Source organism: Sturnira hondurensis, unplaced genomic scaffold, assembly GCF_014824575.4.
Source record: "Sturnira hondurensis isolate 20B ecotype Veracruz unplaced genomic scaffold, ASM1482457v3 Scaffold0000396, whole genome shotgun sequence".
In the NCBI taxonomy this organism is placed as follows: Eukaryota; Metazoa; Chordata; class Mammalia; order Chiroptera; family Phyllostomidae; genus Sturnira; species Sturnira hondurensis.
In genome coordinates, this window is record NW_028073027.1 from 6122741 (window position 1) to 6266919 (window position 144179).

The 144179-nt window shown below is 38.8% G+C and overlaps 2 protein-coding genes across 5 annotated transcripts; both read right to left on the bottom strand.

Annotated features, from left to right (window-relative positions):
* Positions 1 to 13778: 13778 nt before the first annotated feature.
* Positions 13779 to 15847, bottom strand: GP5 (glycoprotein V platelet). The gene has a single exon (XM_037040693.1). It carries the CDS (start codon positions 15839 to 15841, stop codon positions 14123 to 14125), a length of 1719 nt encoding a protein of 572 aa, XP_036896588.1. The 5' UTR covers positions 15842 to 15847; the 3' UTR covers positions 13779 to 14122.
* A 5059-nt stretch (positions 15848 to 20906) lies between these two features.
* Positions 20907 to 108520, bottom strand: ATP13A3 (ATPase 13A3). Of its 4 annotated transcripts, XM_037040125.1 has the most exons (35): positions 108435 to 108467; positions 108376 to 108378; positions 107631 to 107674; positions 85136 to 85234; positions 82956 to 83129; positions 81436 to 81618; positions 81081 to 81151; positions 79394 to 79474; positions 78173 to 78242; positions 76505 to 76639; positions 76000 to 76072; positions 73533 to 73664; positions 69985 to 70164; positions 69553 to 69710; positions 68666 to 68854; positions 65005 to 65066; positions 60914 to 61064; positions 55772 to 55888; positions 55160 to 55177; positions 54689 to 54842; positions 54474 to 54594; positions 51071 to 51195; positions 49192 to 49367; positions 48529 to 48651; positions 48370 to 48449; positions 47644 to 47686; positions 47444 to 47553; positions 47055 to 47151; positions 45879 to 45951; positions 43808 to 43985; positions 42143 to 42330; positions 36855 to 36943; positions 32968 to 33048; positions 31358 to 31447; positions 20907 to 24370 (listed from the first exon to the last, which is right to left on the bottom strand). In XM_037040125.1, the coding sequence occupies exons 4-35, from the start codon at positions 85184 to 85186 to the stop codon at positions 24173 to 24175; spliced, it is 3771 nt and encodes a 1256-aa protein (XP_036896020.1). In that variant the 5' UTR covers positions 85187 to 85234; positions 107631 to 107674; positions 108376 to 108378; positions 108435 to 108467; the 3' UTR covers positions 20907 to 24172. The 4 variants fall into 4 exon arrangements, with proteins under 4 accessions (XP_036896020.1, XP_036896031.1, XP_036896040.1 ...); XM_037040136.1 differs by lacking the exon at positions 108376 to 108378 and having other exon boundaries at positions 24173 to 24370; positions 108435 to 108520; XM_037040145.1 differs by lacking the exon at positions 79394 to 79474 and having other exon boundaries at positions 24173 to 24370.
* Between the last annotated feature and the right edge of the window lie 35659 nt (positions 108521 to 144179).

The window sequence follows — 144179 nt, forward strand, 5'->3', positions numbered from 1 at the left end:
CAGAGGCAGCATGGGTGGACACCTCCTTTTCTTAGGAAAGCCCCGAAGAGGCTTGCAAATCCATTACACCGGGCGCATTGCAGAATAGGTCTGAGATTTAGCAGTAGAAAACCGGGCAGTTATTTGAAAGCTCGTATGTGGAACAGCCACCTCTGCTTTGTTTCCCTAGGAAAACCAACAAGAAAGTTATTTAAAGAAATGTCAAGGTCCTGGGAACAAGCAGCCCTCCACACAGTTCTGGCATGCAGAGGTTCCCAGTAATACTCAGCTTGCCACCACAGAACCCTAACATATAGCTTGCCAGTCAGCATCTCCTGCCCATGGGCACAAAGCTGGGTATTTTTACTGCCTCACTTCTAAAACATGAACCAACAACCAAGGATTTAAAAGAAGCAAGCAAGCAACAATAACAACAAAAATCCCAGAGAAAACAGACACATAGCTCAGAAAATAAAAGGGAGCTTTAAAAAGTAAAACATTTTAAACTGTACTGCCCTAAGAAGAATCCCAAAGAGACCACAGCTATACGACAAGAACAAGAGTCTCCAGGAAAGAACAATTAAAGAAGAGGGATCACAGAACTTTAAACTATAATTACAGAAATAACATTTTTAATTAAGTTATTGGGAGATAAAATCGAGAAGTTTCTGGAAAGGAAAAAAGAGAGATTAAAGAGACAAAAGAAAGGAGAAGATAAACAGTATTATAGGAGAGGAAAAACAAATTATCGAGAGAACAGGATAAGGGCATTTCACACAACTTACAAACAGAATCTCCGAGGACTCCGAGCTGTTTCTCCAGCAGCATAAGCGACGTCAGAAGCAGTGGATGGCATGTCATATGGAAACCAGAACACAAAAGACATAGAAAAAAGCAAAAAGGTGCCCCCTCCCCCAAAAGAGTCAACCATAAATAATAACACAGAATTCTCACCAGGAATCTTGGTCTGAGAAGATCATTTTGATTTAGAATTTATTCCCAGCTACACTAGCAATCAGGTGGGAGAGAGGAATAAAGAAATTTTCAGGGAGAGACTCAGAAAAAAAAGTGTGCTCTCCGTATTCCTTCTCCTGAGAACTTATAAAATGAAGACGTAAACTAGGAATTTAAAAAACAGTCGAAGCAACCAAGAAAAACTCGAGGAAACAGCGGGGTCGGCAGCAGACCCAGAGTGGTTTCTAGAAATTCTAGAAAAATGAAAAAAAGTAAGTGCCTGAAAGGAGATATAATTACAATGTACTACTCAACACTATAGTAAAGGCACAATGACGTCAATTCCCTCTTCATTATTTCCAAGATTTTCCAACAATCGACGAAATTTGAATTATGGTAAGAGATATAAAAGTCATCAATCTTAACAGAAATTGGAAGATGGAAGGGAAAAGGAGAGCTTGGGACACACGAGCCCAGATGCCAACTCACGGAACAAGGTGTTAACACAGACCATGGTTAGGTAGCAGCTAGGAATGAGAGATTTTTTTAAAAGATTTTATTTATTTATCTTTAGAGGGGAAGGGAAGGAGAGAGGGAGAGAAATATCAATGTATGGTTGCCTCTTGTGCATCCCCTGCTGGGAACTGGCCTGCAACCCAGGCATGTGCCCTGACTGGGAATCGAAACGCAATTGTTTGGTTCACAGGTCTGCGCTCAGTCCACTGAGCTACACCAGCCAAGGCGGAATGAGAGATTTTTAAAGCAAAATAGAAATAAAAATATTATGAAAAGTACTAGGCTAAGAAATCTGAGCCCTGGCTGGTGAAGCTAGTGGATGGAGAGCTGGTCTGCAAACCAAAGAGTAGCAGCTTTGATTCCCAGTCAGGGCACACGCCTGGGTTGCTGGCCGGGTCCCCAGCACAGGGTGTGTAAGAAGCAACCACACATGATGTTCCTATCCCTCTCTTTCTCCCTCCCTCCCCCTCTCTAAAAATAAATAAATAAAATCTTTAAAAAAGAGAAATTTGAAAATTTAGAGGTAAAAACAAAGAACTCCTAAAATATATTTAATGTAACAAAAGTGAAGAAATATTGAGTTGGCCAAAAAGTTCAGTTGTTTTTTTCCATAAGATGGCTGTAGTAGCCCTTAGTTGTCTTTTACTACTTTAGAAACAGTTTTGTTAGATTGTGTTGTGACAGCTGTTATATCAGTATGCATTTAAAAATGATCAAAATTTGTAAATTTTTGCATAGCCATTTTAATATCAAAGAAAATAAGCAATATTTTCAGCACATTTTGCTTTATTACTTCAAGAAGGCAAAAGCACAACTGAAACACAAAAAGCAAGTTTGCTTAGTGGAAGGAGAAGGTGCTGGGATTCATCACACATGTCAAAAGTGGCTTGCGATGTTTCCCACTGGGGGATTCTCCCTGGACGATGCTCCACAGTCAGGTAGACCAGTTGAAGTCGACAGTGATCAGATCAGGTCGTTAACTGAGAACAACTGATGTTATACCACATAGGAGTTAGCCAACACACTCAAAATATCCAAATCAATAAAGTCATTGGTGAAAATGAAAAAGGTAAGAGCCTTCTTTTTGGCCTATATAAATTTATAACCACTGAAAAAAATTAAATCAGTAGTTAAAAATAAACCACACAACGTACACACACTGTGGTAGCCAGGCATGAAAAAATTCTGAAACTTCACTGAAAGATTAGAAAAGCCCCAAATAAAGGAAAGATGAACCATGTTTACAGACAAGTGTCCTAGGTGTGAAGCATGTAAATTTCCCCCACCCCAAATTAGTTTACACCTTCACTGCAATTCTATCAGAATCCCCGCAGAGTTTTTCAGTGGAGTTTTACATGTTGGTCTTAAAATGTGCATAGAATTGCAAAGGACCCAGAACATGAGACACTTCTAGAGAATAAGGTGGAGAGAACCTGTGCACCCCAATGTTCATAGCAGCACAATTTACAATAGTCAAGAGTTGAAAGCAACCTAGGTGCCCATTAGTAAATGAATGGACCCCAAAAGTATGGTACATATACACAATGGAATTCTATGCTGCAGAAAGGGAGAAGGAGCTCCTACCTTTTGCAACATCATGGATGGAACTGGAAAGCATTATACTGAGCTAAATAAGCCAGGTGGTGAAAGACAAATACCATATGATATCACTGTTAACAGGAATCTAAACAACAAAACAAACAAGCAAGCAAAATATAACCAATGACACTCAAATACAGAACAGGCTGATAGGAACCAGAGGGGAGAGGGGAGAGAATTTCAGGGGAAAAGGGGAAGGATTCACAGAAACAAGTATAAAGGACACATGGACAGATATTCCACGCAGCAATATTTTTACTGATACGTCCCCTAGAGCAAGGGACATAAAGGAAAGAATTAAAAAAATGGGATCTCATCAAAATTAAAAGCTTCTGCATGGCTAAGGAAAACAGTATCAAGATAAAAAGAGAAGCAACTGTTTGGGAAAACATATTTGCCAATGATACCTCAGACAAAGGTTTAATCTCCAAAATATACAAAGAACTCACTCGACTCCACTCAAAGAAGACAAGCAACCCAATTAAAAAACGGGCAAAGGACTTGAACAGACATTTCTCCAAGGAGGACATACAGAGGATCCAGAGACACATGAAAAGATGCTCGATATCGCTAGCTATCAGAGAGATGCAAATTAAAACCACAATGAGATACCACTTTACACCAGTCAGAATGGCTATCATAAACAAAGAAACAAACAACAAGTGCTGGAGAGGTTGTGGGGAAAAGGGGACCCTAGTTCACTGTTGGTGGGATTGCAGACTGGTACAACCACTATGGAAAACAGTATGGAATTTTCTAAGAAAACTAAAAATGAACGTGCCTTTTGACCCAGCAATTCCACTATTAGGAGTATATCCTAAGAACCCTGAAACACCAATCCAAAAGAACCTATGCACCCTGATGTTCATAGCAGCACAATTTACGATAGCCAAGAGATGGAAGCAACCTAGATGCCCATCGGTCAATGACTGGATCAAAAAGCTATGGTACATTTACACAATGGAATTCTATGCTGCAGAAAGGAAGAAGGAACTACTACCCTTTGCAACATCATGGATGGAACTGGAAAGTATTATGCTGAGCGAAATAAGCCAGGCAGTGAAAGACAAATACCATATGATATCACTGTTAACAGGAATCTAAACAACAAAACAAACAAGCAAGCAAAATATGACCAATGACACTCAAATACAGAACAGGCTGACAGGGTCCAGAGGGGAGAGGGGAGAGAATCACAGGGGAAAAGGAGAAGGACTCACATGAACAAGTATAAAGGACACATGGACAATAACTAAGGTGGGGGGCGGAAATGGGAGGGAGGTGGGGAGCACTGGGGGGGGCAGGCAGGGCTGGGAATATAAGACAGAAAACTGTACTTGAACAAGAATTAAATAAAAATAAAATTAAAAAAAGGACACATGGACGAAAACTGAGGTGTGGGGGGATGGGAGAGAGGTGGGGAGCACTGGGGGTGGGGCTGGGATGGGAGTAAAAGGCAGAAAACTGTACTTGAACAACAATTAAAATAAAATAAAATAAATCTAAAATAAATACATTAATTATTTTTAAGAGAATAGGTGGAGTGGTAGTAGCAAGAAGGAGTAAGGCCCCAATAACGAGCACAGTGGCACAGTGCGTACGTAGAAGATCAGATAAACAGACTGAGGGTCAGGCTCCAGAGCCCGGGAACCAGCCTGCGCGTGTGTGGAAGCTTCCCAGGTGCCAGGGCAGCTCTGCAGATCAGTGGGGAAGGATGGCGATGGATAAACAGCATGCAACAATGGGAAATAATGTACATTTGGAAAAATGCAGCTGGTTACCTGCATCATACCATATACAAAAATGATTTCCATGTGGATTAAAGACCTAAATGTGAAAAACAAACCTTTACAACTTCCAGAAGATGTAGAGACTGCTTTTATGACTTGAAAGTAGGAAGAATTTCTTCTTTTATTTTTTTCCATTTTTATGAGTTTATTTGAGCTTATTTTATGATAATACCTAGGAAGCAAAATCTCAATGGATTGAGAGAATGCTCCAGAGACCGGCAGCTTTGTCGCTTATTTTATACATCAGAATCAAAGGAGGAGGCTTAAGGGGCTTGTATGAAATCCACTGGTGATAGGTTAGGGAGGCAGGGGAAAGCAGAGGTGGGGGAATCTCTGGGATTGGATAAAAAGTAAAACAAATAGACACATTTACTTTACATAGTTGTGAGCAAGTAGTTAACAGTCGTCAATCAACATAGTAACAATACCAATGAGGGCATTTGGGGGGTGGTTATGCCCTGAGGGGTCTGGGGGGGCGTGAATAAAGGAAGTCACCCTGACATTCCAAAGTTATGTTATCTTATGTACAAAAAGAGAGTAAACAGGCTCAATTAAGGTAAAGACTGACTTTTGTTAGGGAAGACTCTAGGTCAGGACAGGACTACCCACCATCACTCACTTTCAGTTAGGAAGTTTCCATTTCAGACAGCCCTACGTGGTTACTTCTGTCTCTGAGTTTGTAAGGATGCCATTCAGGCCTCCTGAGTCTGTCAGGTTCATTATGGGGCTCCTTTTGGTCCACAATTCCCCTTTTGGTCATAAATCAATCCAAAGGATGCACTGATGACCAAAGTTTCACTAGGTAATGTGGTCCCACGGTGCAGGGAAGGCTCATTCCTGGGAAGTCAGTGTCAGCATTTATGTTGCTGAACAATGGATGGTTAGGAGTGGGGTAAGACCACTACCTTGGATGAAAGTCAAGGCTGAATTTTTCTCAAAAGTAAAAGGCAGGGACCTGGGAGGCAGTCAGGTTAATGGACCTTCATTAACAAAAACTCTGCATTATCGCCCTGGCTGGTATAGCTCAGTGGATTGAGCGCGGGCCTGTGAATCAGAGGATCGTGGTTCGATTCCCAGTCAGGGCACATGCCTGGGTTGCAGGCCAGTTCCCAAAAGGGGACACATGAGAGGCAACCATACATTAATATTTCTCTCTCTCTCTCCTCTTCCCCTCTAAAGATAAATAAATAAAATCTTAAAAAAAACCCACTGCATCAGTTCTAATGGATAAGTTGTCATGATGCAAGCTTTGCTGACTGTCCCACTTCTCTGGATTTTGCATCTAGTATGACATTTACCTATAGTTTGAGAGCACACCACACTCCACCTCAGTTTTCAGACTGACCTTGATTTGGGTTCCCACTTATTATGGCCCATCAATTTCCCATTGAAAGCACTCAAGTGCCATTCGCTATTAATCTGATTCCTGCTAGTTGTACAATTGGAAGCTGTAACTTTAAGGTTTACTCAGCAGAACGCAATGCTGTAAATTGCAATTACCATCTAAAAATTACGGAGGCCAGGAGGATGGTAAGAGTTTCATAAGCAAATTTCCTGTGTCTCAGCATGTTTTCACAGGCACTTCAGCTTCCATTTGGATCACACAGTTAGTCCTTGCTGGGTTTGGGTGTAAGCACATCCCCATAATTAGCTTCTGGCACTTACCCATAAAATTCTTTTCTCAGTATTGCTTTTCTACTAACATTCTACACTTCTCTTGTTTTTCTTAGTTTGTCTCCTTTTACTCATTTAGAAATAACTAACTTATTAAGACACAATAATTATTTTTAACTTCTCTTAAACATGCACATGCCTTTTTTTCTTTTTGCAGTAGGATTCCTTCTAAATCTCCAGAGAAACCATGAAGAGTATTACTGATAAATACAGAAGTTATCTCACACCCCTTCAGCAATTACTAACAGCTGGGCAATATACCCAAGATATGAGAAAAGCCCAAAGAACAAGTGTAGCTATTATCATGGCCAATATTATTAGCAGACAGGTAAAGACATTCAAACAGATAAAGTTCCACATCAATTTGTAGATATAGAGGCCTTCTCGATGTCTTAGAAAAGCTCTCTGTCTCTGATGTCCGTGGCTGCCCATCCTCAAGAGGTCTCTGACCTCCGCTGCAGGCAGAGGCAAATGTCAGAGACAGGCCGTTGTCTATTTGTGGTCAGGCACCTGTTAAGGTCTCTCCGACCAGTCTGGGAGAGGGTCTTTAATTAATGTCCTTTTCCAAGGGACAAAAACTCCTAGTTGGAAGTCATTGTCTTTGAAGAGGTGGCTCCTGGGAGTACACTGTGAAATGAATGTCACTAATCTATCAGTCCCTAAAAGCTGGTTAGTAAGTTTTTGATCATAATGCAGAATTTCTCCTTTTAGTAAGCTTGTTTTATATTCCCTTTAGCATAGAGTGTCCAGTGACTATTGAATGAGAAAAGCTATGCACTTACCAAAAGAAGTAGATTTCAGGTTGAAGAGCATTATATGGAGAGCTTTGGCAAATGGAGATTGAAAGCTTCTGAGAATCTACCTAGCTGAGTTTTAATTGTACCATCTGTATGTATGTAGCAACCCAGAGAACTGAGGTGAGAGGCACAATAAAAATACTGTAGAATAAGCTAAATATTACAGATGGGCTGCATTATTTGCCCAGTGAAATGAGTCCCTCTGTCACAGTAACTCAGAGGAAATTCCGTCATTGGGAATTAATTTTTCTCAATAACAATGTACCTACCATTAAGGCTGCTGCTCTCCTGTGAGATAGTGCCTCAACCTAGTGGGGGGACATACAAATCATAACTCATATTTGTGTCTTTGCACTCATATTTGTCTTTACAAATGGTGGCATTTATATCAAATCCAATTAGTGTACTTCAAAGGATTTAAAGAAGTGGGAAGTGTCCTTGGGATGCGTGGAATGAATTTCCAGGGTTATATTTGGGCAGCTAGAACATCTGCTATATATTTTACAAGCTACAGAAGGAGAATGTTTCCAATAAGTCATCTTTCTAGGACCCTAATGTGTTGGCTCATGTACATGTTAAAGTATAGGTAATTAATTTACTGATGATGGCCATTCTGACAGGTGAGATGTGATATCTCGTTGCAGTTTTAATTGGCATTTCTCTAATGATTAGTGACATTGAACATCTTTTCACATGCCTATTGACCATCTGTATTTCATCTTTGGAGAAGTGTTGATAAGGGTACAGAAAAAGGAGAGCCCTTTTGCACTCTTAGTGGGAGTGCACACTGATGCAGCCACTGTGGAAACAGTATGGAGTTACCCAAAAACATTAAAAATGAAACTGCCTTATGACCCAGCAATTCCACTTCTGAGAGTATATCTGAAGAAACCTGAAACACTAATTCATAAGGACATATATACCCTTATGTTCATTGCAACATTGTTTATGACAGCCAAGATTTGGAAGCAGCCTGAATGTCCATAAGTAGATCAGTGGGTAAAAAAGCTTTAGTACATTTACACAATGGAATAGTACCTGACCACAAAAAGAAAGAAATCTTATCCTTTGTGATAGCGTAGATGGACATGGAGAGTATTATGCTAAGTGAAATAAGCCAATCAAAGAAAGACAAATACCATATGGTTTCACTTATATGTGAAATCTAATGAACAAAATGAACTAACAAACAAAATAATAACAGACTCATAGCAGGCTGACAGCTGCTGACATCGGGTGGCTGGGTAGAGAAATTGGGCATAAAAGAAAAAAACTCATGGACACAGACAACAGTGTGGTGGTTGCCAGGGGGAGAGGGGGTGGAGGAGGGTGCAGGGGGCTAAATGGTGATGGACAAAAGCTTGAGTCGGGGTGTCGAGCATGCAGTACAGTGTACAGATGTTGTGTTGTGTGACTGTGCACCTGGAACCTGTATAATTTTGTTAACCAGTGTCACCCCAATAGATTCGGTAAAAAGGAGGAAATATAGGTAATTGAGTCCCTACACTGATGATAGGATTGGTTTCTGATTGGGTCCAAGCTCTATCTGTTTGCCTGGGTCAAAGGTTGCTCCTGTTTATTGCCGTGTCCTCTCTCCTTCTGCCCTAGCTGTCCGCTGGGACTTAGAACAGGAAGGCTCTGGATTCTGAGAGAAACTCACTCGTGCCCGCCAATGCAAAGCAAAGAGCCACTGGGGCACCATAGAAAGAATTTCTTAAACAAGATAGTTTTTAAAAACCCAAACCACAAAGTTATACTGCTAAGTTTGACTAGATTAAAATGAAATCTTCTGTTCCATAAAAGAGAGTATAAGCAAGTAAAATAAGAAGCCACAAACTGAAAAAGGATAGTTGCAAAACATATAATTTACAGAGGATTAGTGTCCAAGATATGTTTAAAAAATCCTACAAATCAAAAGGAAAAAGACAAAATGCCCCATTATACATTGGTCAATGTATATACACAGGTAACTCTTAAAAGAAGAATTCTGAATGTTCAATAAACCTTTAAAAATAAATTTAACTTCACTATTTATCTGGGAAATGAAAGATAGAACAAGAATAAGTTACCATTTCATACCTATCAGATTAACAGAAATGAAAAAGCCCGAATTGTTAAGAGCTGGGGAGGATGTAGAGTAATGGGGAATAAAAAGTCAAGAAAAACACTGGGAATAAATGTCCATCAACAAGAGAACAGATAAATCGTGGTGTATTCATTCAATAGACTATTATGCACCTATGAAAGTGAATGAACTACTTCCAGCCAAGGTGAAGGTGTAGGTAGACACACTGTGCCTCCTTGCAGAACCAAAATTAAGGACAACAAAAAATTTAGAAACAAAAAACAACGAGAACTGACAGAAAATTGAACTGTACGGAAGTCCAACAACCATTCATCTAGACTGGTAAGAGGGGGGAGATGGCGGCCGGAGGAGAGGGGTTGTGGCAGGAAAAAGTGGTGGCTGGTGAGCCTGGGCGCACAGGAGGCGGCTGGCAGACCCGGGGCGCGGGGAGGCAATGAGCAGACCCAGTGAGGCGGGTGAGGTGGTTGGCTGACTGCAGTCATACATTCACATGCAGATAAACCAGGCGAAAACAGGCAGCAAGATAGGCTGCACAACCCAGGGCCCCAACACCAGGAAATAAAGCCTAAAAGCACCAATTGAAAAAACTTGTTGGGAGTGAGGTGCTGGGAGAGACTCCCAGCCTCACAGGAGAGTTGTTGGAGAGACCCACAGGGTCCTAGAACATATACAAGCCCACCCACCTGGGAACCAGCACCAGAAGGGCCCAATTTGCATGTTGGAAGTGGCAGAAGGAACTGAAATCCAAGAAAGAGCAGAGCAAGCGCCATTGTTTGCTCTCTGACCCCGCCCCCACATACAGCATCACTACCCAGTGACTGGGTCACCCAGCCCTGGTGAATACCTAAGGCTCCACCCCTCATACATAACAGGCATGACTAGACCCCGGCCCCCTAAAAAATGGCTCAAACGGAAGAACAGATCAAAGCCCCAGAGCCAATATATCTAAGTGACCAAGAGATAGCCAACCTATCAGATGCACAGTTCAAAGCACTGGTGATCAGGATGCTCACTGAATTGGTTGAATTTGGTCACAAATTAGATGAAAAAACGAAGGCTACACTAAGTGAAATGAAGCAAAATGCACAGGGAACCAATAGTGATAGGAAGGAAACTAGGACTCAAATCAATGGAGTGGACCAGAAGGAAGAAAGAAACATCCAATCAGAACAGAATGCAGGGAAGAATTCAAAAAAATGAGGAGAGGCTTAGGAACCTCCAGGACATCTTTAAACGTTCCAACATCTGAATTATAGGGGTACCAGAAGGAGAAGAGGAAGAGCAACAAGTAGAAGTTATTTGAAGAAATAATAAAGGAGAACTTCCCCAATCTGGCAAAGGGAATAGACTTCCAGGAGGTCCAGGAAGCTCAGAGAGTCCCAAAGAAGGTGAACCCAAAAAAGCACACACCAAGGCACATCATAATTACATTAGCCAAGATTAAAATGCAGGAGAGAATCCTAGAAGCAGCAAGAGATAAGGGGATAGTCACCCACAAAGGAGTTCCCATCAGACTGTCAGCTGATTTCTCAAAAGAGACCTTACAGGCAAGAAGGGCTGGAAAGAACTATTCCAAGTCATGAAATCCAAAGACCTACATCCAAGATTGCTCTGTCCAGCAAAGCTTTCATTTATAATGGAAGGGCAGATAAAGTGCTTCTCAGATAAGGTCAAGTTCAAGGAGTTCATCATCACCAAGCCCTTATTATATGAAATGTCAAAGGGACTTACCTAAGGGAAAAAAAGATAAAAATATGAACAGTGAAAGGACAGCAAACTCACAGTTATTAACAATCACACCTAAAACAAAAGCAAATTAAGCAAACAACTAGAACAGGAGCGGAACCATAGAAATGAAGAACACATGGAGGGTTAGCAAAAGGGGAGTGGGAGGAGGAAAGAAGGGGGAAAGGTACAGAGAATAAGTAGCATAGACGGTAGGTAGAAAAATAGACAGGGGGAGGGCAAGAACAGTATGGGAAATATAGAATTCAAAGAAGTTATGACACATGGACATGAACTAAAGTGGGGGAATGTGGGTGGAAGGGGGTGTGCAAGGTAGAAGGGAATGAAGGGGGGAAATGGGACAACTGTAATGGCATAATCAAGAAAATATATTAAAATTTTTTAAAAAGTGAATGAACTAGAGTCAAATGCCTCATACAGCTTAACCCCAAAACAGTATGTTAGCCCAGAAAACAACAGTGAAGAACGCTGTATGCGGAGTAGCGTTATTTATATAAAAACAGGCCTTATTCAGAATTACAGATGCATGTGGTAAGAGTATAAAAGCCTACCTGGGGATGTGAAAGACCAAATGTATTAAGTACATTACCAGTAAGGACAAAAGCAGAGCAAAGGGAACAGGCAAGAGATGTGTACAGGAGCTTTCAACTTTCTCTGTCATATTTTATTCTGTTAAAAAATATCTGAAGCAAATAGGGCAAAGTATAAAGATTGTATAAGTAAGGTGAGGTGTCCGAAGTTCTGACTTTTCTGAATGTTTAAAGATAATGGCCCTGAGTTCAGGAAAGATGTTTCCATTGGAGGGGACACCAAAGGGTAAACACAATGGAAGTGTGTACTTTGTTTTCACCACTGCTCTATCCCCCACTTAGAGGAGCACCCAGAACAGGGCACGTACTCAACAAATATTTACTGAATGAATGAACACCTGCAAAGGCAATGAGATGTGTTAAAATACACCGTGTTCAAAAGAGCCGATCATAATGACAGGCAACTTCTTTTGACCCCTACATGCAGCAGCCACTGACTTAACTAGTTGGCCTGGATTACTTCATTCCATCCTTGCAACCAGGGTATGGACCATTATTACCCTGACAATACAGGCGAGGAAACACAGGCTTAGAGAGGTAGGTGGCTTGCCTGAGGGCATAGTGGTTAGGACTAGAGTCCATAGTCCACAAAAAAAAAAGTCTGGGGTTTAGGCTATAGGTAGTTGCAAAATTTGGAGCTGAGGAAATTAATAAGGTGAGGAGGCACATTGAATGTGTACACACACCAAAGAGAAGGTGACCAGGAGTAGGTGGGGTGGGGAGGGTGTCTAGTGCCTGGCAGCCTTCCAGGGGGACACAGAGCAGGGAATACTGTAGTCTGCCCGAGCAGTCAGGAAAGGCTTTACCAGGAGGAGACGTATGAACTTGGCCTTGAAGGAGAAGTGCACCTACAAATGCCGGGAACCCAGCAATTCCTATTCCACGTGCAGTTGGTGTTGTTCAGGAGATCCGTTGCTCTGGATTGGGAGGGCAGAGCCTGACCACACAGGCTGAGAGCACCCATATTGTGAAGACAGGCTGGTAGAAGGTAACCTCCCATTTGAGGAAGTCTGCTCTCACTATTATCCACAGAGAAGAAAAAGCAACTCAGAGCTCTTCTTTAGAAGTCATGACAGCAGTCCTACAGGTAATTGCTTGCCCTTTAATAAGAGCTAACATTTGAGCGTTTACTGTTTGCAGGGCTCTGGGCTGTCATCACAGGCTTTATTGCCTCTAATTCTCACAACTCTATGAGCAGGTATTCTTTATCCCTTCCCAGGGATGAGGAAGCCTGCTTTTAGAGAATTTAACTGACTTGCCTGAAGTCCTATGCAGTTAGTGAGTGGTAGAGCTGGGATTTGAACCCACAGTTGTCAATCTCCAGCCCTTATTTTAACCACTGCTGGTCACAAGCACAGACATCCAATGAAAGCAGCAAGAGTTTACTGCTTTCAATTGGCAGAATAAATGAGAACATGATCCGAGCATAATAAACTAGAAACCAAGTTTGTCATTACATTCATGAACCCCTGCCCCACGTTAGGTACTCCATAAATGCTTGTGAAATGAGGTAGCATTTAGTTTCAGAAAATGGAAACTCAGTGTCAACGACATACTACTCTCCCAGCAGTTTCAGAAGTCTTTGTAGGGACTGTCCAAGTCAATGCCCCCACCCCTGCGTCTTCCCAACAACCCGTGAGTGTGCACACAGACATGCACATGCATGCACGCACACACACACAGAACTCCTGGTGAGCTTCTCTCTCAAATCTCTGCTCCACCCGCTCTTCCCACAGCTCCTCCTCCTGCTCCTGGGCTGTCTGCCCCGACCTGGCTGTCCTGGCTCCTGCCACTAAGCTCCTGGAGGGAAGGCCCTGTGTTTTTTTGCCTCTCGGCCTATCATTGAGTAGGCCTACTCTGGAAATATGCACTGAATGCATGGAATAGGGTTACTCTCCCAAATATCCTACAGAGACACAAGTAGTGAAAAAAATGGAACAAGGGAGAGAGATGAAAGAGTTCTACTTTTCTAAGAAAAAGTAGATAAAGAGAATAAGCCACCCTTTCCCCAGGAAGAGTTGCCATCAATTGTAACACGTGTATTGATTTCATTAATTTATTGCACATTTGCCAAACATCTACTGTGTGAGGGAGGGGGTCCTGGCCTGCAACTGGCTGGCTCGTTCCTTCCTCAGGAAACGTTGAAGAGACCCCTCTCTCCACTGGGCACAGGGTCCACACAGTGGAAGGAAGGACAAGCAGTCACAATTCACAAATGTAAAGGTTATTCTGCGAAAAGGGAGGGAGGAGGAGCAGGTAGAGAGGCGGGATAGAGGGGAGAGGAGAGGGCCCCGGGGAGAAGAGAAAGTAAGACAGTGGCAGCCTGTCTGGATTCTCCCAGACCCACATCTAACAATATTCTGGTCACGTTTTAACTAATTGGAAGGTTCTTTAACTGATGCAAACGAGAGCTTTCTCTCTGATTAATTTTCGAAAGAGCCGGGCGAGTTTAATCATAGCAAACACAATAACCCCAGTTATTATGGCCTGAGCAGCTAAAAGCAGAAAATAAAGACCCCAGAACAGGCTATGGTCTTGGTCCTTGCCCTCGGCTACAGGTTGGGCCCATCCCCAGGGTTCTGAGCTGTTGGGCACCAAATATAGGGGGCCGTGGGCCGCCAGCAGGACCGGCTGGGTCGGGGCGGGAGGGTGGGGAGGCTGACCATGGGTGCTCAGACACCCCAGGTCAATGTCCTGCAGGGCCTGGAGGGGCAGGCCAGTGCGCGGCCCGGGGCCGTGGCACTGAGGGGGCTCGGCTCCGCCCGTGAGGCCCGGGTGCTGTCGTAGCCACGCCAGGAACGGCCGCAGGCTACAGTCGCAGCGCCAGGGATTGTGCCCCAAGAGGACCTCCGTCAGCCTGGGCAGAGCCCCAAACACATCGCCAGGCATGGTCTCCAGCTGGTTATGGTCAAGCTGGACCTCCTCCAGGCTGCGGAGGTCGCGGAAGAGCGCGCGGGGCAGGGCCCGCAGCTTGTTGTGGCGCAGCGACACCTGGCGCAACAGGCCAAGGCCGCGCAGCAGGCCATCGGGGAGGGAGGTCAGGCCATTGGAGTGCAAGGCGAGCACCCGGAGGTTGCCGAGGCCGTGGAACGCGCCCCCTGGGAGTTCGCTCAGACGCGGGCTCAGGGTCACCCCTAACACGGACAAGCGGCTCAGGTTGCTGAAGACCGCGGCGGGCAGGGTGCGCAGCTGGGTGCCATTTAGCCACAGCTGCTCTAGGCCCGCCATCTCCCCGAATAGCACCTCCGGGAGCTCTTTCAGCGGGTTCTCGAACAGGGTCAAGAAAGTCAAATTGTGCAAATGGAGAAAGAGCGCAGAGGGCAGGAACTCAAGCTGGTTTCTGGAAACAGTCAAACTGCTCAGGCTGCAGAGCCCGTCGAAGGCCCCTGGCGCGATGGACCTCAGGTGGTTTCTCTCCAGCCGCAGCTCAATCAGGCTGCGCAGGCTACCCAGTAGCCCGGAATCCAGAGAGATGAGCTGGTTCGAGTGGAGCAGAAGACTCTCAAGTTTAACCTGTGCCCCAAGCAATCCCTTGGGCAGGTGAGTCAAGTTGTTTTCCGATAAATCCAACCATCTCAGGTTCCCCAGAGGTGTGAAGAGGCTAGCAGGAAGGAAAACGAGTTGATTGTGTTTTAAAGAGAGGTCCTTCAGGTTAAGCAGTTTTTGAAACATGTTTTGGTCAATGCTCTTTAGCTCATTGTGGTTCAAAAACAACTGTTCCAGGAGCACCATCTTATCCAAGAGCGCACCTGGAAGATGAGTGATCTTGTTGCGCGACAACTTCAGGGTTTTAAGTTTTATCAGGTCGTTGAAGACGCCTGGGGCGATGGCGGAAATGTTGCTATCTAACAGTATCAGGCGCTGCAGGACCCTCATGCCCCTGAAGCTGTGATTCTGCAAGGTGCCTTGGCCCATTTGGAAAAGCTGGAGGTGCGTGAGGTTGGTGGGCAGGCCGAGGGCGTCGATGCGCTCCAAGTCTCCGGAGCACCTCGCCGAGTCCCGGTACAGACACATGCAGGCGGGCGGGCAGAGGAAGGGCTGGGCGCGCAGGAGCGCGAGCACCGCGCAGGGCAGCGCGAGCACCGCGCACAGCAGGGTGCTCCTCGGCATGGCTGAAACCTGTGGACAACACACAAGGGCAAACGTTCATGTTCGAGCTTGTAACCCTGGGGATTTGATTTTGCAGAGGCATGATCCTTTCGCCAGCGTTATCACTGACTCAGAATGTGATCCAGATACAACGAACTCTTCCGCTTTCCTTAGGTGTGCAGGTTTTCCTGGGTGGTGGGTGAAAAGACGTTCATTCATTCTCCACTATGAGGTCTCATTCTTTTGTTTCACTCATTTTCCACTCTCAGTATAAGGCATTGAAATTAAGGCGTTTTCAGGCTATTGAAAGCACAATATTTAAAAATCTTTACATAGATTTTGTAAAAAAATTACATTGTGTAAATATTTACATTGTGTTTCTTTACATACAGAAAACTCATTAAATAATCATTTTCACATTGAAGCTCCAGGCATCACTGAGCAGGGTCATTATAAAATAGGTCTGCTCTGGACTTTATGCCTTATCCAGGGGTGGCTATAAACCCGGTCATGCTGGGAGAAGCAAAGTCTGTTACCAACGGTCACCGCCTGATTCCTTTGATCACAACCGCACTGCTCTATCGAAAGTCTAACTGCTCTACTAAAACAATGAGCACCCCCCGCCCCTGGAGTGAACACCCTCGGCCACACTGAAAAAAAAGCATTTAATAATACTTACCACTTTAAAATGTCATGCATTGTTCCCGGCACTTCATTTTAATCGATGCACTTAACCCTTTCCCAACCCTGTGTAGATACTATTATTATCCCCCAAGAATGAAGAAAGTAAGGCACAGAAAGTTTAATAATTTAATTAGGGTCGCAGAACTAGAATTGAGAATAGTACATCTGACTGAGCCATAAAATGAGAAGCTATCATTTCTAAGATGCTTAGAAATTAATACTCACGCCCTGGCCGGTGTGGCTCAGTTGGTTGGAGCATCGTCCCACAAAGGAAAGGTTGCCGGTTTGAGGCTTGGTCAGAGCACATACCTAGGCTGCAGTCCGATCCCTGGCCTGGGCACCTCCGATCCCTACAGGGAGCACCCAATCTACACTTCCTTCTCACATCAGTGTTACTCTCTCCCCTCCTCTCTCTCTTAAAGCAATGAAATTTAAAAAAAAAGTCCTCAGGTGAGCATAAAAAATTAATACTCCTGACACTGAGTTATCTGTGAAATATACACATTAATACTAACCTGCCAAAACAGGGCTTATCAAGTGTAATTTTACACAAATCATTTCTTCTGGCTAAATTTTATTGCTTATGCACACACAGACTAGCAAGCCCTCCAGTTGCCCATATTTCATTTTTAAAATATTTGGCCTTACCTGGAGTGGTGCTGCACCCCAAAGCAACTGAAAGGCTTAGGGCCTCGCCCGTGAGGTGGCACTTTCCAAAGGAAAAGGGCGGTACCCGTGCATCCTCAGGATAAAGACCTCAGCAGAGTAACAGTCATGGGAAGGGCCCTATCTGAGGGCACATTCTGGTTTTTTTATGACAAATGTTTTCAGACTGAAGACATCATACACAACCTAGCTTCTACTATAAAAGCTGAACCATAAGAGCAGGAGGGAGAGAAGTGTCTCCACAAAAGGCACAGTGGAGCCCTGGCTGGTGTAGCTCAGTGGATTGAGCTCAGGCCTGTGAACCACATCATCGGGGTTCGATTCCCAGTCAGGACACATGCCTGGGTTGCAGGCCGGTTCCCAGCAGGGGACTCATGAGAGGCAACCATACATTGGTATTTCTCTCCCTCTCTCCTTCTCTTCCCCTCTAAAGATAAATAAATAAAGTCCTTTTTTTAAAAAAAAGGCACAGTGGAACTCCATGATGCTAGACAAGCCTAGCGACACAGCTGGACCACAGTGGCAGCCACACCCCTAGGTGGACCACACTTCCTTTGGGGCTTCCTTTTCATGCCACATCGCCCCAGTTCTCTAACCCAGTGCCCCACCCCGTTGGACGAATAATAAGGTTAAGACCATTCTCAAAGGCTCCACTCAATGTCTTTCTAGGAATAACAGGGCTGAAAACACTGTCGAGTATGTCCAACTGTGCAGCACCGGTTGGGCTGAAGGGGGTTCCCACGTTCCAATGAACTCAGGGGTGTCCAAGTGCCTCCCAAAGCCACCGCACCAGTGCAAGGCCACCGGCAGCACACGACAGTCCCAGTGCCTGGCAGCTCAGCCCACGCTTGGAAATGATTTTCTAAATGTTGGCAACTACTGTGAAATGTCCATGTGGTTTTAACTTTGCACTTCCTTAATAATGATCTTGAGCATCTTTTCCTATTTTAAGGACCACTTCTTCATCCTCTGAGAAATTTGAGTTTTCTTTTGCCCGTCTGTCTTTATGAAAGTGCGCATGTTTATATCTTTTAAAAACCTGGATTATATATAGGCTTCTTGACATATTCTGGATACTAATCCTTCACTAGTTATAGGTGTTACAAGTACTTTTTCACCACTTTTATGAAGTCTTTTGACGTGTCTTATTGTAGTTAACAATCTTTTAAAAATTGTCATTTTTGTGCCTATTAAAATAAATCCCCCTTTTCTCCAAAATCAGAAATATAGTTCCCTATAATGTCTTATTATGTGTTATAGTTTTGCCCTTCACTTTCATGTCTTTAATCCACCTCGTGTTGATTTTTGTGTATGATGTGAGTTGAGTCCCATTTTCTTTCTTTTCCACTAGGATAACCAGCTGTCCTAGCCCTAGTTCCGTAAATCCCTTGCCCGAGAGCTGCAGTGTGTCTGCACCAACATCTCACGAATGTGCGGGCCTGCTTCTGGGCTATTTGATAATCCCTGCACCAGCAGGACACTGAAATGACCTTCTAATGTTCAAAGACTGAGAATTAGTGTTTTGTAAAGTGTGAGGAAATAAGACAATTCACACCGCATTGGTGGGCATATAATTTGGGGCAAACTTTTTGGAGGAAAATTTAGTAGCTTCAACCAAATTTAAAATCTATATATTCTTTGTCCAGCAGTTCCACTGATTGAAAAATACACCCTATGGATACATACTCATTAAGATATGTGCATAGAGACATTTACTGCGGGATTGTACAACAGAAACACAAACCCTAAATGACCATCAACAGAGATCAAGTTGTTTATAGTATTGCACGTCCATGCGTGGGATGCCTTGCAGACTTTAAAGTTGGGCTGACCTACCTCTCTAAGGTACACTGAAGGGCAGAAAACAAGGGCGGCAGAGCGTACACAGTGGGATTCTACTTGTGTAGCATTTGTTCAGTGCATATTTACATGGCCATACATACACATTTCTTCTGGAATGATATACCCAAGAGACCTTAATAATCACCTTTTGGGGGAAATACCTGGGAATAGGTGGACTTCCCTACATACCCTTCTGTGAGGTTCAAGTTTTTACTAAACATACTTTTATCACTAATATATTTTTATAAATTGTAATGCAAAAATAGTGATTTGGGAGGGAAATGGCATTATTGAAGAAAAAACAAATATAAAGGTATTAGAGCATATTAGAAAGTCAGTGCTTGAATTGTGAAAGAATAAACATTAACCCCTGGAATCACTGAGTGAAGCGGTACCGAGGGGTTCTTAAATTTTTACCCTGGTTGAGAAAGAACTCTTCAGTCCATGACATTTGCAGCTGAAACCCAATCAGCCTTTGACTTAGCCAAATGTAGTGAAAGCTCAGTAAATGCTGAACTGACTGAAATTAACTTCCAAGTCATGGAGTCCTAAACCACAGGGAAAGCCGCGGCCTCTGCCAGGCACGGCAGGACGTCTTCCAGCTTTAACCAGGGGAAGGAACTCCAGAGCCCAGAGTAGATACCCTGGTGACTCCGTGAGTCAGTCACGCACTGCACACCAAGTGAAAGGACCTTTGCCCATGAAACTGCCAGGGCGCAAATGCAGTAAGACAGACTGGGAGGGACTGTGGAATAATCAAAGTGAACTTAGCGGCCAGATGCTGCTGAAAGCCCGTTAGCCTATTCCCCGGGAAGACCTCCAATCTGGATGGCCTCCAAGCTGTTTTTCGAAGAGAGCAGGACGTTCGAAGTGCCCAAGGGAGAACTGGGAAAAGGCATGTTGCAGATGATGGAGGAACACTGTGAGTTAATGAAGAATTATTTTGAGAAATGATGTTGACAGGTGGTGTTCCAAGTCCTTTTGGAGCTGGGATCTGTGAAACAGGCCAGAAATCTGCTGTTGTAAGTGGCTTCTGAGTCACAGAACGCTGGCCTATGGGGTCTGGCCATTCAAGAACAGGTGTCTGCCTGGATGTCATATTGTTCTTCCTCCATAAGGGAGACTCAGAGGCCAGGGAACAGCAGGGATGTCTTTGCAGAGTAACCACAACCCCACCTATGAACAGGGCCAGTCTCAAACTCCTAGAACTCCTGTCCTTCCCTGCAACGTCCAAACACTCAGAAGGTGGCAACCAGCAATGATGTAAGGGGGAAGAGTAAGGACAGAAAGAACTGTGCTCACACCAGCAGGCTGTGGGGACATGACCATTTGCCATAAAAACCACAGCACACGGAAGAACGTGGCTCAAACAAGGCCTTCACACCACCCAGACCCATCACACCACAGCCAGCCACACAGCCGACAGCAGCGGACGCAGGTCTCCTGCAGACCCAGCCGTACCAGGAAACCCCTACCCACGCACAAAGGCCCAACACGTGTGCCTTGTCAGGCACCTCTATGATCAGCAGTTGGCTCCACAGCTTCTTTCTCCTTTGAGGGCTCTTTTCTGCACCCGGGGTGCCACTTCAGTTCAAACTTACCATGCCTTAATGATGTTAGCTTTTGGTTTGGTCTTATAATTCACCATTTCCTTCAGACCTCCTGACACTTCCTATTTGGCTCTCCATTGTAACTGACTGATAGGACACCATAGATAGTCACAGACATAAAGTTATGTGGAATGCTCTATTTATGTCCTTCAAACACCCAAAGCTCAAAAAAGAAAAAAAAAAGAAATGGAGAAAGTATTAAGCAGGAAAATAAACCCAGAGAGGGAAACATTCATGTAACTAAAAACCAAGCAAATGTATAAAGACACACAAAAAAAGAAATGCCATTTCATTCATTTACATTTTTATTTTGAATAGCTTCAATCAAAAAAGATTTCATAAGGTTATTTACAGTGCTGAATGTACAATTATGAATGTATGTCTTTTTGACATCAGGGTACCATTCTTGAGCAGCAATACAATTTTAAAAATATAAAGATGCGGTATCATTTCTGATATAAAGTTTCTTAAAAAAATTCCAAAGTCCTAGGGAACTAACAAATCATAACAGAAAGTTAACTATTTATTAATTTAATGTGCACATAATTACCAAATTTTAATACATTAAAAATATGTGTAAATACCCATACTGTACAAAAATTAACATCCCATATTTTGTTAAAAGTTCCCAACCACCTCCCACCATAAATATACAAAAACCTATTTTCAGATGTCAAAATTACATGCAAGAAATCTTAGAATGTTTTCTAAAGCTTGAATTTCGCTCTTCTCTGAATATTGAATGTATAGCCATTTTGGAAGCAGAATATATAAACACTGATATTTTACCATGCATTTGAAACTGTGCAGTATTTTCATAAACAGGGAAAACAAAATAAATAGAGTAAAAACTGCAACAGTTTCATTTAAATGCACGTGCAATTTGGAAAGCTTTTGAGTACAAGAACTATAAAACTAATATAAAAAGTACACACTTCGTCGTTGGCTTGGCCATTTTCATTCAAGCATTATTTGCAGCATTGCTTTATAGCAGTTGGTGCTGGAAAATACAAAACATAGTTACCACTATTTATATTGAGGGAGAAAAAAAGACTTTAAACAACCCTGAGGGAGACACACATTAAAAATCTTGTTATTTATTTAAAAAGTTAAAAAGTTACATATCATTATTTAACAATTACTTTCCTGGACATTTCTGTCCTTAAGTATGTGCATAAATAAAATTTAAATCAGCAATACTTATTAATCTTAATACACCAAAATAATATATGTACAGATTTTAAAATTTAGGTCTGTATACACTCAAATAATTTAATGTGAAATTCAGAATCAAAATTACTATGTAATGGTGACCTACAGAGAGAGGACTCTATCTATGGCACTGAGTAGGACCCACACCTATATTCACAGACATTCTTCAAATACTACTCTGGAAGCCATCAATTATAACTTGGACAACTACTTAGTCTACGTTCAAATCTAACTTCCTACAAATGCTTTTCCACCTACCTAAAAACCTTATTCCTTTTAAAACAACATGGACAGACAAGATATAAAACCCTTATAAAATCTAGGTGTTAAAAAAGGGAGGGTGTAAAAAATATAGCTCTTTATGATCATGCTCTTAAAGATGTTAAATACACTCTGATAATTGGGTTTTTAAGCTGCTACTTAGCAATTACCTTAATTATATAGTTCAGTATTTAAATCAAAGATTAGATTTACAATTTGGGGATATCACTGAAGAACACTTGCACATATTGAAAATGAATGTGGAAATTATAAAACAATCAAAAGAGTAAGTAACTATATAGAAAACAGTGCTAATTCACAGCTTAAGAGGTCTAAGATGCATAGCTTCATAGAATCATTCATGGAACAATTGTCCTTATCATCTAATGTGTGTTCACATTGTTATCATATTTTCTGATGGAAAACTCTGATTGCATTTCTGTAAGAATCATCAGTGGCAATAGCAATAATGGTGATCCTGAGTGTAACCTACATTTTTCTATAGTTACCAAACATCACTCAGGTTGCTGCACCATAAAAAATGAGAACCACGTGATTTTACAGTTCTGAGTAACGTCTGATAAACTGGTAAGCACGTATCAGGAAAATGATCAGCTGGAAGTGGAAAGCCCAGGCATGCAACTGGGTGAGGAAGAACACAGACCAACGCCAGAGTTCTAGCAGTTTAGTGTCCCCCGTACAGCAGTGCCAGTCTCCTTGTGTGCTGTGGCTGCGGGCTTTGTTGAACTGCTGGATCTTACCTACAAAGGCCTTCTTCAAGTTACTTTTGCTTTGTTCAGAATTTAAACATTAACCAGGCAAAACAGAAAGGTGAAAATATTATCCACATTTCTTCTGGTCTAAGAAATATCTAATCTTGAAATTTATTTCCATTTTTCTTTTCTCCCAGAAACAAGAACCACCAAAATACACTCATTTATAAAATTCAAATTCAAAAAAAGGTAAATGCTGACTTCTGGCGCCACCTAATGTCATAAAACAAACTCACCAACTTCACACTGTTTTGAAAAAATAGCAGTCATTAAACCAGGCAATTTTAAGCCTTAGTATTGATAGAACAGACATACATGAAATCTTAAAAATTTTAGAAGGCAAAAGTCCAACTCAATAAATCTAAAACTAAAAACAACAACAAAAAACAACCTAACTCACTATTATCCAATATATTTAAGCAATTTTTAAAAAGCAGAAAATAAAGGCATTTAAAATAATATAAAACCTGACAGAACAGGTATGAAGAGATATTAGACAGACAGACCCACACCTACTGCCAAAAGAAGTCATTTTTTTTTCCTACTGAAAAGGGTTTTACAACATTTAACTGAAGTAAATTACCTGACACTAGACAGCACAAGATGCATTTAATAATTTTGAGGGACATCTCAAGAAGGCAGTGAAGCACCTTGCTGATTAGAAAAATAAAACCCAGGCAATTTGTATGGAAAATATAAAGTCATAAGTGGAAATCACCTGAGTTGTTCTATAAGCAACACCATAAAACTCACTCTTCACTCCAGGCTGTCAAAGGACTCTGGTGTGTGTACATACAGAATTCTTTGGGAGAAATACTAGAATCAAATGAAAACAGGGTTTTTACCTATTTCACTAGAGGCTAACATCCATTTTATTTCTCCATCACAAACTTAGGGCTTGTATACAAATGAGAACATTTTCTAAGAGGAGTTGTGAAAATAAATTTAAAGGTGTAAACTAAGTCTCAAAAGCTAATGTCTAAAACCTTACCAAATACCAAGTTTCTTCTTTTACCTCATATAAAGAATATCACTGAGGGTAACAATCAAGAAAATTGTGTGTATATATATATATATATATATAATACTCAAAGTTACTGAATGAAGAAAAAGACTTCAGATTGATTATTGATTTAACTGGCAGGCCAATCTTATTTTTGTTTTCAGAGCTCTCAAATCAGCTACTGTATCAGAAGGAACATTAATGGAAATGATGCCACTCTGACACACGGGACCAGAAAGTCCTACAACTGCATCCCGTTCAGCATTGCTACTGGCACGCCACCAAGACCGACGCGGCACTGCTATGTTATGGTGATGATCTGACACGGTCCATTCTCCTTAACTAAAACTTTAGCTTCTGTTGTTGTCTGAGGTTTTGGCGGCCATTCCGGATCAACCAAGAGCTCCTGAGCCAGGTACATGTACTTTGCTTTGGGGATCTTCTTCCTACAGTCCAGGACCCAGGACAAGCAGCACTTCCCCCAGTGATCCACTGACTCCTAAGAAAATAAGGACAAAAGAATACCCTGGTAGGTTAAAGGCTGCTTGTTTTTAGCGAGTTTGTTAAAGCATAGTACATCAACACACACACACAAATGAGGGGGAATGGCTTCTGAGCACAAACAAATGAAAAAAATCCATGTAAAAAAGTCAGCTTTCAATTATTTAGGAACATTTTTAAGGTCAGATTTTTTTTAGTTATCGATGTAATTTACTTTATTTAGTTTTATATACCTATCCTTTTGTGTATGGATACATTTAAAAAATAACTTGAAGATATGGACAACACAAAACACCTAATGTGTTAAGAGTAATGTGGAACTATTCAGAAAGAAAATATTTGTAATATTTAATATGGAAACCTGCATATTCTACCCCAAACTATCCTTTGTACTGTTATTCCTAACAGCTTAGTCACCCGGTCATTTTTTAAAAAAGCAGTGTGAAGTTACTGTTGTTACTGTTACTTTACCTTTCAGAACATGAAACATTATGAATATATTGTCAGGTCAAAATTACAACTTAGATCATGTTCAATGTCAATCACTTCTTTTAAAATCATATTTTCATGAATATAAAAACAATCTTATTTTATAATGATGGCTTCCCTTGGTGTTCCACCTTTGGGAAGGAGTACATAAAAAGCTATAAAGCAAGTACTATTTCTTAGTATTATTTCATCACAAACAGCTCTGCCGTCACTGAAATCCTTCTTGTCAATCCTGATGTTTTTAATGACTGTGATCTTAGATAAATAACTCTTGAAGAACAAAAAAGCAGAGTCCCTTGCTATTGTACAGAAATATAAATTCAAATTCAATAGAGGCCTTCAGAATTTATCTTAATTAAAATCTGTGATAAAGAAATGAAATAAAACCAAACAATTCTAAAGTACAGTCAATTTTTAATTATTTTGGTTGTTGCTTCTTCAAAGCAAAATTTACACCCCAGGTCACTTTATTTTGCCATTAATATATAACCCAGGTCACAACCAGGTCTCACCTCAATCGAAGTAATCTCGCAAAATGGGAGCATACCAAAACTGAGCTGAGTGTTCTAACGCTAACACCCAAAATATCTTCATGAGCAAGAAAGGCAGATTTGCCATAACGTATAGATTCTGAACCATGTTTCTACATTCCTAAACCCCTTCCATATTTGGACTTGGCAGGCCTTCCCACCTTACTGAGACACCAGCAGGAACCTACCATTCTTTCTTTCTCCAAAACTGGTGTGGGCATGTGGCAGCCCTGAGATCATGATAAATAATTAACTATGTGCTTCTAAAGACCTGTTTACTTTGTCAACACAACACAGTAATCTGCACTGCCACCAAGAAGTTAGAGGCAAAAACTGTGGTCTCGAGAAAGGTATGCTTTAAAATTCCTCAGGGAGAGGGGAGGTACAGATTTTAAAATGAGTCATCTACCTGAAAAGAGAGTTATCACCATCACCTTAAAGGAGCCCATAGGAAAATATTTTGCATTAAGATACAGAAGAGACTAGATACAGGATTCTTCAGGTGACCCAAACGACAATTCCTTTCTAGCGCTGGCACATACAGAACAAACCTTAATGTTTACTCTGAGGTGATGGCTCACCACTTGGGCCTATCTTTTTTCCCCAAGGTGTTTAAGGTCTTCAATTTTATTGCAGAAAAGATCACTGTTCCTAAATCAATCTGAAAGCCGTCACTTTTTATTTTATGGCATGTAGCATTGTTAAAGGACCACAGGAAAAGGTTAATGGTGAATGCTGACTTTATGAAAGAGCAGAAACATAGAGGCCTTGTCTATTGAGAGGAACCAGCAGGGCTGCAGGGCAATGCAGAGCAGGCTTAGCTAAGGGAAGTCACAGCCAGGTGTCTTCAAGTGGAAGACACACACACGCGTCTCTAAGTCCACTGTTCCCTGCCTGTGGAGAGTGAGGCAAACAATAAAACTGAAACTAATTTCACTGCAAATAGAATCATAATTGAATAGGGTTTTTTTTAACATTAAGGTACAGGCTTTAAAAAAAATCCCCATTTCCCTATTAAAAGCAATGTATATTTGTTACAATTCAGAGAAAATAAATTAAGTCACAAGAAACAGTAGGGATATCCCCTCCACTGTAATTAAGACACAGATGCTATTCCTGTGCTCTCACCTTCCCCAAACATCACACACACAAACTACACACAGGCAAGTGTAAGCTGACAAGCACAAACACACCACACACATCCTCAAACACAATGTAATTCACTGGCAGAGAAAATAAAAGGTGCTACAGGAACGCTGGGTTGAGAAATAAAGCAAGGGAGAGAAGGTGGTGGCAAGAGGACACAGGCAAGCCCTGTACAACAAGAAAGCAAAGAGGGGAACACTACGGGGCTGAGAGTGAGCACTCGCGTCTCCCCAGACACCTAGGCACCAGTCCCTGAAGCAGGAGCACACGGGGGCGATCGCAACTGGATCTTTTGGCTGCTCCTGAAAGGACACCCTGGTGAAATAATCAAGTGTATCCTTCAGGGAAGGGACAGAGGCTACCACAGACCAGCAGACAAACCACAAAGAACTTTCGAAAAGATCTATAGCTAAAATTCTCCTGCTTCTTAGACCATTAAAAGCTGTTCATTCTAGAACCCCAATGCCTGTTGAATTTTTGCAATCTCTTTTAGGAAATGTTTTCGTGAGTGGCATGTAAATTATAAAGCCATGCTTAGAGGAAATGTTATAAAGGTACTATGGTTTTCATAAAGTCTTCTTCCATAACAATCCTGAATACAAAACAAGGACAAAAAGAATTAACATTCTATATAAATAAGCTTGAACAATATTCTAAGTGGCACAGACTACAGCTAACACTCGGGACTTCCCCCCCAAAAGAAACCATCACAGGCACATACCCTCAGGCAGGGTCGAAGGACACAATCCTAGCTCCACATCTACTGCTGCGCAGCTTCGGTTTACCAGACAGAAGACAGACAGCAGTGCTGCTGCCCCCCCCCCTTTTTAAATCCTCACCCAAGGACATTTCTTCATTGTTTTGAGAGAGAGGGAGAGAGGGAGAGAGGGAGAGAGAGAGAGAGAGATTGGAAGGGAGAGAGAAAAACATCAATGCCAGAAAGAAGCATCAATTGGTTTGCTTCTCACGTGTTCCCAGACCAGGATGGAACCTGCAACCTGATTAAGTACCCTGACTGAGAACCAAACCTGCAACCTTTTGGTTAAGGGACAGTGCTCCAACCAAGTCACACTGGCCAGCGCAACACTAGTGCTTCCTAGTTAGAGAATATGCAGTGCAGATCTGCTCCATCAGGGATAAAACTGTACGGATATGATGGGACACTCCACTGACAGTTTTTCATTCAGCAGGTCAAGGGTGAAGTTCAAGGCATTTTTTTTGAAGAACACTTTTGCTCGAAAATTACTAATGCATCAAGAATTTTTAATTTTGTTGTCAGAGAATAAGTATTAACATTTGGGGGAAAATATTTAGCTATATAAAAGTTTTAACTTTGATTATTTGCACATGGCTTACTTAGCCTGTTTTCAATTTGATTCAGGCCACTGAACATCAAATAAGAAAAACAATCACTAAAATATATGATAATGGAAAAAATACAATAAAACTAAATTTAAAAATCAATCACTATGCAAAACAAATTAGTATTATGTAAAAATCCTTCCTGTATCTAAATTAGGTTAGCTGCATGAACATTCATTCAATAGGCCAAGTAGAACACACTATCTAGCTCTGGCTGCTGTGGCTCAGTGGATTGAGCACCAGGCTGCAGACCAAAAGGCTGCGGATTCCGGGACCAGTCAGAGCACGTGCCTGGGTTGTGGGCCAGGTTCCTGGGATGGGGGCATGCAAGAGGCAACCGATCTGTTTCTCTCACACATCATGTTTCACTCTCTCTCGCTCTCCCTCCTTTCCCTCTCTATAAAAACAAATAAATAAAATCTTTTTAAAAAAGAACACAATATCTAAAATGTCCACAATTAAATAAAAATGACACTTCAAAATATATTTCATGTTTAAAGAATAGAAGCTTTTTGGTATAGAAATAGTATAAAGCTAGGTCTACACAAATCTAAATTTGAATTCTAGTTCTAACACTGTTTTCTCATCTGTGAAAATTGAGACAATGAAATTAAAGACATCCTGAATCTCAAGGATGTTCTAACAATTAGAGAGAGAATTCATACAAAATGCCTCATACTGCGTCTACCATAAAAAGGAGATATTAAAAACAGTAGCTATTGTTTGTCTCCATTTTCTCATTTGCTTGTAATATTAATTTACCTCTTTACTGTCCAAAATATGTGAGGTAATGTGGTATACAGTAGGAAAACGCTCCTCTTGAAATCAGAAACCCTGGCTTCAACTCTGAATTCTGTCATTCATCAGATGCAAAACCTTGGCAAGTAAACTGAATGCTATTTCTTTAGGTATAAGATGAAGTTAGAAATGCCTTAAAATCGGAAGGACCCTGGAAGTAACTATACAGTGCCTAGTAGACCACCAGATATTTTGGACATGGTGACTAGAGATTTCCAGGTGAGGTACTTAACTTCCCAATTCGACTAAGACCTGAAGCCTAGTTCCAGGGTCTCTAGCTTTCAACTCAGCCCAATTGTCCCCAGTATCTATGATAAGGAAGAAACAAAAATTTTCTTCCCCCAATATTAATACAGCTGTACAGGGCTGGGAGTTTCCGTCTGAGAAGACTTCATGGAATTCTTGATAGTAAGAGCACAGAACGGGCAAATGGGGAATAGTTTGTGGTGAGGGAAAATTATAGAAGCTACAGAAGTTCTAAATCTAAATGTTGCCAGTCATATTGATCTTTATTTTCTTTTTCACCTGTGGCAGGGTTTTTCCAACCTGGGTACTACTGACATCTTGGATTATATATTCTTTGTTGTGAGGGGCTGCCCAGCATACTAAGTCAGATGTTCATTCAGCGGCACCCCTGGTGTCTGCCCAATTACATGCTAATAGCAACACCCCCCAACCCAAAACTGTGACAACCAATTGTGTCCAGATATTGCCAGATGTCCCCAGGGGGTGATGGAGTGCCCTGAGAACCACAGTCTTACAGTAATATGACTGACTGACTGGCTCTTGAAAAGTCACAAATATGAATAGTGACACCACATTACATACATAAATGTCAGAAGACAAAAGTGTATCGTTCTGTGCTAAGAGGTTATAAAAACTCTTTTTAAAAGGCAAAAATTTTTTAAATGCTTTCTTAATCACGAGCATAGACACTGAAGGCTCCAGTTCTCGTCTGCGCCATGCCTCAGAACCGGTCAGCACGCGGGATATGCTGCAGCTGCTGCCCTGGACCGCTCTCTCTGCCTTCCTCCTTCCCTACGTGCTTCAGAGCTAGGACCTCACCTGAGAGACACAAACTCTTAAACGTAAGGCCAGGTGCCTACTAACATACTTTTAAAAATTAGATAGATACATAGCAAACGAGAGAATTTTCTGTTACTTAATTTTGGTTGAAAAGTAAAGAGGGCTTTCCAATTTGAATGATTTGAAGGAGCTTCATGATTCTCAATTTTGACTAAACCAGGGTAGAACTCCTCTCAGAACCTACATTTACTTCCTTTTTACATCAACAGTCAACAATCTTTCTGGAGAAACTGAAAACTCAATGTAAATGTTTTCCTTGGCCTGAGCCTTACCCATACAAGAACTTCACATGAGGACTGATGAGCCCAAGTTAACACTGCAAGTAACGCAGCGAGGTAACCAAAAGGAAACACATACACACACAGAGGAGATCTGTCTAAAGGACCCGAGCCTATAATACAACTTGGGTCATACCCATTACTAGGGACAGCTGGGCATCACACTGCTCTGAGAAAAAGAATCTGAAGCTGATTCCAAACTCATCTCATCCTTATAAATGATCACTATCCACCATAAAGCATTAGAAAAGGAAATGGCACTCTCCAGGACACTCTTATAAAAGGATCTTAAGATATTACACTGGGCATCAAGCCTGCTTACTAACAAAAATAAAGCTCAGGAAGTTGCTACTCAGAGGGGGGAAAAGGCTAAAAAAAATGACCCAACTCAGCAATGCCAAGGAATCTTCTTGAACTCCAGAAGCCTCCTTGTGGCTCAATATGAGTAAAAGATTCATCTTTAGAAACTTTTAGTAAAAGATTTAGAATACATCACTCACTCTATAAACAAATGAGTGAGATAATGAGGGGATGAGACTTTGTATTACCAAGTTCCATACAGCCCAAAAGCTGTACGTAGAGCTGTATGTAATTCAGTGACATCAGTTTAAAAAATAAGACTAACCTGTATTTTCTATTAAAAAAAAAACACACCAGAACCTTAGCATCGGGAAATGGGTTTTATTCATCTGATTCTCTTCTCTTTCTTATCACATTGCTTGCATATTTTTCAAACAATAGGCTATTTAATGGGCCCAAAAAGTAAAAAATCCTAAGCCGAGGTTTGTATAAAAATGAGCAGTCTGTTTGAAAATTTTCCTGAATGAAAGACATATGTTGAAGAAAGCCAAAAGGCCATGAAAAATTAAGATACAATACAAAAAATAATTGCTGAAAAATGTTGACCTTTGAACTTTGATCCATTTAAAATAATTCCCATATTTTATTTACATAAATCTCAGTTAGCTTCTAATGGGACTTATAAAAACCAAAAACACAGAATTTAAGCCAAACAGAAATGGAAAAATTAACTCTCACACTGGGGACAAGGCCTTCACACACATACAAGATAAGGATTGAAATGGAAGAGACTTCGGAAATTTCTGAAGTCCTGAAAACCTTGTAACAAAGGTTTGCCAGGCATGTTCTAGGACTCCTTATGAGAAACAAAATGCCAGGCACGAGGAAAAAGGTGGAAGCAACACACAACGGAACACCACTCTACAGAATGCAGAGGACACAACTGAAAGAGCCTAGATACACGCGGAGAATTGAGAGCAAGTGCTGATTTCCAACCTGGGGCGGCTGTGTGGTGGTGAAGCGGTATTCTCCTTGTCTGTCTCGATTGAACACAACTTTCCAAAGGACCGTGTCAAGGCAGAAGTTCTGAGAGATATTCCATTGAGTCAAGAATTAAAAATGACTAAGTCATTCTTTATTAATGTGCACATTTAAAAAGAATCACACAATGCTGAATCATTAGTGAAAAACATGATTTGATTTTTATATACAGAATTTCAGTAACATGACTCCTATGACAAATAATAAATCATCATAAAATACTTCATAAAATAAGACCTCTAAATTTTCCACAAACCATTACTTTTATATGGATAATGGGGTCTTTCCCATATTAAAATAATGCTTATAATCCAAAGTCTTTTTCTTAACAATGAATTATTCCCATTGAATATATACAATTAATTCTATATCTAAGAGTATGATTTCATCAGAGTCCAACACAAATAATTCTTTTGATAGTGAGCAAGAATAACAAATTACAAGGGATTATGAAATGATTCCCTATAAATCTATTTAATAAAAATATTTTATCTTAAGCATTTAAGTGAAAAGATGAATTTACACTACAGAAAAAGAAGAGCTTTTAAAACACAATGTCTTGGATGTGCTTTCTGTTGTGCATACATACGATAGCAAAACACATTCCCACTGGGCGATTTAAAAAGTTCAGCACCTGTACCATAATATCCATGCTGCACACTATGGCCCAAATGTAAATACCAAATCATCTTTTAGAAAGATAATAAATTAAGCATAATTTCCAAGTCAAAAACTATTATCACTAAGGTATACATTTCACAAATTACCTAATTTTAATTTAAAATCATGCCCTATGAAAACCTTAACTTAAAAATCACAACTGTTATCTCCTTTTCGTATACTGCTGCTGTAGGGGTGAATGATAACAGTTCTGAGAACAGACAAAATTATACTAGTAAGCAGCAAATATGAGAACTCAGTAGCTCCTTTTATAGAAGTGGATCTAAAGGCACTCCTAACAGGAGAGTAATTCCCTCTAGAGAGAACCGAAAAGCAAAGATCAAGGAGGAAGTTCCAGTGCTCAACGTTGAGACTGGATAGATTAATAATAATGGTCATTATTCTGTATTCTCCTCAATAAACTCTTTTGTTAATATTTAATATATTTCATGGAGAAAGCCCCCTTCCTTTTTCTTCTTTAAAGGGGGAATTTTATTGTACACCAACGGACTGGGTAGTGCCTGCCCACTCTGATTGCTTGGCCACCAGTTTATGGGCCACCTGAGCACCAGTCCACACCCTGCCCCAGCCAGCTTGGTGGTTTCCTCTTTACTGATGGGCCTCCTACATTCCCCCGCAATTCTCAGCACCAGTCTTCTCTCCTTTCTATCAATCACTGATTCGTGCTATCCCATTACTTATTTTCTCCAATCTGTATATGTACACCTAACTAATATCCTTTAATTAATGAAAAAGTTCGGAAGAAAGGCTAAATGAATTAAACTAAAATAAAACCGAAACTCTGTGGGCTTCCATAATGCTATCTGTCCTCTTCCCTCATTATCATTAAGTCACCAAGAATCCCAAAGCAGCAAGGTAGTCATTTGACTATCTTAAGTGCTTACCTCCACCGTGACAGATACAAGGGCATTGACAAGAACAATGATGAGCACAGTTACTCGCCACTGATATGGTACACACACTATCTGTAAGACACAAATTGTAAGTTAAAACTACAGTACTTAGTTGATATTTATAGCATTGTATCATGACTTTAAAATTAAATGAATTCCTATTATGTACCAAGCACCTTCGCAGAGAATATCTACTCAATTCTCAACAATGCCAAGAGGCAGATATTATGTCCATTTTTCATATGATAAAGCTCAAAATGTAAAAAACTTAAGGTTAAAAAATTATTACAGTGGCTGAGTTTAGAGTCAAATCTTAATCACTCAGATTCAATAACCCATGCTGTACCAGACCACACATTTCTAACAAGTCCCTATTTTAAAATAAAACCCTGTCTTTAAACATTGAGGCAGATACTGATCTAATAATTACAGTACTCAAATCTCTGTAACTGTTATAAAGACCAGTTCAAAAAGAACTATACAGATCAAGTCAAGAAATCTAAGTTTGTACTTTAAAATCTGTGATTAATTTCTAAGACCTAAAAAAACAAAAGAAAAAAATCTCACTCCTGCATTCATCCTTTTAGTTAGTAAATGTTCACTGAGTGAATAGCTAAGATACTGTGATAGACACCGAGGAGTGACATGATCTAATGTTTTAGAAAAACACCTATGATTCTAGCAAGAAGCATTAGAGAGGAAAGACTGCTATAGTAATCCAGGCAAAAGACGAGGGTAGTTTAACCAGACTGGCGGGCATCATACTAGGAAATATATATTTGGTCTCTATCCCTGGTTCATGATACCTGGCCCTTAAAACTCTTCTAATTTCCTCAGTGATACAGGTGACAGAAGTGTCCACACAGAGCTTCTAAATCCCCTGGGATTCCCTGGGGATCAGGAATGGTTTTTGTTCTAATGAGGCTACTTTTAGTGGGCTCCGTGTTAGCAAACCTCTCAATAACATAGAACAAAGGAAAATTAAGTCTGATCTTACTCATGCAATCAGAAGTAAATATCCTAAACAAAATCATAGCAACCAAATCCAGAGAGTATAAAAAGAATTAATCAGGACAATGTTAGTTCAACATTTGAATACCAATCTAACGATAATTCACCACATTCTCTAGGGTGAGTGTGATCATTTTAGTAGCTGTAAAAAAAGCATTACATAAAACTAATCATCTATTTTATGGCAATCACACTACAAAAGGAAGCTTCCTCGACCTGACAGAAGTATACACCAGAAACCTACAGTCCACAATATATCCAATGGTGAAATATTAGGCTCATTCCCTTTAGAGTCAAGGACAAGACAAGCCTATCACTACCATCACAACCATCATTAATAAGGTTAGTAGACATGAAAAATACACACAAGGTATAAGTACTGAACTGTCAGAAACAAAACATTTGCTGTTGTTTATAAGATGACTATATAAAGGAAAAAATCCTAGAGAATCTAAAAATGTTTAGCAGGCCTCACAACCCTGCTAAATATGAGATGAATAGGCAAGAAATCAGTACTGCTTATACTAACATAAAAGAGTTAGGAAATGTAATTTTAAACAGGTATTTATCAGAGGAACAAAAATAGTAATACCCCAGAAATAAATGTAACAAAAACTTGTATTACAACATTCAGGAAAAAAAGGCTGTCATACTTTATTAAAAGACATACAAGAAGACCTAAAGAAATGGAATGAAATATAATTCATAGAAAGTGATACTAAATCAGTTTTTCCTCAAATTTATTTCTAGTAACAATTCTAAGAGGGCTTTTCCTGGTACTTGACAAGCTAAACTTAAAATTTATATGGAGGAGGAAAAGCTCAAAGAAGACAAAAAGGTCATAACGAACAACAATATGAGGTGAGGAGAGGAGTCCATGTATTGGAATTTCTTATACTGTCCTAGTAATCTAGACAACGTGATACTGGCATAGAGAATGATAAAGAGAATCAAAGAAGCTACAGAGCTCCTATCAGGCAATGGTCACACAGGAAAAACTGAGAGGACAGACATACCACTCACTGAAGAATCAGTGCACAAGGATGAGACTACTCAACAAACAATACTGAAACAAATGGGCATTTATGAGGAAAACCAAGAAATCTCATGCCCATCTCAAAGGCTATATATAAAGATGAATTTAAAGACTATGAAAGAGAAGTATCTATATAATTCTGATAAACAAGCCTGCCAAACTAGGATACAAAAAGCACAGAACATAAAGAAAAAATTATGTTTGACTACTGTAAAATTATAAAATTGTTTTAAAGAATGATACTGTAAACAAAGGAAAAGCCACAAACTGGAAGAAGTTATCACATATGTAGTTAAATACATTAGGAACTCTTAAAAATAAGAAAAAGACAGCATCCCAATAGAAGAGTAAAAAGCATGAATATGCAATTCACAAAGTAAATAAAAATGGCCAATAAACACATGACAAATGCTCAACCCAATTAGCAATTTAAAATTTGTAATTTGCAAATTAGAACCATCATGATATAACACTTCATATCCACTAAACAAGTGTCAGCAATGTGTAACAGTGGACCTCATACACTGAGGAAAGGATAAACTGGCACAATCACTTTGAAAAACAACTTGGCACATCTGAGAAAGCTGAAGATGAAGAGCACACGCTTCAATTTACATCACAACAAACCAGAGAACCCTTTTCCCCTAGCCGTACAGCAAAAATCGGCTAGATTTTTGGTAGAGTGGGTGGTAGTGGAAGTAGTATTTTATCTCTGACATTGTCTAAAATTCCCAGCCTATGGTGATATTTTTAAAAGATGGACTTTCAGTGGGCTTAACTGCCATATTTAAATTCTCTACAGCAATGCACCACACTCTCGGTATCTGTACCTGGGATGTACCACCCCCATCCCCACTCTTTGGTTCACCACCTCTCATTCCCTCACACTAAGAGACACATACAAGAATGTTCATAACAGCGCTGTTAATACAGGAAAAGAAAATAACCCAATTATTTAGCAACAAAGAATGGAGAAATGAATTACATACAGTATAACCCTAGAGTGGAACACTGCATCGCAGTAAAAATGAAATGCATGTACCAGCATGGGTGAGTCTCAGACACAACGCTGACGGAGGGAAAAGCGAATCACAGGACAACACAGATAGCAAGACACCATTTTCATAAAGTTCAGAAACAAGCAAAACTATCTTTTATGACTTCATACCTATAAATATGAAGACAATGAGGTCAAAATCAGAATGGGGCTTCCCTCAGGGTGCTTGGGACAACGGCGGGCAACAGTGCCTTTTGTGGTGATGCGACCTTTTTTAGGTTTGATAATGGGCTTAAGGGTATTATTGTGTTACTATTATGCTTAACACCTTAAATGTGTGCATGTTCTTTTGTATATAATAACTATTTCATCATTCTCAAGAAGTGGGTTAAAAAAAGAAGTAGATTGGATCAAATAACAGAATCAGAGTGATTTTTTGTTTTTAAAGACCAAGAGACATTTATTTATAGAGAAAGGAAAATGGAACCAAAAGCAAACTGAAGAAACAGGAAATAAAAAGAAAATAGCAAGTAGAGTCAATAAAAGCTGCTGTTTTAATTATGCTGTGTTTTTTATTCATTACAGGCTATCTTTGGATCCATGTAACTGTACCTTAGAAAATTCAGAAAGAGGAGGTCCTGGAAAAAAGAAACATAAAATTTAGTCTCTTTCCCCAGTAAAGTAAGAGCAGAGGGACAGATTTTAAGCCACTGCAAACATCCAGAAGTCTCATTTGCTGTGTAAATTAATACTAACGTGTCATTCTGTCACTACCCCAGATATTATCACTCCTCAGACAAGCAGTAATATTCATGTGCTTAAATTAAGCCTTACCTGAAGAACCTGGTCAATAGAGGCAACTGGATGCAACATGATGAATAATATGAAAGCATACAAAGTAATCACAGACACAACAAAAAGATCTGAAAAATAAGGTAAAACAGTTAAATCAGGAAGTTCCTCTATACAAAACGGTGCGCAGCAACAACCGGTACACTGCCAATACTGTCAACCCTAAATTTGGTTTTGAATGCCGAATGCTTCTTCTATTCAGATTGATGACGTACTTAAAGGATGCTCTATGTTATTTCCTAGAGTATGACACATCATTCAGGCCCAAAGGATCCATTTATGTGATATCAAAATAAACAGCATTTTAAGAAGTGAGAGTAGACCTTCATGGACATTTATCTGTATTTCTCCCAGATAGCTCCTGGGTAAGATAATCAAGCCAATAGACAACTCACAAATAGGAGACTAGACTATGTATGGCGAAATGAGATAATCACTTAAACATGTATACAATGACAATTACTGCTGACTGTAAAAATGCTGAATAACATTTATTTCAGTATTAGGTACGTTATAACCCTAAATATAGGCCTTCTAAGTTGAATGAAAGTATATTTCCATTAAGTGAATTCCACTTTTTCATTTGACTTCTTCCCTGAAAATATTTCCACAGAAAATGTTAGCTAAAACCTAAAAACTGAGTTGATTTATTATTTTAAATGTGGGCCACTCCTATGGCTGACTGTGAAAGCTAGGGACAGTAAATCCCACCCAACAGTACTTTGAATCACTTTTCCAGCTCGACAAAAACCCTTCTGCTCGTGGCCCTTTTATTAACTGTGTGCGCACATGCGCGCATGTGTACAAGCACACCCTTACACCATAAGCCACGAAGGAGGCTCAGGAATTTCCTCATTACACTGACAGGCCTCAGCTTTCACCCCCCTTTTTTCCTTTCATCTGATTATTTATTTACAAGTTCCTATTTGAGGTCAGCTTTAAACTCAAACTTTACTAAGACCAAAACTTTATCATGAAGCCTTCATATTGGGTAAAGGAGTCAATATCCTATATTATGAACTGTAAATGAAGGGGTCTCAACAGTAGTATTAAATGTGGGAGTCATTTATAAATATAAACTTTATTAGTATGTTCAAAATTATGGGCTAATATGTATTGTTCTATAAAACAGTTATAAACACACATATTGTTTTCTAGTAAATAAGTTACATAGTCATTCAAATAGCTATTGTGGTCGGTTAAAGAAAAAGTGTTTTGAAAAATGCCAGTTGTAAACACACACACACACACACACACGAACACTAAAAAGAAAAAGGACAAGAAAAAATGGTCAGAATACAAATGCCAAAGAGAGATGTGGAGACAGAACTACTTTTGTTCCAATAAAGTAAAGCCCGTATTTAATGTTTTTCAAATTCTATCGCATTTTCACAGCTATAAGCAAAAACAGATTTGCAATCTAGTTCCTGGCATGTTGCAAGATGAAAAAATTTACTCAGGCACAGAAACTTCTTACATCTACCTCAACACTGTTTCTCAAATCTTCATGCTTTTCTTCTAAAGCAGCCCCCTTTTATCACACCTCTAAAATTCTGCCAAGATCTCTATGCAAAGGAGAAAACAAATAATTGAATGTCCTCTATTTCTCCAGGGAGAGAAAAAGAGACACTATTCATTTGACATGGGAGGTGGATAGCTGGCAGATTTATGTAATCACTCAAATAAAAGGACCAATAAGGACTTCAACCAAGAATGGAAAAAGCAGCTGTGCATTTGAGAGGTATGAGTTTCCAGTACACTACGCTCTCAACCTCACTTCTCCTGGCCTGGTCATTAATTTCTTAGTAATCCTATCAGAGTGCAAGTACTCTTCACCAGAAGACAGCTACCAAAACAAATTCTGTGCTGGTAGTGACTAAGGGCCAGGGGAGTGTGCTCCTTAAGTTAAATATTTAGATTGTTTTAGCTTCTGCCACAAAGCTTGTGAACACAAGCAAGTCATTCTGAGTCAAATTTTACCATAAAGTAGAAATATGAGGGTCCCTTAGGAAAGAGTACATTTAAGTACTTAAAATGCGCAATAATATGTAAACTAAAGTTATTAAATATGTCCCAGCTGATGGCATCAGATTTGTTAATGATACCAGATCCTTTTGATGGAATATGACACCAAAGACACCATAAAGAATTTCCTTCATATTTCCTTTAATGACTCAAAAACAAAACCTCACATAGAGTAGAAAAGCCCACAATACTTCTCTATAGCTGATTTATACCTCTCTCGTTTCTTCCTCAGAAACACTAACTAGGATCTTCTGACCTATAGCCACAAATTTCATCTCTTTATTCCCATGCCCCCTTCCTCACTCAGGTCCTTGTGTTTTAGAAGACCACCTGCAGGGCCGCTAGATAACTGCTCCAATCAATTCAGGCAGGCGAACTGGAAAATGATACATAGGCCAAGAGTAGGAGAGATCCTGGCAAGTAAGTAATAATGCCCTCACAGACTGAGAAGAGACAGATTTCACAAGCAGTCGATTGGGATCAAATAGGAAACTGGCAAAAACTGAAGCCAAAATCCTAAGAAATCACATGTAGTCAAATAAGAGTGCAAGAATTTAGTCATATCGTCATGGCCCTTGAAATGATAAGTATAGTCAAACAATATAACTGAGCTAAGCTAGAGCTGAAAATGGGTAACCACGGACTGAAATTAGATTTTACTTAGAATCAAATAGAATCAGTAGAAGACAGCCAAAAACTCCAGAGAGAATGACTTAAATGTCTAAGATTGATTTTTTAAAAATAATCTCAAGACTGATTTAACAGATTACATTGTTTGGATACAGAGAACAGCAACTGGCAGGCACTAACAAAGAACTATGAACTGTCTATTCTGTAAGTGAAAATAAAAAGCTGTCAGCCCTTGTAAAGCCTTAATCTTTCCCCACTCATTTCCTTCTGTATTTATACTTTACATTGTACATTGCTTTATTTTAGTCCTTTTCTTTCCTACGTTTCTTTCTTTATTCATCATTATTCCAAGATGAGGGAACTCCACAGACAAAAAGATGTGAAAATCAGCAAAACATGCCTCTGTTGCCTTTCCTGCTCCCACTGGATTTTTTGGGAGGCATGTCTCATGACAATGTGCACTCCGTTTATCCGCTCACAGACATGCGCAAGCCACTTAAGAACAAAGGCTTTGTGGCTGTATTTCTGCTGAAATATAATTTTTAATACACATTTTAAAAGCACAGTCCTGTGGTCAACAATTAAGTTTTATTATTTAAGTCAATCTGCAATTAAAAGGGAATACAAAATACCTAAACCTGAAATTTTTTTGAAGTTTCCCAAATATTACAATATAGAAGATGTATTTTAAAAATAGGCTACTAACAGTTCCTCATTCTTTTTTTTTAATTGGAGAAGTATAGACAGGGTGGATTTACTTAGATCTTTAAAACTAACTTTTTCTGATGTGGCTATCATAATTTACTAACCAATCTGAATATCAGTTTTCTTTATACAAAGAAAGCATTGTTCCTTGATAGATGTTTTAGCTATCCTTGGGCATGCTCAGTACTTCCTTGAAATTTAAGAAATATTAAACTGCCCTGGCTGGTGTAGCTCAGTGGATTGAGCATGGACCTGCAAACCAAAGGATCATGGTTCGATTCCCAGTCAGGGCACATGCCTGGGTTGCAGGCCAGTTCCCAGCAGGGGACACACTGGGGGCAACCATACACTGATATTTCTCTCTCTCTCCTTCCTTTCTCCTCTAAAGATAAGTAAAATCTTTAAAAAATATACTAAACTAAAATTAAAGCATGAACATCAATGTCACATATTAAATTCACTTTATAGTAAGTTAAGCTTAATTACCGAGAATTCTATAGTGATACATCTTCTATGGAAGGCTTTTGTCCTACAACACAGTTCCATATGATTGTAACACCGTTCCTAATTGTTACAAAATAATCAGTTCTCTAAAAAAAGGTCAATACACACTTTAATATTATACTTATATTCAAACAGTCTTACCTGCCTAAATACAAAGTAATGAAGCCTGCCATGCAAACCACATTGGGTGTAAGTACAAACAAGGTAACGTATGTGAAAACACCTTGGAAACTCCAGCATGAGATGGAGATACTAGCAGCTGTCACCCCCATGACACATCAGAATCTGTGACCTAACATTCTGCCAACCAGAACACCGGCATTTCTTCACAACCACAGCAAAAGAGTAACCACTATTCACTCCAAGATGCTGCCCTAGTCTAAAGTTTATTACAGAAAAAAAAGAATTAAGTTGTTCCATATATTAATTAGTATATTCTCAATTAAAAAATAAAACTGGCAATTTATACAAGAAAACTGACTTTTTTCCATAAACCGTAATTCTGATCAATCAAAATGCCATGGCAGCATGAATGGACCTGGAGAACATTGTGTGCTAAGTGAAACAAGCCAGTCAGAGGAAGACAAATACTGTATGATCTCACTTGTATGTAGACTCTAATGAACAAAATAAACTAGCAAAGTAGAAACAGAATCAAAGATACAGAGAACAGATGGCTGTCGAAGGGAAGAGGGGTTGGGGTATTGGGTGAAAAGGGTGAAGGAATTTTAAAAAAAACCCAAACTACAGAAAACAGTATGGTGGTTATCAGAGGGAAAGGGTGGTGGGAGGTGAGGAAGAAGGCAAAGGGGGGGGATAAATGGTAGCGGAAAGAGACTCGACTTTGGGTGGTGAACACACAATGCAGTATGAAGATGATGTGTTACAGAATTGTACACTTGAAACCTGTATGGTTTTATTAACCAATGTCACCCCAATAAACTTAATTTACAACAATTTAATTTTTAAAAATGCTATGGCAGATAAGTCTACGAGGCCCAAGTCTCCATCCTATGTGCCCCTTCTGCAGGATGCAAAGCGTATGGAAGTGAAGAATTCCAGGTAAACACTTGGCTGCACCAGTGTCAGAAACGAAGAACAGGCAGCGGTGCTGTGCAGACCGCCCGAAGCACAGCGTATCACCCTCTGTTCCAACTGAGGAACCTCTGTTCCTGCTCCTAATTCTAACTCTGCAATGGACTGTGAAAATAAAAGTTGGAGCCAGAACTAAGGGAATGTGAAAACCAGGAATATTTAGAACTGGTGGCTTTAACTTTAAACTTAGGGTGGAAGCTAACATGAAAACAAGACAGTAAACATATAAATCACAATTTTCACTCTAGTCTTCTTATAGTATTTTTAAAGAAAATAAGCAAGATGGAAACCATAATAAATGTCAAACCTACAATTCTTGTAGCAAGGCTGCCTGAAGGGTTTTCCTTTTGAAAAGGCAATTGCCACTATGAGGTACTGAAAACTGGAGATAAAAAATACTGTGGTATTTTCATAATTTTGTATATTATGTGGATCATCTTCGGTTTCATTGTACAAATGTGAGGCATTCCCATATAGGCTTCCTGTTGTATTACAAGCACTAAAACACACAAAAAATATTTAAATTACTAAATGCAATACCAATTTCCCCCCAAAAAACAATTTTACCTTACCTGCTGTAAGTCACTATTATAAAATAAATAGAAATAAGGTACATAGCAAAAGCTCCAACAATATTAAGCTAAGAGATATAGACCAGGTAGAACACTGAGGATTTTTTCCACTTGAGCCACATTCCAATCAGTGAAAAAATTAGAAGCTTCATTATTAAAAAGCCCCTCTAGCTCTGGCTAGTGTAGCTCAGTGGATTGAGCACGGGATGTGAACCAAAGAGTTGCGGTTCGATTCCCAGTCAGGGCACATGCCTGGGTTGTGGGCCAGGTCCCCAGTGGGGGCCATGTGAGAGGCAACCACACACTGATGTTTCTCTCCCTCTCTTTCTCCTTCCCTTCCCCTCTCTAAATAAATAAATAAATAAAAAGAAATAAAATATTTAAAAAAACCCTTTAGCTTTTAAAATTTTGTTAGTAATTTTAGCATAGTAAGGATAAACAGATCTTGGGTTTGACCTTGGCTCTACCACTTTCTAGCTGTAACTGAGTAAATACTATTTAATTCCTGAGCCCATTATCCTGATCTGTAAGTGTGATACCACCTGCTCATTCACAGGGTCACTGTCAGGAATGAGTAAAGTAACATATGCAAATGTGCAGCAACACACTTGGCACTGAGATGGCCTTCAGTATTCTCCAGCTATGGCTCTCTCATCTCTACCTCTAGGGGGGCAAAACTGTCAAACACAGGTCCAAGTATGAGAAGCCCCAGTATCCATTACTAAAACAGCCGTAAGAAGCACAGTCAAGTGGTAAAAAAATGTTAATGAGCTACAAATCTGGAAAGACTCTTAAGAACAATCTCACCTATTCTTTTTCATACGCAGTGTTTATATTTACATATAAGCAAACAGTAATATTAAGTTTCTAAAACTTTTAAAAACTTTTAAAGATAAGCAATCTCCTTCAACCAAACTAATGTTTGCACCTGAAAAGTTAAATCTACAAAATTACCTTAGTGACTTGCTTGTATGTTTAATTAATTAATGTTATCATGATCTGTGAACTGTAGGCTCTACCTTAAAAAATACTACTTCTAAAAAAAAGAATTTAGGTTTTAAAATGTCATTTCCTACACTGGGGTTAGGAAAGTTAGATGCACCCACATTCTGGGTTTAGAAGAGACCCTAATGATTAATTTCAACACTCTCATTTGCAGATAAGGAAAGCAAGGCTCAGTAGCAAATTAAGAAACTGGTCCAATGTCCCCATCTTGGCAGCGATTACTGAAATCTCGCCAGACCGTCTTCTTACAGACTGAAGTTATTGTGATATAAAGTCAAATACAGGCCAAATTATTTAAGTGTGTAATCAAACTGCACGCAAAACTTTGATATAAATTTTTTACGTACATGTATATTATACATACTTTACACAAATTTTTAAATGAATTGACCAACTTACTCTGAATGTGGGTGCCATACTTCATACCAAGGTTGCTGCTTGACCCAAAAAAAGCCCAAAGACTGAAACGCAATGCAAATGATGATCTGAGACAAAACGGAGAAGAGCAGCGCTCCCGATATGAGGCCTGACGGTGGTCTTTGTGCCACAAGCTCCTTCCATGCAGGATTTAAACTCACTATGTTGAGAAGAAAAGGATGACAGGTTTATAGCTAAATTAATTTGTCACTATAAAATACATAAGCAGATTAATTTAGGAACTTAAAAAATTTGTTTTTGTCTAATGAATGTTTCATATGAAAAATGTCCAAAAACCAAGCCAGATGTCCATAAATAATCTGTAAATGGAAACAATTTAAGGTTTTTAAAAAATGACTCAGGAGTACTTTTAAAATCAGTCTAATGAAATTCAGAGGAAACATTAATACAAGTAAAAAGAATATTAAATATAAGCATATAGACTAAGATTAATCGCCACCCTGTATATTTAACTAAGAACTTATTTTTAAATTTTTAATTGTAAAACTACAGGTAAATTAACACATATTTCTTCTTCTTAATAAGACATTAAAAGGTTTGAAGCAATATAAACATAACAGTAACATTAGAAAAGCCCTTGATTACTTATTAAACTGGTATCCACGAAGTGTCTCCACTGTCAAGTTTCCATTTGTTTCTTTGTACATAAATAATCTGCATATTGACACTATGTAAAAATCTCTTTCCTCATCAAACTTTTATTCACTAGTTTTAGCATCCATTCGAGACTGTCTAAGTAAGTCATTCTCAAGCAACATGATTTTGCCCTCAGGGTACACCTGATAATGTCTGAAGATACTATTGGCTGTTGCAACTTGGAGAGTGTGTTACTGGCATCTAGCCGGATAGAGGTCAGAGATGCTGGTAGCGCCCTACAATGCACAGGATAGTCCCTCACAATAAAAAAAATTACCTGGCCTAAGCCCTGGCTGGTGTAGCTCAGTGGATTGAGCGTGGGCTTCGAACCAAGGGGTTGCTGGTTTGATTCCCAGTCAGGGCACATGCCTGGGTTGTGGGCCAGGTCCCCAGTGGGGGCCATGTGACAGGCAACCACACATTCATGTCTCTCTCCCTCTCTTTCCGCCTCCCTTCCTCCTCTCTCAAAATAAATAAATAAAATCTTTAAAAAAAAAAAAAAAAAAACACTTTCCTTTTGGGGAAAAAAAATTTACCTGGCCTAAAATGTCAGTAAGACCAGGCAGGATCTTTCCATGGTTTAAGTCCCTCATTCCTTCTGTATTTATTAGTTAGCATTTTACTGTAAGGAAGAACTTTTCCTTCTCTCTCATTTATTCACTCTTTTATTCCTTTGTTTACTGCCTGTCTGCCTGCCTGCCAATATCAACTTGTAAATTTTCATTTGATTAAATGGGTCGGATCCCATTACCATCATTATTTACTTTGATGTGATCACCAATACTAGAAAAAAAAATCTTCTGTCTCCTTATAAGATGTATGTATAAGGAATGCTTGTGATATTCCCACCAGGAAATCACAGCCCAAATCTAATGAGAATACATCAGAACTGTCACGAGGCCTTCCAAAAAAGGCTGATGCTATATTCTGGATTAAAGAAGACTAAATAGACATGATAATTACATGAAGTCTGTGAACCCTGACTAGATCCTGGGCTAGGGAACTGGGGAAAAAGGTATAAAGGACATTATTAGAATATATGACAAAACATATGAATATCAGCTATAGATAAGATTGTATCAACGTTAAATTTCCTATATTTATAATTGTGTTTAATTATATAATAGAATGGCTTTACTTTTAGGCAACATACTAAAATATTCAGAGGGAAAGGAGCAAAATAAACAAACTTATTCTTAAATATTTCAGAAAGAGTGAAGGGAAAAAAATAAAATAAATGGGGCAAAATATAAGCTATTGGTAATAATGGGAATATTCACAAGAAATCTGGAGAGGTATGCACAGTATTATGATTACTGATATAAATTTACCAAAGTTCAGTAAGTCACATTAGAATTTTGTATGCTTTGAAATTATAACAAAACAAAATACTCACTTGTAAATACCACCACCAAAATGATTGCCAGATCAATGAAGAGAAACTGGAAATCTCCTAGGTTACTTAACACCTACAGAAATAATTTTTAAAAACATAATTAGTTTTCAGGAACTATTTTCATACCACTTTTTTCTGGTTTTAGTTTTTCTGCACCCGCTATTATTACTACTAAATGGTACTTGGACCTGATGAAAAAGTTAAATACATTTGCCATTCAAATCAGTGAAATATAATGTATTTGCAAACATTCAATTTAATATATTAGTGTAAAAGGCATCTCCTTATAATTCATTCAATAAAAATCTTTCAAACGTTTTCTGGCAAGAGGAAAACACAAACTTTTACTCACAATATTCAATATCCTTGAATATTAGTATCTTGGAAGTCTCCTTAATTTCTAACAACATCCCTCCTCACACTATCTACAAATTATAAAAAAGTACAGTTTTGCAAAGATGCCTTGGAATGTCACCAATGTTCGTTTAGACTCACAGGGTGTCCAACCTTTTGGCGTCTCTGCACCACACTGGAAGAAGCAGCGTTGTCTTGGGCCACACATTAAATACCCAAACACTAACAAAAACTGATGAGCAAAAAAAAAAGTTTTCAGTACATTTACGTTTTTGTGTTGGGCCTCATTCATAGCCATCCTGGGCTGCATGCTGCCTGTGGGCTGGACACCACGGACAGAGATATGTCTAAAGTAAGATCACTTCAAGTGTAAAATCAGATGGAGTACCTAGGGACACCACTGTCCAAGCTTTTTCTCCAAACTCATAATGCCCTACAACTATGGCTGAAACACCTTTTCTCATTCTGGACTTTTCTTGCAAATCTACTGCAAAGTTAACTGTACTTCTAAAATATGTCACAGCTTGACATTTGGAAGAATTCTAAGAGAGACGTCCAATCTGTGCTAAGGCAAAAAACAAACAAAGAATCATCTTTTGTTCACAAGATTCAGCCCCAGTTGTTGGCCTTAAGGAAAATGTTATTCCATATTAATGAAATTTTTCAATTTGCTACACAAAACATAGTAAACTACAGAAACATTCATAGCTACTTAAGTTTCAGAATTAATGGGTGCATTCAAAATCAAACATATAGGCCCAAATCTTAATTTAAATGTGTCTAACACTAAGTGCCCTCTCTGTATGCAGTATCAGTACTCACGGAATACAGTAGAGTAACACTGAAGTATTGTATAATGCTGTACAAAGCCATAAATTTAAACACACAGAAGGAAGTCATTAAAGCAGCACGGCCTTCCCTGTGAAAACAAATGTTGGCATGTGAATAAAGGCATTTTAAACTCCTCCCCTAAACCACAATCATATCTTGACAAATGAACATCTACATTTAACAGCTACAATAAAGCACATTTCTACCCAAAGAACTAAGCCAAAACAGAACTGCAAGAAATGAGGAGTAAAAGTCAATCTATTGCTAATAAGTTAATATAAAATATACCAAACAAATTCACATCAGTTTCTATGATAAATTTATTTTATTTTATTAAAGCAAGCAAAAGAGGTTATGGGAAAATTTTCAATTTGAACTACCTGATAAGGTTTGGCACACAGGAAATACTAGGAGTTTTGGAGGTAAAGGGGGATGCCACTGAAGCCTCAAGCTCTGATAAGGAAATTCCTCCATGCGCCCTCTTCAGAGCCTAAAAGTTTGAAAAAGGAAAGTGGCTGAGTTTTGTGAATGTGCCTTAGATGAGTAAAGAAGGAACTATAAATCACAAAATTGTACTTACACCACAATCATTTGCACCATCACCACACATCCCAACAAAGTAACTAGGAAACAAAAATTTGTTAAGATTTTGATTAATTTCTTAAAATATACAATATTTAATTAAAGATTTCTCCAATATAGTATTATGGAGAGCTAAGAAACCAAGATTTTCCCAGTGAAACAAACAAATCTTTTCATTACAATGACCATAGGTGTGTTGCTTTGCAAACAGCACCAGCCTGCATCTCACATGACCTGGGTATTGTCCTATTTCTGTCACAAGATGGACAAATCAGTTTCTCATTTTGAGATCTCAATTTCCTTTTGGTTCACAGGCCAGCACTCCATCCACTGAGCCACACAAGCCAGGGCCCCTGAGTTTCCTAATCTTTAGAGCAAAGTACTTGGGCTTGCATAGACTCTAGGCACTTACTTTAGAGCTATCAGTAAAAAGTTCTCCCTTAAAAACTTGAAACATAATAATTTACTAAAACTATACAGTAATTTCTGTCAAACTGAAATGAATGAACTCTACCTCACAGATTACCCAGAATAGAAATTGTTGCTATTGTACTTCAGCTGCAAGACCCTATATGAGCACATAAGCCTCTTTTAAATAGACAAACTTATCACCTATCTAATAGGGGACAATATTATACATGTGAAATATTAGTTCTTAATACTTTTGGGGGGTTGAAAATGACACGATTCAATTTTAAGAAAACACAAGCACACCAATACTTACTCTACATTTTGCAGTGCTTCTATCAACTGCGTCTTCTGATCAGGTGCCATACGAGCAAACACGGTGCCGTGCAACATCAACTGGGAAAAATATGAATTTCTTTAAAATACTGTTAACAATGTATTCATGTCAATGCATACACAAACCCAAATGACTCACCTTAGGAACAAGGTCTTGAAAATGCTCCAGTATCACTGAAAATGATTTTCCATTCATGGCAAAATGGTAACGAGTCACCTGAAGATCCTCTAAGCTATTATGGGCCAATTTAATTGGAATAGCCTGTGTATATGACATTCAGAACAATATTTAGGTAGCCAAACCAAGTAATACTACCTTATTTTAAAGACAGTAGATCCAAAACTAAATTCTTTCATTTGATATTTTATTTAAGACATTGAAGTGAGTTTAACATTTATAAAATGAATGTTATAAGTGAGCTACAACATTTATGAAAGTAAAGGGAAACACAATTTTAAGGGGATTTATGTTTATTAAAAAATGAAAAATTTAAAGAAGGCTAAATATCTGCTTCAATTTGAAATGACCCATGAACTGAATATTATTGCCCACTTGCATCATTTATCACTACTTTTAACTTAGGATAAATCTTTGGAATTTGTATACTTAAAATTGTGCTTCTCAACTATATCTAACTATCAAAATTTAAACATTGAGATTCCGGACTCTAATGATTCAGAAACCCAGGCTTCTGTTTTTATTTACTTTTCATTTTGTTGTATTTTAATGAACCACATTTTAATTCTTTAGACTAAACTAAAACAAGCAAGCTACAAAAGAGAAAATTCATCTTGACATTACCTCCGAGTCAATTGCTAATGAACTACTGCACTGTGTCAGGGAGTCTGCATAATGCCAATTGATCTTGGCCACTTTGCCATCCTTTGGAGGTAACGCTTCAGCAACAATAACTTTATCCTGAGGTAGTATCATTCCACAGTCTCTGGCCACAGAGACAGCAGTCAACATGTTGTCGCCTAATTTTCAAAATGTTGAAAACACATAAAAATTAAAATAGGAACATAAATGTATTAACCAACAAGTATTTATTCAGAATCTACTAGGGTCCCCTACCCACAGGCTGAGCAAAATGAAGATAATGTATGATCTTTAATTTTGGAGCTTAAAAATAATAAAATCAGAACATACTTATCAAAGAAAGCCTCAAATATCTCATGCATATATATACTAAATAGTCAGAACCTTCTAACCCACAATTTTTAAAACCAAATACATTCTCAATCTTTTTGAGTCATTCACTAGTAGTGTCCATTTAATACCTGACACAGTGCTACATGCAGAGCAGGTATTGCTCAATAAATATTTGTTGAAATAGCCTAGAAGTGACTGGTGATCTGCACAAGAATACTAAAGTAGTATCATAGAAAAAGGAAAAAAGGATGAGTTACAAAAGGAAGACTACACAAAACTAAAAGATAAACAAGACAATAAGAATATAATCTTTACGGCCCTGGCTGGTGTAGCTCAGTGGATTGAGCGCTGATCTGCGAACCACACGATCACGGTTTGATTCCCAGTCAGGGCACATGCCTGGGTTGCAGGCCAGTTCCCTGCGGGGGACTCATGAGAGGCAACCATACATTGATATTTCTCTCCTTCCCTTCCTCTCTAAAGATAAATAAATAAAATCTTTAAAAAAAAGAATATAATCTTTACGAAATGTAAAGAGAAGCAAGACAGGTAACTTCTTAGTCATGAGAAGGAAAGAAGAGCAGCACTCTATGAACAAGATCAAGAGAAGAAAATGTCAGCTCACAGGAGAAGCTGGCAAAGGCCTTGGGAGCCCACTGCTATCAGAACTGAGGGGCAGCATTATTTTTCCCCCAAACTCCACACTCTTTTTCCAAGGGTGCCTCCCTGTAACCAGGCAGACCCCTTGGAACAAGAGAGCCATAGTCAGTCACGGCACAGAAAGAGACAGAGATGGAAAGTGCTCTGAAGGCGTCATAAAAACCAAGAACTGCTGGGACACTAATAAATTTAGTTCTTGAGCTATATAGTAATAAGTATGCTACCAGTTGAATCTCACAGTCTAAAGCACGAAAATGTGTTCAGGCCTTTACCACGTAAGTCTTGCTGAACACATAAAAGCCGTAAGTGAGTATCTTTAAAGTGAACATATTTTTTTAAATATTTTATTTATTTTTAGAGAGAGGAGGAGGGAAAGGGAAAGAAAGGGAGAGAAATACCAGTGTGCGGTTGCTTCTCACTCAACCCAGGCACGTGCCCTGACTGGGAATCAAACCAGCAAGCCTCTGGTTCACAGGCCCACACTCAATCCACTGGGCCACATCACCCAGGGCCATAAGTGAATACCTTAATTCTGATCATTTACATTAAGAAAAAAAATACTCAGAGCTGCCACTATTTCACACAGCTAAGGAATGGCAACTATCTAATATTACCAATACTACTATAACAGCAGGAGGATCAGTCAGATATAGTAGTTATACTCTATAAATAGAATTTTTTAGACCTCAAAAGGGTATTGCAATGTTATCTTCTACCTTGAAAAATATTCAGAGCTGAAACAGGGCAATGTAGGATGGAGCCACTATATAATAGGCTTTTATAATGAACTGATCATTCCTCAGTATTATATATCTTGAACTCTAAGAGTCACACTCAATTTTTTCTGTGTCCTTTTATAAAGTCTAACCTGTGACCATGACAGTGCGAATGTTGGCTTTATGCAAATCTTCAAGTACTGCAGGGGTTTCTTGCTTTAATTTGTTCTGCATTATAATTAATCCCATAAAATCCATGTTGTTTTCAATGGCATCTCTACAGAAAAAGAAATGTTAACACATAATGGTTTAGTCTCTTTATTTTCTCTTTATATTGATAAAGCAACTGAAAATATCCATAAATTATAAACGAAGACATTTCATATACAGAAATAAACCCTACGTGTTTGAGTTCAGTATCTCAAAAATTTTCAACCTGGAAAAACAATTAATTCCCAAGAAATGCATTTTGAAATTAAATTTCACCCATTTAAATGCAGGAATGTAGGAGTCATTTGGAAAGGTACAGTTGCTTTCCACATCCCCAGGTGGGACCCGGGGACCAATCCCCATGCAGATATCAAGGGAGAACTGTATACATTCATAAGACACTAAACACTTGTAGTATTAAGGAATGTTCATCTTGTGCCCTACAAACCAAATAAGCAAGCATAAATAAATCTGTTTTTACTGTCCCCATACAACATACACTAACTTCAGTAAAAGTAAAAAGAAAAAAAAACCTGTCCCATAAGCACATTAGATACAATCATACTACATTCATTTTCAAGTTTTTGATGAATTTTATAAAATTCTTGATCAACTTGTTGATCCCTGAAGTGTGATCTAAGAAGCATTAGCAATCCAAAGAGATCTACTTGGAACCCACAGATAAGTCTTTTAGAATATTTATTCATGCTCAATAGTTATCAAGACACTATTCCTTCAAATAGCTGACTATATAATGAATGCATCAAGTATATGGTAGTCATTGGGATGTCAAGGATGAAAAGGCATGATCTCTACTCTCAATATGCTTTTGTGAGGAAACAGGCAAGCAAGCAAGGATGTGTACAAAAATAATATACACTTCAGCACTATAATAGAGATGAAGTCTGTTCAGTGATGGTTGTGTTAAGAAATCTGTAGCTACCAAAATTAAATCAGAGATTTTTTTTCCAATGGAGAAAGGGAGCTTGAGGTTAGGGATCGAAATTTCAGACCTGCAGTAACCAAGTGGTTTTTCTACACAAAATTTAACAAAAGTCCTTTACATGGCTATATACCTAAACATCTTCAAAATGTATTTTATAACAATGGATGCTAAAGGGGTTAAAAAGTAGAAAACTTAACACAAATGATATTACTGGTGGCAACAGGAGAAAGCAAGCCTTGAAGCCTAAAAATGCAATTCAAAGCACAAAGCTCTACAAACATGGAACTACTCAGTCAAAAGCACTGCAGCCATTTTCCTATGAGGTACTAGCAGTTTCTGGCTGCAGCTGGTTTCCTAACTTTCCTATGACACAGGTCATAGAAATTTTGCCCTCTCTTGAATGAATAGTACAATATTTAATTCAAGATACAAAGGTTCAACCTATTCTCAGAAGGCATAATGAAAGCACAGAGAAGGCCTCAGTTGAAGGATGAGGATGAAGGGCAGCAGAGAGAAAAGTAGATAGGGAAGGACAGGGTATTCTGTGTAGAAGAAACAGCCTATCTGAGGGCATTCGTGTGTGGTCATCAGAGAGTGACAGTTCTGCCACAACTGGTGAAGTTGCATCTTGAAATCCTAGATGAAAAGGGATGTCTGACTATAACATGCTCAAGCACTACAGTCAACTCGTTAGTCCTTAGAAGGGAAATAGCAAAAGGTGGAGCTGTGGAGAAGGAAAAAAAAACCCTAATATGCCCCTCACAGGAATCAGGATATAATATTTTACATTTTGGCTCCGAGTCATGCATATGTATCAGATCATTTAGTTATTGCTTTTGGGGGGGGGGGGAACATTCAAGATTAGACCACATCCCTCAAATACTGTTTTATAGTTAGAACTCTAATGTAGTTTTCCTTTCAGTTAATCTGGCTACCCACTCTACTCCTGCAGTTCTCACTCAGAATAACAGGACTGTAATACAAACACTTTTTACTTAACTTGTCTAGAATAATGTAACTAAAGTTCTAATAGTCCACAATTTAATCACTGCCCTATTGGTGACTATTATGTTATCTGTACTATTTAAACATGAACTTACACACATGAGCAGTATTCTTCAGGGTAGAGTCCTAAAACTGCACTAGCTAGGTCAAATGATATAAGCAAATTTAAATGTTCTTTAAGATTTACAACAGTGTAGTAGCAATATGTCATTCGTCACAATTTTCTCAGACCTTTGCTAATACTTGCTACTATCAAACTTGCTAATTTCGCCAACTTCAGGAAAAATGTGATGTCACATTGTAGTTTTATTTTGTAGTTCCCCAAGAATTAGAGTGTCCTACCTATCATTTTCACTATCATGTGTTCACTGCTCATTTGTATGTTTTTTTCTGATATTTACCTGCTTGTATAATTTTCCTATTTAAAAAATGACATGCTTTGTTCTCTTTCCTGTGCATATCCCTGGACTGTGAACTCCTCCTGTCAGTGACAGGGAGCCATTTATAAGATTCCAGGCAGGAGATTGTTAAAAAGCTTTCTCTGGAGGAGTATTCAATATGGATTACAGAAAAGAAAGACTACAAAAAAGAGCCAAGTCCCTGGATTATAGATAATGGTAGTGGGGATGGAGGAAGAAAAGGCTATTTCACAAGCCAAATAAGCATGTACATCATAAGAGTCCTAAATAAAAATGCTATCCTCAAAGGGTAGGTCTAGCCCAGGCTGGTGTGGCTGAGTGAATTGAGCACTGGCCTGTGAACCAAAGGGTTAATGGTTTGATTCCCAGTCTAGGGGCACACGCCTGGGTTGTGGGCCAGAACCCCAGCAGGAGGTATTTGAGAGACAACCACACACTAATATTTATTTATCTCCCTTTCTCCTTCCCTTCCCCTCCCTCTAAAAAAAATTTTTTTTAAAAAAGGTAGGTCTATATCAGTTACAGCAAATGTAACAATCCTTGAATGTAAAACCTGTTATCTATACATGGAAGTAAATGTGATGCTGGGAATACCATTTGACTTTTGGGGTAGAGAAGACCTTGCGCACTGTGACTCTGAAATTCTAATTAAGGACTTGGTTCCAACTACTGGGTAAGAGCAAGCTGATCATTTGGGAAAATAAACCTCTGTAAAAAGCATTTATTATGTTCCTAAGAAAACATGCCCAACACATAGTGGGGAGGGACTCAATAAGTATTGAACACATAAATTGAAAATAGTTCCCAAGAGCTAGCTGTACTTTTATCTCAACTAAAAAAACACTGCATGTATATTTATTAAATATTTACTAAACGTATGCAAATACTCACTACATACAAATTATTATAAGTGACTTACATGAGCATAAATGACATTATTGGAAAAACTGAAGAAAAATTATTCATCAACCTTACCTGCTAATATTCTGTACTTTATGCCATGTCAGTTTTGACTCCAATTTTTTGTGTGCAAGAGCAATTACACGGAAGCCCTGTTTAGTGTAATCCTCTAAAACTTTTTCAAAATCAACAGGAACTTGAAAAGGAAAAAATAAATATCACTGTTCGAATTGCTAATACAAACTTATACAAATATCAGAATTTTATTCAAAGCCTAGCTGGCTCCTTACCTGTTTCAGGTTTACAAAGACTGGCAATGACCTCAGGTGCTCCTTTCATGTAGGCATCCATTTTCTTATCCCCCAAGACCCTGGAAACCACACTCATACGTTGCAAAGCAGAAGAAAAGGGGAACTGGCGAACAATTCCTATCTCATAAATAGCCTGCATAATTTCAAAAGATGCACAAAGCATGTATTACTGTCTCTTTTTTAAAAAAAGATTTTCTTTATTTTTTAGAGAAAGGGGAAAGGAGGGAAAGAGAGAGAGAAACATCAATTGGTTGGTTGTCTCTTACATGCCCCTGACCAGGGACCTGGCCCACAACCCAGGCATATGCCCCAACAAAGAATTGAACCAGTGACCTTTCGCTTCATGGGACAACACTCAACCAACTGAGCCACACCGGCCAGGATGCATTTATTATTCTTTAAGAATTAAAACAAATATACTTAGGTAACAAGTAAACATTCTTCACTTACTGGAAGTTCAAACAGCTCCTAAAAACAAAACAAAAAGAACAAAGAAAATAGTACAGATTAAGTCCATTAACATACTCAAGATAAAAAAATTATGCATCCACAAAACATTATCTGAAAAACAGCAAGAAACTTTGATTATTTCAAAGTCATGTTTCAAGGCTGCTTCTCCCCTGCTTCCAATTTTTAAAAAATTCTGGACTATTTTCAGATATTCTGTTATCCTAAAATATTAACAAATTAAGTCCTAAAATAAACTAAAAAAATATTTAAATATTCAACCAAAAATAAAGCATCTCACATATATTTTTTATTAAATTCTAGTAAACAAGTGCAACTTAATAGGATTAATCACCATGTCGCCATGTATCTGAATCACAAGACACTAAGCTGCTGAGGAAATACGAAGGTAAAGTAATGGCACTAAGAAATAAATCTCAATATTTTACAAAGAATACCTGCAACAGCCCAAGTGTAGTTTCAAATAAACACAGTTAAAACATTCATATCTGCATGAGAGTTAAAGGACATGTGATTTCATTTTCTACTTATATTTCAAATTTAGGATTAAATACGGGTATCAACAATATAATCCAGCGTAAAGTGACTTCGCACCATCTCCTGGTTTCCCGCAGGCGTCGATTCAGGAAGCAGTTGCTTAGGAGGACGAACCACAGTTGGCATAATTCTATTATGAAGTGCTGTTTCCTCTTCAGTTGCTTCTTCCAGAATCTGAAAGAAAAATATTCAGCATACTGTTTTATAAAACTAAATTTACTGGTTCCATTTTTAAATGAAATACTATGGCAATTTTCAGTGAAGTTAAAAAAATTTTAGTGTCCAAGGAATAAATGAGCACTACTAAATTATTAGCATAAATAAAACAAAATAAAAACAAACCTAGGGGCTTCCAATAAAGATGGCAATGTAGGCAGATGTGACTCACCTCTTTGCACAACCACATCAAAATTATAATTAAATACAGAACAACCATCACTCAGGAATGTTGGAAATTGGGTTGAATGGAAATCTAACAAGTATGGAATTGAAGAAACCACATCCATCCAGACTGGTAAGAGGAGCGCAGACAAGGAATAGGCTGGCCCCGTACCCACATGGATAAAAATTCAGGAGGGATATCTTCGGAGCAAGGAGTCCCAGACCCACACCAAGCCCCCAAGGCCAGGATTCTAGTGCCAGGAAGCTAAGTCCCCACAACTTCTGGCTGCAAAAACCAGCTGAGTTGGTGGAGGAGGCTGCTGGAGTCCTAAGTAGCTCCTCCTGGGGAACCCACAAGCTACTTGTGCTTGGGGAATGTACTCAGACTCCCTTCCTCTGAGCCGCAGCACTGGGGTGGCAGCTTGAAGGGTACCAGTGGTACACAAGGAGAGACTGAAGTGTCTGGCATCAGGGCAAGCAGAGGCCATTGTCCCTCAGCTGAACCCTCCCCTCAAAGAACCCACAGGCTGGTGCCTTATCTGAGACTCCATCAACATGGCTAACACTGTATGATCCACCTTGGAGGTCCAGTGGCTCTATCCCACCCAACTTATATGCTCACCCAAGCTGCTTTTTCATAAGAATAGCTGGTCTTGGCTCCTAAATCCTATCAAACAAGCAACTGCTGGCTTCAATGAGTCTTACAGGCAGCGAGATTGGAGTCATAGCTTGGCTTCACCTGGGAATCTCCAAGTCCAGCACAAGGAGCAGGTATCTCAGATTGCTTTACAGCTAAGGCCGGGTGGCCTCACGCAAAACACATGTGGGGGGGTAACCTTGGCTCACACTACCCAGGAAACCCCAGAGCCTGCAAACCCAGTGGACAGCTACAGACCACACTGGAGCACCACCACCCCGCCCCTGCACAGCTGATCCTCCAAGGAGGGCAGAAATTGGTGGTCAGTGGCCACAGCTAGTCCTTGCAGCTAAGTGGCCTGGGTAAATCCCTCCCATTGATCTGCCAACAGCAACCAAGGCTCAAATACAAGAAGAGGGTATACTCAGCCCACACAAAGGCAGCATTTTGAGTACCCAGCTTGGGTGACAAGGGTGGCTGTGCCACTGGACCCTACAGGACACCTACTATATTAGGCCACACTGTCAAGGCACGGAGTCAGCAGCTCTACCTAATACATAGAAACAAACACAGGGAGGCTGCCAAAATGAGGAGACAAAGAAATGTGGCCCATTTGAAAAAACAGATCAAAACTCCAGAAAAGAGCTAATAAACAAAGTGGAGATAAGTAATCTATCAGGTGCATAGTTCCAACCACTGGTTATAAGGATGCTCAATGAACTTACTGAGGAGCTCAACAGCATAAAAATGACCCAGTCAGAAACAAAGGATACACTAATTGAAATTAAGAGTAATTTACAAGAAAACAACAGCAGAGTGGATGAAGCCGAGAAATTTGGAACGTAAGGAAGCAAAAGACAACCATGCAGAAAAATAAGAAGAAAAAAGAGTCCAAGAAAATGAGGACAGTATAAACAGCCTCTGGGACAACTTTAAAGAGGTCCAACATTACCTCCTAGAGGTGCCAGAAAGAGAAGACGAAGAGCAAGAGACTGGAAATCTACCTGGAAAAATAGTGAAAGAAAACTTCCCTAATTGATGAAGAAAATAAGACATGCAAATCCAGGAAGCACAGATAGTACCAAACAAGATGGATGCAAAGAGGCCCACTCCAAGACACATGAAAATTAAAATGCCAAAGGTTAAAGATAAAGAGAGAATTTTAAAAGCAGCAAGAGAAAAGAAGTTAGTTACCAGAAGGCTGTCAGATGGAAGTGGGGACAGGCAGAATGGGTGAAGAGGTAAGAGGATTAAGAAGTACAAATAGGGCCCTGGCTAGTGTAGCTCAGTGGATTGAGTGGGGCCTACAGATTGCAGTTCGATTCCCAGTCAGGGCACATGCCTTGGTTCCAAGCCAGTTCCAAGCAGGGAATGCACGAGGCAACCATACATTGATGTTTCTCTCCCTCTCTCCTTCCCTTCCCCTCTAAAGATAAATAAATAAAATCTTTAATTAAAAAAAGAAGTACAAATAGGTAGTTACATAAGAGCCATGGAGATATAAAGTACAGTACAGGAAATGGAGTAGCCAAAGACTTATATGCATGACCCATGGACATGAACAATGTACGGGAATTGCCTCAGGGAGCGGGGCGGGGGGTGCTGGGTGGAGGGGGCCAAAGAAGGAACAATCAGGACAACCATAATAACATAATCAATAAAATTTAAAATTAAAAGAAAAAAACAACCAAAGCTAGTTAAAGCCCTAGCACCTCAAGGGAGAGAAGAGGAAGAAGTTACAAGTGGAATAAAGAAATAGAGAAAAATTTCTCTAATTTTGCTCCTACAATCTGTAGAGTTCAGAGACTACTTCAATTTTTTTTAACTGTTCTTACAGTCGCTAAATTTTCAGTCTATCACCCAGTTCCGTTCTGCTAACATGGAAGTGTTCAAACATAAATGGTTCAAACATATCAGATACGGTTGACAGAACCAATGGGTCAAGAACATACTGTGATCCAAAGATATGAATTTATTGTTTCTGTTTGCACTCTTCTAGTTAGGATACCACTACCCTAACCCCTTAAAATTTACTATGAAAACTTTTTTGTTAAAAAATTTCAAATAAGAACTTGTACTGAAAATATACATGAAAAACAAACTAATTTGACTCCACAAACAGAGGAATCAATCAACAGGAAATTGATGGGGAAGGGAACTATACACAATTAGCCAATTTTATACAAGTCTAAGACACACTTTAATATCTCTGAAATTGGTATACATCTTATAGGGCTTCTATCACACCAAAGAGCAGTAGTGACTAGCTATATGAAAACATTCCATTGATCCTTTCTGGTAAGACCAAGCATTAAAGCATTAAGTCAACAAAACATGCTATTACACAAACTTACTTATTTAACCCATTTTTTAAAATTCTACAAACAAAACACTAAAATCTACTGAAAATCTATTCACTGTAGAGAAGCTTGAGAGAACATCAAAAACGAATCAGTCCCATTTTGCTTTACACTCTACAAACGAAGTGGGCGTTCTTTAGAAAATTAATTTGACAAGTGTTCACTGTGAGTTTTCAGAAGATGGCAGAGCACCTGTCCACTCATTCATCCCCTTTCCCTTCAAAATCTCAATACACACACTACACAGAGAAAATAAACCTGCAAAGGCAAATAAAAAGGCAAGTAGAGAGAGGAGATTTCCAATATGGACACAGTCAAACTGGAACCCTACTGGTAACTCACAGAGGAAACGAGAGCCCAGAATAAACACAAAGGGACATACAGAAGAGGGGGAACACTTCCCATCAGCCAGAACAGTCAAGCTAAACCAAAGACCAAAAACAAAACAAGGGAGTGATTCCCTAGAGATATTCTGGAGTAAAGCCCTGCTTGTGGAAGCACCGCTGGGAGAAAGTGAGGAACTCAATCTGAAGACTAATTCTCCCCGTGAAACTGATGTAACCCTCCACACACCCTCCACACACAGGCTCCTCCTAGTCAGCCTTCTTATTCAGGGGAGACGCTTTCCAAGAAAATGGTTTTACATATATATGGACAAGGATAAAAACTTTACTGCCTCTACCTAGAGTTATCAAATCAGACCTTCATTCTTAAGTATGAAAGTGTTATCAAGATTTATAATGAAAACCAAAAGCATATAAAAACATTAAGGGTATGGAAGAAAAACAAATACACACACAAAAACCTCAATACTGGCCCAGAGAAAATAAATCATTCAGATGCCAGAAGGGAACTTTAAAAACAAAACTTACTGCATACATAAAGGAACTGAATGCACCATGACTGGTGTGGCTCTGTGGATTGAGCACCAGCCTGCGAACTAAAGGGTTGCTGGTCTGATTCCCAGTCAGGGCACATGCCTGGGTTCTGCGCTAGGTCCTTGAGAAGGAACCACACACTGATGTTTCTCTCCTCTTTCTCCATCCCTTCCCTTTTCTAAAAAGAAACAAAAATCTCCGGAAAAAAAGAGGAAAAAAAAAAAGAACTGAATGGTGTGACATGGTTAACACCCAAAGAAGATAATCAAACACAAAGAAATGAAAATTATCAATAGCAAAACATGTAGAAGGAAAACCAAACACAAACCTCTGGGTATAAGGATACAGGAAGTATAAGATGAGGACAAAGAACACCAAAGACACATCTCTACTCTCTCTATATATTTTTTAAACATTTTATTCATTCATCTTTAGAGGGGAAGGGAAGGAGAGAGGGAGAGAAACATCAATGTATGGTTGCCTCTCATGGGTCCCCTGCTGGGAACTGGCCTGCAACCCAGGCATGGACCCTGACTGGGAATCAAACCTCAATCCTCTGGTTCGCAGGCCCACACTCAATCCACATTGAGCTACACCAGCCAGGGCTCTATATTTTTTACCTGACCAATAAACTGTAGCACCAAAGATCATCTTACTGACTCAGGCTTAGTACTCCAAGTTGCTGATTGCTGATTATCTATTATACACATAAAGTAGGGGTCTGAGCAGGTCATCTTCTATTAAAGATGTTTAAGTGAGTCAATTCAACTAAAACAAACACTTCTTTTATACAATTATAATGATCTCTCCAGTGATGCATCTTTAAAAATTATATAGTTCCTTTCATGGTACAAGGCAGACTGTAACCAGCAGAAAAACTTCTGTAAGGTAATTTTTACTCTATCTTTCTAAAGTTACTTGTGCTTTAAAATATTAAACTTACCCATCCAATGGCTTCGAACATTTTCAGATCAAGTGGATCACCAGAAAGCACTCCTTCAATTTTTGTGAGTGAATGGCAAGTAGCCATACATGCAACAAACTGAGACTTTACCAACATCTCATTGCAAACGTTTTCTTCTGGCAAAAGAAAACTAAACAGAAAATGTACTGAATTAGATTCATGAATTCTAAGATTCAAGACAACATTCTAACAATATTCTAACAATATTCAAGTTTTATAATTTAAAAAAATGGAAATAAAATGTCTGTATTTCAGCACCTTGTAACTAAAGTTTTAGAGATTCGAAAACATTTTCTTCCATGAAAACTATACATGACTAACATACAGCATTGTCCCAGATTCTGAATACCTAGGCCAGATAAAGCACTGTAGAAAATTCTAGCTACTAAATAATAATAAAAACTCCTGCTTATGGACATATGGTAAATTAGAAAAACTCTTACAAAAACATAAAATGAATGTGTAACACATAATCTTTTAAATGTAAAACTGAGCTCACAAGAAACAAAAGGGAATTTTCAAGGGCCAAAAATAGACAGGAAGGAAAACCAGAGGGGTATAAACTTGTAGATGCTGTAACTACATGGGGGAGAGGAAAGAAGGGAGGGGAGCCGCCTTAGGGAGCCACCAAAAATACCCACATTGGAACAGGAGACAAAGTCTAGGCCACATACAAAGTGGGAACTTGGAACTATGACAGCTAGTGTTCTTCAAGAGCCACATCCTTGGAAAAACAGTATATTATAAAAAATGTATTTGCAAGCACAAAGGCATAACTAACAATAAGCTTATTTCTCTTCACCCCCCCAAAGTTCAAGAAAATAGTTAATACTTATATAATATTTACTGTGCACTAGGCACTATCCTAAAAACTTTAAGTATATTTGCCTCATCTCATCCTCACAGCATAGGAAGTTGTTCTATTATCCCTATTTTAAAGATCAGGAAACTGAAACAGAGTGGTTATGTAATTTGCCAAGGTAACACAGCACGTAAGTGAAAGTAAGGATTCAACTACAGGTCAGGTTTGGACAAAATTCTGAACAGGATGGGATTTGGGTTTTACCATATGCTACTGCCTGGTTTGAAAATCCCCAAGTTATTAAAATAACACTAAAGTTTGTCTGGCACAACTGATACCATTCTTGGCCAAGCTCCTGGCCAAATGGAGGCAAAGCTCTCTAGAGAGGAACTCCCACAACACAACCACAAAGGAGGGACTCTCACAGGAAAACCCTGCTACAGATGAGTTCATAATTTAAAAATCACTAGGAAATAATTCTCACTAATTAACAGACACAATAAAGACAGAATTAGAATCCCATAAATTTCATATAATACAGGGTCTGGCATAAACAATGCCTTTTTCATTACATAAAAATCTTTTATTACAAAATCATTGGCATGTAATTCTGTAACACAGCAACGTTATACTCAAGCACACCATATGACATTTTAGGTGAAATGTTCAAGTTGCTGTCCATCTCCTGCAACACATTCACGTACCCTACCAACCACACTCAATGGCATTACTTTTGCCGGACCCTGTAGAATGGCAACCTAAAAAAATGCAAAAAAGGATTTTAAATTAAAGATTTAGAAGAAGAACAAGACACCAAAGGGTGGGAAAGGGGAGAGGCAGATTTGCAAAAAACCAAATGAAGTTTCTTGTCCAACATACAGTTAGGATTTCTAAGTGAAAAAAGAACAAGAATGGGGGAAAGGCCATAATGAAACAGAAAGAGGTTGAAAAATTCCCAAAATTTATGATAAGCATAAATCCTTAGAATAAAGAAAATGAGTCCTACACAAATAAAAAGATGATGGTGAAACTGCATAAATCAAAGATAAATATTTTTAAAACATAGGAGAAAAAAGATTACTAAAGAGAGTAAGTAAGAATTCTCAACAGGAATAACAAAAGCTATCAGGAGAGATGGAATAAGTCCTTCAAAGTGCTGAGAGAACACAACTGCCAATGCAGAAATCTATACAGTTACACCACCACTCAAGAGATAGTGAAACACAGAATTACTAATGAATATAGTTACAGAAGACAGAATTTAATCCATAGGCATGAGATACAAGAAGCAATGGTTAGCAAAGATATTTGAAAAGCCTAGGTAAATCTCAGCATAGAGACTATAGAAAACCAAAATCATAATTATCAAATATTATGCAATAAATATATATAAGGGAGGAGAATAATCAAAGTATTCTACAATCCATGGTGTTTGAGGACATTTAAAAACAAAGATACCCCAAAACTTTAGACTTTTAATATGAATTATTAAAAATTTAAGGATAAGTAGTAAAAAATTAGGATGTACATAAATTCTGGGAAAATGTGAGAAAGAAGTATGTGAAAATGTGTGTATGCATTTATCTGAAACCACCATAAATGTGCACACAAGGCACAGAAAGACTGAGAAGTAAAGAGATTAAGAAATAAAAAGATTAAGAAGTGCCCCAACTGGTATGGCTTAGGGGGTTGAATGTGGTCCTGCAAATCAAAAGGTCACCAGCTCAATTCTGGTCAGGGCACATGCCTGGGTTGCAGACCAGGTGCCCGGCTGGAGGCATAGGAGAGGCAACCCATCGATGTTTCTCTTCCTCCCTTTCTCCTTCCCTTCTCCTCTTACTAAAAATAAATAAATAAAATGTTTTAAAAATTAAGAAGGAAAGATTCAAATTAAGGCTGGTATGTAACCATATAAAAACACTAGATGAAATACAATTTAAGGCAAGCTCATTACTAGGGATAAATAAGTTTGCAACTGTGAAACTGCATGAACCAAGCAACAGTGAACCAAACTCCCACATATTTTGAGAGAAAAATGTCATAAACACAACTACAGCAGTAAACCTTCTAAGCACCAAAAGATGACAAAACCGAAGTCAAAATAAGAGACAGACTGGTAGAACATTTTTGCACTGCATGCTTCTGAAAAAGATTACTATTCAGAAAATACAGAGGACTTCTAACAAATGAGTAAGACTAACAACACAATAGAAAAATTAGACTGTAAACTGACAAAGCACACAAGAGTGCTAAATGTGAAACTATGCTCAACTTTGTAAGTAATGAAGAAACTAGAAATAAAGTCATAATAAAATATCACTTCATATCTATCTGTTTGGCAAAAATTAGGAGTCTAACAATATGAAGTCTGGCAAGGATGCGGGGCAACAGGAGCTCTTATCCACCAATGGGGAATGATTTAGCACCATCACCTAGAGAGCAATTAGGCAAACTTATTACTAAGTAAGACTGTAGCCTTGCCTATGCTATAAAACCACTGACATTTTTAGAAAGTTGACTGAAACTCAACCACATGCTCACAAGAACCTGTGTATAAGAATTTTAATTGCAACATTGTTTGTGGAAGTGGAAGGGAAAAGGGAGGAAAAAAACTGAAACAGTCCATTAGTAGAAGAACAGATACTGTGGTTTAATCATATAACGGAATACTAAACAGCAAAGAGTAATAAATTAGGTCTATACATATCAACATTGATAAATCTTCAAAACAATGTTAAATGGTAAAAAAGCAGCAAAAAACATGTATATGATATCAATTATGTATATTTTTATAGACAGATCTTGTGTATAGGTAGATATGCATGCAGTACAAATATAAAAACAGACAAAGACAGCCCTGGCTGGTGTGGTTCAGTGGATTCAGTGCCAGACTGCCAAACAGTTGCTGGCTCAATTCCCAGTCGGGGCACATACCTGGGTGGAGGGCCAGGTCCCAGTTAGGGGGCATGCAAGACGCAACCACACACTGATGTTTCTCTCCCTCTCTTTCTCCCTCCCTTCCCCTCTCTCTTCAAAAAAAAAAGTGAAGATAATAACAACACAATTTCAGAATGATGTTAGGGGTAGAGAAAGGGCAGAATAAAACTTGAGCAATATAGGTAACATTTTAAATCTTTTAAAAGATCTGAAGCAAATATGCCAACATGTCAACTGTCTGTTATATTACTTTTTATATGACTGAATGTTTCACATATTAAAATATTTATTAGAAATTTACTAAAAAAGAACAAGGCTACTTAATATTTACCGTGCATTTTCCACTCGTTGAATCCCCCAAAGATCTAAACCATCTTCAGTTAGAGTTCCAGTCTAAAAAAAAGTATGCGTACAAAATATGAATAATGCCTCCCAAAACAAAAATTATAAAAACCTGCTATATACATATAATGGAGTATTATACACCTGTTTCAAACAAACAAGGAAACAGTAAGATCCCTGCATGCTGATAGACAACAAACTCCAGGATAAATAGTTAAAGTGGGCAAAAGGGTAAAGAATATTCTTCATGGTATGGATCCTCTATGTACAAGTGGGCATTTATGTGTACATATGTGTATTTATGCACTTGTATTATTAAAAAACCAAAAGTGGAACAATACGCCAATTAATCTATCAATCAATCAATGATGTCTACACAGGAGAAAGAGATTAGGACATAGGACATCACAAAAGGAAGGGAACAAGTGAATGACATCAAGGGAAGCAATCGGCCAAATGCAGGATGTAAATGACCTGATTTCTTCAACAAGATGATTATAAAGAAAAGCAACTGTTACAGGTTAACTGTAACCAATGCAATCATTTGGATTCTGATGGAAAAAACAACCATAAAATTTTAGGACATTTTGTGAAAGGCAGAAACACCTGAATATAAACTGGACATTAGTTAATACTAAGGAACTGTTAATTTTATTAGGTGCAGTAAGCAATTATAATGGTATTGTGGTAATGTTTTTTAAAAAACATCTAGAGAAACATACTTTGAGGCATATAAGTGAAATAATGTCTGATGCACTTTCAAATGCATCACTTTCAAAATGAGGGACTAAACAAAGATCGACAAAATGCTGCTGTTAGAAAAGCTGGGTAGTGGGTATGTAAGGGTTTATTATATTTGATCTTTTCTGCACTTCTGTGTCTTGCTTAAAAAGTTTACTAGTATTATTTCCTAGCAATGTTTCATAAGTGAAAGTTTATGAACAGAGAAATATGAAATTTAGTCTTGGGATGTGATGTTTCTTTTTTCAACAAAATATTGTTTAAAATATTGTTATCTTTGTGTGGTGAGCAGACAATACAACATACAGATGATGTATTATAGAATTAACTGTGCACTTGAAACTTTTATCTTATTAATCATTGTTACTCCAATAAATTTAATAAAAAATAAAGTAAAAATGAAAAAAAATGTTCCTCTCTTTAATAATGAAGACACACAAAAATGAAATTCTTATCAGTTACCCAGGTTTAGTTCTCAAAATAAAACATTCAGGAAAACTAATTTCAGTTGAGAACAAGCTATATGTATTTCACACAAGTACAAAATTTTCACATAACACAGGAAAATCAGTGCCCTTCATTATTTTGAAACATATTCAGTAAAATCATGGAGCAAACACTAAACATACATAAAGAGCAATAAAATTCCAGTAAACATCTGTACGGAGCCTGTTCTGTTAAAAACATGAAAGATCAGAGAGCCTCTACTACTACTACTACTACTACTACTACTACTACTACAACACACAATTCTAGATAGGAAAGATTCAAGACAACTGCAGATACGGGCAAATAAGCAATACCCAAAGTACTAAAACTTAAAAAGTAATGAGAAGAGAAATAAAAAATTGATTCATATGCCTAGTAAGCTGAAAAAGAGCAAAATTAGAGGAACATTAAAGAATGTGTGCAGACTTCCAGCCAAGATGGAGGCATAGGTAGATACACTTTGCCTCCTCGCACACCAAAAGGAGGACAACAAATTAAAAAACAAAAAAACAGCCAGAACTGACAGAAAATCAAACTGTATGGAAATCCGACAACCAAGGAGTTAAAGAAGAAACATTCACCCAGACTGGTAGGATGGGCAGAGATGGATAGCCAGGCACAGAAGACTCATAGCAAAGCAGAGGCTAGAGGACAAGGGTGGGTGAAACTGCAGCTGGAGGAGCAGGCAGTCCCACATTTGCCTGTGGATACACTGGGAGGAACAACTGGGGAGTGAGACACACCGCACAACCTAGGGTTCCAGTCGGGAAATAAAGCCTCAAAACCTCTGACTGTAGAAATCTGTGAGGGTTGAGGTTCAGGCCTAACAGGAGAGTTCGTTGGAGAGACCCACAGGGTCCTAGAATGTACATAAAACCATCCACCTGGGAACCAGCACCAGAATGGCCCAATTTACTTGTGGGTAGCGGGGGAAGTGACTGAAAGCCAGCCGAGAGCCAAGCAAGCAGCATTGCTCCCTCTCAGACCCCTCCCCCACAGACAGTGCCACAACGCAGACATGGGATGCCCCACCCTAGCAAACACCTAAGGCTCAGCCCCTTACTACATAACAGACTCTGAGACAAAAAAAAAATGGCCCAAATGAAAACAGATGAAAGCTCCAGAAAAAAATACAACTAAGCAATGAAGGGACAGCCACCCTATCAGATGCAGAGTTCAAAACATTGGTAATCAGGATGCTCACAGAAATGGTTAAATATGGGCACAAAATAGAGGAAAAAGTGAAGGCTATACAAAGTGAAATAAAGCAAAATGTACAAGGAACCAATAGTGATGGGAAGGAAACTGGGACTCAAATCAATGATGTGGACCAGAAGGAACAAAGAAACAAGAACTCTGTTTCTTCAAGAAAAAAAACAAGAAACAAAAAAATGAGACAAGGCTCAGGAACCTACAGGACAACTTTAAATGTTCCAACATCTGAATCATAGGGTTGTGGCAGAAGGAGAAGAGGAAGAGCAAGGAACTGAAAACTTATTTGAAAACATAATGAAGGAAAACTTCCCTAAACTGGCAAAGGAAATAGACTTCCAGTAAGTCCAGGAAGCCCAGAGAATCCCAAAGAAGTTGGACTAAAGGAAGCACATACCAAGGCACATCATAATTACATTATCCAAGATTAAAGATCAGGAGAGAGTCTTAAAAGCAGCAAGAAAAAAGGAGACAGTTACCTACAAAGGAGTATCCATAAGACTGTCAGCTGATTTCTCAAAAGAAACCTTGCAGGCAAGAAGGGCTGGGAAGAAGTATTCCAAGTCATGAAAGTCAAGGACCTACACCCAAGATTGCTCTATCCAGCAAAATTTCATTTAGAATAGAAGGGTAGATAAGGTGCTTCCCAGATAAGGTCAAGTTAAAGGAGTTCACCCTCACCAAGCCATTATTATATAAAATATTAAAGGGACTTATGTAAGAAAAAGAAGATCAAAACCATGAACAGTACAATGACCACAAACTCACAACTATCAACAACTGAACCTAAAAAAACAAAGATGAACTAAGCAAACAACCAGAACAGGAACAGATTCACAGAAATGGAGATCAAATGGAGGGTTACCAGTGGGGAGGGGGAAAGGGGAGAACAGGAGAAAAGGTAAAGGAAATAAGAAGCATAAATGGTGAGTACAAAATAGGGGGAGGTTTAAAATAGCATGGGAAATGGAGAAGCCAAAGATTTATATGTATGACCCATGGACATGAACTAAGGTGGGGGAATGCTGGTGGGAGTGGGGTACAGGATGGAGGGGAATAAAGGGGAGAAAAAAAGGGATAACAGCATAATCAATAAAATAAAAAAAGGAATGAGTACCAATTGGTTGATAAAGAATATAGAAAACATTAACCTAAGTATTTAAAAGCTACAAAGTAACCTTTGAGAACAATGATGAAGCTGAACTAACCTTGTCAAAGCAAACAAGATTCAGCTGTCCACAGATATTTATCCTTTGAGGACTGATGCAGAAAATACCAACTTTTTTCAGTCTTCGTTGGGCATATACAATACCAGCAGTCATTGCAGCAGGAAGTGCTGGTGGCACAGTAATTGTAATAATATCAAGTGATTCAATAATTATTACTCCAACCTCTACCTATAATCACAAAAAAATAAGTGTCAGAGCCCCAACAGATACTAATCTAGCAAGGGTATTATAGTGAAAATCATTTTTTATTTTATATAATAAAATACACATCTATCAAACCTTTATAATTTTTTCTGTTTAGAGATGCTGCAATACAGAAAGCTCAATGAATTCTGAATGGTTTGTAGAGTAACAGCTATTTTTAAAGAAAATTCTCATTTTAACAGCTCTACATACTTCACACACTACACACTTCAAAGTTCAACAAGCATTTCTCAGATGCTGGCTTTAACTACAAGCCCTACACTGTGCCGGTCTCAACAGGGAATGGAAAAGAGAAATTTGACAAGGTCCCTCAAAAGTACCTCCAATAAAGCAATACTGAGTAATTTTAATGTCATATATCCCAGAAGTTAAAAAAAATAAAGCTTATGATGAGCATGTGGTTGTCCCTCCCTTTTTTAAGTCACTAAACAGTAAGTGAAGATCATCTAAACCAAAGCCATTCAAAAGAGTTTCCTGCTATTATGAAAATGTTCTGTATCTGTACTTTCAAATACAGTAGCTACTAGTCTCATTCGACTTTTTAGTTAAATTAACTTAAATTAAAACTTTAGTTCTTCAGTCTCACTACCCACTTTTCAAATCCTTAGTAGTCACAGGCGACAATTAAGAATCAAACCCTACTAGGAGCCCAATGTACATACCTCATTTAAAATGCTATTGATAATAGTGTAGATAAACCCAATGGCAGCCACTGCCACAAGACACAGAAGAAACAAGTAGGCATCTCTGTAGAGTTTAAAGTCAGTTGGTTTGGGATACAATATGGAACGAACAAGCTGTCCTTTGGAAGTACTAAATCCTTTTTAAAAAATTAAAGAAAATAACATATAAGAAAATAGAAATTAGCTCTCAAAACAAGGTGTGTGTATATTTTTTAGTGTGTATTGGTTTCAGGTATACAGCTTAGTGGACAAAGAATTATATAATTTACATGGTGTTCCCCTCGATATTTCTAGTACCCCAAATGGCACCATGCACAGCTGTCACAATATTCAACACAGAATCTCTTTTTAAACATTATGTAGGCATCAAATATGCTAAACCATGCAAGGAGAGATTAAATGTTTTTCTACCTGTTCTAACTACTATGGCTTTGACAAGTTCACCAGCATAGAAACGAGTTTGAATAACAGTAGTCCCACAAAACAAAGTGTGTCGTTTATGTATTTCTGGACTATATAATTCATCTTCCATTCCTTTTATGTCCACTGAAGGATTTGGCAAATTGGTCTTTGTCACTGGAACACTTTCTCCTTAAAAAGAAAAAATAATAATAATAAAGCATGGAAATCAGTGTCAAACACACAGAACTTGAAATGTTGAATACACTAAATGTTATTATACCATTTAAATAGCTATTAAAATAGAGTTCTCAAAATGGGTAACATAACTTATTCAATTAGCTTTTTATCTACCAATTTCCTTGTTCCAAAATATCAAATCTTGTCTCACACAATTTCCAAAAGTGATTTTTCATGGAAAGATAATCATTTAGAAATGATTTTGTCAAGTTTCAAATAAGGAAAGCAGCTAAGTTGCTACAGCTTCAGCACCTGTTCTCTTATATGTAAGAACAGAAGTGGAAAGCATTTCACGACCTCAAGCAAGCAGAGATGTGAAGACCTACTCCTAACCCTCCCCCCGGCCCCGCCAGTAAACACACACACACAGGCATAAGAAAGAAAAAAGGCATCTGGAGAAGGGAGAGAATAAGTAATATGGTAGTTCTCTCGAACAATAACAAACAGCTAAATTCTTTGTAACATTGAAATTTAATTCTGTGGAGCATCCACACCTCTCGTTTCAGAGCCAACAAGTGTGTGGGGATACTTAGGTGCGTGTTTTAAGACAAGATTCTTTACATTTATATCTATCTATCTAGATAAGTAAATAGATACTGTTTATGCTATTACAGTTGTCCTAATGTTTTCCCTCTTTGCACCCCTCAGCCCGGTACCCTCCTCCTCCAGCAATCCACTCCCCCTAGTTCATACATCCATGGGTCATGCATGTAAATTCTTTGGCTTCTCCATTTCCTATACTATTCTTGATATCCCTCTGTCTATTTAACATCTACCAATTATGCTTCTTAATCCCTGTACCTTTTCCCCCATCTTCCTCATTTGCTCTCCCAGCTGATAACTCTCCAAATAATCTTCATATCTATGATTCTATCCCTGTTCTACTTGTTTGCTCAGTTTATTTAGATTCAGTTGTTGATAGTTATGAATTTGTTGCCTCATTAATGTTCATAGTCTTGATCTTCTTCTCAAAGAATTCCCTTTAACATTTCATGTAATAATGGCTTGGTGATGATGAACTCCTTTAGTTTCACCTTATCTGGAAAGTACTTTATCTGCCCTTCCATTCTAAATGATAGCTTTGCTGGATAGAGTAATCTAGGTTTTAGCTCCTTCCTTTTCATCATTTTTTATACTTCTTGCCAGTTCCTTTCTGCCTGCAAAGCTTCTTTTGATATATCAGCTGACAGTCTTATGGGAACGCCTTTGTAGGTAACTCTCTGCCTTTCTCCTGCTGCTTTTAAGATTCTCTCTTTATCTTTAACCTTTGGCATTTTGGTTGTGTCTGGGTGTGGTCCTCTTTGGGATCAACTTGTTTGGGACTCTGTACTTCCTAAACTTGTATGTCTATTTCCTTCACCATATTAGGGAAAGTTTTCTTTCATTATTTTTTCAAATAAGTTTTCTATTTCTTGCTTGTCCTCTTCTCCTTCTGGCACCCCTATGATTTGGATGTTGGTACATTTACATTTGCCCCAGAGGGTTCCTAAACCTATCCTCATTTTTAAAATTATTTTTTCTTCCTGCTATTCTGATTGAATGCTTTTTCCTGCTTTGTGTTTCAAATCATTGATTTGAGTCTCAGCTTCATCCTCTCCACTGTTGGTTNGTTTTCTTTCATTATTTTTTCAAATAAGTTTTCTATTTCTTGCTTGTCCTCTTCTCCTTCTGGCACCCCTATGATTTGGATGTTGGTACATTTACATTTGCCCCAGAGGGTTCCTAAACCTATCCTCATTTTTAAAATTATTTTTTCTTCCTGCTATTCTGATTGAATGCTTTTTCCTGCTTTGTGTTTCAAATCATTGAGTCTCAGCTTCATCCTCTCCACTGTTGGTTCCCTGTACATTTTTATGTCACTTAGTGTAAACTTCGTTTCCCTTATGTTTTTGCCATACTCAATGAGTTCTTTGAGCATCCTCATCACCAGTGTTTTGAACTCTGCATCTGATGGGTTGGTTATCTCAATTTCATTTAGTTCTTCTTCTGGAGTTTTGTTCTTTTCTTTCATTTGGGCTGTATTTCTTTGTCTCAATTTTGCAGCCTCCCTGTGTTTGTTTCTGTGTATTAGATAGAGATGTTTTGACTTCTTTTCTTGGAAAAGGCACCTGTAAATCATGTGTGGTGGAGCCTTAGGTAATAACAGGGCTGGACAACCCACTTTATGGCTCTATGTGGGTTGAGGGCTCAGAAAGGAGAAAATGTCACTGCCTGGCTTCTAGAGGTCTGCCCAATGTTTGCCTGTCTCAAGTCATTTCATCCACTTCCCACACTCAACTAGCACCCTTCAAGATATTGCCCTGGTGGTGAATCCCAGAGTGGGTGGGTTTGCATATGTTCTAAGTCCATGTGGGCCATTTAAATGAAGTATCCTGAAAGTCCAGTAGTTTCTTCCGCTGCCTTAATGCCCACTGGTTTTCATAGCGAGAAGTTATAGGGATCTACCTTTCCAGCGCTGGTCTACCTTTCCAGAGTTGTGCTGTCTGCCTGCAGGTGGGATTACTCACTCCCAAGGTACCCCTCCCAACTTTTATCCACAATGCTTGAGTGCAGGACTACCCATTCCACCACCGCTGTCTCTCCACCTGTCTCCACAACTCTGCTCCTCCTACCCACCTGGATGAATGTGGCTTAAGTCCTTGGTTGTCAGACTTCCATACAGCTTAATTTTCTGACAGTTCTGTTTGTTGTTTGTTTTGAGATATAGTTGTAATTCTCCCTGTGGTTGTATTAGGAGGCGAAGCATGCCTACCTACACCTCCATCTTGACCAGAAGTCTAAGACAAGATTCTTAAGTTTGACAATATGTTATATAGAAATACCTTTCTTACCAGATTAACTATGACAATAAAAAATTCATGTGATAAAAAATATATATAAAGCTCTATCTTTAGATTGTAAATTTCCAAATGGAAATCATTTTAAGTCTACTTCTCCCCACTTTACGGGAAATATAGTCTTTATGGCACTTTTTAAACATCAAATAGGGAAGTAAATATGCTGCATTCTCTGTGGGCTAAGGACTTCTTTCCTCTTCCCTCACTATAAAGCATTTCCTCATGTCAAAAGAGTGGCCAGAAGCATGCCAAGAAATGTAGTGATAGCCAGAATAGTGATTTAGTACCACAGCTGAGAATAATGCAGAATTTGGTCCCTTCAGAATGAAAATAAAAACAAACATTTCTATATCCACAACGTTCATAACACTCATAAAGAATACTAATGGCATAGCTAATTTTGAAGTAAATTAATCAGTAACAACTTAATCCAATATCATTATAAACAACTCATCTGATTTTTACCGATTTTGTTTCATTTACCTGTTAACATGCTTTCATTTACAATGCAAGTACCATTAATAAGTACTGCATCACAAGGCATGACTGTCCCATTCAATGGAATGACCATAACATCTCCTGGCACAAGGTCGGTAGAAAAAATCTCTTCACTTTCTGGATTTAAAGAAAGAAAATGGGGTGGGGAGGAGGGAAAGTCTTAAAGAATATTCTTCAACTTACATAAGAATAAACATAAGCAAACAAAAGGCCACCTGATATCAGTAAGATGTTATAAATATAATGGAGTTAAATAGGAAAATTCCAATAAATGAAATGTTTTAATAAATAAGTTTACTATTCCTTAGACTAACATACATCATGTTTAAGGATGTCAGCTGGTTTGCCACTGACAGGATGCCAACTGTGCACAGGTGATGCCAAGTCCCCTCGGACCCAACAGGTGGGTGGGCTCTGACACTCATAACAACACTCAAGCTTCAATTTCAGCTACTAGCTTTCTTAGAAAATAGTAAGTTCTCATGAGATTCCCCTGCAATAGGTAAGCTTAGATTTCTATAACCCCTTGGAAACAGAGGAAAGCAGTGAACATTTTAGCATACTCACTTTTAATAGCATCTTTTACAGTATTCTTCTTCTCACTGCCACTACTTATAACCTATAAAGTCTCACTGCCTTCTAATATTCCTAAAATAGTCCTAATAATATTTTAGATATTATTTTAAATAAATTTATAAAAGAAATACTGTGATATTTTTATCTAGTTCATTATTTCCTTAGAAATTTATATATTATACTCAAGTTAGCTAAATACTTTTTAAAAAGATCTCCCCCAAGTTACAAGTTTTTCTTTAGGATTGTCTTATATTTGGGCATTCTCTCTCACTCCCTAATTCTCTTTCCCACTTAGTTCTAACACTACCCTCAGAAGATAGTTACAACACTAGTTTATAAACAAAAATGGGTAAGGAAAAACTATTGTTTGTGCCATTAGTTTGTAAGACAAACACTCTTTTGTAAAAAATAGTAAAAAAACTAGTGTAGTAAACTATGAGGAAAAAAACTTTTAAAGGATTCTAATAATATTTAGTACCCAGTAATGTTCATTTTTAAATAAGATACCTGTTTTTTAAAACCCTTTTAAAGCTGTTAACACCACTAGAAGTTCTACTCTTCTCAAGTCTACCAGCAACAAAATATCAGTGATGTGTTGTTAAGACTATACAAAGGGGACAGGACAAGTTGAATGATACATACGCCCTAGCATCCCAAGTATTTTCAGCAGGAGCAGAGCAGGAAGAGGAGCACCAATTGCTGACGCATTTAAGACTGCAACTAAGGGAGACAGACAGATACTCCCAGCTAAAGTAGCAAGTCGCCAGCAAGCACTGGGCAGGAAGTAATCTACTAACCCAAACTGTTTACATTTGGAGGTGGCATACTGAGCCAAGCAAATGGAGACTGATTAACTGTTCTTGATAAATCTAGTGGCTACCTCTTCCTTATTTACTTTATTTCTTCCAATATTTCACCAAACTAACATGTCCATAGCATCTTTCCCTACAATCCTGCTTCTCCTTCTATTTAATTATATGGCACCAATGTCCATTCCCCAGCCTGACACTGCTTTACCACCTTGCATCCAATGAATTGTGAAATCCTGTTCAGTGCCCACATTTAAATATCTTTCAAACCCATATCATTTCTTTCCATTTCCACAACCTTCACCTTGATGCATTTCACTCCTTCAATATTACTCCCCTCTAAACCAGTGTGAACATGGCAGCCAGAATAATTTTTTTCCAAAAAACAAATAATGATCAGATGACTCCACTGCTTAAAACCCTTCAATAGTTTTCCATTGCTCTTTGGAATGAGTCAAAATTCCTTAACATGCCTAAAAAGGCTGTCCATCATCAGCTTTCCACATTTGTCACACTGAATTTCGGTTTTTCTGATAACCAAAACGCCAGGCCCCCCAAAGGGCACTTAATGCCTTCTTTCTCTCCCAGTCTCATCTCCACCGTACCATCACCTTCTTACCTACCTCTTACCTGACTAGTTCAATCACGTAAAAAATACTTACATTCAAAGAAACCATCCCTGATGCCCACAGTAAAATGAGCTCTCTCTAATATCTAATAAGCTCCGTGACCTCTCCCTATCATAGCATTTGTCACACTTTATTTTTACTATTTATCATCTCTCTTTCCAACTAGTCTGAAAGTAAGTGATAAAAAAGACTATGTCCATCTTGGTAATCACTGCATCCTCAAAGCCTAGTATACTGTTACATTGTAGAAAAAGAAAAGACATTTTACAAAAATGAATTTGATACAAACTCAAAGATAAGTACAAATCAAAACACAGTTTTATTTCTTAAGAAATTACTGTGTGTGTATATATATTATACATGGCTTGCTTCATGTATTATTGCTTAATATAAATCTTTTTTGGTTTATTTCTGTCAAGAGTCACCCGAAGTACTTACCCTCATTTACTCTGCAAACTGAGACTCTCACAGTACTGTGAGCTGCCACCATGTCATGCAACATAATATATTGCTGAAATTTTAAAAAAAAGGTTTTCAAAAGGAGGTAATATAAACCCACTCTTCAAGATATTAAAAAGCATGGATGCTATAAAATAACGTAAGTTAATACAATGAATGCTTATAATTCTGCCTTTAAAAATGTCAAGACTAAATAATTAAAAAATTATTCAATGTTTTAGTTACAACGAAATAAGAAAACACTTTATCCCTGAAAACAGTAGAACCAGTATTCTAGACTGTGTTAAGATCCCTATGGACTCTAAGAAGTCAAGTAGTGATCTGACTCTTAGAAACATGTCTTACCCCACTTCAAAAAAAAAAAGGGCATATTCGCATTAACCAAAAGAAAAGCTATACTGAGTATTACTATGTACCAAGTACTATTTTATACACCTTACAAAATACAAATACAGTTGTGAAACCCATAACAAATTGGACTTACCTTTTTAATGGAATATAGGGAACTTAGGATTGACACTACAGACATAATGACAATGGCTAGAGCATAGTAATAATATTCATCAGTGCACCACAGTACAACACTGAACAGCTGGAATACGTAAAATGGGTTGAGAACCTATGAAAAAAAAACCCAAACAAGATTTTTAAGTAAAAAATGAATGAGACAGTTATAACCACCAGGTTTTCCACTTTTTCATTTAAGGAATAATGAACAGGACACTTACAGGGTAAGCTCTACAGTCCCTACAGCGACATGTGCTACCCAAAGAGGAGGGCAAGATATTAGCATAGTGCTTTTTTTTTAACCATCAGTTACAAATTTAGCATTTGGCTAAATAAGGTTACATTATTTACATACATTTGATTCACACCAAACCTAGAAACAGTTAAAAGGTGCGAATTTAGCTGTTCTTCATTCTGCTTTAGCAGTAAAATACATTTACTTAACAATAAATGATAGGCTACTAAAAGATACAAAAGTTTTAATCAATTGGAACAAATATTTGCTTTTTATGAACTATAAATATAATTTACTTTTAAGTCAAAGGTTTGCTACAGTCCAAAGGGAAGAAAAATGTAAGTTACACTGTTTTGCTTTCTCTAAGAAAATAATTAAAGATTAAAATCTGTATAAAAAAAGATACAGGAGCCCTGCAATGGATTTCATTTACCCAATTTCATAGTATTTTATCAATTTCATTAATAAACCCCCAATGTCTTAAAGTTAATGCTTTTATACTTTTCAAGGCACTTCACATATATAGTCCCATTTTACTTCCAAATCAGATGAGATATTCAGAAAGGATTTACTTCACTTTTATAGATAAAAGAGCGGCAAAGAGAAAGATTTTTCTGATGATCGAAGCTAGTTACTGATGGAACCATATTACAAACCAGGCTTTCTAATTCCTAATCACTTTGCTATGTTCTAAAGCAACATTATATGGCTATTCTCAAGAACTGATGGAAAACAATGTTATTTCGACTAAGTTTCACTCAGTACAGCTAACCTGATCTTTAGCAAAAAAATAAAAATAAAAACAAAAATAAATCAAAAGACAAACTGGAGAGCCTAATGCTGCTAGGCAACGTCGCTTCCTCTCTTCCTTTCCACGCACCACCTCTGCTCATACCTCTTCTACAGCACTTACAACCGAACAGTCACTACAACTATTAACACGTTTTCCTCCCAGGCTACAATGCAAATTCCTCTATATGATCATCAGGTCATGTTTTCTACTCCAAACTTTTGGTATAACATCTAGTTTCCAATAACGTACCACAAAATGCCATGTAAAGAGTAAAACATGATAAATGGTTTAAAAATCAAAAAGCAAAAAAGGCAGGAGTATCTGCCTGTAAGGGTAAGATTTAGATGTGTGACTTCCTTAGGGAAGAAAGGAAAGGAAAAGGAAAAACTTTTAACATGCAAGAAAAGCAAAAAAAAAAAAAAAAAAAAAGCAAAAAGATAAGTCATACGTCAAATTATTTCTCTGCCACTGTTACTCTCCAAGTAAAAAGAAAAACCAACAACAAAAAAGTCAGAAAACAGAAAACTAAGAATGTCTTATTACTTAAATCATGGATGGCTCTTACAACTTGACAAATCCACTGATCAGAAAGACTGACACATGTACAATAGTCTTACCTCCTTAATTAGAAGCTTAAAAACAGAAGGCACTTTCACGGAAATTTCATTTACTCCATAAAGCAATTTTCTATGGCAAGAAAATATAATAATAGCATTACATTATATCACATAATAGTATAATTTTGGAAAGGTGATTCATTACATAAAGGCTCAAACCACAGACTACTCCTAAATCTAGAACTTAAACATTCATGTTTCCAAATACTTGGCTTCTACATTTCGAATTCTCTACTACTACAGAATTTAAATCAAGTTGGTCAATATTGGGTAACTACACTGTTGTCATTTTGTTTCATTCACCTGGTACCTTTCTGTGTGACAAGTATCTTTCCCACTAATCTACAATAACTGTGTCAGCAAAGACTTTGTTCTCCATTCTTGAACACAATAGGTCTCAACAATTTTGAATTGCAATTAATATTTTGGAAAGACTAAATAAATTTGAGGTACCTTATACTATTTTCCCTCATAATGGTATTGTACTAATAAGAATGTTTATTTCAAAGTATTGTATGTTTGACTTAAAAAAATACTTAAGAAAGGTTGCTTAAATCCTTCCGCTTAAATTCCTTAAAATAGTACTTCATATATGATAGAGTAATTCTTGTCTTGTAAGAAGTATAAGTCTAAAAAACAAAGTTTTTAATATTCTAACACTGGAAATACATGCTACAGGAGTATAAGAAAATTTCTAATTTAATTTTTAAATGGCACCTATTTTTAAAATATGCAATACACTGATGTATTTGTATACTTTAGCAGAGAATAACAGGATAAAAAAGATCGTATCTCCCAATTTACAAATTTTCACTGAGGTAAATTTGAGCTCATGTTTATTATTCCCAATACATGTCAATAAAATCTAAAATACTATCAATTGTAAGATATACCCATTATTTTATGTAGCATCAAAAAAGATAAAGGATGACAGACATCCTTTTAGAGATGTTAAAATGTGGGAAAATGTGTACCTTAGAATCTATGAAATACGGTATATTTTCAGGGATATCAACTTTGAAACATCAGCTTCAACATTTTTTTAATTCTTAAACTGAGAAATAACCTTATCCAAATAAAGTATGAATAAGTTGTGAACAACTGTGTCTATAATATTTAATAACTGTTAACATGTACAACTATATGTGAAGGGTGGACTATATACACTACTGTATTCAGGAATTTCGATAATAGATCTGACTTTAGTTGGATAAAAATTACCTGTAGGCATGCATCCCCTTTGTCAGTCCTGCACTATGCTTTTCATAAATTGACGTACAAGAAACACCTTCATCCAGTCCCCTAAATAAATCCAAAGTTTTTACTTTAAACAAAGTTTAAAATATCCAAATGTCTTAATGCCTCATTTTTCTACATTCCTAATTTTAAAGTGTGACTTCTTTACAAGTAGAAATCCTTAACAAAAATTGAAATAATGAACAAGAATTTTTAAATCTCAAATTCATAACATAAACAATAATGAAAGGTCTGAGTTTCAAATGTGGTACCTAAGTTATACAATGTATGTATCACATGAGAAAATGGCTCTAAATACTAAAGGTTATATAGCAATATTATCCTTTAAGGCTATGTGCCATATCAGTTTAATTATTAGCTAAATAATTATTTAATTAGCTAAACAATTAGCTAGTAGCTAATAATTAAACTAATAAAATTAAAGGTCAAGTATGACTAGCTTTGAGAATTCCAAACTAAAGATCTAAACATAAATACCTTTTACTTTTTATTTATATAGTTTCCCCCTCCCCAATTTTTTAAGCTTCACACTAAGAAATCCTGTTCATTTATTTTCTTTCTACAAAAGCAACAACCCAAACCCTTCCCTGATCTAACACAGAGTACAGAATTTATGAGTCACAGGCGATGGCTAAAATCCGTAACAATTGTAACTGGGATTCAACTAACCTATCAACCTCCCCCCACAAAATGTCTTAACTGAGCTGATTTTAACTGAGGTACTAGTCATAGAAGTCTGACAAGAATCTTACACATCATTTAACTCCATCCTTTTCCACTTTTTTTCAGATAGGAAAATTAAGCTCCATAATTAACTGTTATCACTGGGATAAGCTTAAATTCTACAAGTTCCTATGGTTAGCAAAGGCTGCAGAGCAGTATGTTCAACATTTTTCCCCACCGAAGCTGACATCTCCAAAGGCAGCAGGGATCAGCTCCAAGTCAATTTTTTAAAAATTGAACTGGCAGCTCATTGGCTGTGTTCTTTAAGGAAATGGTTCTTAATTAGGAATGGTGTTCAGAACTAGGCATGTGGAAATGACCTGGTCCATTCCAGAATATTCTAATTCTTTAGTGGGGGGGGGGGGGAGATGATGACCAGGCATGAATATTTTAAATATTCATAAGGTGATTTTCTTTGTCTTACTAATGTTAAGGATTCCTTCAGCACCCTCAAGCAATGATAGTTGAGTGTTATAAGAATCACTTTAACTTACAAAAGCAATAAAAATAGGCTCATAATTAATTTAGTATTTATATAACTTGAAGCCTCCACAAAAATAAATTTTAAGAGATTGCTTCAATTTGCTCTCCCCAAGTTTTAACACATTTGAAAATGTCCCATTTTATCCACATAGTAAAGTTAAATTTTTCTTAACCTATCTCTTCATTCCTCCAGTACAAGTGGATAGAACTGGGAACAAATTGGGAGGTGACAGTTCAGACAGTCATACTCAAAGTTCACTTTGAGATGAACCCTCCAAAAAAAAAAAAAACTCTCAGTGCATTTTAGTATCATATTTCTTCTTTTATACAAATTTTCCCAAGGTACTAGTTGTCAGATTTTATGTAACACTAGAATGAATTCTTTTCTATCTAGAACATTTTCAATATATTCATAATATAATCCAAACAAATGGAAATTACTTACTTTAAGAAATCAAAATTGTGAAGGGTATCATTCCAGAAATATTTTACACTATGGTGAGTGAAATAACGAATCTGTAGAACACACATAAATGTTACATCAAAAGGCATCATCACATTTTATCAATTAAGTTTACTAGCAAATCTATCATATAACATATTAAAATTAGTGATCACATATGACATGTAATCTGTGTCTTCTGGTATTACCTAATCTGTTATAATATAGTAATGGGTATTTTATATGCATGTAAGTTTAGCTCAAAAATAACCGCAAGCACAAAATTACAGACTATCCATGACAGCATAAAATGTAACGATCCTGATTTTAAAAAACTTTGACACTAAGATCACAATACCTGTTCTGATTGCGTCTGTGAATATTTGTTTATCTCACGTCTGTTCTCTTCGGCCAGATTTTCAGTTAAAAGAACAGCATGGCCATTTGAAACCACATTAGCCATAGATTTTGGACTTGAAAATGGATGAGTTTTCAGAGAAAGCAAGCGAATTTTTGCACAAAACCACATTCTGAATTCATCCTTGCAAGAAAAACAGGTAAAGAGTCAATTATGCATATTATATAACTGCCTATATTTTTATTTCCATTCTTTATATTAAAATATAAGATGTACATCTTTATATTAAGATGATTTTCTCATCTCTAATTGAGAAAGCATCATTTTCTACTCACTAAATGTTAAACCATTTCATAGATGCATAAATTCAAATGTGAAGCGCTTTCCATTGTTCACCATTTAAATGACATACTTCACTGACACAATATCTCATAAAACTTCACCAACAATTTCTTAATTTACCCATCAACATACTGAGACCAAATATTAAAGTTTCATATAAAATGCTTCCAGGCAAGAAATATTCACAGTCATGAAAAGCAAGGAGCTATAGCCAAGATTGCTCTACCCAGCAAAGCTATCATCTAGAATCAACGGGTAGATAAAGGGCTTCCCAGACCAAAAAAAAAAAAAAAAACCACTGAAGGATTTTATCATCCTCAAAGCATTACTATATGAAATGTTAAAGGGACTTACGTAAGAAAAAGAAGATCAAAACTATGAACAATAAAATGGCAATAAATACATATCCATCAACAACTGAAATAAAAAACAAACTAAGCAAACATGAACTGCGACAGAATCATGGATACAAAGAGTGTTTTGATGGTTGCCAAATGGGAAGAAGGTGTGGGCAAATAGGTGAAGAAGTGAAGGGATTAAAAAATACAAGTAGGCAGTTACAGAATAACAATGGGGATGTAAAGTCCAGTAGAAGAAATGGAGTTGCCAAAGAACTTGACCCATGGACATGAACAATGGTGTGGGGACTGTCAAGGGAATGGATAGTGCTGGGTGGAGGAGGCAAAGGGGGAAAAATTGAGACAATGTAACAGTATTAGGAATATAATTTTAAAAAGAAAAAAAGTGTTCCCAATTAGGATAACACACACACACACACACACACACACAACACAACACAACACAACACCCTGGGATGAACCAGCATCACAAAATAGAGGCAGGTGATCTAGTGAATGAGAGATCTAAGATATAGTCCTAACTGTTCATTGACCTTGACACACAAGCATCAAATCTCTCAGTACATCAAGATCTGAAAAAGAAGGGGTGGATTTGAACATCTTTAAGATTCCTTATACTCTAATTGCTCTGAAAATATTCACTTCAAACATCAAACATTCAAGATGCTTCAAACATTCTAAATGCTTTAGAAATACTAAGATTAGTATTCCTCATTTCATCTTAGAAGTGTTGTTTTCTTCACATATTATTTTGAACAAAGTACACCCACAGACTTGACCTTACTCCTCAACCAGCTACGAGTAAACCCACGGACTTACAGTAGTCCGAAGCAGCACCACTTCACAGTCTTTAACTGAAGCTCTAACACAGGTCGCCTTCACCCGCCACTCGGGCATCCAGTAGAGGAGGAGGAGGAGAAAGCCACCAGTGCAAACCACTCCTAGAGAAACGATTGCAAGCTTCCAGCGACACAAATTATAGCCATATATCTCCTGCATAGACACAGTAATCGTGAGCAATCATCAAATCATATGAGAGAGAAATATCTAAAATTTTTGTTTTCCAGATGCATGTTACTATCTTGTCAGATGAACTGCAAGTACTTTCCCAACTCATAATTCATCTTTAAATTTTGTTTCTGACAAGCTCATTCTCAAAGGTATACTTTTTAAGTGGCTATATCTGTTAATATTTATATATTATAGTTTTACACTCGATAATATCCTTAGTAATCTTTTTCACTTACAGAGATATTCATATTCATAGATATTTGTATTCAGTATACTTCCTTACAACTTCTATAATTCCATTTTTAGTCTTATCTTTTTAATTCTCCCAGAACTTACCTTGTCATAAAGTAGGGTTTTTTTAAATAAACTTTTAATTTTGGAATGTTTTTCAATTTGTAGAAAAGTTACAAAAATATTAAGACTTCCTGTATACCCCTTTGTCCAATTTCCCCCCTAAAGTTAACATCTTGGTATATTTGTTAAAATCAAAGAGATTAACACTGTACATTATTACTAAATAAACCTAGTCTTTATCAGGATTTCACCAGTTTTTTCACTGTCTTATATCTATTTCAGGATATAATTCAGAATATTATGTTGCATTTAGGTGAGACAGGTTTTAACTTTATTCTTCCCCCCAGATTATTAACTAATTGTCCCAATACCACTGTGACTGACCAATCCGACTTCCTGACTCAAATCATTTCAATTGTTTCGGTTACACCATTACCTGATCCCCACAACATAACAAGGGCTATCAAATTTCAGATTAAAGAAACAAATAATTTTTGTTGCCCTCTGCAATATCTGGGACATGCTTATACTAAAAATGTTCTCCTTGATTATCTGAAGTTCATATTTAACATTAAACTATAACATTAAGTCTTATGCTACTTTACTTGACAACCCTATCGCCCTTTGCATACACAAAAAGTTGAGTTTTCTTTTTTTTATTAAACTGATTTTAAATGTCTTTATAAATCAAAATTAGAAATCTTGTGTTTGGGATTATATTTAAGCATTAGCTAGCACAACTTCTTAAATTATCAAATGAAAAAACATACTTCTTTCCTTCTAAATTTTAACAATTCACAAGTGAAACAAGGAAGTATTCTAAAACAACAAATAGAAATGTTATATAATCCCAATTCAAAAACAGTCTGGATATGAAAATCACATTTATTTAGCTGTGGGGTCTTTTTGTACTTTTCTTTTCTTTTTATTAATATTTTATTTATTTATCTTTAGAGGGGAGGGGAAGGAGAGAGGAAGAGAAACATCAATGTATGGTTATTTCTCCTGTATCCCCTGCTGGGAACTGGCCCCTGCTGGGAACTGGCCTGCAACCCAGGCATGTGCCCTGACTGGGAATCGAACCGCAATTGTTTGGTTCACAGGCCCGCGCTCAATCCACTGAGCTATGCCAGCCAGGGCTTTTTGTACTTTTCTACTTGCCTAGAATAAGTTACAAAGATAAATTCTTTGCACTTTTTTTACTGTACTTTAATTGTTTAAGTACAGTTTTCTGCCTTTTACTCCCATCCCAGCCCACTCCACCAGCCCGCCCCACCTCCCTTGCATTTCCACCCCGACCCTTTGTTTCTGTCCATGTGTCCTTTATACTTGTTCCTACAAACCCTTCCCCTTTTCCCCTGAAATTCCCTCCCCTCTCCCCTCTGGTCACTGTCAGCCTGTTCTCTATTTCAGTGTCTGGTTATATTTTGCTTGTTTGTTTGTTTTGTTGATTAGGTTCCTGTTAAAGGTAAGATCATACAGTATTTGTCTTTCACCGCCTGGCTTATTTTGTTTAACATAATGCTTTCCAGGTCCACCCAAGCTGTCAACAAAGAATAGGAGCTCCTTTCTTTCTGCTACATAGAATTCCATTGTATAAATGTACCATAGTTTTTTGATCCATTCATCTACTGATGAGCACCTAGGTTGCTTCCAACACTTGGCTATTGCTCTAAATTATAAATAATGCCTACCATTTCATCTTCTTGACCCTGGTTGATAATCTTCCTTTCTTCTTTGTCCATATCTACAGTGATTTGAAAGGTCTTGTACTTCAGAACAGTTGAAAACAACTGAGAAATGAGAGAAGCAAATGTTAGGAAAATATTTTAGTAGACTGTATAACTTCATATTTTTACATTTCTTGACGTGATACATGTATCAAAGTTCAATTGGTATTTAAGTAATCACTTAAGTGCTAGTTGGTTCTATACACATTTTCAATGGTCTTCCAGTTCTTGAAGCTGCCTTACTATCACAAAACTTGACATATTACATTAATTAATTTATAATAGCAATAGCCTTGCCACAGAACAATTTAAATTCTCGAAGAGCCCTGGCTGATCTGGCTCAGTGGACTGAGTGAGCACCGGGCCTGTGAACCAAAAGGTCACCAGTTCAATTCCCAGGCAGGGCACATGTTTGGGTTGCAGGCCAGTCCCTGGTTTGGGGGCGTGTGAGAGGCAACTGATGGGTGTTTCTCTTCTCTCACCCACAATGATGTTTCTCTCCCACTCTTTCTCCCTTCTCTTCTCTTTGCAAATAAATAAAATAAAATAAAACTGACCCCCTTAAAAAAAATTCTGGGAGAAAACTATTTACTACAGAATCTTTCTTTTTCATTCCCCAAATTCAGAGAAGAAACCTATTTGTGCCATAAAAGTGCTTCACATAACTCAATTTATTGCTTGAAGTAGAGTGAAGAAGTAAAGCATTAGCAGTGAAACCACCCCTAACCTCTCAGAGATTAAAATATCATTCAACAAATATTTACCAAGCATCTATTACATGAATAACATTCCCTGGCCTTCAGTCAATTCCTAAGGCAGATGAACCTCTATTGAAGGTCACTCGACTGAGTCCCCCATTCTGATTCCAAGTCCACTAAGCAATCTTATGATTGTTTCTGACTACCCATGATGTTTTTCTACGAGAAAATTCACTGAGCTTATTTACAGTCTTTTTTTTTCCTGTATAAAAAAATAGATTAATTTCAAATATTAGAAATTTGGCCACACATTAAAGAGATTTGCAAACTGTGAAACAGTGCATGTTCTCTCATGAAAAAAAAATTGGGGGGGGGTGGCAAATAGATATTTTCAGAACAATATTACTTAATATGTAATAAATTACTGTTATGTCTTATTAAACTAATATTCTCAAAGATATTATCAGTTTTAACTAGCATGGTATCAACAGACAGAATGTATATAAGCAAAAGATCTTTAGAGTTCACAATAAACTTTCAAGGTTACTGGTCGACCGAGACCAAAGAGTCTGCAAGCCACTGCTTTAGGCTGATCTCTGCAGAACAGTGGTAGGTAATGTTATCTCCCCATTACAGATGCCATACCTCTAACTCATCCAGCCAATGTACAGCACAGGCCTGACACATGGTAGGCACTCAAAAGATACTTATTGAGTGAATGATCTAATCAAGAATTTGTGCTAAGATAGTAATAGCTGTTTAATGTTTACGTGATATGAATGAACAGCCAAGTAAAACCAACTGTAGGATTTTAAACTAACCCTACAAGACTACTGAAATTTCCTGATTTATGTCATCAACAAAGTGACCAATAAAAATATTGATGCCTCCTACACCAGCACCCAGTGCTTGTCTACCTTCTAGAAGCCCTGAAGATGGGCTGAGTAANCTAAGATAGTAATAGCTGTTTAATGTTTACGTGATATGAATGAACAGCCAAGTAAAACCAACTGTAGGATTTTAAACTAACCCTACAAGACTACTGAAATTTCCTGATTTATGTCATCAACAAAGTGACCAATAGAAAATATTGATGCCTCCTACACCAGCACCCAGTGCTTGTCTACCTTCTGGAAGCCCTGAAGATGGGCTGAGTAAACCCAGGGCTTTTTATAGAAATAAAAAATATATATATATATTTATATATATATATATATATATATATATATATGAATGAATGATACAGTGCCATCTTGGAAAAGAAACTTGAGAGGTTATCTGGTCCAACTTCTCCAAAACCAAGCCACATTATCATACAAAAACCTTTGGGAAATTTACTAACAATTTCTTCTCAGTCTAGGGTAGTGTTACAGCCCTGAATCATGCTACTACCATGTTAAGAATGATCCATTAAATCAATATGACTTGAAAGGCAGTTATGCTCACAGGCCATACCTGCTCCTATAAACTATGGGGAGAATTAAGAAGCCCAACCCGTTCTCTAAAACAGAGGTTGTTACCTTAATGTTTATGGTACAGCCCAATCCTGCAAGATTTAAATATGCACAAGCCTACTTTAAAAGGTTATCACAAAGGCACTCTGCCCTGATGCTGTTCCCACAAAAGAACACCAGTCTGAGGTTCTTAACCATTAGTCTGTATGATTCACCCATAAGTTATTGACTAAATCTCAGGATCATCATTCAGGACTTTTTATAATTAATTATATATAATTCTGATAACCATTTCCCATCATCATCACCTGAAATATGTTTCATGAGAAGAGAAACTATTTCAAATTCTTATATATGGAGACATCTGCTTCAACCAAGATGGAAAAACAGGGACCAGATTTGCCCTCCCATCTAAAATAACAACAAAATGGACAAAATATATAAAACAATAGTTTTCAAGAAACTGGACATTAGGCAATGAAGGAAACTGATATAGAAATGAGAAACAAACTAGGTGAGCTTGACAATGATCTCGGTTTACAAACTGAAGAGTCTACAAGCTGCGAAAAAGGGAGGGCAGGGAACCCAGGGGGAGAAAAGCAGTCTCCCTGAGATGGAAACATGAATCTGGGAGTCTGGGGAGGCATCAGAATGATCAGGTTCACAGAGTAGATTACCAGTGGAGAGATATGTACAGAGAAAGGACACAGAAACCTGCAAGATGATCCCCCCCTCAAGTCTTCTGCTGAGTACTGATCAGTGCTTGTGTGTGAGGCAAGCACCAAAGGCTAGGTAGGGAAAGAACTACCCAAAAGGCTTAAGGGGAAAAAACCATCAGGACTCACACAGACCTGGGAAGAATACCTGGGAAGATCTGGAGTCACACCAACCACAGTGAAAAACCTCATCAGTCACAAGGAATCATAGTATTCAGATGGGTTTTGCTTCAGTAGTGGGATCAAATTAGCCCTCAACTACTCTGGTGGTTCTGCCTAACAAGGCTTTCAAAACTTGAAAGAATAAAGTTGTTTCTAAGTAACTTAACTGCTTCCCACAATAAAACTCAAGGAAAATACAAAATACCTAGTCCCAATAAGTCACCATGTCTGACATCCAAATAAAACCTAACAGGCACAAAAAAAAAGAGAGAAAGAAAATACATCTCATAATGTATTTGGAAAGACTGAACATGTTGAGCAGAGACATAAGGAAAAAAATCAAACTGAACATAATATAAAAAATACAGTATCTCAGAAGAAAAATACAGTAGGTGAAATTAACAGATCTGAAATGGCAGAAGAAAAATCAATGAACTTGAAGACACAGTAATAAAATATCCAAAATGAAAACTGGAGAGGAAAAAAACCAGGAGACACATACACCACCACCACCATTAGCTGTGAGACAATTTCAAGTGACCTAATATACATGAAACTTGGGAAGGACCAAAATTAAAAAATGTAACAATGTAATGGCCAAAAATTTTCCAAATTAGATGAAAAAATTATAAGCCTACAGATCCAAGAAGTCCAACTAACACTAAGCAAAGAAAACATCAAGAAGTTATACTATGGCCTGTCATCATCAAAATACTTAGAATAAATAATTTTTAAAAACTGAAAGGAGCCAGCAGAAAAAGATGTTACATACAGGATAAGAATGACATCTAGTTTTTTACTAAAAATAATGCAGGTGAAAAGACAGCAGAGCAACATCTTTGAAGTACTGAGGGGAAAAAAAACTAGACAATTCTATACCCAACAAAAATATCTTCCAAAATCAAATGAAATAAAGCTGAAAAAAAAAATTCATCAGCAGCAAACCTACAAATAAAAAAATGTTTTAAAAAAGTCTTAGGCAGAAAATAAAAAACCCACCATGATGGAAATATGGATTTCCATATAAAGTAATGAAGAACACCAAAAATGGTAACTATGTGGGTAAATATACATAACAGCATAAAGAACCAGGAGAAATGGGATGTATACTTTAGTAAGGTTCTTATATAATACGTGAAGTAGTATATGACTTAAAAAGAAACTGTAATAAATTAAAGTATACTGTAAACTCTAAAGTAACCACTAAAATAGGACTTAAGTCATAGCTAAAAAATCAACAATGAATTTAAACTGAACCATAAAAAATATTCACGTGATGTAACAGGGAAAGAAGGAAAGAAGGAAGGAAGGAAGGAAGGAAGGAAGGCAAAAAATAGGTAAATTAAAAACAAATAGTGCTCTGGCTGGTGTGGCTCAGTGGACTGAGCACCAGCCTGGGAACAAAAAGGTCGCTGGTTCAATTCCCAGTCAAGGCACATGCCTGGGTTGTAGGCCAGGCCCCCAGTTGGGAGAATGCAAGAGGCAACCAACTGATGCATCTCTTGCACATTGATGTTTCTCTCCCTATCTTTCTCTCTCCTTTCCCATCTCTCTAAAAATAAATAAAATCCTTTAAAAAACAGCAAGATGACTGACTGAGGCCTAACCATATCAATAACCACATTAAATGTAAAAGGTCTATACATTATTATAAGGCAAAGATTGTGGCTGTGTTTCTGCAAAGCAAGACTATAGGCAACTACATGCAACTTAAATACAAAAAGCACAAGTAGATTAAAGTAAAAGGAAGGAAGATATACCATGCAAAAGGTATTCAAAGTAAAACTGGAGTGATGTATTAAAATCAGACAAAACAGATTACAAAGCAAAGAACATTACCAAGGATAAAGCCATTTAACAAGATACAGGTGTCAATTTATGAAGATAATAATCCTAAACACATACATTTAACAGACCTTTAAAAAACACAAAGCAGAAACTGATAAAACTATCAATAGAAGGAGATAGAGAAATTCACAATTTCTCAGGTGGTCCCAATTGGTATTTACAGAATACTCTATGGAACCACAGCAAAATATAATGTTTTTCAACATGTACACAGAACATTGACCAAGAAAGACCATATTCTGGGACATGTAAAGACTTAATTCATATAAAGTATGTTCTGAATACAATCGGAATTAAATTAGAAACCAATAACAGAAATGCAAGCAGAGGAGTGGAGAAAAAACACAGACAACTGTAATTGAACAACAATAAAATAATTTAAAGGGAAAAAAAGAAATGTAAATAGAAAAGCCTTAATATTTGAAAACAAAATAGTACACTTAAAAATCTGTAAGTAAAAAAACAAAAAAGCAAACAAACAATGGGGAAAATACAAAATATTCCAAGATAAATATAAACAAAATTTGTGGTGTTGCCCTAAAACAATATTTAGTAAGTTTATGGCACTACATTCCAGTATCTGAAAAGAGAGGTCTCAAATCATTACCTCAGCTCCTACCTTAAAAAAGTGGAAAAGAGCAAAGCATACCAAGAGTAATCACTAAAAGGAAACAATAAAATTCAGAGTAGAAATCACTGCAATGAGAAACAGAAAAATTGAGAAAAAAAGTCAATGAAACCAAAAGCTGGTTCTTTGAGATCAATAAAATTGATCATTTGTAATTTCTAGTTAGACTGAAAGAGAAGAGGGTAGAGGAGAGACACAAATTACCAGTATCAGGAATAAGACAAGAGACATCACTACAGATTCTGCAGATACCAGAAGGATAATTTCAAAACGTAATAAACAACTTTACACCAATGCACCAACTTTTTTGCAGGTTTGAACTTACTACCAAATTTTAAAAAATTAATTTGAAAAAAAGAAAGAAAATAAAATCACTACAACATAAATGTCTACTGACAGATAAATGGATAAAGAAAACATGGTATGTCTACATATCAACATGCTGATATAGAACTATATGGATATGTGAATATTACTCAGCCTTAAAAAGAAGGAAATCTTGTCATTTACAACAACAAAATAAATAAATAAATAAATAAAAATTCAATTTAAAAAATTTATCTTTATTGCCAGGGGATAGCGATAAATTAATGCTGCTAAAGCCAACTTAAAAGCTGAGTAATAGGTACATGAGAGTTTATTATACTAATCTAGTTTTCAGTCTAAGTAGAAATTATGCATAAAGTTTTTTTAATCATTAAAAGTACACATCAGAAGCTTTTAAATGGAAAAAAATCTTTATTCCTAGCACATAGGCCATAAATCCTGATATATTTGCCCCTATCAATTTGATTTGGACTATCAAGACCAAAATCAACTGACTGAACCTATTATGTACCAAGCATTACTCATAAACTCATACTGCTGGGTTTTGAATTTAATTCTTCTTTACTCATTTTTTTAATCCACTGCCTAAGAATAGAGATATGCTTCCTCACTTTTGTAAAGCCCATTTTTTCACTGTAGAATACATTAGTAGATAAGTAATCATGTTTCTTATAATTTTAGAATTACCCTTACAATTCAATGTTTTCATTTAGTCCATGTACTTATAACCACTTAAAACCTTTTTCTCAAATATCTCTTGATATAACTATATTCTCATCTTCTACAATTAAAAATTGACCAAAACAAAAATACTCCGATTAGTTATCTTAAATGATAACTAATTATACATGGTGTACTGTGTATAAGAATCTATTTTCATACTTAAAAAATATATAATCTTAACCAAATTATTTCCTTATTCTTTTTACAAATGTTACTTCTCCAAAATTTAGCTTCCTTTTTAAGGTAAAAATTTAAACTACTATCAAGCATTACCAAAACTGAAATATTATAAATACCGTAAGTAAAAAGTTGCTCTAAAGCCCACCTTTTTTTTTTCTCTTTAAACATATTATACCTCATAGGAAATTACCAAGAATCCTTCTTTCACATGAACTTTTAGTAAAATCCAATGAGCCAACAATTGCAAGTTTACTTTTAAAACATATACAAATCATAAATATAGTCTAAATTTTAAAAACATACTGAAATAGAAATCCCATAAAAATTCTGATCCCAAAAAATAAAAATCTATTTAAACACATTTTAAAACATACTGCTTATTAAGATGAAAACATTTTAAATACTATCCTACCATAAATCTAATTAGACACTTGAAGAATTAATATAAAACTTCCAAAATCCATTTAACTTACACAAGTATAATTTTGGTGGTTTGCTGGAATTCCTATTTTTTAATTAAGTCAACTTCTACATCATAAGAATCAAATTTTCTTACCAGTAGCAATTTCTTCCAATTGTTGATATTAGCAGAGCTTTCAAAAGCTGGCTCTTAATAATAAAAGTAAAATAAAACTAAGCATAAAAATCCATTCAAATGAAAATTTTCTGCTAAATATTTGTTTCAGTTCTTCTTTGAACTGCTTCCAAAATAAGACATTAAAATTTAAGATTTTTTAATTCACTGATTTTTAAATGGGTTTTCAGAAGACATTTCCCTCTGCCATCTGACTACCACTGGTAGAGCTCCTATTCCTTGAATAAATCATATTGAGCGAACCACAGTGAAGTCCTAATTCCACGTGCATGCCTGAGCCTTGATGTTATCTAAATAGCAGGGAGCTTATAGGCTATTGTGCTTAACCAAACCCTTCCTTGCATTTACAGTGAACTGGATTTTTTGTAAGTGAAAACAGCAGCACAGGAAAAAGTGAAGCCATCAAAAATAAATCTCACTAAATCGAATATTAATTTTTTTAAGTTTACTTATTTTTCCCTTTATATAATTCCCAGGAACCATTTAAAGTACACCTTTAATCTAGGAAAAGATTAGTCATGTCTCATTTCCTAATAAGTTGAGTTGGCTTCAATAGGCATAGAAATCCCCAAACCTCTGACCCATCTCTGCTTCAAAACCTGACTTTCTCACTAGCTGTGCCAACAGCATTATAACAGTGTATGTGGAGGGTTTTCTTTAAAGGTATTCAATGTATGTTCCAAGAATTCCAAAATAAGTTATTTCACAAGGTAATTTAGAGAATGATCTATAACTCAAGTAAAACTGTGAGCAAACGAAATTTGAATACATGTTTATTTGTTTACTTCACTCAATATTTGCCAAATCCAGCAAGACTCAAGTAAAAAAATTAAAAGTGTATCAATTTAAAATTCACAAACCTAAAAATAAGTTAGTGAAAAAATTCTCAAATGACATTTTGTAGAGTCTGTAACAGGTACCTCCAGAGTTTTAAAAATTAAAACTGGCCCTGGCTGGTGTAGCCCAGTGGATTGAGCACAGGCCTGCGAAACAGAGGATCGCAGTTCGATTCCCAGTCAGGGCACATGCCTGGTGGGTTGCAGGCCGGTTCCCTGCAGGCCAACTCCCAGCAGGGGACGCACGAAAGGCAACCATACATTGATGTTTCTCTCCCTCTCCCCTTCCCCTCTAAAGGTAAATAAGTAAATAAATATCTTTAAAAAAAATTAAAACCGAACTGAGACTTTAGGATACTAGGTATTGTTGAAAGAGAATGAATCCTCCCAAATTCATCAGCAGTGAATGATGAATTGTTTTGTAGTGCTACATTTTTTTCTGAGAATTAAACATACCTATGTTAAATAAAAATCTGATAAATGCATCTTTTAAGGACCACTCAGAGAAAGTGTTTTCAAAGAGCCTGAAGCAAACAAACAGCACGGCCACCACTCTCAATACTATCTCCCCACCAAACTGAAGTACCCCAGCAACCACATGGCCCTCCACAAGTCAAAAGCAGTTCCTCCTTTGCAGCGGAAATAAAAAGCACCCTAGTACATATAAAATCCTTACTTTGCTCATCGAACCACTTCAATATTAATATTCGTACAAATATCTGTGTAAAAAGAATGAAAAAATCTGAATCTCCCAAATACAGTAATCAAATTGTGACAACTATGGAGGCAAAACTTACTACTTCAAGTCAGCTCCTAACAATAAGAATGACATAATATAACTTAATGAATACATGGAAATTTTACGAGGATACCAGCTAAATTTTAACAAAGCTCCACTCAATACCCATTTTATCACTTCCCATCTTGAACTTTCTCTTATAATACACGCTTTTGTTTCTGTGTTTAGGCTTAAGGAAGACCATTGTATCCAACATCCAACAGAGCAAGACTGTATTTACATTTGTAAAGTGCAGTCTTTGTATAATTATATTTTTGTATGTTACAAAACAATGTGATAGGTATAATGAAATAAGTTATAATTAGGAAAGATAACGCAATCGTCATAGAATCAATACTAAGAACATTAGAAGTTATAACTTAACAGTGTATTTGGGTAGAAGGGAGAAACTTTAGTGCTTTTTGAATGCTTTCACCACCTACATGTAATAATATTTTAAATAGTTAAAGAAATAAAGAAAGCTTAGCAAAAGTATAAGCTCCTAATTCTACAATGCATGGTCAACCTTGGGTCTGAACTTGTAAGAACTTCCAAAACATTTCATGGTGCAGTATCAGATCATTCTCCTGATTCTCTGAATCTCACTCTTAAGTTACTTTAGCCCATGAAAGTATTTATATTTAAAATATTTCTTCAATTACATTGGTATATAATACTACATTAGTTTCAGTTATATAACACAGTAATTAGACATTTCTATAACTTACAAAAAGACCACCCTGGGTAAGTAGTCATTTTGAAGACTCCTTTAACAAGTAAGTACATTTCTAATAAGCTACAGCTAGCTGTTTATATCTCTTTTTATATCCCCTCCACATTTTGGCTCCACTGAGAAGTAGTAGCCACAGCAATAAGTATAGTAGCAGCAAATTTGAAATTACTTTATAAAACTAATTTACCTATTAGCATTAAGTGAGCATATATGCCATATTCATTACAATATTAAGAACAGGAGACATGCAACTTTGCCCCAAAATACATAATGCAAAACAAATGTAAAAAGCACAGAACTCAAAAGCCAGCTTTAACTTGACCTTAAATAACTCAATATGAGCAATTTTCAACTTCCTTCGACTGTCTTGGTTTCAACTTCAGTAAAATTAGGCAGTTGTAATAATTCACATGATGCAGTCCAACCAAGGTAGTTTTTGACCTACGAAAATTGCCTGGGCCTATAGCCTGCTGTTGCACTCTTCCACCAGTAGGTGACACTCCAACATTGGTAAGGAAGGAGGCTGGCAGCTCACAAGTCTTCACAGAGCAACTGCTAATCAACAGTGATTAAGGGTAAGAAGTTACATAGACATTTTTTTTTTCAGTACCACTGGAGATACTAATATGGAAAAGCAGTTGTTTCCTATAGAATAGAGCCTCTGTTTCATGTGTCTCAACAGAAATATAAGACATGTAATAAACACAAAGCAAATGATAATGGGGAGGGGGAAGAAGGCAGGTACTTTATTATTCCCTTTATACTATAGATTATTCCCAAATTCACAACTGTCTGAAACTAGAATTTAGGAATCTTAACAATATTGTGGAACAGGGGAGAACAGTAACAATTAAGAAGCACAGGAACCTGTAAGAAAATAAGGCAAGTTAAAATATAAAATTACATAGTAAAGCATCACTTGCCGATAGCTGGCAAAAAAAAAAAAAAAAAAAGACAAGGAACACCCATACACGTTGCTGTTAATAGTGTACTGCCTTTTCAGAAAACCACCTGTAATAAATTAAAATTGAAGCCCTCCTCCCCACATACTTTGATCCAACAATCCCAATTAAAAGTCTGTGTTCCTTGTACCTATATGTTACCATTAACCACTTCTTCAAATTATCTGCACTGTTAGATTTATGAAAAAATAAAAGTTTTGTGCTTTTTTCTTTGGGGGGGCACGAGTAGGTACTCACAAGCAAAATAACCTAGTTTAAACACATAAGAGCACTTCCAAAACAAGCACAAAAGAAATTGTGTGGCATGGAGCTGCCCAAGCAACAAGAGACAAATCAAGAATTTGAGTAACTGCTTGTTTAAACAAACCAAACTGATAAGTGAGCCTAACTCCCCAAACTAAAAGCTACACTTTTAAGTTCAAAGGTAAGATGAGGGTTTTTCTGTTATGTAATATATAAATCAATGTTTATTCTATTCTAATACAAATTTAGTGACTATTTCCTCTAAACTGTAGTGCTATTCATCCAAATCCCTAGTGAGTTGACATTTCAATTAACGATTTAAAAGATGGCCTTTGAAATTTAAACATTCATTAATTCTAAGATTCATACTTTCCACATTTTAGCACAGCTAAAAAAGCAGGATGCAGCTTAGATGAAACCATTGTTGCCATTGGCAGGTCACTGCATGCACATGACCGAACCTGGTCTCAACTGTTCATAGCATGGCCTACTTCAGTTGAGGGAAGTGCAATCTTGGTGGTTCAGCGCTGAGTTCAAACTGTTGATTAAACTATTTAAAAAGATTACACTGCGGTTGTCCAATGAAACAAAACTAATGTATAAACAGATTAAGTAACAGAATAGAGCAGCAGAGTAGAGAAAGGCCAAGATGAAAAGGGGGGGAGGGGATAGGAAACTAAAGAAAAAAACAAACTGAAGAAAACTTTCAGAATTATAATTCTAAGCCTTCAGTATGTTAAGGAATTACACATAATTCCCAGAAATGTTCATTTTTATCAACAGCAAACCCCAAAATATTTTTTTTTCATTACTGAGCATAGTTCACTTCAGGATTATTATATATATGCAAGAAAGAAAAATCAGTTTTATTTGTTATCTATACTAGAATGTTTTACATTTCATTCTTCCAGACCTCATGATGTCCCAAACACAAAGCAGCACAAAATCACTAGAAAGCCAATCATACAAAAAACACAATCCTAACAAACTTACAAAAGTATAACTGATGGCCACTTATCAATTTTTTAAAATAATGTAAATTAATCTTTTTCCACTTTACTTTTTCTCAATTTGAAACCCACCCATGTTGACCCAGCACAGGAAAAAAGTACAAAGCCCTCACATCTGCATTTAACAAATACTGCAAAAACACAGCATTTTAAGTCACTGCTGAAGAGGATAATGGCCTTGCTCATGGTACAGCCATTATAGAAATCTGAACTTTCTCATTTTCTGTGGTCATTCTGTAATTCATCATTAAGGTTTTTTTTTAAATCAATGAATCTGGATACTGTGCCAACCATAATAATAGTAACCAACATTCATACTGAAATGTTTAGTTTACAAAACACTTGGGCATTATCTACTTAAGAGTTTCAAATCGATATTGTCTTTTAAAAACAGGGGAAAAAATAATCTTCACTTAACCAAGAATAGCATTTTCACATTCCGTAAAAGTCAAGCATGGAGTGACTTACATCAAAAAGCGTTACCAACAAATTAATGACATGCAAACAGCACCACCATCTTACAAGGGTCTACTTTCCAAAAGTTCATTTGAAAGACAGGCGTACTTGAAATACATTATTTTCTAAAGAAAACACTAACCAGGCTCTCAAGATGGCCCACAAATGACCTTTTTACTCCTACAATTAAGTTAAATTATACTTCATGTTATGCTAACCTGGGTTGTGAGACAGGTGGCCAAGTTACCAAGCTTCCACTTCCTCTGTCCACTTCTTTATTATTAATATTCTCCAAGCCTCTACTTCCTGTGCCCACTTAAATACTAATTTTGTTCAGGTTTCTCTATGTAACATCACCATGACCCGAGGATGGCACTCTTGGCTGACTTGGGGTGGCAGCTTCCAATCATTTCTTTCAGCATAGATCTGACTAGCTTCAGACCTACAGATTAAAGGTTTGCATACAACTAGAATTCAATAGGTTCATTTTACCTTTCTTGTTAAAAACCTGCCCCACCATGAACTACCACCAATTCCTTCTACCTAATGAATACAATTTGCCTAAAAACCCATGCCAGGAATTTGGAAGTCATCCTATACTCCTTCCTATTGAACACCTTCTGTTGCACAGTATGTCCAACTGGACACTGAGTCTTACCATTTCTACCTCTCTCAAATCCATCCCTCTCCATGCTGTAATCTCCATCGGCATTGCCTCAACTCAGACTCTGATCCCCTATCTAATATCCCTCATTCAAATCAATGAACAAACCAGATATGACCATTTCTCTCTCTGTTTAAAATAGTTTTAATAATCAATAGTTTCCCATTGTCTACAGCTGCATCGCCCAACTGCTAAGTAAGAGTCCTTCCAAAATAAAATTTTGAAAAAGGCATCCCCAGCTCCTATAAATTGAAGAAAAATACTGGATTAAACCAAGTTATGAAGTCCTCTCACTTGCAAGACTTTAAAAAGTCAAGCCTTACAATGCGGCAGTCCCAACCCCAACCTTTTTCGCACCAGGGACCTGTTTCCAGGAAGCAGGGCGTGTGGTGTGTGAGGAGGAGGGCGTGGGGGGGGCATGCAGGGCAGGCACAGGAGGCAGAGCTCAGAGCTCAGGTGACCTTTGCTCCATCACCCAGTGTGGATGGGAAAGGGGAGCAACAGGAGACAGGAGGCCATGGTTAGGTGAGCTTCGCTTGCCTCTGGGTTCCTAACAGGCCAGGGATTGGGGACTCCTGTTACAATACACAGTACTACGTATTTTCCTACCAAGGGGAATTGGGGTAGAAGTGAGGCCCAAGTGGGGCTCCAAGGACAAAGTTGCAACAAACTGGAAGACACGTAAAATCCTTCAGACTTTGGCCCTGCCTGGGTATCAACACCATCTACCATTCATCAGTGGTTATCATTCACCTCTCACAAACCTTACATCCTATCTATAATATGTAACTCCCCAAAGAGCATCCTGTTTCTTGACTCCATCCCCTCTACCAAGGATGCCCTTTCCTAACTCAGTCTTGCTGAAGGGCTCCTACCCATCCTTCCAGACCCTGGTGAAGAATCCTCTCTACTAAACTTTGAATGTCCCTTATACTTCCAGCAGAGGAGTTTTCCCACATTTGTCCCTTCTCCATATGTGGCAGAGTACTCGTCCCACAATATTGGACATACAGACTAAAAGTTGTAAAGGTTGGAAACCAGGCCAGCATTCAAGCAATGTAGCTGAATGAATGAGACCGGGCAAGACAGGCAGTAAAACCCTTCCTTTCTCTGAGCAAAATTTCACAACAAAGTACATTTGTCTTTGGCATGCCCCCACATCTCATCCCTATGCCCTGCTCCTGGCTGTCCCAATACCCTCTTCCCAGGGCCCTTGGTGACCTCATGCAACCCTACACAATGACCACCACAGCACTAGCACTAGGTTCATCACTATCAACTACTTCCTCTCCCTATCAAGCATCATTCTGTTCAGAAGTTAAAACACAAATGAGTTACAATTTCTTAAGGCTGAGATATCTAAGATAAACATCTAACGAAACACAGCATAGCATGGAGGAGATGTGGGGAGTGAGTACTGCAGTTTTCCACCCTTTCACCTCGTCTGCCCCTGCACAGCAGCAGCAGTGAGCACTCCAGGCACAACCAGGTGGAACTGGTGCTACGGCGATGCTACAGGTCACCTGTTCTTCTTGAACTGAAAAGCTTTTTGTTGTAGATACCATTTATAGTCAGTCTTTCATTATTAAAGTCTCACCAATATGTTCACCAATGAACTTAAAACAGTGCCTTGCTGGGAATGCAGATTGGTACAGCCACTGTAGAAAAGCAATATGGAGATAACTCAGAAAATTAAAAATGGATCTGCCTTTCAACCCAGCTATCCCACTTCTGGGAATTTATCCAAAGGAACCCAAAACACTAATTCAAAAGAACATGACACCCCTATGTTCGTTACAGCATTATTTACAATCGTCAAGAAGATATGGAAGCAGCCCAAGTATTTATCAGTAGATAAGTGGATAAAACAGTTATGGGACATTTAAACAGTGGAATACTACTCAGCCATAAAAAAGAAAACTTTCCCTTTGCAACAATATGGATGAACCCAAAGAACATTGTGCTAAGTGAAATAGGCCAGTCAGGAAAGACAAATACCATACTATTTCACTCATATGTGGAATCTAATGAACTAACAAGGAAAATGGGGACAGACTCATACATGGTGGGCAAGATAATAGCCTGGGGCGGGGCAGGGAGATTAGGAAATGGAGGGATTGTGCAAACAGAAAAAAGGACTCATGGACATGGGCAACAGTGTGGTGATTGGGGGGGGGAGAGGAGGTAAAAAGGGGCTAAATGATAATGGAAAAATATAAAAAAGATTTAACAATGATAAATGAAAATACAATAAAGATTAAATACAATAAAGATTAAGTAAATACAATAAAGATTAAGTAAATACAATAAAGATTAAGTAAATACAATAAAGATTTATTAAATAAATAAATAATCTTTTATTTATTAATAAAAGATTAAATGCTGGAGATTACATAGATGAATTTCTAACCTCAAGGAGCTAATGGATGAGTCAGGCAAGTAAGCAAGTATGTATCAAGCAAAATGGTTGTGTGCTGCAATAACTCAGGTATCGTGGCAGCAGGGGAAGGAAAAGGGGAGGGAGAGGTAGGGAGAGGACAGAAAAGACTTCAGATAACTATCCCCTGATCTAAGACCTAAAGGGTGTGAAGTTCATCAAACAAAGCAGCAGTCAGAAAAGGGTAAATACCTGGCCTGCACTCAATCCACTGAGCACCGGTTCGAGTCCCAGTCAGGGCACATACCGGGGTTGTGGGCCAACTCCCCAATAGGGGATGCATGAGAGGCAACCACACACTGATGTTTCTACAAATTACTTAAACTGTCTTGGCCTCTGGGAAAATCTGGGAACAGAGCTAATGGGGGGGGGGGGCAGAATCAGATTATGAGGGCCTTATTTGATATGATAAATAAATAAATTAACTTGTACTCAATGAAGATTCAGAACTTTTTCCAACTGAAAGAGATCCAAGGCCAGGCTAAGGGGCCACATTCCAAAGAATGCAAAGTAAGTGATGTTCTCTGGACTAGTGCAATGCAGCAGTATGGTTTCAAGGATGGGAGGACTTATTCATCAGCCACGTATATCCAGCGTCTTAGCCCTGTGCTTGGCATATACAGGAACTACAAAAGTATTTAAGTTAGAGGTGCCAACACAATCCCAAAAGACCCTAGCCAAACATCCTTCCTTACTACCTATAAAATCACAACTCTTATGCATTGCAATAATTGGCAATTGCCACCAGTTTTAACGGAACGTAAAGGCCATTCACAATAGGCTGCACCAGGGAGACAAGAAAGGACTGAGGGAAAAGAACACATTAAGATGCTTTTGAACTAACTAAATGAAGCAGTTTATTCTATTCTTTTGCTTACCAAAAACTGAACAAAAAAAAAACACATGGGTTAGCTCAAAATTATTCATCAACTGACTCTAAGGCTGTGGTAATAACTATAAAAAGCATATTTTCATGTCAAAAAGAACCACAAAACAAAATTTTAACTAAGAATTTTATAGGTTGTTCTAGTCTTTCAAATAATTAACTGCCCCAGACAAAAGTAGGCTACTTACCTGTAGTACTTTACATTCTATTTAGTAAACGAAATTATATTTTTATATTTGGCATGTAAATAAGGATTCTACCTCTTAACGCTTGGGAAAATAAGCAAAATGAATTTTTAAAGAGAAACTTTATGAAATCATAGACAAAAATTAATTATAAACGAACTTAAAAAACTGATGGTTTAAAAAGCTAAAGCATAATCTAAGGATGAATTTAAAATATTTGTTCTATGAAAAACCAGTAACACGCATTTAAAGAAATCAATCCAAAGGCCACAGAAGTAAAATAAAACTTCAAGTCTTTTAAAAAAAAGATGTAGACATTTCACTAATCAGTATTTTAAAATAAAAATAAGGCTCATAAAATGCTATTGAATACAAAGAATTAAACATGATTTTTAATTTTATAATGTGGCCAGGGAGAGAGACAATGGGTAATGGTAACACAGAGGACCAGTGAGGAAGGGAGCAAGCAGATTGCTGCACACAACCCAAAGACACCCAAGAAAGACAAAAATACAAATAAAACATATACTACAAATACATAAAATTAACAGCTTGAGTTTTTTAGGATGTTGTTACCAAAGATGCAAAGTCATGGTATTTTTGCTATGGAAAGACTGAATATAACACCGTGTCATTATTGTCTGCTGTTCCACTAAAAAAATAATAATAATAATCCTCTATAATGTGCCCCCTCGTTCTTTCCTTCTCTCTCTCTCTCTCTCACACACAAACCTGTTTTAACTATGTTAAATATTACTAACAAATAAATAGTAAATGACCTTTTACCAAGCCATCTTATCCTCACCATACTCAGGTAAGTTTTATTACCTCCATTCAGCACATGGGAAAAACTAAAAACTGTTAAGTAACTTGACCCAAACTGCAAAGCTAGTTAAGTGATGAGGCTGAAATTCAAAATGACTTGCCAATGGCTCTGCCGCCTACATTTTAACCAACACACTGTGCCCTCTCCCAGGGCATCTTCAGCTGTCATAATGTCTTTTTAGACTGGTGCTTTCTTTCTGTGCTATCTCAAGAACATTTAGATTCAGACACTTTAAATTCCAGGGAAAACATTAACTTCTATAGTTCTTTTAACATAATGCAGATTTTGCTAGCGGTAAGGAAGACAGCTCTTAAAAAACACTGAAGGTAGGCCCTGGCTGGCATAGCTCAGTGGATTGAGCGTGGGCCTGCGAACCACACGATCGCGGTTCAATTCCCAGTCAGGGCACATGCCTGGGTTGCAGGTCAGTTCCCAGCATAGGACTCACGAGAGGCAGCCACACATTGATATTTCTCTCCTTTCCTCTAAAGATAAATAAATAAAAATTCAAAAAAAACCCACTGAAGGTAGCTGAGTTATCAACCCAGAATTAGACAAAGTACCAATATTCCCAATTTTATTAATTAGCCTTTTAATTATGCTAGGGCTAGGTTTTTTGTGTGGTATGACTCTGGGAAAATAGCAGATTTTCATAAATACCTAATTTCTTTCTCCCTTATTCACAGTGTGGAGTTAAATCATATATGCATTTCATTATACCCATTCAACTCTCTGTGCTGCAGGAAAAAAGAAAAGCAAGAGAGAAGAATACTTTGAATAATGGTGGCAGGAGGTCTGCCTCTCACCCTTGCACCAAAGTAAGCGGGCCGTGGAGACTATAAACGTGCTGCCCCTCAGCCAACATGAAGACCCAGTCGCCTGTCAGACGCAGTTTCGCACGGCTGGTCATCATCCAGCTCACTGAAAAAGCAGCCTGTTCTCAAAGCTGGAGGAGAACCAGGCTGTCAGAACTGAAAAACAATGTCTCAGTTAACCATTTTTCAAACTGGTACCTTCCTAAAGGACTTTTTCAAAGATATTTTGACAAGATTTTTACCTTAAATGAGAATTTAGGCCCAAAGCCCCCACATAAAAGGTGATTTGACTTTACTCAGCTCATTAGATCAGAAAGAATTAGGAATCAAATCACTTGCCATTTATATCAAAGTTAGTAACATATTTTTCAACCTATTCACAAAACAGAAAAAATAAAACAGGGATACATGTGTGGGAGCTAGTCCATAGCTTACTTTAAAACAAACTAAAAATGTAATAGAAGTCTGTCAAGTAATCAAAAGCAACCCTTAAAAGTTGGTTCTCAGTAGGAAAAAATAACACACACACACAATGAGTTTTGAGACATGCCATTACTAGAGCACAAAATAAAGGCGAGGGTGAAAATAATACCCAACTAAGATAAAGCTTCTAATCCCAGGTACTTTAGTAGCATCACCTGCCTGTCCACATATCAGTTTCCCTTTCTGTAAAAAGAAGGGACTAGTCTATGATCTATCTATGACCATTCAGCATTATTATTTTCCAATCTCATACCTCTTCATTTCAATGCCCAACTCGCAAATTCCTTTGTGGAAAAAAATAAGAAAAACTAAATAAAAAGTCAACTAGCTTGCTATCATTGAGGTAGAACTGTCCTTCATATAAAGTAACAGTGATAAATATTTCTATTCAAAATTTCTGAGAAAGATTCTACAGACATCAGCACATTCTACATCACGTAGTCAAGAAATTGTACTTTAGACAGTTAACGTACTTTCCCCAGAAATTTAATTCCTTACCTACTAGTATCTGAATGTCAACAGATCATTTAAAAGCAAGATCCATAGGGAATAAGCGCAAGCGTCAACAAAAGAAATTTTGATTAAGAGATTAATCATAACCCAATTCATCACATCTCACACACATAAAAAGACTTCGAACACAGGGTACTTCTTCCTGCATTCTCAGTTCACACTAGTATTAGTGGCCTTTGGTGACAGAACGATGCAAGAGATGCATTTTCACCTATACCTTGAAAGGAACATGCTTCAGAGGAGCGGTTTCCACAGGTCAAATACAGCCTCTTTAGTACTCATAAGTACTTTTTTAAAATTTGGCAGTCTTAAAAGTTTGCTATTTGAGTTAATGTTTCACCATCTCATTTGAAGCAAAGGCCCCAATATGAGCCTTTGGGTCAAAGATGTCACTAGCTCTGGTGTTGGGACAGTTCTTTCTGGAGACGTGTTCTATGGAAACTTCACCAATCCCCACCCTCACCTTTCCTCCTTCTCAGACAGTTGATTACCTGAACAGCTCTCCCTTTCCTTCATTCCATGTTTTCCCTTCTTACTGATTACTATAAAATCATTTTTAACTCCCTATTATAACAGGGATCAAGTTTTCCAATTACCATTTTACAGGACATTTCACATGACATCTATTTTTACTCTTACCAACACAAATGTTTTAATGCATAACTTGTATAATTACTAATTATCATTAACTTCAGGACATTCTATCTTATAAATACCACATGTTTTTCTCTGCATTAAATATGCCCAGGACCTATTACTTTTTTACCTAAGCCTCAAAATATATGACCTAATTCTGATCCTTTCTTATTTCTTTACTCTCAAAATATGAAGATCAACAAAATTCAAGGAAGACTCTGTAACAATTATTTCCTTGGTTTTTGCATGTTTTCTGGACTAGCCATGCAAATTAATCAGGACACAGTTTTGATAACCACAGATTTATTCTCTCCATGGGCCAGTCAGTGTCATTTCACACAGACAAACTATGTTCTGAAACCAAAGACTAAATCCTGTCAGCTCTCTCTTGGATCCAGATTTAACAAGAAGCTCTATGGCCAATTCAGAATACATTCCGCTGCAGGGACAAACATTCTGATGACGTCTCAGGTAGATGTCAGACACTACCTATCTTCTTTTAGCTTACCACTGTCAATTGTTTTAAGAGTTTTAAAGAATGTTGTCTTTAAGAAGTGATAAGCTGCCAAAATTTTAGAAATCACAATCACCTGCTGTCATGTTCAGCTCAAGTTTTTATTTCCACCATTACTCAGACTATTGGGAAAAAATACAGAATAAAGACAAAGTCTCACAGGATGGCCTATATCATTGATCATAGCCCACCTCCCAGGACTACTACTAATCTTAGGAATAAAGTATACTGACATTTAAAACCTTTTATTCCCAGTGGTTACAAAACCACCACACTATACAAGCACAAGCACAGCCCGATTCAGTAAACGGAATGGAAGAGTGAAACTACTTATTATATGACAGGAAGAGTGTTACTTTCTTTACATTTGTCCTCAGCTAATCCTCAGAACTCTGATATTCTTTGTTAACTGAAAAAAGGGAAGAAAAACAGAGAAGTTAAGCAACTTACAGTATAAGGGACTTTAAAGAAGGCCAGAATCCTAGCTCTGTTACTGCAGCGATTTTCAACTGGCGTGCTGCAAGAGGCATACTGGTGTGCCACAAGAATTTTTAAAACATGCAATACCAGACTATTTAGTCCAGGGCACCGACCTCTCTTCCCTTAGATTGTCAAATTTAAAAAATGGACACAACCAACACAACAGCGGTCCAGTGCAAATAAATCCAAGTTATACTTGTTGTTTGTGTCACATTGGCAAAAAATGGTTTTTGGCATGCTGCAGAATTTCAGTGATTAGTGTGTGTACCATTTACTTACTATATGTGACCAGAGATGTCTATTTTTAGGTTTACCAGATTAACTGTGTGTGACTCTGGACAACTTAAAATCTCTGCACCTCAGTTCCCTCGTCTGTAAAATAGGGTTTAAGTGAGACACTTTAGGTCAAGTCTTTAATTCAAAGCCTAGTATACAGTAGTAAGCTTGCTCAATAACTATTAGCACTGGTCAAAATCAAACAACTATTTAAGAAAGTCAGAAATCAAACTCAGGTCTGATTTCCAAGTCCATGCTTTTTCTACTACAATATGCTGCAATTACCAACACACTTATTATCCACAAAAGAATCCATTCTGGAAACATGACACAGATGGGAAACTGATGTTACTTAAATCAGGTAACTATTAAGAACTAACTAAATCAACAAGGTATTTTAACTCTAATATCTAACAAGCAATACCAATTAGAAAACTCATCAGAAGACACTGTTTGGCATTCAAGCTTATACAACTTTGCTCTACTATAAGATTATTTTTATGTAGAAATGTACACTACTATTTATCTCAAACCAATTGTACCTTAAAATTTTAATTACCCAGAGGCTCCCCAAATAAAGCTTCCTGGTTGGCCTGGGCAAAGAAATCAGCCCTCCTAATACACAGTCTAAACGCTGCTTCAAATTTGAAGACTGTCAATTTTATTTTCAAAGTAAACTTAATATTGTTATTTATGTATAACTGTACTACTTATAAACTGAGACAACCAAATAGTGTCATCACTTTTCCTACCCAATTCCTTGACCCAAAACAAACTTACTCTCACTTAAAGATACAGCGCGGATACTGCTAAACCAAGGACAGTAGCAAAAGCAAATTTCCCTAACAACTACTAGGCTCAGTATTTCAAGCAACTTCCAGGAACTAATTTGCTTTTAAAAGGGGTTGCTAAACCAGAATGGGATGCCCACAAAACATTTATTTTAGCAACTGTAGCCTACTCAGCAAGGCAACAAGCCTCCTGAGAAAAGAATGCACTTACACTCCAGTGAAACAAAATTAGCACATGTGCCTCAGTAAAAAGACTGAGTTCTAACCAAAAGTAGAACATTTTAACTACGTAATTATCTTTCCAAAGACAGTCAAATCAGAACACCTTCATTTTAGCAACAAAATTTTTATAAGATAGTGTTCATTCTGCAGTAATCTTTAACGTTCCTGGATCTTAAAATTCTAACTTCTGACTCACAGATATAAAATAGTTATTATATACACAAATGTTCTACTCGTTTAGCTCATAATCATGTAGGAAACACTGGTTTCTGTTTCTAGGTTTACAACTCCATACCCATTCATTTTTGTGCTAATATAACCACTAAATATAGCTCCAAGACACTGATGATTAAAAGGAGTTAATTATGTGAGTGATTCATACCTCCTATGTCCAGACACCAAGATCCAAAGATGTTGCTGTCAGATCTATGGAAAGAGGAAACGATAAACACCTGTCACAAAAGCTTTACAAACTGGGAAGCCACTGCCAAGTCCCATCCGATTGACTGGTCACCCCTGCCCAAAAGAAAAGACATCGAGAACCGAACTTTGTGAAGGGAATAAAGGCCGTAAACAGAGTAGCCACCTTCGTATTGGGGGAAAGGGCCCTGGTTTTCTAATCCTCACTCTGAGAGTCAAAGCGAGAGGCCTTAGGCAGGCAAAGTCATTTTTCCTCTCTGGGCCTCACTTAGTTTATCTGTAAAAGGCGGTGATTGCCAAGGAGCTCTTCCACTCCGCGGCTGAGGGCGTTAAAGATTCCTTCCGTCCGCACCCGCAGAAACCCGCCGAGCGCCCTGCCAATACCCCCACCTCCGACCACACGATCTCCCGGACTTTCTAAAAGGGCTGGGGCGCCGTCCCACTCCCAAGCCCCAACACACAGTCGCCCTCCCGCCCCGCAGCGTGTACAAACCAGGCCTTCACGCCAACAACGCGGATCCGTCCTTCCCACCTCACCTGTCCCACACATTCCGCGGTCTTAGAGATCCCCTCCCGACTGGACACCCACCTTCGCGGTAAAGTGATGCCCAATTCCAAGCGGTAGAGGCCGCCCGCAGCGCGCCCGCTACCCACCGCCCCGACAATGCCATTCACCTCCTCCAACCTTCCCCATCACCACCACCCACCCGCTCCACGCGCCGCTCGCCCTACCCTCCACCGCTCAGAGAAGGCCCAGGCCACTCACCCGCCGCCGCCACGCCGTCTCCTTGGTGGCCTCCTGGCCCGAGCAGCCCAGGGGCCACCGGGGGCCGGGGTCGTGGGCCGCTGCCGCCGCCGCCGCCGCCTGGCCTCAGCCCAGCCCCATCGCCCGCGGCCGGCGCCGGCGGCCGCGGGTCGCTCGGGCTCGAGGCGCCGCCGCCGCCGCCGCGCACTGCGGCTCTGGGTGAGGGAAGACAGGCGCCGAGAGAGGCCCGGGGCGAGCCGGGCTCAGGGGCGTCCGCGCTCTTCTCCGCGCACCAGCGGCGGCGTGCAGCCGAGACAGGCGAGAACAAGGGAGGGCGGCAAGGGGCGGCGGACAGGGGAGGGGGGCGGTCTGCACTTGGAAACGGCCTCCCACCGCCAGCGACGTAGCGATACCCCCCTCCCCTCCGCTGTGGCAACCAGAGCACGCTACGGGGAGAACCTGAGGGCGGGGGAGCGCGCGCTGCAAGCTCGGGACTCCCGCGCCGGATGTGAGGTCACGTGATAGCCTCAACCCAGCGCCGACGGCGGAGGGGCGCCGCGGGGACGACGGGAGGGGTGGGGCCAACAGAGGTGGGAGGAGCGATGGGGACTGGCCCCCGCCCGCCCTCACCTCCTTAGGGGCCCCCAACCCCGCGCGGGCAAGAAAGCGTAGGGGAGGGAACTCGGAAACAGCTGGGTGTTGGAGGAGGTTACCAACGGAGGATGGTGTTTTGCGGGGCGGGAGGAGGTGGAATTGGCCACCTGGCCATGCAAAGACAACATCATAGTTCAAATGCTGGTTTTATGAACAGGGAAACTGAAGCCCAGTGAGAGGCCTAGACTTGACTTGGACGGAGTCGGGGTCACGGAGGAAGCTAGTGCTGGAGTGATGGAGGGAAAACCAGATGCAGGTCTCTTTCATTCTTTAATAGCACCCTCTGCCCTCCCGAAACAAACAGAAAACTACTATAATTAGCATCGGACACCCGGCTCGGCGCGCCCTGCCTGCCTCAGGCGGAGGACTGGGAGGCGTACTAAGTGAAAGCTCCCACGCGCCCACAAAACCGTCTCCGGCGGGAAGGAGTTTCTTCTAACAGTGCTGGATGCATATTAAATACTTTCCAACGCATATTTATCTCCGGGCAGGGCCCTGGCCGGAGATAAAAATCACGAGTTTGGTTTTGCGGCGTTCCTTCTGCAACGCCAGCGTGTGCTCAGCCCACCTGCTGCCTGGGGTTCCGGCCATCTTTCTGCTCTCTATCTATCTTGCCCGCGCCTTGAGGCCGGTCCATCTGTGTTATTGTTGTTCCACCTGGCCGCCAGCAGAATTCTTAGCTGCTTGAGCATGAGAAAGGGGAAGAACTCGCTGGGTGGCCCCTGGAAGGACTCGCTGGGTGGCCCCTGGTCCACCCACCTGGGACACTTCCCCAGAGACGGAGCATTCCGGCTCTGGTTTGTACACAAAACCTAGCGACACTTCTGAGATCTGCCACCCCTGGTCCGATTCCCAGACATCTTATCTGAGGCAGGACACAGCCCCCAAAGTCCAGTAGCACCGATGTCCTCTCAAGAGGAGCCAGAAAAACGCTGCTTTTGGTCCCCTAGATTGTGTAGATCTGGACGGTGTTCGAGCACACGACGTGGTGGAATGGACTGCGCCCTAGACTGGAATGGATCCACACCTCTTTTCCCAACACCTGGACTCAGTCTCACCGTTTGTTTCAAATCTCACAGGTGTTCAAACGATCAAATATGATAAGGGACGTTGAAGTGTTAGGCAAACTTTTAGAAGTGTACATTTGGGTTGAGCCCCGATAGCTCCCTCTTCCACCTCTTCCAGCTCCTTGGCTTCTGGCTATTTCCCCTCGGCCTTTATTTATTTTTTTAAATTTTTATTTATTGATTTGAGAGAGAGAGAGAAACATCAATTTGTTGTTCCACTTATTTATGTATTTATTGGTTGAACCCACAACCTTGGCATGTCAAAGGATGCTCTAACCAACTGAGCTATGCGGCCAAGGCCTCCCCTCAGCCTTTAAACAAGCTCAAATCTCTCAAGTCCTAAAAACAAAACTATCAAGCCAACCTTCCACTCAAAGTGCCCTCTCCACTTAGCTCCCAAGTGTTTCTCTCTCCCTCAGGCAGACCTCTTAACCAGTGGTCAAACTTGGCTTGTGTCCACTTCCTCATTTCTCAGCACTTGGCAAACTGGCCTCCCAATTCTCTCATCTCAATAAATAAGGCCTCTTCCTCCTTTGCTAGCTAGCATCCTTAAGTGGTACTAACTGTGAATCTGCACCTTAAATTCAAGACTCCACTTTATGCCACAGCTCTGCTCACTCCACTCTCAGGGGATCACCTCCACCCTCACAGTTTCAACTACCAGTTCAGCAATCTCCGGCTCAGACCTCTTCCACAAAAGTTAGACCCAAATATTCGACTGCCTGCCAGGCACTTCTATCTAGATATAACAAGGGCACCCCAAACTCAGCCCATCCAAAACCGAACTCATGCTCTACCTCCATAGTTGTTCCTCCCTCCGCTATTGGCATCATAGTGTGTTGGCACCATCTACAGTCATCGAAATTAGAAAGCTAGGGAAGAAATGAGTCATTCTTGATTCAGTCCTTCGCCTTACATGAGCAACCAGTCCTATCCATTCCTCCTCCTTAATAAGCCTCAAATTCCTACCTCCATGCCCATTGGCACGCATTCCAGCCATCCTTTGCATGCTGAACTGTTGCAGCAGCCTCCTAACAGTCTCCTTCAGACAAATTCATTCTCCACCGAGTTTCTGAATGAATTGTCTAAGATACGCTCCTATTTAAAATCCAGCAGAAGTTCCCCTGGCTTCTGGCTGCATGTGTACTCCCAAAGTATTCAGCAGCAACCTGTCAGGATTCTAAAGGGCTGTGGAGAGCCCTAGACTTCAAGAGATGGGGAAAATCCCCAGAGTGAGGTAATAAACAAGCATTGAGGCAAGGTAAAACTATAGAAAGAAAAAGAGCGATTGAATATTTTCAAAAATTCCCTCTTACAGATGTTTTGGATGTGGAAAGAAGAAAAATTGAGCACAAGAGGATATGCTGAGTCACTGGGAAAGGCTTGAGCTTGTTTATAGGCTGCTGGAAAAGATTGAGCTAGAAAAGGAGGAGAAACCAGAAGCCAGAAAAGGAGAGACAGAAAGTGGCATAAGTCCTGAGAAGTTCTGGAAGGCTTATTGACTCTATGCACATAATGATTATGGGTCAGGTTGCGGATCATGCTTCCCTTCTCTCCTCTAATCCTACTCACTCTAACACCCAACCCAGGATCACAACCCTCCCAGTTAATACAGAACAAAGAGGAAACAGCCTTCCCAGTAACCTCTAACTCTACTTTCTACAAAGACTATTTCGAACATCCTCCATCCTCAAAATCCCCATCCTTGTGTCACTTCCTCTCTCACCATCACCTGACCTATTTCACTGGGAAAAAAAATTGCCTGCCAGCAAAAGGGAACACCCAAGTGTGCATAATGTCCCACACCAGCATCCAGTGTTTTTCCCTCACTCCAGTTTTTGCAGAGAGACAATGCCTCCACGTGAGAGAGTGCTAACCCTTTGCAAGTACCTTTCATAGGTCATCGCTGTGGTCAAGGCCAGTGGACACCTTTCAGACTTTATCTTTCTAGCCATCTAGCAGCATTTAGTTCCCATTCTTGAGAAACACTTTTCTGTCAGTTTGATAATTCTCTTTTGGAATTCTCTCTCCTCCTCTGTCCTCTAAATGGTGCTATTATTCCCCAGGGCTCAATCTAGGGTCCATTTCCATCTCTACACCAGTTTTATTGTTTTTTTTTAAATTTGTCATCTATAAATCTTACCAGATTTGTGGATAGGCTTCAGGGGGTCTATAAATTCCTTAAGCTTGAATGCAAATACTTTTTAAAAGAGTTTATTAATTTACTCTCCGAGAGAGGGTAAAGGAGGGAAAAAGAGAGGGAAAGAAACACCTATGTGAGAGAGAAACACGGTTGGCTGCCTCTCACACACCCCCCAGCCAAGATCGAACCCGCAGCCCAGACACATGCCCTGAATGGGAATCAAACCAGTGACATTTCACTTTGAAGTTTGACACCCAACCAAATGAGTCACACCAGTCAAGGCTTGAATGCAACTACTTTGAAAGACAGAAATACAGCTCTCATGAGCTTTCCAAAGATGTCTGAGACCCACTGCAAAAAGAATAAGAGCACAGAGATTCACATGCGCTGCCCCAACTTACCTCATCCAGCATGGCTGTAGCTAATGTCTACATGAATGTTAGCAACTCTCCACCATATACCCACAGCTCAGGTCTCTCTTTGCAGCCCATGGGCCAGACGTCCCTAGCACCTTCACATGATGCCTCACTGCTACTTCATAAATTCACTTATCTAAAACCCTTGCCCTACTTCTCCAAACCATTTTCTTTCACAGGCTTCTCAATCTTTGCAAAACACATTGTCACCCACCTAATTGCTAAAGCAACTAGGAAACTTGGGAGTCAGTCTTTCCAAGCCAGTACTAAATCCGCTTTAAATCCTTCCACATCTCTCCATTTCAACAGCCAGTAGCATAAGCAAAGCTGCCTCCATTTGTCACCTAGAACTATTGTCTTAACCCAACTGATTTCCCCACTTTCACCCTTCCCCCTCCAATCCATTCTCACACAGGAGCCAGGGTGTATTACTGAGTGTGACTTGGAGCACAGCTCTTGGTGAAGGCTTTCAGTCGATTCCCATTTCACTGAGAATAAAGTGCGAACTTCTTTGGCCTACAAGGCCCAGTGTTGGATGTGGCCTGGCCACACTCTCCCCTTTCTCTGCCACTCTCTCCTACCCCAGATCTTCTTCCCTATCTCATCTCATTCCAAACACAGTAGGCCTTCTTTCAGCTCTTTCCTACCTCCGGACCTTTGAATAAACATTTTTTTCTCTTCCCTTTCTTTTGTTGCCTGGCTAACTCTTAACATGTTTCACCTCTTGACTAAAATGCTTGTACACCAGTTCTTGAAAAAGGCCTTCCCAAGAACCTTATTCTTTCTTTTCTGATGACGTCCCTTCATTTTCTTTATTTTTTAATTTTCTAATTATATGTTATTGATTATGCTGTTACAGTTGTCCTGGTTTTCTCCCTTTGCCCTCCTCCACTCAGCAACCCCCACTCCCTCACCTATTTTCTTTATAATAATTATCACCATTTAATTACCATTTCTTTTCTTTATAACACTTACTACTATTTTAAATCCCTGTGAGTCTGTGTGTGTATGTAACCCCTGTCTCTCCCTTCAGACTTCCAGCTCCGTAAAGATCTGGACTAGATGCAGCTCTAGATTTTTTCTAGAGGAGGCTTAAAAATGGCAAACTTTCTGGAAGAGAAAATAACTGTCTAGAGGTTGTGTTCGCATGGCACTTTATTCAGATTTTAAAAAGCATCAATTGCCCATTTGGTAAATGGGGGAAGGGTTTTGGGAATCATGAGGAAGGGGCACATAAAGCGTCCCCTCTGCCTTCCCTCAAGCCCCCAATCATTGTTGCTGCTGGCAGAGACTGAGCCCGGCACCAGAAAGCTAGGCATGTGGTTGACTCTCAAATGTTGGTACTCTGATGAATGAATAAATTTACAATCTCAAACATCATCTCCTTCAAATGCTTTCCCTGACTTTCAGACTAAAAACCCCTCTTTTGTGTGTCTTTTCACTTCATTTACAACCTTGAATAAGTAGTGTCTGTTTATTGACACTGTGTAGGGCCTGTGTCTTCCATTAGTCTATGTCGTATACATGGTTTTTCTTCTATAGTTCTGAATATTTTATGTGTGATTTGATTATCACAACAAAGCCAATACTAAAAGTGCAGTTACTATTATCTGTATTTTTTATAGATGAGGAAACTGTAGATGTATTAAATCATTAAATCTTTGGAATAATCCTAAAAAGCAGGTACTATTATCTCTATGTTTACAGATGAAACTGATTAAAGCTTAAAATTCTATATTATGAAATAGAAGGAGATGTTACATAACTCATTCAAGATCATAAAGCTAGTAAAAAACAGCACAGCTGGGATTCAACCCAGGCAACCTGACTCCAAGGCCAAACCTTTACCAATGTGACCAAATGCAGCCATAGGGATCCATCTACTGGGATCCAAACTCTGGATCACCTGCTTAAGCACCCATAGGCCGAGCTCCTCAACAGCAAGGACTGAACACAAGCATCGCTGGATCCTCATCCCCTAGCAGGAGACCCAGCATATGATGGTACTCCATAATAAACGTGCCAAATCTCTGAATAACAAGTTGTCACTAGTTTGCACAGCTACTATGTCAGACTAGCAGTAGAATGGTTATGATTCCTATCTCATCGAGATGAAAAATGAAGTTCACAACTTCACAAGAGGAAGTGACTTGTCTAACTGTCCTTTTAATTGACTCCAGCTCTCTTTTGGTTTCCTCTGCTGCTTCCATGAAAGGTTAGGGACACATGTTTAGATTAGGAAGACTTCACCTTAAGAAAGGCTTTAAAAAAAGAAAAAACCCCACAACACTCACTGTCTTTCCTAGAAAAAGTGCTCATTAGAATTATTTTAAAGATTTTATTTATTCCTTTTTAGAGAGAGGGGAAGGGAAGAAGAAAGAGAGGGAGAGAAACATCAACATGTGGTTGCCCCTCACATACCCCCAATAGCGGACCTGGCCCACAACCCAGGCATGTGCCCTGACTGGGAATTGAACAAGCGACCTTTTTGTTTGTAGGCCGGCATTCAATCCACTGAACTACACTAGCCAGGGCCAGTCACCCATTTTTAAATAGCTTTATTGGAAAACAGCCACGCCGATTCGTTTACATATTGCCATGGTTGCTTTTGTGCTACAACGGAAGTTGAGTAGTTGGAATAGAAACCATTTGACTTGCAAAGCTCAAAATATTTACTATCTGGCCCTTTACTGAAAAAGCTGACTGACCTCTGCTCTTTGGTGTCTTGCCTGTTTGTATGGGGTGAGACAATAGTAATTATTAGGAGCCTAGTAGTTCCCACATGCAGGCTGGCTCTGAACTTGCATTTTGAGCCAATAATACAAATGAAAAATAATGTCAAAATTGTAACTGTAACCTAATATTTGTACTATAACAACTGTGTCAGTGAAATAGCACTGAGGTATAAACTTCAGTTACAAATGATGCAGGAAAACATGTATTAGTAGAAACATATGTCTGACTTTATGGGATCCCAACATCTGAGGGTTGGAATTAGTTCAGAGATTGTTCATCCCAACCCCAGCACTCTACTTGGGGATATTGTATGGGATTTCTGAAGTTAATGCTATAAATCCCTATGATCATCCCTTAAGTCCTGCAAGATGATTCCCCTATATAAACATGGGTTTTCTTGTTTTGTTGTTGTTGCGCAACAGAACACAGGTACCTCTTCCATGGGGCCCAGGTAGCAGGGTCACGTCCCCAACCTGTCATTTAGCTCTACCCAGTCAGCTCCAGGTGGACCATGTGGCTATCCCAGATGCCAAGCAGAGAAGCTCTTCAAAGCCTATCATTCACTGTCCTCTTGTACAGTCATTAAAAACTTTCCCTGACCTTTGCCGCTACTTCCTGTGAGCCTCTCAGGGACTACTAGTCTCTTGTGACCTATTTTCAGATCTGGCAGTTCTGGCTTCCAGAGGAACAAACACAGCTGCAGGTGGCCAGATATTTCCTTTACATTCTGGCAGCAAAAAAGATTGCTCTCAGTGACACGCCTGTAGATCTGACAGGCCCCTGATTGCCTCACTTGGCCAATAGATTTTCATTGCACCATGAACCATAGGTCAATATCTCAAGATCCAAAAAGCTGTTTGTTATCTCCTGTTTGCTAAAGGTGGTTGCTTCCTTATAGAACTAAAGAATAAGAATGCATTTGCTCTTCTAATTGTTTTTTTCCTCATCTCAAAGCCAAATGCCTTATCAGAATTGATAAGTGAAGGCAATGCGGATTGAGCTCCCATGTAGAAGTCTTGCTGCCAAAAAATTTATTTCATAAACATTTCAAAAGTGAGTTGATTCAAAACGTACCTCCATCATGAGGTTGCCTGTCATGTAATCCAGTCTAGGAAGCAGAGTCCAAACAACGTTAGGTTTGCAGAGTCCCAAAAGCTGCACGCAGAAAGTGAAAAAGAACGTTTTCAAGAGGGAGACCACCAGAAACATCTCACTCCCCCCATGTTGTTCTTTGTCTCTAAACTCCTCAAAAACACTTAAATAGCTCTTATCGCCAGCAAAGACATCCAAAGGGAAACCTCTTGGGCCTTTACCAAAAGTTCCCTTTATTGTCCCTTAAGCTTCTGTGGTTTATAGGATATCTTTAAATAAACATATAAACTTAGTTGTTTTTTTTTTGAAATATACATAAATTTAAAGGACACTCAGGAGCTTAAAGATCTCAAACATTCAAGGGTTACCTAATAGCTTTGGGGGGTTCCTGAAATACTTGATTTTATCTTTTTATGAGAAATGATGTGTTCCTACAAATAAAAATCATGCCCACCTCCATTCTCGTCTGTACCAATTCAAATAGTCAAAGAACAAATTACAAGCTCCAAGAGAGAGATGGAGTCACGTTTGTCTTTTTTATCCCCCCACAACATGGCAATGACTGTTATTGTTCATACATGACTTCCATGAAGTCAGAAACTTTCTGGGTGTTGTTCATTCCTGTAACTCCAGCAACTACAACGATAACTGCCAGGTAGTATCCACTCAATAAATATTGAATAAATGAGCTTATGGCTTTAATAAAGTTAGGAGAAGGAGGTTTAAAATTATTTTTTTTCCCAGTAAATTTGGTCCTCCTTGCAAGAGTCAGGCATCAATCAGGGAAGCAGAATCAGTAGAAGAGATTTAGTTTAAGGAATTGGCCTATACCAGCAGTTTTTAACTAGCGTGCCATAAGAATTTTTAAATACCTGACTGTTCAGTCAGGAGCACTGACCTCTTTTCCCTTAGACTGTAGAATAAAAAAATGACAACAGCCAACACAACAATAGTCCTCTGGTGTGAATGCACTGTCCTGAACCATAAGTATATAGGTTATGTAGTAGAGTTGCAGCTTATTGGTCATTCACATAATAAGGTTGCATCTGACTGGATAATTCTTAATGCCAGAAATCCTTATATACAAGAATAGGTACCTGATCTTTTAAAAGTCACTTTGGAGTAAAAAGTGTAGGTAATCACTTTTTCTTTTGTAATTCAATATAAATTACAACTTTTTTGTCAGATCAGCAAAAAAATATGTTTTTTGGTGTGCCGCAAATTTAGTAAATAGTTAATGTGTGCCTCAAGATGACAAAGGTTGAAAATTGCTGGCCTCCATGGTTGTGGGGCTAAAAAATCTACCAGGCAGGGCCTTGGGAAGGCTGAATGGAACTCTTGGGTGGAATTTCTCCCTCAGGGTAGCTTCTGCTCTACTCTTTAGGCCTTTCAAATAATTGAATTAGCCCCACCCACATTGTTTAGGATAATCTCCCTTAAAATAGTATTAAATACCATAATGGCCAAGAGATTATGGTATTTAACCCTGTCTACAAAATACCTTCTTTTGTCCCTACAAAAGACTTTTTTTTAAATTTTTAATCTCTTTTTTTAATTTTATTTATTTATCTTTAGAGAGGAAGGGAAGGAGAGAAGGAGAGAAATAACAATGTATGGTTGCCTCTCGTGAGTCTCCTGCTGGGAATTGGCCTGCAATCCAGGCATGTGCCCTGACTGGGAATGGAACCATGATCACGTGGTTCGCAGGCCCACGCTCAATCCACTGAGCTACACCAGCCAGGGCTTACAAAATACTTTTTAAACAATATTTAGATTAGTGTTTGAGTGAAGAACTGGGTATATCGTGTAGTCCTGTTGACAGATAAAAAAGACCATTATCTCCTTCAAATACCTATTTGGGAACTTTGGAAGTAACTCCTTCCATATATATATTTATTTCCTTTTCCTATTTCTTCTTAGAAGGGCTAATTTAAAAATATCCACATCTTTAGAAATGTTTGCATCCTCTGCCCTAGGTATTTTAATTATAGAACCCTATGAACCCTGGTAACATAGCCCAGGTACCTAGAAAAGGGTTGACATCCCCATATTTCAGGTGAAAAAACCCCAAATATGAGTGATTTGTCCAAGGTCGCATAATCAAGTAAGTTAAAGGACCAGGGTGTCCCTCCAAAGCCACTTCTCTGCTATCCCATACAAGAATCTAGAGAAAATACTTATATAAAGATGGTCACTTAAATATATTTTTTAATGGGGAAAAATTAAAGAAGAGAAAACCTAAAGCTCCAAAGACAGCCAGCAAAATTGAAATGTAATTTGTGATATATCCCCATGATGGACTATTGGGCAAACATTTAATAGTTTATTTACGAAGGACAGAAATAATAAAGATTAGAGTAGAAATAAATTGAATCGAGAATATAAAAACATTAGAGAAAATTGATGTAACCAAAACTTAATTCTTGAAAAATTTTGACCAGATTGACAAACCTTTAGCTAGGTGACCAGGAATAAAAGAGAGAGGGCTCGAATTACTAACATCAAGAATAAAAGAGAAACAAAAGAAGACATTAAAAATTTTTAAAGAGAAAACAAAAAAAGATGAAAGAAAGGATATTTTTATCTCAAAGGAAAAAATTGTGAAGGAATACTATGAATAATTGTATGCCAACGAATTAGATATCTAAACAAAATGAATACTTCCTAGAAAGACACAAACTATCAAAATTGACTTGAGCAGAAATAAAAGTTTAAATATATTTATAACAAGTAAAGAGATCAAATTAATATTTTTTTTAAACTTCTCACAGAGAAAAGCCCAGGACCAGATGACTTCTACAAACATTTAAAGAAGTATACCAATTCTTCACAAACTCTTCCAAAAAAATAAAATAGGAGAGAACACTTCCCAAGTCATTCTATGAAACTAATTTTAACCTGATAACCAAAATAGAGACATTGCAAGAAAACTATAAATCACCATCCCTTATAAATCTACACACAAACATTCTTAACAAACTCCTAGCAAACTAAGTCTAGTTACATATAAAAAGGATTCTTCACCCTGACCAAGTGGGATTTATCTCAGGAATGTAAAGGTTGATTTTACATATCAAATTCAGTAAATATATTATGTCATGGTAATAAAATGAAAAACAAAAACCATCTCAAAAGATGTAGAAAAAGTATTTGACAAAATTCAATATCCTGTCATGATAAAAACATTCATGCCAAAGTTCTTGGCATTATTCATAATAACCAAAAAAAGCGAAAACCATCCAAATGTCTAACATCTGATAAATGAATAAAAAACATGTAGCATCTCCATACAATAAAATATTATTTAGCAATAAAAAATGAAATGCTGATACATGTTACAACATAGATGAACCTTGAAAACATTATATTAAGTAAAACAAGTCAGTCACGAAAGGCCACATCTTGTATAATTTCATTGATATGAAATGCCCAGGATAGGAAAATCCATAGAGACAGAAAGCACGACGAGTGTTTGCTAGGGGCAGGGCATGGGGGAGTGGATGAAGATGGGTGATTGATAATGAGTAGGGTTTTCTTTTAGGTCATGAAAATATTCTGAAATTAGATAGTGGTAATGGTTGTACAACTCTGTGAGTATTCTACAAACCACTGACTTGTATACTTTAAAAGGTGACTTTTTTGCCCTGACCAGCGTGGCTCAGTTGGTTGAGCGCCATCCCACAAAGTGAAAGGTCTCCAGTTTGATTCCCGGTCAGGGCACATGCCTGGGTTTGGGGCTGATCCCCTGGTTGGGCCGTGTGTGAAAGGCAACTGGTTGGTGATTCTTTCACACATCAATGTTTCTCTCCCTCTCTTACTTCTTGCCTTCCCCTCTCTCAAAATAAATAAATAGAATCTTTTTCTAAGGTGATTTTTTAATGGTATGTGAATAATATACCCCACAAAATTATTTTTAAAAATACTGTATTTACAAAGAGTTTTAAATAACCTAAAGGCTCCAGGCCGTAGTTCAGTTGGGCATTCACTTAAACCTGATATTTCTCCAATTTAATGTTTTCATAAAATTATACCACCACAAGGCTTCAAAAGAAATCATGTTAATCCAATGCCTCACAGAATCATTCTAACAGCATTCCATCTGAATATTTTCCCACCGTTCTTATCTAAGTTGCTGTAATAAATAGCTATATGGAACTTATTTCTAAAGTTTTTGCACAAATACTAAGAATATTGCCTATCACATCATTAGTCACTCATTATTCCTTGTATATAAAATACTTTATGAAAATTTTATGTTGCAGTTTATTTTAGGAAAAGCAATATCCCTTAAGAATTGCGCTTTCTGATAATCAAAACTATAGAACTGATTGTAATTTCCTTCTAGCCTTGGAGAAAGCTCAGTGGAACCAAACCAATTATGTTGATAGAAATGATTTTAAACATATTTGTTTCACCATGCTTTCTTTCTGTTTTTATTCTTCTATTTATAATTCACTATTTCATGGCATGGAATTTTGGTGTAAGTCCCTCCAAATCCCAATACTTATTTGAAGGATTGGTCTGGGATTTTGGACTAAGGCTCAATATTTAATTGTGCCTCACATTAAATTAAGTCAAAGTTTCTCTACATTGGCACTATTGGCATTTTGAGCTGGATAATTCTTTGCAGGGGCTGGAGTGTGGGAGGAGACTTTCCTCTGCTTTGCAGGATATTTAGCAGCGTCTTGGCCTCCATTCAGTAGATGCAGTAGGAGCTTCCCAGTCTAACAACGTAAAATGTATTCAGACACTGCCAAACGTCCCCCGGAGAACAAAATTGCTCCTGACTGAGAACCCCTGCATTAAATCATCACCGAGTAACTAATGCTCATCATTCTTTCCAGGAACTCGTGAGGAGTGTCAGGGATTCATCATGATGGATGGGTGGATGGGTGGATGGATGGACGGATGCATACTTTGCATGCATGCATACTTTGTTAACTGGAGATGAATCAAGGACACCTGTGCACTTGGCACCTCTGCACCTTTGCACTTCAGGTCACTCCCTGAAGCAGAGGTGCTTCCATGTAGATCTTCTCATTTTATAAGGAAAGAACTTTCTGATCCATTATTTCATTTGAGCCTAACAATTTCATTAAAGAAGAAATTATTATTACTCCAATTTATAGATGAGGAAACTGAGGGCCATGGAATAAAAAAGATCAACTTCAGGGCTAAACTCTGAATCCAGTGCTGCTCCGCTCCCTGCTGTGGAAAGCTCGCTATCTCGCCCTCACTAAAACCACGGACCCCTCCTCAGCGGATAAACCTGAAGCCTGGACTCCCAAGGATAAAGATGATCTTTAAATTACCAACACCCAAAATGACATTTAATCTAGTCAACATCTAGAAAAAGGATTACTCCTTGCCAGATTACATTGTACTTTATAATCTAATTAAAACTCACAATTTTCCACCGAGCTAACTCCCTGTTCACAGGCAATGCAGGGGGTAGAGGAATGAGACACTGGTAGGAGGTAACCGATCCAACCCAGAAGTGGGAACCTTCTACAAGACAACTGTGGCCGGGCTCTTCGAAAACATCACTATCTTGAAAGTAAACATTCAAACATACAAAAACATGTAGGAACTATATTAGATAAAATCAGCCAATAAAACACAATAATCAAACACAATGTATGGGAACCTTGATCGGAATCCCAATAATATGTAAAAGGGATTTTTAGAATTAAGGACATTTTGAATTTAGCCTAGATATGAGATTGTGAATCAGTTTCAGTTTTCTTAGAGATGATCATGGTATTGTGGTATCATAGGAAACTTTGCTTATTCTCGAGATATTTGCAGAAAGTATTTTTGGATAAAGCATCATGATATCTGCAACTTTCAAATGTATCAACAACAAACAATAAAGATAGAATAAATAGTAAAATATTAACTTATTTTTTAAAAATTTTTTAATAGAAGATATGTATGTAGAAGTTTGTGCTATTCTTTCAATTTCTCTGAAGGTGTGAAATATTTTCATAATGGGAGGTTGAGGAAAACTTAACAAGCTTTAATGCATTGCTTCTTAAAGAGTAACCCACAGATCACTTTGGGTGGGGGGTCCGTGGTGATCCTTCCAGGACCCCACAAACTCCCCTCAGCAGTGGGCAACATCCTGTGTGCAGTTGTAGCTCTGCTTTTTTCTAAAGAAAAGTTGTGTAGCTTTTGCCCAGTATTTTAGAAGTCCTGTGACTCAAGACAGCCTGAAACCTCGTCCGGAGATTCTAGGTTTCGTGACTGCAGACGCGTGAGAATTTGGGATTTCTAGTATTTCCCTGCTGTTCAAATCACATGTTGGACATGACTGCCCAAAGTCATAGGATCTTAGAACTGAAAGGAGCCTTAAGAATGATCTAATTCAACCCGAAGACAAAAGCTCTGAAACAGGCCTGTCCAAGGTCAGACAATTAACAGTGGTAGAGGCAGAGGTAAAGTCCAGATCTGATGCCCAGGTCTCCACTCTGCCCATTCAAAGAACCGGCCTTGTCTGTCAGTTACTCGACCTCTTCCAGCTTCTGTGTAGTCTTGAAAAGCCGACAAACATCAGGCAGGCTGCACAGCCAACCTGACCTGCTTCCTCTCCCCTTTTCCTATCTGATATGCCCTCTACTTTATTACCTGGCTTACTCCTCACCTGCCACATGGTATCCTTGGGGTTCTTCTGACACAAACAGCACACATAACATCAGGGCCTTTGCTCTGCTGGTCCTTCTTGCAGTGCCCTTCCTCCAGGTACTTGCTTGGCTAACTGCCTCAGCTTCTTCACATCCATTCAGGTCTTTCCATCTGACTGACCACCTGTTTAATACTGCAACTCCCTCCATCACCAACCCCTAACAATAATTGGTATTACTATTCATTTTTTCCATATTGCCTGTCACCTTCCAACACCCTATACAATGTTCTTATTTATTCTACTTTTGTTTGTTGTTAATTTTCCTCATTGAAATATAAACTGCACAAGACATCTTTGTTGTATCTGCTGATATATTTCAAATGCCCAGAGCAGTATAGGGCACAGAGAAGGTACTCGATCCTGGAAATTTTTCTCTCCTCAAATCAGGACTTAATTTTAATTAAAGTCTTAATAAAGAGGAAAAAATTTACATAGAAAAGGTGGGGTGGGAGATTATACTGGGTGTTTTCATTAAGTAAAAGGTTGGATTTAAGTGTTTGGTTTGATGAAATATATGAACAGGCATAGGACCTGTTCATATATTTCATCAATCCTGTTTTGCACAATGTCAGCCAGCTCTGCTCTGTACACAAAACAGGTTAGCAGTGTCGCTTCCAGCCTGAGTGCTTCTATGTTGCAAATCTCTTTTAATAAGTTCCTAAATGTTTAATACATGAATGACTTCCTAATAATGTGTTGATTTACTACATTATAGGCATAATTAAGAGGCATCAAGTCAGGTCTGTGGGATTAAGTTTATAGCCCAAAATCTTAGCTTCCAGAGCCAAGCACATCAGAAAACAGCATGTATATGAGACAGAGGAACATTTACACACAAGCTAAGACTTACAGTGGTATTTTTCTAAGATCTCCACCTTTGCATTGGGTCCACTGGGGCTCATCTCATTCTGAGTGCGTGATTGAAGCTTAGATGAACTCAGGGTGCTGAGTCCACTGTGGGGCTCTGTGGTGGGTTCCACAAACAATCACTCAGCAGTTTTTAAGCTTTGGAAGGAGACCCCAACCTAGTATTTAAGGAGATGGTTCACTCTCATCTCCAAGTATGGATGCCCTTATTCATTGCTAAATTTCACCAGAGAAGTTGAAGCTAAAGTTCAGAGACAAAAAAATGTGGCAGCGCCCTGGCCAGGTCCCCAGTAGGGGACACATGAGAGGCCACCACACATTGATGTTTCTCTCTCTCTTTCTTTTTCCCTTCCCCTCTGTCTAAAAATGAATAAATAAAATCTTTTTTTAAATGTGGCAGCTAAACCCTCTGTAAGTTTTGCTAGTAACTTCTCATTGTAAACATATGTATATTATCTTACCATGACCTCAAGTTGTAGATGAACAAATACACTGAGTGGTAAAGGAGCCTGAAAAATTTTGACAAAATGTGGCCAGGTTTATTTTCTCCATCCTCAGCATACTGCATACCTGGGCCTTTCAGAAAGTTTCTTCACAAAATTCCTGTCTTCCCTGTGGGCCAATCTCATCCCCTGTTTTGGTGCAAGACCACCTGAACGATTACTGGTCTCCATTCCTAGTGACGAACCATTGCTACTGCTCACAAATTTCTGGATTACCAGACGTAAAGAAAAGAGGTTTAATGAGAGTTTCCTTTTTTTTTAAAAAAAAGCCTTTTTTGTGGTTATTGCCATTATTCATTAAAGAGCTATCTATTGAATCCCTACTGTGTGTTTTAGAATAAGCCAAGCACTGGAGAAACAATAGCACATTTGGCACTTCTTCTATTCCAAAAGTTTATAGTCTAAGTCTAGCAAAACAGATATAAGAAAGTGGGAAACTAAAATGCAGAAAGAGAAATGCAACAAAGGGGGTTAGTACAAACTGTTGTGGAGACTTCCTGGGCACATAAGAAAGACTTCTAATAGGAAAGACCACAGGTAGAAATGTCCAAAATAAGAAGCAAGAATGAAGTCAAATATCCATAGTTCCACTTCCCATGTGAAATACTGTGAACATTTTGCATATTTTCAGTCACTTTTGATTCATCTTAGTACACCCATGCTCATCATGAAGGTAGAATCTGTTCACACTCTTTTTTATTACTTCGTATAAGAGCGTATGCATTTCCCCACATTATTAAAAATTGATTGTAAGCATCATTTTAGTTATATGAATAACCAAAACAAAGCAGGATCATTTTAGTTCTATGAATATGCCATCATTTGCTTATCATGTTTCTCTTTGTTTATAGTTTACATTGCATGTTGCTTTCATGTATATGAATAAGTTAGTTCTGCATTTAATGAGATCTTGCTGTTCAAGAGTCCAGCACTGGGTTGCGTTTGAGGAACAAGCATGAGTAAGTCCAGACCTCCAGGAACTCAAAGGGTAGAAGGAAAGTGACTCAGAAGCAGACATCTATAATTAATATAAGGTGATAAAACGAGGCACAAGGGGTTTCAGTAGCCTAATGAGGAAAGAACTTACAAAGTGCCACAGACTGGGTGGCTCAAACAACAACAATGTATTTTCTCACAATTCTGGAAGCTGGAAGTCCAAGATGAGGTGGCAACAGGTTTGGTTTTTTCTGAGGTCTCCTCCTTGGCTTGCAGCTGGTTACCCTCTCGCTGTGGGCTCATCCTCCCTCCGCGTGCAGACTTGGTATCTGTGCATCCGTATCGCCTCTTCTCATGAGCACACCACTCTCTGGTTGGATCAAGGCAGACCCTAAGGGCCTCATCTCAATGTAATCACTGCTTTAAAAGGCCCTACCTCCAAACACTGTCATATTCTGAAGCACTGGGGTCTGGGCCTCTATGCATGAATTCGGACAAAAATATTAAGTGGCAGAAAATGGTTCTGGAAGGAAGTGACATTTAACTGATTCTGGAAGGATGGTAAAGAATGAAAGTGAAAGGAGATACAAAGTTGCAGTTCATATATAAAGCCCTGCACTATATGAAGGCACGCATATAAAGGCCACGAGAGAGGATGAAGCAGGTTTAGGGAATCTACAAGTATTTCATACGACTAGTGCAAGGGGTGGAGAGAAAAATGGAGAAGCAATTATAAATAATTCTGGAGTATATAACCCTTTGTCCATATTTCTGATTATTTCACTAAGATTGACTTCAGTGGAATGAATGACTTAAGTAAAGGGTATGTTTTCCCCACAACACCCCTCAGTCTTTCCCTATGTTTTCTGCTTGATACTCATCCAATCACTGAAGTCATCTGTGCCTGCTGGTTAAAAACAAGTTCCCAGGCCTCTCCCCTAGAGATTCTGCACTTGTTTCGGGGCTCAATCACTATCAGGCTTCAGCAGCCCACTGTCTCTCCGGGGAGCCGTGAATATACTTTTGTATTCAGTCACTTCTGTGCCCTCTTCTCATTCAGTTTCCTCTACTGCCTCTCCAAACTTACCTGGGAGACTTGGGCTCCTGGGTACCAGTTCACCCTCAGAGGCAGCACTAGGGCATGCTATTCCAATGAAGTATTGGATACAAACAGAAATTAAGGATGATGAGTTTAATTTCTCAGTGTCTTCTCTCTTGAGTTAGATTATCAGTTACTTGCCTTTCCTGTCTGTCTGAATCATCAGAGCCTGGCACTATCATTAAAAATAGGAAAAGGTGATTGTTAAGTGTTTTTGCTTCTCAGGGCCTCAGTTTCACCATCTGACAAATGTGGGGCATGATGTTTTTTGTAGTCTCTGAATCCACCAAACACAATAACACCTTTGGAGAGTATTTTAAAGTGTATACAATACTTTTGACAACTAGGATCTTATTTAACACAATATTAGATCTTGAGAGTATCCTGCTAAGTGAAACAAGTCAGAATGAAAAGGACAAGAACCATATGATTTCATTCTTATGTGAGATCTGAAACAAAAAGCAACAAATGAACAAACTCATATAAACAAGAGAACAGTGGGTTACTAGAGGGAAAGGGTGGTTGGGGGAAACAAAGAAGGTAAAGGGGTCAACTGCGCGTTGACAGAAGGAGACTAGGCTTTGGGTGGTGAGCACACAGTGGAAAATAAAGAGGTTGTATTATAAACTTGTACACCTGAGATTTATATAATGTCATTAACCAAAGTGACCCCAATAAATGTAATTAAAATAAAAACATTTAAATGCCCAATAAATATTTTCTAACATGAATGACACCAGTGATTCTGTATGAACTGAAAGACGCCTGCTTAATGTCAAAGTTTCCTCTAATCATCAAGTCTGAGAAGCAATTTGTTTTTTAAATGACTCTCAATCATGAGATGGTAGAATTAATTTTTAATTCCTAAGTTTAATTCTAAATACTGTCACAACCTGAGGAAAAGGTTTAGGCACAGATGCTAGTGAAAAAAAGAAAAGAAAAGAGGAGGAGGGGGCACCCCCTCTGTAATACTATCTTACTATGTTGTATAAGTGCTACTGCATTTGAAACAAATGTCTCCCCAGGTGTCTATTTCTATCTAAGTTGATTGAATGCATTCAACATATTCAGTGTTCAGCCTCGGTTTTGTCATCGTATTTTATTTTTATGTGAAACTCTATTTCAAAAGGTAGTTCTTTTCAGAAAAGTGCCTCCCCATTCTCCTACAGCCATCTGAACAGAAGGCATTGGGCACGCACAGGCACAAGGCCGGTTCCAGGCACACGCGTGGGCAGGTGCTGCTCTGCGCTCTCAGGTACACCAGCTCTTCTGGGCTGCCACCACCACCAAGGACTCCAGTTTCACTGTCGCTGTGTCTCTGATGCCCGTGCTGAGGACAGTGAACTCTAAAAACAACCTTCCTTTTCTTCCCTAATCTGATCGGAGAATAAAACCCAGACAGGAACCACTCAAGTGGAAGAGAGTGTGGCCAGATCAAATAAACACTGAGCCCTGGCTGCCATGGTTCACTGTGTTGAGAGCCAGCCTGAGAATCAAAAGGTCACCAGTTCAATTCCTGGTCAGAGCACATGCCTGGGTTGAGGGCCAGGTGCCTGATTGGGGGTGCCTGACTGCCTCACTGCAAGAGGCAGTCAGTTGTTGTTTCTCTCACTTTCTCAATCCTCCCTTTCCCCGCCTCTAAATAATAAATTTAAAAATATCTTTAAAAATAATAAATCAATTAAACATTGAACTTAACTTTCTCTGACATGGGTTCCCAGGATCTCCTGACAGGTGCCAGGATCTACGGGATAGGCTGTTTTGGAGGCTACTGCAGGGGTTGTTGCCTACAGCAAATGCCTACAGCATTTCAGTAGGCAGGAAGAAAAATAAGGAGACAGGGCCCTGTAGTTATAATACTGCCTTCCTCCTATCACGTGCCCCTGAACTTCAAAGAGCCTGAGAGCCAGGCTGTCAGAGTCATTCTCTCTTTAGGGCACTCCTGGGCAAAACTGGAAAATATCTAACTTGGGAATTTTGAGATCTCAAGTGTAAAAGTTTCATTTTACTGTAGGGAAAACAGCCCCAGGTAATGAAGCAGGCTTTTGCCAAGATGATATGCTAGCTGGCAGTAGAGCTGACAGTAGAACCAGGGTCCTCTTACCACCCTCCATGCCTTCCCAAAATGAGTTCTCACCTCCCAAAACTAGCTCCTTTCCTAGTTTATCCGTTGCTATCAGCCCTTTTCTTCCCATTGAGTGAGGCTGGGAATCAGAGAGCCATTAACTATCACTCTTTATGCTACATTTCCAGTTAACAATCCCCTTGAACCTTATTTTAAAATATCTCACTCTCTATTCCAGTTGCCATCACCCTAGGCAGCGCTGCTTCAGTCCAGGCCTCCTGGGGGCTCCCTGCCTCTGACCTCTCGCTGGTCCATCTAGCAGATGGTGGGCTTCCGGATTAGAGACAACAGTCCTATCACAGCACCGTCACTGTGCTGGGTGCTCTACATGTATTACCTCATTTCCTCCTCAAAAAAACCTAAAAGCCAGGTGCTTTTATTATCCCCATTTTACAGATGAGGAAACTGAGGCACAGAGCAGTTAAAGAATATGTCCAAGATTGTACAGCTAGCCAGTGGCAGAACTGGAATTTTTAAACAACGGAAAGTTTGGTGCCCAAGTCCAAGCTCCAACGTACAATGTGTCATACTGCCTTTTTTTTCTGAAGCACCAATGTGACCAGGTCACTCTGCTCAGAAACCTCCAGTGGCTCTTCTCTGCTCGTGGGAGTTCAAAGTCCTAGTGTGACATCCACTGAACCGTGGGGCTCTCGCTAGCCTTCAAGCGAGTTAAGCAACCACTCTGTCTCAATTTCCCAATCTGTTGTTAGTCTAGGATGATCATAATAGTAACTTCCTATAGGGCTGTTGTGGGGATTAAATGAGGTCGCCCAGGTAAAGTGCCTACCCCAGTGCCCAGCACAAAGTAACTGAACAATATTAGCTACCTCTGGACCCCATTTTTCATGACTTTTGTATAGGTCTCTGAGACTGGGATCATGCTGCAAACAGTGCTTGTTGGGGAACTGCTGGTTCACTTTGCCCCTTCCTGGGAATTTTCCCCACTCGCATTCTCACATGCCGACAGAGCAAACCCTCTCACCCTCCAGTCTCCCTTCTTCAGTGGCCCCTCCTCCACATGAATCTAAATTCCCAGAACACTTGTTTTCTCCGTAGTTTTCCCCCCACATTACCATTTGTTTATTCTTTTGTTAATTGCTTACCGGAGTGCTTAAGCTAATAATAACAATAATTCTATTCCACATCATACTTCACTGAGATATTCATGTCACAACTATGCCTCCGTAAATCTTTACAAAAGCTTTGGACATTCCCATTTTAGATGGCTTTCATTTCCCCAGCTGTTCAGTCCCAGGAACCACGCGGTGCAGGGTGGTGATGCAGGTGGGACCCTCATCTGCAGGAAGCCTGCAGCTTTGTACTCAAAGCAAGGTCTCTTCACATGTGATGACAATCCCAGGCAGACAATGGCAGTCTGGTGGAGTGGATGAGAGATAGGAACAGTGCCTGCAGCAGGTGTGGACACACCCCAGCTGAAGGGAGCCCTCCAGAAACAAAGGCTGCTGGCTCTCCGGGACATCCCGGATGTCATCAGAGCTGAAAGAGCAGCTCTGAGAGAAATACAGACCACCATCTTTTCAGGTGGTCAGTTCTGCCCCGGTTGGCCCTTGCAAACGCAGAGCTGCAGACCACGTGGTGCCATCTCCTGATCTCAATTCGTTTCCTGAGGGAGAGAGCTAACTGAACCTTGTTAATATTAAATTACGTAGAATATTTTACTTTGTGAGGCCAAGTCTGTCTACTGACTCTCTTTTACCGAGCCGGTGAGGCAGGCTTTGGCTCTAAAAGCAGTGGGCCCAGGATCATTTCGGCAGCACTGAACAAACCACCTGGCCAGGTAGGTCCCTTGTCAAAGAGATTGAGGTCTGCCCTTCAGGGAGGTCTGGATTCCTCCCTGGAAGTCCTAACCCCTGCATTGTATCTCTACAACTGTAATTCAAGGTATAATGGAAATCAGTTTCCTGGGTATTGTGGCACTATCTAGCAATTTTACATAGATATTTACATGCTTTGACTCAGAAATTTCAGTTCTAGAAACCCATCCTAAAGGCACATGGTCAAAAAACACAAAAATTAAGTAATGCACATAAGGCTATTCATTGCAGCACTATCAGTAGTAGCCAAAGACTGGAAGTCAGCAGTGGCTGTAACAGAGAGCTGGTAGATAAGGCAGGGTACCAAAATATGACAGAGCACTTTGCAGCTGGAAAAAGAAATGAAAGATATTTCTATATTGTATAGAGTGATACCACGCTATACCATTATGTGTAAAGTGCCAGATAAAGAACATTTGTATAGTATGCTATCACTGAGGAGGGAGATAGGAATATATTATATATGTTTATTAAGTTATAGAAAAAAGTTTTAGAAGAATAGATTATAAATTTTTTAAAGGTTATGCATAGGAGAAGATGGGAGTCAATGAGAAGCTTAGGATAAAAGCCAGACCTTTCTAAATCTATCTTATTTGGCGGGTTTATTTTTGGAAGTCTGTAGATACATTTGAAAGTCATGAAACAAATTTAGATTTGACAAAACAAAACAAATAAACTTGTCTATCAAGTTGGTGGCTTAACAACAAGAGGAATTATTTCACGGACCTTAGGGGTCAGGGATTTGACTATACAGCCCTGGTGGAATATCCCCCCAAAACCAAACCAAAAGTAACCAAACAAAAACCTTACTCTGCTTTTAGTAGTGAACAGTGAAATGTGGTTGTGTTGGTATTGTTGTGCTAAGACTATTTTGTATTATGTGTGGTAGAATAAAGCAATGCATAATTAGTTACACTGGCTGTTTCGAAGACTGGGATTCTTGACACAAGAGGAAGGAGGGACGGCTGTAAGATTCATAAAGTTAAATAGGGAGTTATTAGTGCTGAATTTGAAATAGAATGTATCAGTGTGAACTCATGATGGATTTTCTTGTAAAAATTATCTAGCAATCACCACCCATTCAGGAGCAATAATTTCTTGTACCTAGATTGTTGTTTCTCAATGCCATTCATTAAAAGGAGCAAGAGCTCCTTGGGGAAAAAAATGGCTGATTTCAAATCCAGAGTCCTGGGAAGGAGAAATTCAAGACAAGCCTGGAACATCACATTACACACCAGATAGTGAACAATCTGTCAAGGACAATGGGGTGACGTGAAGAGGGAGGTGGCCAGCTTTGCCCCAGGTTGTCCTCAAACATACAGCTGCAGGAGTCAACTTGAAGAGCCTCCCACTAAACAAACATGGAACAACATAGTTCAATAGGAATTATAACTGCACTGGATTGAAACTCACCATGTAGGTTTTAAACCATGAATTAATAGTAATAATTTTTTTAAATTAAATTGTGTGGGTTCCCTTTCATTGGTGCTGGAGATCCATTCACTACAGTATTTTGAAAACTGGTAAATAGGAAGAAGTAATAATTTCACCCTTCCAATGATAAACATGTCTTAGATTAACCATGTGGTGATCAGGGAGAGCTCTTCTTTCTGATGTATTCCAGCTATGAAATGAAAAAGGAATAGAAGGACGGATTTATCACCAATCTGCAAGCCCTAGTGGAGAAAAGGATTTGGACTTTGATCATTAATGACTATTGAAAGACAAATAGTAACATATTGCTGGATATTGGGTGCCTCCGGATGAAACACCAGTTGTTTGTGCTTTGGGACCATTATTAAGCAAAGTCAGGGTCACTGGAACACACGCACTTTCCAAGACCTCTGCAGCTGGTCTGATCACTGTGTGGCTACCAAGTGACTAATGGGTGGGCGGCCTACATGGCGTGGAGGCACTGGACAAAGGAATGATTTGCTTCCTGGGTGGCACGGAACCAGATGACAAGAGTTTCCTCATGCTGCTCAGAACAGTAAGCAATTTAACACTTATGAATTGTGTATATTTAGAATTTTCCATTTAACATTCCATTTTCAGACCATGGTGAGCATGGGTAACTGAAACTGTGGAAATTGAAACTGAGGATTCGTGGGGACTACTGTACTGAAATCTTTATGGGTGACAATGACATGACGATGCGATCTGCCTCACAATAACCCCGGGACGGGTTATTGAGAAAACAAGATTAGCCATGACTTATATTAATTGTTATAGCTGTGTGATATGATCATAGGGGTGCTTTGTACCATTCTCTCTCCTTCTGTTTATGATAGTAGTTTTCCATAGTAAAATAAACAAAAGAAAAAAATTGTGCAGCCACAGAAAAACAAAACAAAAACGAAACTAGACATTTAGACATTTCGTGGTGACAAGGACTCCCGTGTATATTACTCCCGCCAAGCAGCAGCACCCAGCCCCGGGCCTGCTCCTTGGGAAGCACTTGATGAATCCACTTGAACTTGAGCGTTCGCTTCAGCAGAGAGGGTGCCATTCCTCCTGGGTTTGGGGCGTGTCTCTCTGCACCCTGGGCTCTGACTGCTGATAGAGCGGTAGTAAGGAAAAGCAATCATTCTGCAGGGTTCAGGGACAGGCTCCCCAGGAGCTGCTCCCACTGGTAAATTGAGCCTTTTATCCTTTTCTTTACATTTATTCACTAATCAAGTCTTGAATGTCTGCTAGGGGTGTGTGTGTGTGTTTGAGTGTGCCAAACGACATCACAGGGCCTTAGCCCACAAGAAGCCATGTGGCGTAGAGAAAAGAACGTGAATTTTGAAGAGAGGCAGGTTGGTTTTAGTCTTAGCTTAGCCACTTACTCGCTGTGTGGCCGTGACAAGTTCCAGCTCCAAACCCAATTTCCTCAGTTATCTGGGGATAACACTCACCACGTTTTTGTTGTTGTCAGAATTATAGATAACAGCTGAAAAACACTTGGCAGAGTTCCTGGCACACGGTAGCCACTTCTATTTATTCCTGGAGAGAAGTTTGTCCACACTTTGGCTGTTTCTCTTTTTGGAAAAGCTGGTCTGGAGCCCAGGTGATAAGACCAGCGGAGGTGGGTAGAGGGGCCCCCCAAAAATCTCTTCCTGGAAGGGAAAAAAGAAAATGTCATCTGAACATTCTTGTTCTTCAGCGCTCCTTCCGAGTTCTACCTCCAAGCAAGATGAGTATCACCTCTTTCTCCACAGTTTTTCCATAAGTCTGTTTTAACACATCGTTTTATTAGGGTGATATATACTTTTTATATGTTTATTCCTTTTCCATCTTCCTCTACCCACTCCCAGGTTATAAACTTCCCTTCAGAGCAAGAGCCTTCTGAATCTTTCTTTTCTCTGCTGGGTGCCCAACACAGTGTCTGGCGTGGTGTGGGCCCTGGAACAATGCTTACTGTCTTAAAAACATGCCCAGCAAGAGCCAACTGTATGTGGTGGGGAGACTGAGGAGGGCCTCCACTTTCAGCTTTATATCATAATATATGCACACATGGAGAACAAATCCCTACATTTGTAAAGCATTTTATGGTGTATAGATACAGAGCTTTTCTGTGATTATTAATCATATCACCTTTCCAAAATCTATTTTAAAATTCCTCATTAAAATTATTTCATGACTTCTCTCCCTTCCCCTTGGTGATGTAGAGGGGACAGAGTTTTGTCACAGTTCCCTGCAGACACACTTGTCTGCTGGACACACAGGGACCGGGTTTCTTAACTTTGAGACTTCAAGTATCAGCTGTCTGTGAGCCCCTCAAATTGTGTGCAAATCGTACACATGTATGTGTGCACATACATTCGATTTCAGATTGTCTGTGGTTTGTAACTAGGTTCTCACATGAGTCCCTGACCTAACAGCAGTGTGCAAAATAATGACAAGCACTAAATGTTCACTGGGGATTCTCTACTTATAAAAGATAGCACTCACTCCTATTTCCAGCAAGTAAAAGGAAAGTGTGGCATTATGATGTAGTAAGAAATACGTGTATTTGTTTTTCACACCTGATTCCTGACACAAGAACTCCTAAAACCCTGGGAATTTCCTGAATGAGAAGAGTGTCTTTTATTCATAATAAGCCCTCTCAATCATATCTGAATTTATGTTAATAAGGTGACCAGTTGGCCGCTAGGTAACTTCTGCAGTGGCTGGTTGCCATAGAAACCAATACTGCGATTAGAGGGTTGGAACTTCCAGGACTTCCCCCGCCCTCCTGGGGTGGGAAGAGTTCTGGAGATTGAGTTAATCAGCAAAAGCCAAATGATTTCATCCGTTAGGCTTACGTAATGGAGCCTTCGTTAAAGCCTAGGACTCAGAGAACTTCCAGTTTGGCAAACACATCCACGGCTGGAAGAGAACCAAAGCTCCTGTGCTCGGGAGCCTCTGGACTCTAAGGACTTCTTCATCTAGTAGTTCATTAGTATTTTTTATTAATATACCAGTCATAGTAAGTAAATGAAGTGTTTCCTGAACTCTGTGAGCCATTCTGGCAATTTATAAAACACGAAGTGGAGAAGTATGAGAACTCCAACTCTGAAGCCAAGCCAAACAGAAGCGTGCACACCCTGGGCACCCAACACTTCCTGAAGTGGGTCACTCTTGTGGGGCTGGGTCCTTACACCCGTGCAGTCTGATGCTAACTCTGGGTAGCTGGTGTCACCATAGAATTGGACACCCCGTTGGTGTCTGGAGAGTTGGGGGAGTGATTCGCCATATGGGAAAACTCAGACATTTGGTGTCAAAGTGTTGTGAGTAAAAAAACTCTAAAGAAGGAAACACCCTTTTAAATAACTTTAGTGTATTTTATTATTGTACCAAGGATGCTTCAGTAATGAACATTTTATGCGAAAAGGAAATCCAGTAAGGGATGAATGGGCATGAAATATAATAAGACTCCAAATGAGGAAACTTGAGTGCATTTTGCTAAAAGACACTTAAAAATGTATATTCTGCTGCTTTGGGGTAAAATGCTCTAAAAATATCAATTAAATTCATCTGTTCTCATGTGGCCACTGTTTCCTTATTGATGTTCTGTCTCAGAAATCTATCCATTGACGTCAGTGGGATGTTAAAAGTCCCCTATTATGGCTATGTTACTATCAATCTCTCCTTTACATCCATCAATATTTGCTTTCTATATTTAGTTGTTCCTGTATTGGGTGACTAAATGTTTACAAAGGTTATGTCTTCTTATTGAATTGGCCCCTTTATCATTATGAAGTGTCCTTTGTCTCTTATTAGAGCCTTTGTTTTTAAGTCTATGTTGGCTGATATCAGTATGGCTACCTCAGCTTATTTTTCTCCTTTTAAAAATAAGGATTTTATTTATTTCCTTTTAGAGAGAAGGGAAGGGAGGGAGAAAGAGAGGAAGAGAAATGTGTGATGTGTGAGAGATAAATCAACTGATTGCCTCTCACATACCCGCAACTGGAGACCTGGTCCGAAACCCAGGCATCTGGAATTGAACCGCAACCTTTTGTGGTCCACAGGCTGGCACTCAATCCACTGAGCCACACGAGCCAGGGCATCAGCTTATTTTTCATCTCTGTTTGCATGAAACATCTTTTTCCATCCTTTTACTTTGAGTCTGCGTGTGTCTTTCAATCTGAAGTGGGTTTCTTATAGACAGCATATATACAATATGTGGGCCTTGTTTCCTTTTCTTTTTCCTTTTTATTTGTTGGGGTGACATTGATAACAAAATTATTACCAATTTCAGGTGTTACAAAATCACAATACATCATCTGTACACTGTATTTGGGTATTGTTTACTTATCCATTTAGCTATCCTATATCTTTTGATTGGAGCATTTAATCCATTTTCATTTTAAATGATTATTGATAGGTATGTAGTTATTGCCATTTTATCATTCATATTTATTTTTCTTTTCTTTTTTCTTCTTCTTAAAGAAGTTGCTTTAACATTTCTTTTTTATATTATATTATATTTCATTGTTTATTCTATTATAGTTGTCCTGATTTTTCCCACTCTGCCTGCCCCTGAACCCAGGACACTCAACTGCTTCAGGCAATTCTCCCCACCATTGTTTATGTCCATGGGCCATGCAGATAAGTTCTTTGGCTACTCCATTTCCTATACTGTACTTTACATCCCCAGGGCTATATCTGTAACTACCTATTTGTAATTTTTTATCCCCTCACCTCTTCACCCATTCTCCCACAGCCTACCTCCCATTGGCAACCACCAATATGCTCTCTGCATCCATGATTCTGTCTCTGTTCTTTTTGTTTGCTTAGTTTGTTTTTTAGATTCAATTGTTGACAGATTTGTATTTTTTGCCATTCTAGTGTTCATAGTTTTGATCTTCTTCTTAAATAAGTCCCTTTAATATTTCATATAATAATGGTTTAGTGATGATGAACCTCTTTAGTGTTTTCTTGTCTGGGAAGCTCTATTCGCCCTTTGATTCTGAATATCTTTGCTGGGTAGAGCAATGTTGTAGGTTCCTGCTTTTCATGACTTGGAATAATTCTTGCTAATCCCTTCTAGCCTGCAAAGTTTCTGTTGAGAAGTCAGTTTAGAATCTTACGGAAATGCCCCTGTAGGTAACCAACTTCTCTTCTCTTGCTGCTTTTAAGATCCTTTCTTTATCTTTAACCTTTGGCATGTTAATTGTGGTGTGTCTTAGAATGGGCCTCTTTGCATCCATCTTGTTTGGGACTCCCTGTGCTTCCTGGGCTTGCATGTATATTTCCTTCACCAAATGAGGGAAATTTTCTTTCACTATTTTTTCAAAGTGATTTCCAATTTCTTGCCCTTTCTCTTCTGCCTTTGGCACCCCAATGATGCAAATGTTGGACCTCTTGAAGGTGTCCCAGAGACCACTTATACTATCTTCATTTTTTGGATATTTTTTTCTTCTTGTTATTCTGATTGGTTGTTTTTTGCTTCCTTATGTTCCAAATCATTGATTTGATTCTCAGCTTCATTCACTCTACTATGGTTTACCTGTAAATTGTTCTTTATTTCAATTAGAGTTTCTGACTGGATTTTTTTTTATGATATTGTTCGCTAAGGAATTTCTAAGTTCCTTGAGCATCCTATAACCACTATTTTGAATTCTGCATCTGATAGATTGCTTATCTACATTTCATTTAGCTCTTTTTCTGGGGTTCTGATTTGTTCTCTCATTTGGGGCATATTTCTTTGTCTCCTTGTTTTGACAGCCTCTCTGTGTTTGTTTCTATGTGTTAGGAAGAACTTTCTTTGACTCCATGTCTTGGTAGTGTGGCCTAATGTAGTAGGTGTCCTGTAGGGTCCAGCGGCAGAGCCTCCCTATCACACAAGTTGGGTACTCAAGGTGTGCCCTTCATGTGGGCTGAGTACACCCTTATCTTGTAGTTCAGCCTTTGTTGCTGTTGGCAGGTCAATGGGAGGGATTTACCCAGGCCAGTCAGCTGCAAGGATTAGCTATGACCACTTACTTCCAACCTTTGCCCTTCATGAAGGATCAGCTGTTCAGGGCCAGGGTAGTGGTGCTCTGACAAGGTCTATAGCTATCCACTGGGTGAGCTGGACCTGGAATTTCCTGGGTGGTGCAGGCCAAGGTTAGCCCCCACTTGTGATTTGCCTAGGGCTGCCCTGCCTAAGCTATAAAGAAATCTGAGATGGCTGCTATTTTCACTGGGCTTGGAGATTTCCAGGCAAAGCCAAGTTGCAAATCTAGGCTCATTGCTGCTAGTGCCAGGCGAGTGCTCACTGAGACCAGCTGTTGATTATTTGAGAGAATTTAGGAGTTTGTGCAGCATGAGCCAAGACCAGCCATTCATATGGAGATCTGCAAGATGGGCCAAACAGTGTTAGCCAGGTAAATGGAGTCTCAGATATGGCACCAGCTCGGGGGCGGGGGGGGCGGGGGGGGGTTTAGAAAAGGGATAATGGCCTCTGCTCACTTTGATGCCAGACACTTCAGTTTCTCCCTGTGTACCACTGGTACCTTTCAAGCTGCTACCCCAGTGCTGGATCTCAGAGAGACTGAGTCTGAGTACATGAGTCCATGGATGGGTCTTTAAGAGAAACTGCCTGGAGCTCCAGCAGTTTTTTCTACTGACTCAATTCCTGGTGGTTTTTGCAGCCAGAAGTTGTGGGGACTTATCTTCCTGGCATGGGAAACCTGGGCTGGGGGGCCTGGTGTGGTGCTGGGACTGCTCACTCCAGATACATTTCTCCCAAATTTTTGTCCACCACACATGGTTGAGGGACCAGCCCATTCTACACCACCCGTGCCTCTCCTATCACTCTGGATGGATGTGGTTTCTCACTTCTGTAGCTGTCAGACTTCCAATCAGCTTGTTTTCTTATGGTCTACATGATGGTTGTTCTATCTTTTAGTTTGTAATTGTGATATAGTTGTGGGAAAAGGCAAGCCATGTCTGCCTACACTGCCATCTTGACCAGAAGTCCCCCTTAAACATTTCTTGTAATGCTTTATTGGTGGCAACAAGCTCCTTTAGATTCTTCTTGTCTGGAAAGTTCTTTATCTCTCCTTCAATTTTAAATGATAAACCTACTGGGTAGAGTAGTCTTGCTTGTAGGTCCTTGCTCTTCATTACTTTAAATATCTTATGCTATTGCTTCTGGCCTGAAAAGTTTCTGTTGAGAAATCCCCTGACAGTTTTATGGGAGCTATCTTTGCTTATGTTTGCTGCTTTTAAGAGTCTCTGTTTGTTTTTAACTTTTGCCATTTAAATTATGATGACTCTTGATGTGGGTCTCTTTGAGTTTGTCATGTATGAGACTCTTGTGCTTTCTGACTTGTATGTCTTTTTCCTTCACCAGATTACAGAAGTTTTCAGCCATTATTTTTTCTAATATATTCTCAATTCTTTGCTCTCTCTCTTTTCTTTCTGGCATTCCTGTGATGCAAATATTAATGCTTGTTGTTGCAAATATTGTTATGTTGTCCTAGAAGTCCCTTAAACTATCCTTGTGTTTTGGATTCTTTTTTTTTTTTTTTTTTTACTATTCTCATTAGGAGTTTTCTGCTACCTTGCCTTTCAAATCTCTCATTTGATCCTCTGCTTCATCTAATCTGCTGTTGATTCCTTCTAGTGTACTCTTCATATCAGTTATTGTATTCTTCATTTCTCACTGGTTCTTTTTTTTATGGTTTCTATGTCTTTTTTTAAGCTTACAATCTCTTTGTTGAAGTTCTCACTGAAGTCATCTATATTCCCCTTGTGTTCCAGGACCTCAATTTTGGATGCTCCCCTGGGGTTTCCTAGGTCTTTGAGGGAGCTCCTCTTAATGACCAGTAACTTGTGAACTTCTTGAGGGAAGGGATCATATTTTATCTGCCTCTAAATTCCCAGAACCTACAACAAGAGGTTTAAAAGATTTTTCCAGCAACCTGGATACCTATATGTTTCAGACAGAACACCCATTTCTGCTCTGGAGGATTAGTCCCCTTCTAGGACCTGGTGGCCTGACCCTGCAGGTTAACCCAGAGGCTGGGGACCCCTCAACAGAGGGTAAGAATCACACATCTTACAGCCAGCTCAAAATGTTCCTTTTCACCCTGGCCTTAGATATCCAGCCCTGGGATGGTCCCTTACTCATAGTGAGGGCTCAGGGGCTCAGGAGCTGAGAAACCTCAGGAGCTGAGGAGCAAGCAGAAACCAAGAGACAGAGGCTACAGGCAGACACTATTTTCCAGTTTACTGTGTGGTCTTTGCCTTTTTTCACATTATAATCCCCTAGCCAGCCTATTGATAGGTTCAAACATAAAGTTTCTTAGACTTATCTTTCAGAGTTAGTTCTGCTCAAAAGTTAAATAGTGATGGAGAACATTTAATGCCACTAAGTTAAATATACTTGTCAGTTTATCCTGTATTGGAGAACTCCAGTCAGACTTTCAGACATCAGAACACATAGCAAGGACCAGACTCAGCTTTTGCAAGTCACAGGGGAGCATTCTGACCAGGAAGTTTACTCTCCTCATGCTCACTGACATGAGCTGACGGCCGTGGGGATGAGCAGCTGGTGGCTATACCCAAGGGGACACCAAAGCTGGTTAAGGCTTGGTCCACAGCCAGAAAGAATTTAGATTCCAAAAGTTCTTGCTATGTCAGAGCATTTTCTCTAGCCATCAAGAAACTAGGAGCCAAATAAGATGTAGTTCAGAAAGATAGTTGTAGAAGAAAGGCCTAGAACCACAGAGGTCTTCTAACAGCCACATGTTTATTGTTTATTCATTATAATCTCTGTATCTCTGATTCTATCACCTGAGTAGCCCAGGGTCAAAGGCCTGCCACCTACCACAGTGGTAATGAGTCTTCTACTGGCATTTGTACATCTATGTATGGTAACTAAAAATAAATTTTTTTTAAAAAGCACAACTAGCCTGCTGAGTGTGTAAATATTGATTACTCATTCCTGGCTCTATCTTTATAATGAGTAGGAATTTTAATTTGCCATCTTTTTATTTTTTAATTATGTTTTATTGTTTATGCTATTACTGTTGTCCCAGTTTTTCCCCATTTGCTCCCCTCTCTCCAGCCTCCCCACTCCCCTGGACAATCCTCACACCATTGTTCATGTCTATGGGTCATGCATATATGTTCTTTGGCTACTCTGTTCTTTATGCCATACTTTACATTCTCTTCATTAGTCTATAACTAACAATTTGTACTTCCTATTCCCTTCACCTTTTTTGCCCATCCTACCAACACCCTTCCACCCGGCAACCATCAAATGTTCTCTGTATCTATGATTCTGTTTCTGTTCTGCTTTTTTATCTTGTTTTTTAGAACCAACTGTTGATAACTATTCATCTATTGGCATTTTATTGTCCATAGTTTTGATCTTCTTCTTAAATAGGTCCCTTTAAAATTTCATATAATAATGTTTTGGTGATGGTGAACTCCTTTAGGTTTTTCTTGTTTGGGAAGCTCTTTATCTGTCCTTTGACTCTAAATGATAGCCTTCCTGGGTAGAATAATCTTTGTTGTAGGTCCTTGCTTTTCATCACTTTGAATACTTCTTGTTAATCCCTTTCAGCCTGCAAAATTTCTGTTGAGAAATGAGCTGACAATTTCCATTTAGGTAACCAACTGCTTTTCTCTTGCTGCTTTTAAGATTCTCTCTTTGTCTATAACATTTAGCATTTTAATTATGATGGGTTGGTGTGGGCCCCTTTGGGTTCATCTTGTTTGGGACTCTGTGCTTCCTGAACTTGCATATTGATTTCCTTCACCAAATTAGAGAAGTTTTCTGTCATTATTTTTTCAAATATATTTTCAATTTCTTGCTCTCTCTCTCTTTCCCTCTCTCCTCCTTCTGGCTCTCCCATGATGCAAATGTGGGTATGCTTGAAGTTGTTCCAGGAGGTCCTTATATAATCCTCATTTTTTGGATTCTTTTTTTTCTTCTTGCTGTTCTGACTGGTTGTTTTTTACTTCCTTATATTCCAAATTATTGATTTGATTCTCAGCTTCATTCACTCTCCTGTATTTACAATTCCCTATAAATTGTTCCTTATTTCAATTAGGATATCTTTCATTTCTGACTGGATTTTTTTTATGCTGTTGAGGTCCTCACTAAGTGTCTTGAGCATCCTTATAATCAGTGTATTGAACATTTGATCTAGTTGATTGCTTGTCTCCATTTTGTTCAGTTTTTTTCTGGAGTTTTTTTATGTTTTTTCATTTGGGTCATGTCTCTTTGTCTCCTCACTTTGGCAGCCTCCCTGTGTTTGTTTCTATGTATTAGGTAGGGTGGCCTTAGGTAGTAGGTGTCCTGTAGAGTCCTGTGGCACAGCCTTCCCTATTACCAAGCTGCGTACTTGAGCCGGGCCTACCATGTGGGCTGCTTACATACTCGAGTTGGAGTTGAGCCTTAATTGATTTTAGCATGTCCAAGGTCATCTACTGACTGTATTCTCCCCAGGGTCACACAGTATAAGTGCAAAGCAACCTACAGATGGTGGCTACCTTTGCTGGGCTTGGAAATACCCAGGCAAGGTCAAGCTGCAAACCAAGGCTGGCTGCTGCTACTGCAACTTTCTGAGTGTGGTACAAGGCTCATTGAAACCAGATGCTACGTGTTTGAGAGAATTTAGAATAATCTGAAGCATGGGTCAGGACAAGCCATTTGTATGGAAAAGCCACTAGAAACAGATTGGGTGGGCCTGAAATTTGGGTGGGGCAGGGCCTCAGGGAATCACCAGAGTGGGGAAAAACAGTGTGAACCAGGTTCATGAAGTCTCAGATATGGGACTCACCTGCTAGCTCTGTGACTCTGTGGGGCAAGGGCCCCAAAAAGGAACAATGGACTCTGCCAGCACTTCTGTTTGGGAAAAGGTTGTCCCCCAGCTCTCGCCCTGGTGCTGAACAATTCAGTTCCTCCCTGTATGTCTCTGATGACTTTCAATCTGCTGTCCACACACTGGAACTCAGACAGAGTGAATCCAAGTAAGTCTGTGTTTGGGCCCTTTAAGAGGAACTACCTGAAATTTTAGCAGTTTCTGTCTCCCACAGGCTCAAATCCCACTGGTTTTTACAGTTAGAAGTTATGGGGACTTATCTTCCCGGCACTGGAACCCTAGGCTGGAGACCCTGTTGTGAGGCTGGGACCCCTCTCTCCTGACATATCCCTGCTGATTTTTATCCACCACGTGTGGGTTTGGAGCCAGCCTAATCTGTGTCTCTGCCCCTCCTGCCATTCTCAATGTGGTTTCTTCTTTAATTCTGTAGTTGGATTTCTCTTTAATTTTGTATTGTAGGACTTCCACTTAATTTGATTTCTGATGGTTCTGAATGATGATTGTTCTTTAGTTCAGTTGCAATTTGATGGGGTAATGGAAGGGGGCATGTCATGTTTATCTATGTTGCCATCTTAATTGGAAATTCTAACATGCCATCTATTTTGCATCCATATATATATATATATATATATATATATATTGTTGCCATATATATATGTTGCTATATATATATATATATATATATATATATACACACACACCATGACTTAAGCAGCAGAATCTGTAATAGCCAAACCCAGTTACGTGGAGCATTAGCACATCCACAACAAATAGAAGGAGTTTTATTTTGTAGCCACTCTTCTATGCTAAGAGCATTAAATCCTTTCCAGAACCAGGTAGTGTTACTGGTCAGGAGCCTGGCCCCGAGTGGGTCTGCCGAGGGCCAGATGTAGTACATGGGCTCCTGACTTCATGTAGAAAAGATTTCACAACACAAGTCCAGGTGACTATGAGGATACATTTATTAAAGCTGGGGTCAATGAAACAAGGAAGGGCTTAGCATAGAGGAAGCAACTGGAGAGCCTAGGCTGGGCTGCCTTAGCCCACTGAGAACTCAGAGAAAAGGAGGCCTTGGGGACAGGTTCAGGGGATTAGCCTGGGACAAGCTGCCACCTGCCATTGCCTTAGAGTTTGAGAGACATATGCCTGTGAAGAAAAAAGTAGGAGGAGAAGGGAAAGTGAATGGTGTGGGCAGCCCTTCAGAGGTAGAGCATATACTGGGTCCTTTGTCTTGAAGCTTTTATCTCTTTCTTGCAGGCAGGAATCTTAGGTAAATTCTCAGGGGAGGGTTTTAGCAGACTATTCATCAGTTTTCCAG

What these genes read in the sequence shown, in the direction of transcription:
- GP5 (XM_037040693.1), bottom strand. Translation starts at nt 15,841, where the DNA reads ATGCCGAGGAGCACCCTGCTGTGCGCGGTGCTCGCGCTGCCCTGCGCG.
- ATP13A3 (XM_037040125.1), bottom strand. Translation starts at nt 85,186, where the DNA reads ATGGACAAAGAAGAAAGGAAGATTATCAACCAGGGTCAAGAAGATGAA. An exon ending in TGTGTGCCAAACCTTATCAG is followed by an intron (nt 47,152 to 47,443) that starts GTAGTTCAAATT and finishes TTGTTTTCACAG; the next exon opens with GGAAGGCCGTGCTGCTTTAA. An exon ending in TTTGGTGGTGGTATTTACAA is followed by an intron (nt 43,986 to 45,878) that starts GTGAGTATTTTG and finishes TTCTCAACATAG; the next exon opens with TGAGTTTAAATCCTGCATGG.